This window comes from Aythya fuligula, chromosome 2, assembly GCF_009819795.1.
Source record: "Aythya fuligula isolate bAytFul2 chromosome 2, bAytFul2.pri, whole genome shotgun sequence".
In the NCBI taxonomy this organism is placed as follows: Eukaryota; Metazoa; Chordata; class Aves; order Anseriformes; family Anatidae; genus Aythya; species Aythya fuligula.
The window spans coordinates 92214732-92351403 of record NC_045560.1 but is presented as its reverse complement, the minus strand read 5'-3'; the positions used below and the strand labels follow the sequence as shown (position 1 = coordinate 92351403).

Here is a 136672-nt window from a genome sequence, read left to right as displayed (position 1 = left end):
AATTTCTGAGCCAATGTTTGCCTTCCCCTGTAAATACATGCTAAGTCATCATTTTTAAGCAGTAGGTGCTGTTTCTGAAGGCTGTAAACAGCTGCAAATACTATTTAGAAATCACTATTTCATTTTAAACTGTTGCCCAGTTAAGAAGGCAATGGAAATCAAAGCTGCAACTAGTATGTATTTAGTACATGGTAAATCTGGAAAGTTGAAGAAAAGATGGCAGTCTGTACTGGAAACGTCCTTGCTGCTACAAGGACAAGTGGGAAAAAAATACTTGAGCACATATTTAAGGAATAGATAAAACAGAGAGCATTAAATCTATGTTATTGCTAAAATGAATGGTCTCTACTGCATGAAGGGTAGAAATATTGCATAGAGCTGTTTCTGTAATGGGAAGTATTAAGAGAAATAGTGTAATATATTATGATGGTAAAATATTTTCTACTTAATTGGTAGCAAGTTAGTATGTTAAACAGCAACTGCTGACAGGAAACATTTTGATGGATTGAGTAACTTGAAGTAACTTGAGCCTGGAAGTATTAAAAGCACTTGGTGAGGAGCGTTGTGAACCTGTGATGCGAGTTTTCAACAGTCATTGGAAGGCTGGGAAAAAGTCAGAAGACTTGAGGAGTGGGAGAAAGGTTGAGATTGTTTCAGTATTTAGGGAAAGGTAAGTAGAGAGATTAAGAGCTAAAGTGCCCAGTGTAACTGCATTGTGCAACCTGTGCTCTGAGTCAGGTTGCTGGAGACTTTTTCAGCCACTTTGGGGAGGAAGAATAATTTTTTTTTTTTTTTTTTTTTTGACATAAACCCCTCGAGAGAAAGTTGTAGCATCAATGTTCTTCCATCCAATGTATCTTCCTTCCCTCTGCTTCCTACTGTGAGAGGGTTGTGGACTACAAATTTCAATTTGAGGTAGGTATGAAATTTTGCAATGTGGGGAACGCCAGTGTCCCGGAAGGAATATGCTATTCTCTCTGAATTCTCCTCCTATCAATTTTAGGTTAATTTGGATGCTTTCTCATTTCTAGTCCTCTTGCAATTCACCTTCTGATGCTTTTTTTGGGTAATAAATACTTGAGGTATGTCTTATACAAATATAGCCTTAGGGCTATGGACTCTGCTTAAGGCTGAACCTTGCAATTTCTGTTGCCGTGTCCCTTACAAACTTGCCTTGAAGAATTCAGGCTGTACTCACAGCCAAGGGAATTCTAGCTTGGAAGAAAAGACTTGTCTGTCAGGACAGTTTAATTTGACAGTTCAGTGTTATAGCAAAGAAGCTCTGATGGGTTATGAAGATGTAAGATTGGGAGGAGAGTGAGGACAAGTAGAAAGTGCTTAGGATGTAAGACTTTGAAACAGGTACAGTTTCATGTTTGCATGCACTTGCTTACTCAAGTAACAAAGTCTGTCGTGGTGTTCCAGAGGAAAAAAGTGCCCTTAAGATGCTGCTCCCTTTGTATGAACAGGAAGGGGAAGACTGTAGTTCTGTCACGGGAATTTTGGTAGAGGTCATGTCAGAAGTGCTCCAAGAACAGGAAAACTGTTATTGCAGGAGTTTCTTAATGGATTTTTACATGCCTATTTCAGCTAAACAATAACTTTACCTAGTGCATATCCCTGCTCTGAGCTGCAGCTACTACAGCTGAAAAGTCCCAGCCCCCTGGCTCCTGTCCCAGACAGCTGAGTCCAGTGACCCATGAAGTCTCCCTTCTGGGGAACAGGAAGAAGGAGCTCAGAAGTCAGGAAGTTCAAAATTCCCACTATCTGCGAGTCTCGTGACAATGACCTGCGAGAGATTTATGGACTTCAGAAGCTTTAATATATGCAGTTTAATTATTTTCTCAGCGTGCACCTGTATTAGCTGGGTGGGATTTTTGTTAGGAACAGATCTCTGACCAAATTCCTAGGCCTGTTGCATATATGATTTTAATGGACATCTAACTATCTGTAATCAAAGACATAAATATTTAGTGCAGATTTTAATTAAAAATATTTTAAAGGAAAATTTAACTTTTACATATGCTCAAATTTGATTTTGTTGGGATGATCCTTTATGGAAGTCTTTACAACCCATAGTCTTTCAAATTTAATGTGCAACAGGTAATAAATTGTCCATTCGAGGCCTAATTTCCCTTGTTTTTTCCCCTAATTTAACTTTCTGATGCTCCAAAGCTTGCTTTAGAAATTAACCCTCAAAAGCAATCAAGAGCTTGCAGCTCCTAGGTTCTTCTCACAGAAGCCACCCCTGTGGCCCAGTGCTACCAAAACTTGCCACAAGTCCAGGTAGATGATGTCAGTTGCTCTTCCCCTATCCACCAACGCTGTTACCCCACTGTTTATGTAAATGTATATAAAAATGTATCTTTATGTAAAGATGTTCATGCAAAATTAATTACTCAGGTTTTCTTAATGTAACTTTTTTTTAATTTCTGATGCTTTATTTTTTCTCTTTGCAATGCTTGAAAATATAGAATGATCATAAAATTACCAATAATTAACTATTTTATGATTATTAAGTTAATAATTATTATTAAATTGTAATCATGACATAACTACTAAAATAACTACTATTTAAATGCATAAAGGGGTTTGCAAAAAGTAAAGTCTAGTAAGCAAGTGGAGTCTTTAGTCTTCACAAGCTCCCATTCCAAATCTCAGGGAGGGGTGGGGAGTGTGTCAGTGAATGGAGAATACAGTTCCGTGGGTTTTAATTTTTATGTTGCTGATCCTTAGGAAGTGTCTGTTTATTTACAAGGGAAGTGAAGGAAGACAGAGGACACTTGGAATAACTGGCAGGCTTTCCAGGTTTAAAGTCTGGCTGGACAGAGATGTGAAGGTACTTGTTTGTAAGTAGGATTCAGGGCACCATGTAGGTGGGACAGTACTAATATAAAATTGTGAAATTGGTTGAAAATAAAGCAAATAGCAGCACTGTTTATAGAGTGCTAATGAGTGGCTGTAAGCAGAACTACATGTATCACTCCCCTAACATGGTTTAGAGCTACATCTAATCATGTCTGACAAAGGCTATCATCTTTACTTACAGGCAGGGGCAACGGTTTTTTATTTTTTTGGATGAGAAAAGTTTCTGTTAACCTCCTGACATGAAAACACTTCTGGTGATAGAAAGCTCAGGTCCTTGCTTCTCCACATTTTTTTGACCAGCTGGAAGAGTGCTACCAGAGGTACGAATATGCAGGGCAGGACAGCTAACAACACACAGATGGCCTGTACCCAAGGTGGATAGGCTTTCTCCTCCTTCATAGGGAAATCTTCCTATGGAGATGAAAAAAAAAAAAAATGTTAGGAGCACTTATGTTTTGTTATGATTTCCATATGTATTTTATTATTATTATTATTTTAAGTATAGCAGAAGTTTTATTCTTGCTCTACAGTAGCATTTGGTGGCCATGTCCTTTGGATACTCCTCTCATGAGTCTAAACACAGCTGTAATTTATTTTTTTTTTAACTTGCACCCTCCCTTGGTAAGATCTGAGTTTATTCCAGTCTATGCATATATTTATATTACAAAGGTTTATGCCTTTTTTGTGAATGTGACTGCAGTCTATGTGCAGTTTAGGGCCAAAATCTATCTTCAGCCCCCTGCCCAGAGCCTCTCTGAGAGGGATGCAAGAAGCTGCAACTGATATTGAATCAGCACGATCCAGATTGGAAGTTCTCATCATCAACACATCCTTGGCACCGAATTAGCCAACACTATTCTTGGACCACTGCCTCTGTCCCTGTGAAAGCCGCACAGTCGTGTATTTGTCAGTACCCCCAGAGATGTGGTAGGTCTCATGGGGAAATATTTTTATCCCCAGTACATGTTATGCATCTCTGAAGCTCTGCTCATACACCTGTTATACCTCTGAACCCAGTGTAGCTGTGGGGTCTCCGTGAGACATTTTACTTCAACAGTTCTCTGCATTACTCGCATCTGTAAGAAACGTGTAGTGTGGTGACAGGATTTCTCAGAAAGAGGCCTTTGTTAACTGGAAAGCCGTTTTGGTATTTGTAACCTCGTAATCTCTGTGCACGCTGCAGCCTTCTCACTCTGGGCATTTTATCACTTCAGACTATTACACAGGTAAGTAGTAGCTAGCAATGATTTTAAAGGATCTGATAGGGGAGAAGAATATGTAATGTTCACTTCTGTTCAAAGTGTTGCAAATATTTGGGAACGTACGTGTTTAGGGTTCCAGGCTGTGTAGGTTGGTGGCTTCTGTATTTGGAGAGCAACAAAGGCCACAAAGACAACTAGCAGGAGCAGAGGGCTGATAAACCTCCATGTGATCTGCCAGTAGAGGTTTAGCTTTCGTCCAGTCATCCATTTCACATCTTCACTGAACCTTTAAAGAGGAGGCATGTTTATGAAGATGTCAGAGCTGAGTGGCAACAATTTCACTTTTTCTGTGTTTTTCCTATAAGTTTTAGCTCCCTAAATCTTTTCTATTCCGTACCCCTCTTCAATAACTTGCTGTATGTGTTAATAATATCAATATAGTAGGGCTTCTTTGATTCTTAAGAGAGATGAGTGTAACTATGTCAGTTTATGTTACCTGAGTGCCTAGTTTAAGGCTTGCAAGCACAAAAAAATGATGAACTTATTACAGCAGCTCTGTAGAACTACTCAAACCTTTAAAAAAAATTCCCAAGGGGATAAACATAGTTTGTTAGAAAGAAAGCCTGAATTAACCAGCACCAGATAAATCAATCAGTTGATGGTCAAAAACATTGCAACCTGAACCAGCGTCTTTGGCAGTGTGTATTGGCTGTTATAAAAGATTGGGTCAATGTCTACATATGCACCTCTTTGTTTTGTAAACCAAATGGGCAGTAAATACATGACATAGGAATGTGTGAAACTGGTTATGACGATGTAGGCTGGAGTGAGCACCATGTCACTTGGGAAATGATCCAAGGATCTTAACAATGGATCTTGAAAACAATGCAGGGACTTTCGCTGTAATTAAGGAGGATTTTTTCTTATATTTAAAATCATTATTGTGCCAGAGTAAATATTGGAAAGGCAAAGGCGAAGTCCCAACAAGTGCCAGAGAAAACAGCAGAGAGAAAAAGAAAAAAAAAAAAAAAAACAAAAACCACCTGTTATTTGTTGAGAACTGAGGAAATTGCTGGACTGGAAGGATCCTGATTAGAGAAGATAGGTTTAATCTCAGTCAAAATGAGGTTTCTTGTCATTTGCAATTACAAAGTATGTAAGAAAGTTTTTAAAATGAAGAGTGAATTTAATCCATCTTCATGTCTGAGGGGATGCTCAACAAGCTGGCTGAACATTTTAATGTGGGAGACCTACCACGTGTTGCTTACCATAAAGTGTTTTGGGGAGAAGCTAAGCAAGAAATGCAAGAATATACAGAACAAAATGGCAGTGACAGAAGATATATGAAAGGATTCTGCCTTCTAGATGTGCTAAGCAGAAAGCATCCCTCTTGTTTTACAAATATGAGATGAAGCAAAGAATGGTAAGGACATTCACAGAAGTGGTAAGTGCTACAGAAATGTTAGTATTACATATCTCTATGTAACATACATGGTTTGGGAGGGAAATGTCTCGTAAGAGAAAAAAGTCCACGTTTGCAACTTACCTTTTAATTTTATAGACATACACAACCCCAGTCACTTCAAAGAAGGCGATGACTAGGAGAGGCACTGAGCCTGCATAGCGGTCAAAAATGTCAATCCAGTAACTCCCTGAACTCAGTGTAAAACAGAGAGCAATAAGGAAGGAAACTAGGCATATTATACCTGAAGGGGAAAAAAAAAAAAAAAAAAAAAAAAAAGGTATTTTTGTAACTGGAGAATGGAACTTGGTAAGAATATTTTTGTTCTAAATTAGTTTTGCTCTTACTCTAGTGATTTTTATTCTCTCTTCATGTATGGAGCTAGCTGATACCACTTCCCAAACTCCGTTTTCCCGTGTGGTGGCCAAAGGCACCCCTGTGACTTGAAATGTCCTTAACTTGTTTGAGGTTCAAGCAGGTAGTCTGCTCACAATTAAAAGATCAGTTTCTGAATGGAATGGTTACCTCATCGAGTTGTAAATAGGTTTGTTTTTACATGAAAAGTTGCAGAATGAGAAGGGTGTAATTTAGATGCCACAGGAAGGCTGTAATGAAGGAATGACAGCAATATTCCACATATGAATTTAAAATGAGATGTTACCATCTGCTCCGGTGTGTTCACCGTAAATGTGAAATAATCGGTAGCAGCACAACCCTGAACGAAATAGGGGTGAGTGACCTATCGCACAGCCACGACAACGTGGTAAGTTCATGCACAAATGGTTGGGGCAGACTGGCTGATGCAATTCACTGCCTTAAAGTGATTTGTTTAAGTGCCAAAGGCCTCAGTGGAGGCACAGCTCTTCCTGATGGTTGCAACAGCTCAGAGCAAACTGGACTCCAGACCTGGCAATTTATTGAGCGCGCTCAGACTGAAACAGCTCTTGCAAGCTAAGGACAACAATGACAAGGGCAGTACAATGCTGGCAGCTGGTGACTTCTGCCATAACTGCTACCTCATCTGTGTGCTTATCTTCTGCAAATACAATCCACTGCCGTTACCAGCGCTGTACAATAGCTAACTTAATATTGCAAATTCTTAATCTCTTTATGATATTTATTAAGCAGTTGGTCATTTGTGCCTCTGTGCAGAAGCCGCCTCCTTTGAACAAAGCAAAGCAAATACCTTACCAGATAAAAGCTCTTTTGGTATTGACTTAGATATGATCTGAAGCTCTAGAAGAGGTGTGAAGACTCCCTCGATGTTCCCAAACATGGAAGAAAGGCCCAAGCTGAACAACATTGTGAAAAACAGGATGGCCCAGGCCTGTGAGCCTGGCATTAGGATGATGGCTTGAGTGAACACAATGAAAGCCAGGCCAGATCCTGATACGCTCTGTAGAATTCACAAATAAATAAATAAATAAATAAATAACCACATTATACAGGCCTAAATTTAGCTTGAGGCATAGAGTTACAATGCACTCTTTGTATCTTCCCTTCTGGACCTCAAGAACAGAATTTCAGTTAGCATGATTTCCCAAGAGAGATGGACTAGTTCAAGTATCACTCTGACTTATAGCAGGAATAATTGGGAGTGCTACTGTTTTTCGGGTTCGTGCTAGATGAGATAATCAGGATGTTTCTAGCCAGTATACCCCATTAAGCTGTACAGTTTATAAATGTGTTTCTGAAGGTGGCCTCCTAAGGCCATAAATAGAAAAATATATTTATACCAAAATATATAAAAATACCATATTTGACAATCAAAAAGTGGGGTAAAATCAGTGGGAATGGTGAGGCTTTTTAACATTGTCACCTCTTATATGGTATCCTTCCCTGGAATCAAGGATGCTGATCAGGCTGGGGGAGCTATGTATACGACAGTCAACACTTGATATCGGTTGTGGGGAGCATTTGTGGGGGTGGAAATGAAGAGTTCCATTTTAATTTTTAATGGTCTATCAGAGATGAATAGAGAATCATAGAGCAGAACTTCAGAGGTGGGTTCAGAGAAGAGAAACAGGTTTGTGAGTATTCACTGAAATAGCAATTGTTTTGCTAAGGCCATCTTAAATAATTTTTTAAAAAATCTATGGTGTAATAGCTGCTGGAAATAAAAAAGATGCAAATCTATTATTGCTGCTCTAGCAGTGAAAAAGTTGAAAATTTTATGAATACAAAACAATCCACCATTGCCATGACAAAAAAAAAAAAAAAAAAAATCAGGCAAATTTCTTAGAATTCAGGGGAAAGATGTTTAAAACTAAGCAATGAAAAATGCTAATGTAACTCTATTTTGGAAGCAAAATATCTCTAGCTCTAAAGGGTGATAGTCTTTGTGATAAAGACTAAATCATAAAGGGTATAATCAGAGCAAGACAGACAAAACTGTAACTGGGTCAGGTCAGGGCTGGAATGCCTTTTTTTGGACTTCTCCATAAGTAAAATATACTATTTCACCACAATTGTGTTTTAAGGATGTTGTGCATTAACATGCTCTATCTCCAGCACATGCTCACACATTTCTCCTAAGATTTTTTTTTTCCCCTCAAGCTTCTCTCTTACTATGTCCTCCAAACAGCCCTGATCTTTGGTAAGGATTTGTAACAAGAGAATACAAATGTAAATGATAGCTACAGCACTGTATGGGATGACTGGAACAAGTGGAATGAGACTGGAGAAGAAAACAGAAGAAACCATGTTAGTGACAAAGGGAGAGTTTTAGGATGGTTGAGAAGGGAAAGGAGAGGATCATGATGTATTTTTGTATTGTGTATTTAAAACAAAACTGAATAAAAACACATTGAGATCCTGTGTAGAGAGTGGAAAACTAAAGGGGAGAATGCAGGAGGGAATAGGAATTTGGAAAAGACGACAGAAGACTGATAAGATACCTTCCTGGTGGTCATATGTGTGATCAAAAGCAAACAGTGCACGTGTATTTTAACAGAGTTTTGATACCTTAATTACCAAATATGGATTTAGCAAATTCCCATTGAGCATCCTTTTGCTATAATCTTTCAGTTAGATATTTCCTCTGTTCTGCTTATTCCCCTCACCTCACCCAAAGTAGAACTGCATTCAGTGTCCATTGAGTATGCTTCAAGTAGGAGGACCTTTGAAGACTAGTTCTGGGATAACAATATATTATTTTGAATGCTATGCCAGACAGCTTTGAATTCACGTTGTCCTACAGCAGTGTTGATGTTTGATATTTCAATATTTTTTTTTTCATGATTAGATAGCATATAGTCATTACAAGTAAAGTACAAGTACTTGTAAGAAAAAGAAAAATACCAGTCCTTCTAAAATTTTTAAGGGTTATTTTGTTGGACACAATTATAGTACCTGATCAAGAAATTCTTGAAGGTCACAGCTTTTCAGTTTGAGTCCAGCAATTTTTTCTGGATATGATGAATTCAGGAATGTAATCCAGTCTGTATAGTTCTCTCGCATGATGCTTTGTTCTGGAAGATCAAATTCATTGATGATACTGATAATATTCCTGCCAGAGAAGCCAACGTATGGAAATGCTATGACATGTATTCAGGTGTTAATAGAAAGTTGTGTTTATTTTCGGTGCTTTTATTTATAGCAAAAGAAAATACTAAATATGGATCTGTATATAAATATATATAAATCAATATTGAAAATTGTAATACTCATAATAGTAATAAAGTAGGAGAAAATATTAATTAGTTCTTTCTTGCAGATACAAACTCTGAGTACATCATGCAGATGTATTTTATTGTAATATGTATTTTTTTTTGTATTACTATAAAATGTATTTTTTTTATTGTAAAACATATTTCTATTTTTATTTTATGATATGTCAAAGCCATTTCCACCACTTGTGTTTAATAACTTAATGAATCCTGTGGAATACAGAAAGGTGGTTTTTAACTACTTCTAATGCTAGTCTGAGATGATCATTAATTAGTGCTGTTATATACACTAATTCCAATGTATTCTTCTATATTTTTTTTTTTTTTTTACTTCTTACAAATGCTACCTCTGATCATTCTTGCTTAAGTGCCTTGATGCTTCATATTTTTCCATGTCCCCATACAGCTTTTCCTTTTCAGTGAGAATAAATTCTCTAAATGCAGGTTTTCAAGTAATGCATTATCTGTATAGGTGTTGAAACCTATGCACTGGAAATGGAAGTTTCTCACCTGTCCAAGCAGTCCCAATAGCCTGTGGTTGCTTTAAACCCCAAAACAGAAAAGACTGGGATGGAAGCATAGAGGGATGTCAAGCTGTTCACAATTGCTACTGTCACAGCATCCTTTTCACAGTCATTTCTAGAAATAGAATTCAAACAATGTGGCTTAAATAGGCAAAATTTACCTTCCCTCCTCCCCCAGTGATATAGAAAATAGTTCCGTATTTATTTTTAGCCTACAGTACAAGTTGTTAATCTATACAGAAGGTATTTGCTGAGCATAAGAAAAAAATCTGTTGTAACTAGTAAAATAGATCTCTAAAACTTATTATTCTTTCACATTTCTGCAAACATTGTTTTTGAAAATGTCTCTTTTTAGATTTTTTCCTTTTTTTTTGACCAAGGAGGAAAAAAAATATCTAATTTGGCCTAATGGGAAGATGGCAGATGCTAAGATTGCTTAGAAATATACCAAAGAAAATGTTTTGAACATTTTAGAAAATTGCACGAAATGCAGCCAGAATCTAACCAATTTTTAAAGGTTGCAGCTCTACTTACTTTGGGGGGTTGTAGCTTGAGAATGCAATAAGCCCTCCAAAAGCCAAGGAGAGAGAGAAGAAGATCTGGGTGGCTGCATCAAGCCATACACGGGGATTTTTCAGAACATTCAGCTGAAATAGTTAGAATAAATGCATGCGTTTAGTTTGAATTATTTTTTTCTCACTTCAATCATAACTGGTCTCCTGTTTCACACGTGTGAAATTGTCAGTTGTGTTGCAATCTAAAGACACGGCAAATGGGAAGTAGTACAAAGTATGTCAGTAGAGCAGGTGTTTTTGAAGACATAATATGGTCTATTTAAAGGAATGTGCTAATTATAAAAACTGTTTCATTTTAAAATTCTCATTGAAATAATTGTACATCTTTTCTGTCTGATAATAGAAATGTGTTTCTGGATGACAGGCAGTAAGCACGCAATAGGAACAGTATGTTACATTTTTTCTCACTGTATTTCTTTTTGTTAAAATACTTACTGGGTATCTTTTAGTTTAAGAATATTATCTTCCTAAAACTGTACAAAGTAATACTTAATCTTCATTGCTTTGCAGCAAACTGATTTCATAGTGAACATCTTAAATCCAAAGTACTGTGAAAACAGCATTAAAAAGCAACAGGACAACATAGGAAAAATGAGAAATTGATATAGGGAAATTTGGATTTTGATTTACGAAGGTTAGATGTGATAGAGGAAGCTAACTGAGAAAATCCATGATTTTTGAGTTACAGGGAATAGTATGCAATTTTAAATAAATATCAGGAGAAAAAAATTTCAATATTTAAATTTTTCTTAAAAAAAAAAAAAAAAAAAAAAAAAAGAAAGATAAGATCAGTAATGCAGAAAATGTTGAATGTATTGAACAAATTTTTCCTGCAGTTGGCTAAGTAGCACTATGTTCATACTTTATAAAGTCAATTACTTTCCCATCCATTATCAAGAAGTGGGAAGAGAAAACTGAATTAGCTAAGAATGAGCATTTTAAAAATCAGTTGCCCTAAAAGTAATACCTGGGCTGCTGAGAGTTTCACTTTGCTTTATGTTACTCTGAGCACAGATCAGTCAAATTGTCACCCTAGTCATCCAGGCTGAACAACGTGCTTTCTGGGTTGTGTCTGCATGTTTGGGCTATTCACTTGTAGGGATGAGAGTGTGCCCCCAAAAGTTAGTAATGTTTTGGGCTTCTCTAAAGCTGGTCTGAGCTTGAAGAATGAGAACAATGCATTCACCTCAATTTTGACAGATGCAGTAAATGCTGTTGCTGCAGACACTTCCTCCACAAGTGTGCAGGAGAACTGGTATTATGTCTATACAGCATCGTATAACAAGCAGGTATGTGTGACCATTATCGGCTGAAATGCTTCAGCTTGGATAAACAGACTATTTTGAACATATATTTAGGAAGATTTTAACCAAACCCTCCAATGCTTGCTGGTAGGACTTCATGCAGAAGCATATTGCTGTTGCAGTGCAGAAACAAAATATTTGTGTTGCTACCTGGCCTGGACAGTTTGATTATGTGCTGCCAAGTCAGTGGTCAGTGCAGATAGATGAAGCTGTTACAAATCTGGCTTCCTGATTAGGGTATGTGGGGTTGGAGGTAGTTTAGTTTTGTGTTAGATGCAACGCGTTAACTAACACTGGAAAGTGTTAGTTACAGAACTACTGAACAGTTTAAAGAAACTGTGGACAGGAAAGTGCAAAATAGTGCATCCAGCTCATTGTACTAATGTACATGTGCCTGAATGTTCCTGGCCATTATTGTTAGGCCTACCTTTGCTTTCGGGGTGCCGTGTTGAGACCTCCTAGAAAAGCCCCTTGTAAATCCTGCATGTACAGTAAGGTGAGAAGTACCATTCTGCTTAAGCACATCGTAGCAAAGTTGTTACCTGAACTTAAGCAAGTAATTATGGACCTAAAAGTTACTTTATATTTTCAGTAATATGCCATATAGGTTTTGTAAGCATGTTTTCAGAAGACAAAGTGTGCTGAGGCTAGAAACACGTGGATGAAGATATAAAATCAGAATGTTAATAAGTGAGCACTGAGTAATGAGGAAAGGAAGCATTCACTGCCAAAGAGCCTCCAAATATTTACAATCCCTATAAATCTTTCAGATGTGAAAGAAGCTGGAAAGGAGGCATTTGTGCTCCTGAGCTGACATGTATAACCACAGAAGCTGAATGCTGTAAAGGCTTGATGGGATCCTTTTTCTGCTGGCTGTGAGGTTTGTTTTTTTTCCCTCCCTCCAAGAACTTTTCCAAAAGTCTCTGTTCCAGATGCTGTGTTGCTGCTTTCCCTTCAAGGGCTTGTGAGCATAACTTCAGTATCTTTTTTTTTTTTTTTCCATTGTCTGCTTCACGTTCCAGGCAGCCAAGGATTTAGAGGGTGTAAAGTAAACCATCAGACTTCTCCATGCCTGAAAGTCAATGGAAAGAAACACTTATTATTTGTTCTAGAAGGTAAGGAGTGAAAGTGTTAGATGGCAAAAAGCCAACTATGTATTTCTGCATGAAAATAAAACCACAGCCTGCTGTGTTGATCCATATGTATGTAGTTATTATCTGTGAGATCTGCTAATGGGAACTAAAACCACAAACTTAGAAAGTGAATGAACTCCTACAATATTTGAAAAAAAAAAAATGATAATTTAGCTGTTTCTCAATTCAAAACTACCTAAGATGTGACTTTTAGCACTAGGTATTGCTTTCTTTCACAGATTATCTAAAACAACAGTGATGTGTAATGGTTACCAGAGAATGGATGTGGTAGCTATTACAGAGCAGGTATAATTTCTGCTGCAGTGCAAAATTAGAAAACAAAACAAAACAGCTGCTTTTGATAAGCGGAGGAAGTAAAAAAGTTAATGGAGGGGAAAAAAAGTATGGTTGAGGCAGAAGGGTTTTTATCCTTTAGAGATTACAGTCTTCCAGAGAGGACTTCACTTTGCTAAAGCATTACAAGCTTCCTGCAGAAGGACAGGAACAGGAGAGCAGTTCCCCCCTGTACAAGCCACTTTGGGACGTCCCCTGTGGAGCAGGGATTTCACTTGTTATTATATTTACTGATGGAAGTGGTGGAAATAGTTAGCTTATTAACATTAAATAATCTAACAGAAAAGGCAATACTGGTACTACAGCTGTGAGCAAGGAGAAGAAAAAAAAAATGTAGTAGTTGTATTCTTACTGTCTTTTTGCAATTCTTGAAGTGTCAAAATCTTCCTTAACAGTTGTGTTAGTTTAACAAAGCAACCCCTCTGTCTTACATTATAACCTTCTGTGCAATAACAACACACATGGTAGCTATCACTTACCAGGCTGTTGCATCAGTTTTTCCATGTTTGTAGTTAAGAATGTAGTTCCATCTCCAAAAGCATCTTCAGATGGCTCTACAAGGATGTCCCTGGGAACTGCTTCCGTAAACAGGCTAGTCGATAACTGCAGGCTGATTGCAGTCAGATTTTGATTCTGACTTCAGTCTACAAAACCATTTGCTCTTCTTTGATGATCCATTCCTCCTCAGCACTGTGACACCTTCAGGATTTGTCATTCTTGCACTGAATGCAGACAAATCTAGTTTTTGCATTACATTCACTGTATAATGATCCTAAGTCCCGAAGACATCTGATGTCTTCTAGAGAAACTTGACAGCTGGGCTGAGACCAAATCCCAAAATGCCAAGCCCTACTCTGGCTGTGTTGTCCAGATCTGCTTTCTGCATTAAGACAGTGGATCGAAGCAAGGAGGCTTTCATCTGGAGGTGTGTGTATATGATGTGTGAGAACACAGAACCATGGTGGTGTTTGTATTGTTAGATTACTCAGCTGTGAGGAAGCATTCGTTGCCCTGTCTGAGCCCTGCAAAAATGCAAGTGCGTGTCCTTGTCTCCTGCAAAGACCCAGGCTGTCCTTCCTGAGCTCTGACAGTATTCAGATGGATGCCCTTGTCACCGGGCCTGCAGGGGGAGGGATAAAAGAAGTGTCATGTCTGAGCTTTCTCTTGCTGTTGACCCTTTTCAGGCTGGCAAGTAGTGGATCTCTGGGCTTCTTGGCTTATGTTGCTCTTAAAGCCTGTGTTCCTGTTGCAGGCTATCCTGATCTGTGTTTTGCAATCTCTAGAGAGGATTAATACCTGTAGGCGGTTAATGCTGTGTGTTGTCTCTTTGCTTTTCCAAGCATTTCTGGAACTCTTGGTATTTCGTGTGTTAAAGAAAAAAAGGAAAAGTAATGTTTCTGACTGTAGTGGTAATACTTACATCAGGGGTGAAGAGGTAAGCCAGACCTTCAGTGGCTCCTGGTAGAGTGAGTCCATGAATAAGGAATATAGTTAGGACAAGGTAAGGAAATATTGCTGTTACGTAAATAGCCTAGTCGGAAAGTGAGAAATAAGAGAAAGTTACTGACAATAACATTAACTGTTTGCAACACGCCATCCTAATAATAGTAGATGCTACAGCTACAGATAAGCACTGAAATCTTTAAAGGAATTATTAATTACTTTTAGTTCTTTTAGTTAATAATTTAATGATAATGTATTAAATAATACTTTAATTAAAAATACAATTGCTCTTAATACTGTGAGGGGAGACTGCTAGGGCAGAAACATTTGCAAAGGAAAAGGAGGTGAGCACAAATCTGTGCTGCTGTTGTGGTCTTGCTGGACCAGCAGCACACTGAAATGGCACACAGCAGTGAAATTCAGTCGCTGGAAAAGAACATCCACAGTGCAGAATAACACCCTGCATTGCTTGCTCTCTCTCTATCCCTTCCCTACCTTTCCTGTGGTTTCAATTCCTCGGATGGTGCAGAGGTACACAATTGCCCAGCAAGCTGCTAAGCACAAAACAAGCCACCACTGCAATGTGCCGCTCTCAGTGATGTCGGGTGTTATGTTCAGAGTCTTCCTATACCAAAAATAATTGACTGCAGTACTTTCGTAACATTCTTCATTGAGCCCTGGAAAAAAATGTGGCATGTATAAGAATAGAAGTTGAAATGTGGTCGTATTTTGCCTGGTCACTGTCTAATAAGAGGCAGTGCTTTACAGCAGTGGAGAGTGGCAGGGCCCTCTCTTTGAGCCCTCCAGATGCTGCAGCTCCTGTTTTTGCACCTAGCCAGAGTCGCATGTCTGGAGAGCTCAAAGCATCCCTGTGCATCTCTGGAAGCAGGGATTACACAGCACAGAGCCAGCGCTGGTACCAAGCCCATAACCAAGAGGTCCAGTGTACAGCAGGACTAGGGGAGCTGCTTCTCCTCTCTCTGCCCAGTGAGACTTGAAGTGCATCTCTTCCTCTGCTGAGGACAGCATGCTGATTTCTTGCAGTACCTCCTCCTTGGGCTGCTGTTTTGCATGCAATCCCATTCAAGTTTAGCATAACATTTTTTTTCCCCCCCCCTCCTTTGATGATTGCAAGTGCTGTTAGCTTAGGCTATCGGCTCCTGCTGGGGTTATCTGATGCACTGAGCAGAGCTCACGCACAGCACTTTGCTGCTCTCCAGACATGATTCCCCATGCTGCAGGGAGGACAGCTCCTTCTGCGTGCACTGAAGGTAAGTCAGTCATCACATCATGACTAGGAAGGAACAGAACGTGTGTGCGGGAAGGAGAGTGATTAAAAAAAAAAAAAAAAAAAGACAACTGCATTTTGGCTACAGCCTGGTGCTGCATTTACTGGTAGCAAGTTCAGGTGGCTGAATGAGGTAAGTGGCTGCTGGAGACCTCCTTTATTCTCTTGTTTTAACTCCAAAGCTAGGCATGATATTTTAAGATAATCCTAAAGCTACAAGGAACAATTCCCCCATCTGATTTGAATTTTTTCGTGTTGTTTGAGATGCCAGCTTTTTTAATCAAGCTCTCAAACTGCTCCATTTCTCCCTTTCCTTGTGACCTTTCACTCCTTTCTGAAACAACCACCTTCCCCAGTGAAAATCTGAACATACACAAATGCGCAAGGTGGCAATCATGAAGTTGCAGTCAAGCAGACTTGCTCGGTTCCTTTCACTGTGGTAGAAGCAGAGAAACATTCCATACTGTTCATACCTGGCCATCTCAACAGTGATTATTGGATTGTTTGTTTCACTTTTTGCTCTGCTAAATGGCCTTTAAAGAAGTAAAGCAAACTGTAAGCAAGTATAAGAAACTAGGTGGCTGCCCCATCAAGACTTTGTTGTGCTTTAGTCAGAAAAAACTCGTTTTTCATCCTCCTTGTATCGCTCACTCCTGTCTTTCCTTTTTTCTCACAAGATTTATGTAGGAGATGTTAATTTGAGTGTCTTCAGCTAGAGGAAAGAGGCAAACCAGCTTCTCGCTGGGAGAGTGTTGTGGTTTAACCCTGCCGGCAGCTAAACACCACATAGCATTCACCAGGTACTAGGAAGAAAATTAACTCTGTCCTAACTGAAACCAGGACAGAGAGGTTTGTGGAGTGGTGCCCGAGCAGAAGGAGGGAGCCCCCTGCAGCCCCCGTCACCTAACCCTGAGGTGCAGAGCCACCAGTGTTTTTGGAGGACCAAAATAAACCCTGGAAGCAGACATGGTAAAATTCTTAGTTATGAGGTTTAAATAAATAAATAAATAAATAAATGTAATATTGATAAAGAGAGAAGTCGCTCAAAAAAAAAAAAAAAGCTGAAAAGTAATTTTAAAGAATAGTGAACTGTCTTTATCCTGTTCAGGTCCACTTTCTTAGGTCTTAATAATGTTCTTTGTAATGAGTAATGTGTATCTAGTCTGAGCCTCCAAACTGTCTCTGTTTTCCCTGCCATCTCAAAAGTTTGTATTTCTTTGCTCCTTTTTTTTCTTAACACTTATTTAGTTTCCTTTTCTGAAATCAAAAGGGTGGTGGACTTTCTGGCTTGTTATGTCATAACCAACGCATCCCCACCTAATGGAAAGTTAAGTCTCAATTAAAGCAGTTACTGAAAGATGTAGTCATAAATTTGATTCATAATTATGTCTGCAATCTCATGCCTTGATATGTAGTTTATGGTGATGGTCACAAGGACTGTTTCTTTCTGGTTGGAAAGCACAGGACGCTTTTTCAGTCTGGTCCCTGTATTATAGCACAAGCACAAAAACCAAACTTCTCTTTTCCCCCCATTATTCCCCAAGCTCAGACATTTGTGATCCTCCTGGTGCTGGCAGGGGTGCCTGGAGCAGCAGTTACCTGTTCTGTTTTCATTTAGAGGACAGACACTCCAAGGCAGGGGCTCCTGGAAGGAGTTTATGAAATACCACATCACCCAGGTTAAAACGGTGTTGTAGTACAAGCTCACCAGAACCGACACCATCCACGAACCAACCCCTGCAGAAGACACAAGACCTCAGCTTAGAAAACCTTTGGAAGAAGTTACCAGACACAGCACTTGCTGTTAGAAACTCACATCTCCTAATTTCTCAAGATTTATATATATATATATATATATATATACTTTTTTTTTTTTCCCCAGAAATTTTCATGGGAAAGAGCCATTTGTGTCCTCAGTAACCTAACTCTGGTGCACAGTCCCCCCGCTTCACCAGCCCTGCTCCAAGAAGGCCAGTGCTCCCCTGCTTTGTCCTTATCCTGCCTCGTGCTCAGCCTTTTACCCTTCTTGAGGACTTTGTGCCAGCAAGCACCCATCCGAGCAAGCAGGTGAGAAATGCCAAGAGCAGGGCTGTGGGTGCACCAAGAGCAGAGACCTTCTGGGTCCCACAGCTTTGGGCCTTCCTTGTTTGTCTCCAGGAGCTGCCTCAGGGACAACTGCTGAGGTTGTTGAGGTCTCCTGCGGTCACTTCCAGCAAAGGGGGGGTGGGAGAGGGGAATGAGTTTTTCTCTGACACCATTAAGGTTGTCTAATATGAAAAATGTGAGAAATAAGTGCTGCCTTTAGGAATAGGGGCCTGTTGGGATCAGACATTTGGGGTGCCTGACCTATGGAGCCCTCTGGGGTTGCCAGAAAACAAACAAGTAGCATAAGAATAGGGGCATGTAGGTGAGGCTTAAACAGACATTGCTGCTAGTCTCTGTCATGAAAGCAAGATGAACCAGAAATTAATTTCCTGTGGTGGTTCCTTTTGCTAAAATATTGTGTTTAAAGTTGCTCCAGTTCCTACAAAACATATTGGGTACTATACAGCCCAGGGAAAGTCTGAAATATAGGCTACTTATTTAGAAAATGGATGTTGACAGCCTTGCTGCAGTATATAATTCAGTATTTTCTAGAACATGTCACAATTTTAATAGCAGACCAAAATAGACGGAAGTTTCACAGCATAAAGGCACTCTTTTGTCCCATAGTATATGAGCATATGCCCTAACCTGGTAGCTTCTGCTCCTACAATAAGGAAGGAGGGATATCAACACTACAGATTATACTTGCTTGCATTTTTGCAGGGGGAGGATGGACAAGCCTAACTATCAGAGATGGGTCTAGCTGGAGGCACCACCCTGCTGCTTGGTGTTTCTTCCTGGTTGCCCTCTTACCTTTCGATAACTCCTCTTACCCACCCCTTCTCCTCCCACACACACCCACAGGCATAGCTGTCACCACCGATCCCATTTTCAGGCATCTGCTTTGGGCTTAGGAGATGTCAGACTCCTTTTCTTGATCTCCTGTCTGTCTGTCCATCCCCCCTCCAGTCCAGCTCTTCCTGGAAGGACAAGACAGACTTCTGGAGGAGCTCTGAGGCAGGAGCAAGAAACACCATGCATGGCAGCTGTCATGAAAGCTCCCAGATGTGGTATGAATGGGCCAGTGTTGGCTGGCAGAGCTCGAGATGGGTCAGCCCCACCAGCCCATGCTGGTCCTTGCACAGACAGCTTTAACACCTCACTTGACACCTCAGACACCAGAGGGACACAACAGGCTCCTCAGCACTGTGGGAGCAAGCCTAGTTCACGTAATTTGCTGATTCATTTAATCAGCCAGTGAGGTTTTCCTTATTACTTATGTCTCAGAGAAGGCTCTGATTGCTGTGCTTCCCACAGCAAAGGTTATAAGGTTTGCCTTTATGGCTCACATGTGCTTGGAATAACACCTGATGGGAGTGATTTTCTAATGGGCAACAGAGGCTGTAGGAAATCAGTGCTGAGCAGGAGCTCAGCTGCGGTTCCTTCAGCCTGGACCCTGAGAGACCTACCAACTCCTCCAAGATAAGGTGAGATGGCACTCCAGGCGCTGATGCTGCCTTTCCTCAGGCACTGTCCTAGGGCGAGTTCAAGATGCAGCAGTGGGATTCCTTCAAAGATGAGAGCGATGAAGTATGGGATCAGGAATGCCCCTGGAAAGATAATTAAGAGCAATTGAGCCACACAGTTATCTGCATCTCACTCAGATCACTGTTATCTCCTCTACTTCATGATGGTAACAAAGTCCTTTAAAGAAGTGTTGATAGAAGCAGCATTGCTGGGGAAGCCTGTTGGGTAACTTGTTTGTGGGTTGTTTTGTTGGGGGAGATGGAGGAGGGAGGGCTGGGAACCTTAGTCCTAAAAATGCTTCCCCTCAGGCACTTTGACATCCCATTAACACAGCAGCTCTACACAGCCTCTCCCTTCCCTCCGTTTCCCTTTCTTTTGTTGCAGGGATAGCAGCAGATGTACAAGCTGGGGAGTATGCAACTGGAATCTCTAAAAATTGAAAAGGTTTTATGGCTGGCCCTTGCACGACATTAACGCTTAATACAGTTCTAGATATGCGGTTGTTAATGCTGTTCCAATGTCTTCATGCAAGATCTTTCCTCCCCAACGTAGCTTTACACGCTGATTTTAATGAGACCAGGTGAACTTGAACATTTTCATGAGGCCATGTTAAACCTTCTGGCACTTCCGTCAAAGGGGTCTAACAGATGGATATTTATTGGCATGGCCAACTATCACCATGCCCGCAAAATGTCTTTTCTTTGGGGAAACAAACACAAATGCTGTCTCAGCCCCTTCCATCCCTCCTATCAGCTCAATCCAGTTCTGTGCCACTTCATCACTTAGTCAGCAGTTCTGTGCCTTGTTATGCCATCACCACAGCCCTGGTACTGAGAGCAGAGCAATTCATCTTTCCACTCAGTCTTTGGCCAGGAGAAGGAAGTCAGGCAGCTAGCAAGGATTTCTGCTCTTCCAGGAACTGCCTCTGTTTTGCAATCACTGTTTAGAAAGGCTGGGCTTATAAATTGAATCACTTAGGGCTAGGAATTGCAATAACTTTGCTACCTATTGCTAGGTAATTGCAGTAACTATATGATACTCCCAGGCAAGGTTTGGTGTTGTTTTTTTTAATAGTTCAGTTCTTTATCAAGAAATGTATGGGGCGGGGGGGGATAGATAATGCTTCTCTAAATGAGAGACTGCACTTAATTTGCCATAGGTGGAAATAGGAAATGAAAGTCTCTATGATCTGTTTTCCTTCCACGTTTTTAACTCCTAAGAAGCAGATTTGAAAAAGAAGCATTGGAGTTGATTTCCAGCACATAAGATTCCCACTTTGGATGCTTGGAAGTCCTGCTCAGCAGTCCCACTGCTCGTAGGAAGCTGCTCCTGAGAGCAATTACAAAGCCCCCTAAGAGGGAGATTCACAGAGGGAGGTAAGGACCACAGCAGTTCCTTCATGTAAGTGTTATACCACCCAGGACAATCCAGGAGATGCTGAGCCCTTCCTAGCAGGCCATTCCACAAGGGACCTATCTCCCGTTTCATATCTACCTGGAAATAGCTGTGTAATAATGAGTGCAAACTGCCCCGTGTTATCTCTCTCTCCTTCTCTGTTTGCCAACAGACAGCAGGGCACATTTAAATATTCTGCTGATATAAGCCTGTTTACTTTGTACTGGTTTGTATGCATCTCCATTACATTTACAGCATAATGTCATATTTTGCTCCAGTGAAAAATAAAATCTCAATGTAAAAAGTATGCTACCTGCAAATATCATATGATGGCAGAAGACTGGGTTAGCAAGAAACAGAGCTAATCTTTCTCAAACCAAAGTCAAATAAATGGCTAATAGTGTAGAGGCTCAGTTCAGGTTCTTCATTTATTTGCTTGCACTGTTTTTAGGCAAAAAGGAAATAGGCAGGAAAACATAGATAATCTGCTCAAGTACTTGAAGCTTGCACTTCTCCAGTGTAAAATTCCCTACTGGCATAAAGTAAAAGGGGTGCGGGAAAGGTAGTAAATAAGTAATGGTGAGTAGGAACTCACCATCACTGTATAATCAGGGGGTCTATTTAATCGATAGGGGAGAGTGTGCCAGAAGACAGAATTTAAATACATTTTTAAAAGATGCCATGGGAAATCTAACTGTAGGAAAGGCAAGGAGAAAGTCCAAGAAGCAGAACAAAGAATTGTGCTGGTGTCACAAAACAGAGCCCACCATTCAACCACAGGTACGGCAAAAACATACCAGCACATGTATCATGTGTAGCACAGGTACAGCAGAAATTCAGTAGACTTGACATATTGGTAAGTAGGTTCCGTTTACAGTAAAGTCCAAAGCAACAAGGAGCACAAATGCGTGTCATGCTCAGTATTGTTGCTGAGAAGAGCCCTTAAAGTGGGGACAGCTCTACAGTCATTGCAGTAGAAAAGAAAAATCCCAGTGCACTCTAAACACATTTAGTGTTTTTAGAGGCTGACCTCAGAAATGCCTTGGGGACCCATCAACGTTTTAATTTGCCATTAAATCACTGAAGTGCTTCCAGCAAAAAAGTATTTTCAATGTACTCCATAGCAATTGAGAGGCAAATCAGGTCAGAAAAGCTGTCTTAACCCTATTCAGCCCTCTGCCTGGAAAATGATAATCGATGGGGATGATCTTTGTATATTACCTACATGTAACAATCTGGGAGAGAAGAGTAGGAACTACTAGAGAGCCTGTTGAGAGTTGTGGATGATCTTGTGGCCGCACCAGCAAGCAGAATGGCAAAGAGTCTGATGATGGAGAGCCATCTAAAACTGAATCATGGCAGCCAGCAAAGCAGAATGACACCACCAAACTGGTTTTGTCACGCCTTAGAAAGAGAAAGCAATGGACCTGACTAGTGGAGATGTTAAAGCAATTTTAAGTACAGGCCAGGTGACCTGCTGATCCAGATGTACCAGCTGCAGAAATTGGTGAGCCTCAGTGAGAAATGGAGAAAAATACCCGATAGCTTTGCTTAATGTTGGAATATCAGCGATGACTTCCTAAATGGTGAAGAAAAAAACTTAGAGGAATTGATAATGATCAATATGATCAATATTGAAAATCTTGACAGTGCCGGCAGATCAGCTAGCAAAAGTAAGGCAAGTAACTTAAAACAATGATCTATAGACATAACAACATTTGAAAGGTCAGGACATGAATAACAATTTTCCTTCAGATCAGAGATCTAAGAATGGAAAAAAAAATTGTAATGACTGGAGTAATCTGAAAAGTGGCAGAATAGTACGGTACAAGACAACAAGTAGTCAGAGATCCACATCACTGGTGCTCTTTGTACATAGGAGAAATGGTGATGCATTTTTCTAAAAGGCTGAGAACTGAATGGCAAGATACCTGTGGTAATTTATGTTTTACCTACAAGAAGTGGCAGGAGGTGCTAAGTGCACCTCAGACTCAGAGAAAAAGCTATTAGCTATTGAAAGGGGATTATCAGAATTGTCCTTTTTCCCCCACAAGGGTTCAGGTATAGTAGTGAACTGAAAATTCAGCAAGCCTGAAATTAGAAAATAACACCCTCAGGTGCGCAGCATGGATGTTGGAACCTAAGCACCAACTACTTCTCTCTGCATATCTGTTCTTCCTGGCCCATACTGCTTGCTCGTGAGACTCCTTAGCTTCTAAGGATGTCATGATTCCTCATGGTGATGATTCTTTCCATTTATTGAGCTTGGGAACAAGTTTCATTTTCTGGACTGTTATAGCATCCTTCTCAGCTTCTTGGTGAAAAGCTAGGGCATGCAGTTCCGTTACTTCATAATTTTGCTTGTAATAATTTAATTAATTCTTCTGTCAAAACCTGAACATTTCTGCTCTTTGCAACACACTTTTTTTTCTTATTTATTTTACAATACCTTCCAGGCCTATATGCTATTTCTCTGATTTTATTTTCCTTCTGAGAATGCAGTGAGCCAGGCAACTGCATTTTATAGCAAGCTGTCATTCAAATTTTAGCTAGAGGTCAGGTAGGCCATGGGTTAGGAATATCTGCAAACCATTGCCTCAGAAGTAAATGGAAGTTCTGATATAGAACTTATGTGTATTTATTTTCCTAGAAAGAAAGTGTGTTTTGCATTAAAGATATTCTCCAGTTGTTGTGTAGGCTCAGGCACTGCACATAATTTTTATTACCCATGGGTTAGATAGGCATGTATATACCAGCTGTAATCAGAAGGGCAACACTGCAGTAAGTTACGGATAGAATAATCTGTTGTTGTTGTTTTAAAAGTATACTCAGTTGAATATGCAAGTATATATATGTACATATATGGCTATATGACTTGTTTGAATCTCATCTTCAGGTGACAAAATATATACCGGGCCATTTAGAAACACCCTTTCAATCCCAGCTGCCTGGAAACCTCTATGTTTGTCTCCACTTACTGTGGCAAACAACCTTCATATCCATTAGTCATGAAAAGTAAATAGCTAACCTAACTCGGGCAATAAACCCAAATAATCAGTAACGAAAGCAGGTGATAAATGTCAGCAGAACTGATATTATATTAGATCCAAGTTACTGAGTAACACTAATGTGCGATGAATAAGGTTCAGAGGTCCGATGAGAACAGCTGACATGAGACAAATATACAAGCATTTATTTTTATCTCTTGTTTTTTAAAAGATGTAGAAATGAGGAAAAGCGCATTGCCTAACTCTTAAATGCTTGGATATCACCTGGACCAGTTGTGAAACCATTGTCTGCACCCCAGAAGCCATTCAGCCTTCGACTACACCTTCTGTGCCGTTTCCATCATGGGTTTCACTGTGCTAATGGCTGTGGCTGCAGGTGCCGAGCCACCACATCTTCTGGGGCCCATGGTTAGCCACAATGCTGCTGGTCTGTCCTGTGCTCACATCTCCAGGTGTGCACAAGCAGGATTTATGCTCCAGTACCCCTGAAAATCTACTGGGCTTTTGCACCTGAGTTGTTTGTTTCCAACAATGCAGCTTGATACGGAAGCAAACAGAGTTTCTGAGCACGGTATGGTCCACAAGAAAGGTTGGAGTGGGTCTCCTTGTCCTCACACTCACGGTTTGCTTGGGGTGGGAGCAGTCTGTAGGCAGGGGACCCCTGAGATCAAACCTCAGCAGGAGGTCAGTGTTGGGTGATCTTCTGGAGGGAGCATGGGGACAGAGGAGGCTGGAAGCTAGCTGGCCACAACTGGTTCCCCACCTCCAGCACTGGAAAGTGTCCCTTGGTACTTCATGAGAAGGTGTAAGAGCATTTTTTTACGAGCAGGAGACTGATACTTCACCTTCCATAGCAGAAGTTTTCACAAAAACCCGAAGCACAGTTCAAGCAGCCTCATGCAGCCCATGGCTTCAGAAGCATGGTGAGATGTGCGGAGGAGATGTTTCTGTCTGTCATCCCACGTGTTGGTTTCAAACTTTCCACTGAGTGATTCAGGTTAATTGCTCATTACATTATAAAAATGTTACATTATGTTAATTTTACCATGCTATTTGTTAATACTGAATGTTTTTTGTTCCTTAGATACAAGGAATAGATAGAAAGATAAGTAGAAATAACAACATAGTTTCTGTTCTATTTCTCTGTGTCTTTCTTTTCTTCACATAAATTTTGTGCCCCTTCTTATCCTTCTCATTCATTTCAGTCTCTTTCCTCGTGAAATATCTGTCCCTAGATGCTGGATGTGGACATATGAGGGTGTCATTTGTCTCCATCTTATGCATTCTCTAACTCTGTTTCAGTTTTTAACTTTGTATGAAGGGGTCCAGATTTCTTTCCTGGCTTCATGCAGTTAAAGACACACAGAAAGCATATCTTCCAGATCATTCAGAAATATGTTAGCACAGGATTTAGCACAGAACCAAGCTGCTTTCCTTTTGCTTGTCATTAACACAGGTAATTTAATCTTGTTCTCCATTTCCTAGAGCTTAGTGAGCTTTGGGCTATACTTTGTTTCACTCTCAGTAACTGTTTAAAGCACAATCAAAAAAAATACTGAGGCACCTGAGGCACATCAGATAAAAAATGAAATTAAGTTCTTTAAAAATGAAATTCTGTGTAAGTGCTGGCTGTTCCCAAGAGTTGTCTGTTGCTTTGTCTTTGCTTTTCAGGCTATCCAGGGATCTGAAGATGCATCTCTGGTCGTGGTGGGCACCATTCAGCTGCCTGGTCTCTGGTGTCCAAGGCCATCTGAGATGCTGCTGGGCATTTGATTGACCTTAACTCCTGCTCCTGAACCCCCTCCCTTCAGGCCCCATGCCATTTCTGCTGCAGAGATGGCAATCTAAAGGCATTTATTCCATCTCACCAATGTGTGCATCATTACCTGAAGTGACAGGCTTTTTCCAGCCATTCCAGCTGCCACACAGAGAAACAGCGTGCTTGCAGCTATGGCTTTCTAGCCACCTGGTTGTGGTAGTCTTCTGCAAGCATTTCACTGGTTTTCACATTTTGAAAATAAATAACATGAAGTGTTAAGTCTCCTGTGAGACACCTAACCTAATGCTTCTTCTCTCTTCTTATTTGAATTGGTGCTGTAGCACCTCATTTATAGACTGTGTTAAATGTATTCATTCCTTTCCAGTTTCTTTAGCTAAATTGATTAAATTCTTAAGTCATTCCTCATACCATAAGTTTTCCTGACCTTGAATAGTTCTTGGGGCTTTTCTGCATTTTTTTCTTATTTTTCTTTCAACTTGATTTGGAAAAGTGGTCACAGATGTTGTCTTAGTACTTGTAGTAATATCTCCACCTAATTCCTAGTGCTCTATTTATGTGTGCCAGCATTCTTTTGGTTGATACAGCTTGCTCAATTTCATTTGTTCAGCTACTCACCAGAGTCCCTAAGTAGCCACTTCTTTCTAAAATGCTTCCTGCTACTAAAGACAGCATCCACCCATGGTTCCTTGGTTGATTCAAATACACGTAGTTTCCCAAGGAACACAGATATCTTGGTATAAGATGCTTGGATTTAATATTTTTTCTACTATTTGCAAGTTTGTCCCAGTTTGAATTTTATACTTCTCCAGTTAATTGAAATATAACAAATAAAACTGGGCTGAAACAATCACCCTGCTTGAGACAGCTTATCTTGACAGATCTCAAAAGCTACTGTAAGTGGTGAGCTATTAATTACTCGTTTCTGATCCATCCGTATTTACTAAATTGGCTGTTTCTAAAGCAATTCTTCATGGGAATGATGCCCAGAGAAAGTCTTGGGTGGGTGTCAGCATCACCTCGCATTCTCGTGCTTGTGTTAAATCAGCCCAGCATTTCAGATGGCTTCAGAGCCATCAAAAAGTGTGATTTAGATTTGCTCAGTTCTGGATTACAAGTTACCTCCTAAAGGCATCAGAGAAGGGAGGGGAAACTGGTTCACGGGGGCCTTCCCAGGACTTCTCGCTTTTTTTCTAAGGATAATAAGCTGCAACTTCAGCTTCCTCCTCCCGTCAGCACTGTAGCAGCAATGTAAGAACTGTAACATCAGTTATCATCAGTTTGGCCTTATTTCCTAAACAAACGCATCCTTTAAAAATTAAGTATATGTGTATAGAGAAAGTCAAGCTAAAGAGAAAGCCAGTGGTGCAAAATGTTTATGAGACTTAGACAGCTTAATAAATAAATAAAAAGTGATGCAAATATATAAGTTGAATGCCCATGTTATGTTAGTACAGTTATATAGGATGATAGTTTAATATTTTGGCAAGGTCCCATTTCAGTCTTACCGCCTCCGTGTATCTGACACAAGTATGGAAACCGCCACACGTTCCCCAAGCCAACAGCAAACCCAATGCAGCTCAAAATGTACTGGAACTTGTTGTCCCACTTCGGCCTGCTGTCTTCTTTAGGAGCTTCAGGGGGCATGTCAATGGGTAAATCTTTCGACATTTGTGTGAAATGTCCTTGGCTCTCTAGCCCCTTTTCCTGTAAGTGGGAAGATGCTTCAACACCTGCAGGTGTTTCTCCTGCAGGTTTTATGGGGGGTGCCCGAAGGATTCTGGAAAAGGAGGTGGGGCAAGGAGTGCTGCAGTTTAAAGACCAAACCAGGAATTATTATTGTATAGACAGAGTGACCTCTCATGTTTTGCAGTTCCTTCTATAGCCAGAGAACTTGGGAATATGTTGTTAATCGGTAACTCAGGATCAAACAGATTTTTATTTTTTGTTCTCCTTCTGTTTTCAGATGCTTTCAAAGAGGTGTGATGCTGAATATAATTAAAAAGAAACACAGCAATCAGATTTATTAAAACTGTAAAACACTTAGATCTGTGAACAAACTGTTGCCATTTCCTCTGTTGCTTTGCTAACACAGTTAAGTGAATGAAGATGTCTTTGGTAAGTGCAAATTAAAATTAGTATTAATTGGATCTACCTATTACTGCACTAAAACCTCTTCCATGCCATGTATTGCTCTGTGATAGTCATTGTTGATAGCCACAGTCTGATAAAGGTGTGTTTTCATGGCTGTACTTGCAGTTGCTTTTGTCCATCCTGAGGTGCGCATGGCCCAGATGCAGCCTCACGGCTTCTGCTGCATCGAGTGCTGCAGAGCACCTCTTCTGGTTTGAAATGCCAGGTGTTAAAGCAGCTAGCTGGCTATCTATTTGCTAGTTCTTAAAATAAATAAAAGCTCTTATCTTTTGATATGAAATTTCAAACCTCTCTTGGTTATGTTCCCAAGCAAATCCAAGGCAGGACTCTGCTCTGGACAAGACCACATACATTTGGATATCAGAATCCAGTCCATTTTCACCACAACTTCTTGAGGTTAATCACTTCCCACCTGTCAATGAGTCCCAAGTGACTATTTTTATTGTTCATTAAATAGTTACTGAGGAATGTAACAGCTGAGTGCTTGCCTTCAAATGAAAGCCTGTGAGAATGACTTCTTTTTGTTTGTTTTCTGTCCAAAATACCGGGGTTTTGCTGTTTTGCACTTCAAACCACTTCAGTACATGCCACAGAAAGCAGCACGCTCACCTCCATCCCTGCCACCTGCAGCCAACTGCTTCAGGCTCAGCTCAGTCCATTCTCAGCGGCTGAGCTTTTTCTCAGTAGGAAAAACACCTCAATTTGGTGTAGATACACTGTAAAGGTATACTCTAGAATCGATGTAGAGTTGGAAAAGACCTTCAAGATCACCAAGTCCCACTACTAAACCATGTCCCTTAGTGCCGTGTCCTCATGTCTCTTAAATGCCTCCACGGATGGAGACTCCACCACTTCCCTGGGCAGCCTGTTCCAATGCTTGACCACTCTCTCTGTGCTGCTACTTTCTCTCTCCAGAGACCACGTAAGGAATGGGACTGCTGACTTACCTCTCCTGCATCACATGGAAATGTGAAGCACAAAACAATGTCAAGGTAGGTGTGTGAGTGCCTGTGTGCAATTAATAATATATATATATATATATAAAAAATACACAAATCAAACTCTCATTTCCATACTTAGAAATGTTTTTTTATTAAATATTTTCAACTTCTGTATGAGATATAATATTGGTGGCTTTGTGCAACACGGTGGCATGTAAAGTAAAAACAATTTAAGGTGCAAGAGAAGTCAGTATAAAATTACCCTTCAGATTGGTAACCCAACCAGAATGATCGGACATGGAAGAGTCACTTATGGCTTGCCAAGCGCAGTGCATCTGCAGACAGAGACCTCCAAGACAGTTTCAAACAAGCTGGCTTCAAAACCAGAAGCAGGATAAAGGATTTGGCCTGGTGCTCCCATCACTCGCAAAGGTAGACATTTTGCTTCCAGGATCCAAGCTATTACCTCTTCACAGAGCATTGCATTGTTAAGAGAACAAATATTTACCTGGAAACAGCACACAGTTATCCTTTTATGGCAACAAAATTAATTCTGGATTCTTAAAGAAAATCTTTTTTCCTTTCTTCACTAACAAGGCGTTCTTTCATATTTTTACAGGGCTTTATGCTGAATTCTTTAAGTTTCCATTGACAGAAGTCTCAGACGTGGCGCCTATAAGGCCTGTGCGATCCTTTTTCTTCTGACAGCAATTTCTGATGGCTTTGTAGATGGCAAAGGCGGGGATGACCAAACTTGGCACACCGGCAAGTATTACAATAATAGCATACACCCAATTGGGATATCCAACCTTCTGTGTTTTCGGGAACTCTTCCTGAAAGAACAAACAAGCAAGCTGTAGGAAGCCATGTGGAGAATATACCCACGAGCATGTACTTGTTCAGTATTTTAATAGAACAGAAACAGAACCACAGCAGCAGCTAGACACAGGGAACAGCCATTTGCTGCTTCCAGAGCAGCTTCCAGCTCAAGGTTTTGCAGTCTTAGCCATTTGGGATTTATTTTTTTTCTTAGAAGCAATGGGGAGAAGAAATACGGTGAGGAGCAGGGACTGCTGCAGGGGAATCAAGGCTTGGTGGCCAAATAGCCCGTGGGCAGGCAGGCTGAGAGCAGGGTGTGGGAGCACCATTGGGGTTTTGAGGAATGGAGCTGGTGGAGGAGGGAGAGGCAGCCCCATTTTCCCCATCTTCCTTTCTCTCTGTCTCTGTCTTATTAAAATAAAAGTTGACCTTCGCAAATTTAACATGTTGTATGTCTGGCTTTGCCCCAAGAATGCTGACTTTTATAAGGCTAGAGAGCAAAAAATCAGAGCTAGGTAGGCAGGGAAGAAGAGATGAGGTCCTGGGGAAAATGATGCATCCCCTTCCTTTGTCTTGTTATGCCCTCCCTGGTACCACATATAGCTTATTATTCTTCAAGGGGAGGAAAGGAAAAGTAGGTAATTTATTACCCTAATTACAATTCAAATGATGCAAGTATACTTGGAAGAGCGAAGAAGAAATCTGGGTAGGAGAATATTAATTTATTCTGTTAGCGTTGAGTAACCAGCACTACTCCAGTTCCATGGTCTTAAATGCACATGGAAACACATGCAATATCAAAATGCCTTCACAGACTTGGTCTTTTGTCAACACAGAAAGGTTGTGACATTTCCAGCTCTTCTATAACCCCTACCATGGAACTGATGTCTGTTTAAGTGGTCCTGTTCCAGTTTTACCTGACAACTGGATTAATGTTTGGGCTTTACCCAATTTAGAAAAGCTGCTCAGGTGTTGCTGTGTATCAGTTGTAGGCAGTACAAATCAGGACTTATTTTTCTAAGTGTTATTTTTTTTATGGCTTTATGTTTTGTAACAAGTTTTTTTTACCTGCAACCTGTTTCAGGTGGGAAATTAATATGACTCTGGAATTAAAGAAGAATATATCCAGTAATTCTGAATAAATGAGTTGGTTTTATATACTTACATAGCTAGGATCCCAGACACTGTAGAGCAGTTCTTCATTGACCTTCACCACAAAATAGAAGAAGAAGATAACTAACATAATGAGAGGGCTGATAACTCTCCAGGTAACCTGCCAGAAGATATTGGGCTTGTGTCCAATCATGAACTCAATATCCTTGTTAAACCTAGGGACGAAAACAGGAAGTTCAGAGCCATAAAAACAGGAAAGGATCAAAGGCTGCCTGCTCAGAAGCAGGAAAGTTCAAATGACACCTAGCTGTGCTTCCTCGGACTTTGCCTTGGTCCCTGTGTCAGGACTGGCAATGACATCAGGAGGTAAGCCCCAGCAGTGTGAATTTAGGCAGATATTGCCGTAACCATGCTAAAAGTTTCTAACTCATAGCTCCCAGAAGTAAGTCAGGAAAATTAGTTCCAGAAATGTACTTTCTTCAACAATTCTGTGAGCTATATACGAAGTAGTTCCAGCAAGAAAGAATCAGTGTAGACAGAGTTTCCCTATAATATGTTACAGTTTTTTAGAATTTTTGTAAGCATCTCAGAACTGCATCAATTAAAAGAATTGACACAATATTAAGAGGAAGCAAATTGGAGCAAATTTAAAAATTAGATTCTATAAATAATGCTTGTTTAATTTGGATTTCTACCAGTTTTTTCAGGCTGACTACTGAAGTAATATTTAGCTTTACGTTTGTTTCATGAAGGACACCTAGAAATGTGTCATTTAGGTTAAGCACAGAGTGCACAATGGAAGAATGGGACAAAAATGTCTCCACAGGAAGAATCCAACTCTGCATTGCAAGTGATATTGTCCTGAATCTAGTTTATGACCCCTACAAGTGCTACGTGCACACAGTGCCTGAATAAAAATTAGTTTGGCAGTTTGGGGCTTCTATTGTTGTTTTACCTGATGCAGTCCCATGGGCAAGCCCCAAGGAAGCAGCATGCTGTGCTGTACCTCTCAGCAGCCCTGTGAAGGTGGTGAACACCAACCATGCAATGTTGAGCTAGAGGAGGTTCCTCCTTTTCCCTGAATAAATGCCCTCTGCCCCTCTGTGTGGAGTGCTCTGCTCTGTCTGCCAGTTGTGGAAGAAGCAGAAAGAGCACCCTTCACTGCTCCTGCCAAGGCAGGGCCACATCCTATGGGCAACCCAAGACTTTGGAGGCAGGAGAGAATGGGTAGGATGTGGCAGTGGAGTTGAGGTGGGGAAAGAGGAGCTCCATGTTCCAGTTCCTGTCATGGATAACTCGCAAGTCCTCCTTCTGCCAGGAGAGCCACCATTTTACCAGTGACTCTTCTTCAGATCTTGAGAAGCAGATCATGGACATTCCTCTGGAGCAGATAACACCACCTTGGGGCAGCCCTGACAAGCTGAGAGCATCTCCCTGTCCTCACTTTTCCCACCACCATGCTGGTGCCCTTTGCCAGCCCTCTGAAATGCCCCACCGCCTCCAACCACTCTACAGGAAATACAGATACCATCTGCAGGGACATGTAGTGGCCATTAAAGTGGGACATTAAAGGCTGGCATTGAAGCTCCCATCTGAATCAGTCCCACAACGGCCTAGACCCATGTTTATATCCTGGGAATAGTTTTAGTTTGTCTGTGTAAAGTGTTCTGATTTTAAGAGGAAGGAAAAGTGATCAAACGAGACTTTTCTGTCCTTACTAAATTAAAGTAAGCCTTCTTTCACCAGGGTCCTCTCTGTGCTCACCTAATTTACCTAAACAGACTCGTACCTCCTCAGGTATCAAACCGTATGTATGGGAGCAGGGGCCAGAGGTCCGTCACCCCATTGCCAAGAGCTGCACAGCCAGAGGGCTGGCACAGACTCAAGCAGCAGCTACAGGTGGTTGAAGGTCCCCATAATATTTTCATATTAATTATGAATGGAAAGGTGGAGAAATTACATCTCTAAAAGGTGGATTTATTACATCTCTAAAAAGTTGTTAGGAGAATTACTCACTGCTAAAATAGATAAAGTCCTAAACACAAGAGGAGCATATCTCCGTAGCCTTGGATTTGCATCCTGTTGTAAAACGATATCTACAACCTGCAGAAGGATGCCTGCTTTGCACAACATCATCTAGCACTCATTTTAAACATTCCTGGAACAGACCTGTGTTTTAAGCTTTTGGCTCAGTGTGCTTGTACTGTGCTTCTGCTAATTAAATACTTCATGTAATTATTCTGAAGAGGGTTTGTTGTGAATGCCACCATATTTACACTGTAAGTGAGTTATAGTGGCATTTATATAATTGTTGCAAATAAGTATATAACAAAGCTTATTTTAAAAATAAATTATTTGCACTCATATTATTTTACTCTAGGCTACTTGGTAATGCTTAATATTCTCTTTCCGTACCTTAGGGATGTGCTTATTTCAGCTGGCTGTTATAGAGCATTATCTGTCACAGCGTATTAACAGAAAAGTGGAAAGCTTTCATGTACAAACAAAAATCCCCATCAAATCCTTAACAAATCATCTTTTTTTCTTGTTGAGATCTATTTTAGAAACCTAAATCATATAAGCCACCCTAAACTACAGTTGCATAATTCTAGAAATTTCTCTAACGGAAACAGTGTGCATTGAGTTGTAGCAAGATTGCAGCTAGACAACCACTCTATTTACATGCTATTTTCTAGTGAAATTTAACTTTCTTTCATACCTGTCTATTCCGTAAATGTAGACAACTGAAAACATCTCACAAAATGCGATTATTAGCAAAGGAATAGAGCCAGCAAAACTGTCGAACAAACTCAGCCAGTAATTACCAGACGCCAGGACAAAAATAAAAGCTATCAAGTAGGACCCTGCACAGATGAGACCTGTGAAAGACAAAACAACAGAAAACAGTAGGTTTAGACACAGAAAGAATAAAACAAACAAACAAACAAAAAACACAAGCAAACAAACTACAACAACAACAAAACCGAACCAAACCCAACCATTCAAACAAAACCAAGTGAAACTGGGCAGATTTCTGAGCTCCTCAGGTGTACTGATTTGCTTGTCTCAGAGCATCACAGCCATGTTCAGGCAATCAGGGAAGCCTCTGTTGTTGCTGTGGAGCTACCTTGCCTTGCAGAAAGCTTGCCTGAGGAAAATGCACGTCAGTGGATAAGGAACTGGCTAGATGGCTGCACACAGAGAGTGGTGGTCAATGGCTCTATGTCCAGGTGAAGGCTGTCCTGGTTTCAGTTAGCACAGAATTAATTTTCTTCCTAGTAGCTGGTGGAATGCTGTGTTTTGGCTTAGAATGAGAAGAGTGCTGATAACACCCCGATGCTTTAATTGTTGCAGAGCAGTGCTTATACTAAGCCAAGGACATCTCAGCCTTTGCTCTGTCCTGCCAACGGGCAGGCTGGGGGGTGCAGTAAGAGCTGGGAGGGGACAGACCCAGGACAGGTGACCCAAACTAGCCAAAGGGGTATTCCATACCATCTGACGTCATGCTAAACAATATATAGGGGTGGCTAGCCGGGGGGAGGGGGCCGGACTGCTCGGGGTTAGGCTGGGCATCGGTCAGCGGGTGGTGAGCAATTGCATTGTGCATCACTTGTTTGTACATACTATTATTACTTTCGTATTATCACCATTGTATCATTATTATTATTATTATTATTATTATTTTCCTGTCTTATTAAACTGTCTTTATCTCAACTCACGGGCTTCACTTTCCATTTCTCTCCCCCGTCCCAGAGAGGGAGGGGGGAGGGTGAGCGAACGGCTGCGTGGTGTTTAGCTGCCAGCCGGGTTAAACCACGACAAGGCCCATGATGATTGGTTTCCCTCAAGAGTCTGTCGTGGGACTGGTACTGTTTAATATCTTTATCAGTGACATAGACAGTGGGATCAAGTGCAGCCTCAGCAAGTTTGCAGATGACACCAAGATGAGTGGTGTAGTTGATGCAACAGAAGGAAGGGATGCCGTCCAGAGGGACCTGGACAAGCTTGAGAAGTAGTCCCAGGTGAACCTAATGAGGTTCAACAAGGCCAAGAGCAAGGTGCTGCACCTGGGTTGGGGCAATCCCAGACATGAGCACAGACAGGGAGAAGAACTCATTGAGAGCAGTCCTGTAGAGGACTTGGGGTTTCTGGTGGACAAAAAGCTTGACACAATCCAACAGTGAATGCTTGCAGCCCAACTGCATCCTGGGCTGCATCAACAGAGGGGTGGCCAGCAGGTGGAGGGAGATAGGGGATTGTGCCCCTTTGCTCTGCCCCTGAGAGGCCCCAACTTGTAGTGCTGCATCCAGGCCTGGGGCCCCAGCACAAGAAGGATGTGGGGCTGTTAGAGTGGGTCCAGAGGAGGGCCACAAGGCTGGAACACCTCTCCTGTGAAAAGAGGCTGAGAGAGTTGCGGATGTTCAGCCTAGAGAAGAGAAGGCTCCGGATAGGTCTCATTGCAGCCTTTCAGTACTTAAAGGGGGCTTATAAAAAGATGGTGACTGATTTGTTGCTCAGACAGATAGTGATAGGACAAAGAGGAATGGTTTTAAATTAAAAGAGGGGAGATTAGATGTTAGGAGGAAATCCTTCACTCAGAGGGTGGTGAGGCACTGGCACAGGCTGCCAAGAGAAGCTGTGGATGCCCCATCCCTGGAGGTGCTCAAGGCCAGGCTGGATGGGGCTTTGGGCAGCCTGGTCTGGTGGGAGGTGTCCCCGCCCATGGCAGGGGGTTGGAACAAGATGATCTTTAGTGTCCCTTCCAACCCAAACACTTCTATGATCCTATGAATTTTAGAACAAACTTGCCATTATTCCACGTGATTAATACTGCCTTTTGTAGCATATAAACTACTCATTGAAGAGGTGGGAGTGGACATCACTTGTCTCTGATAAAGCACTTACCTGTAACGAGTTCCTTAGGCCATTTAGGGGGTATAACATTAAGATCTTGTAAAGGTACAAGCACACCTTCCATGTTTCCAAACATAGATGACAAACCCAAGCAGAATAGCATGATGAAGAAGAGGATGGACCACAAAGGTGAGACAGGCATCTTGGTGATAGCTTCAGTGAAGACAATAAAGGCTAATCCAGTTCCTTCAACTCCCTGTGGAAGGTTTCAGAAGCTCCAAAAATTAGGCTCACTAACTCACACAGACTTTAAATTTACATCTGTATTCACTAGAGTTGGTGTATACTACACCACATCACAATAATTATGCTTTTTGTTTCCACAAAGACCTCCCAATGCAGCAGTGTATTTACTGTAATTATAATACAAATCCTATTTCATGGAACTGAAAATGAAAAAGCTGTGTGATACCATTTTACCCTTGATTGGCTGTTTATCCTAGCATAGTTCTGCCATCCATAAAGCACTACCACTAAGTGAGACTGTGGTGGAAAATGGTAGCAATGACAAACTGTCAAAGCGTTATATAAACAACAACAACAAAAAATTATTAGTGGTAGGAGAGTAGTTTGTACATCATGTGTGCCAGAAGACACTCTGAGTTATGATTTCATTTTTCAATATATTCATGTTGCTTGCAATAGAAAAGATGTGACAATACTGCTTAGCCTATAAAATCAAAATTTCAGGACTCTGGATGCCAGCTTGGCAGCAAGTCTGAATCTGCTGTGCATCTGCTCCCTGCTGTGTGTAATGCCTTGTGAGGTACCAGAACGGGCTGTCCTGTCTGAAGAGGCTGAGCCAACGTTTCCAGTCCTCTGGATTTTATAGATACCTGTATTGATCTGTAATTCCCCACCTTTTCAACATATATATATATATATATATATATATATATATATATATATATATATATAAGTATATATATGTATATGTTTTAAAAATATCCCAGGTATATGGATTTAGTCACAAATCCTTCTTGTACCGTTTCTTTTAACCCCCATGTCAAGGTTCATCCTTCCTGTGTAGTGGCGCACCTGTACTGATCAGGGCAGGGCTTGCCTCCCTCTGGGAGTCTCTCCCTTATTTCTCATTGTATTTTCTTTCCCACCACAGTTGCAACCAGGTAATTGCAGAGAAACGCCTGCCTCTGTTTAGCCAGGAATAGCAGGTCAGCCTGGAGCACTTGTGTGTTCAGGTTCTTTTCTGACATATTGCCAGTACTTATCAGAGGAATTAAACTGCTTATCTCCTCAAAAGCAAAATGATATTATATGGGATAAACAGAAGTAATTCTTTAATACAAGGGCATTCTAAGAAAACTTTAGTCAGTGGGCTCCAACAGTATAGAAACAAACTGTGTAGAAACAAACCAAAAAAAACCCACACTCATGATGAAAAACAGTCAAAAAAATGTTGTTATAGTTTCTACAGTATTAATGGTATTGATATGAGCTAGGGTGTACAACTTACATCATTCAAGAAAGTTTTCAGATCACAGGTTTCAAACTTAAGGCTTGCAAAAATCGTTGGATCAGTCATGTTGCATAACTGCTGCATTTGTTCAAAGTTATCTTGGGTTACATTGCCTTCTGGCAAGTCAAATGCATTCATCAAGGTGAGAATGTTTCTGTAAAAGTGAAATACAAGTACTTTGAAATTATTTATTTGTAAGCAGCATCAGGATTCATTTTGATCCGCAAGTTGTTAAGAACACAATGCCTTTTATTCAAAGGAAGCAATGCTTCTATTGCTCAGGATCGGATTATGAAATCAGAAAGTCCAGCAGTTTTGTGCAAGTGCAATTCTTTCTTTCTTTTTCCAAGGTGAGCCCAATGCTGTCTTTCAAGACACAGCCCACGGCTAAATGGATCGGGCACTTGGGGGGCCTGTGCAGCAGCTGGGTGCCCCCATTTGCACTGCAAAGGGAAACACTCAGCAGTTCAGACTGGAAAGCTTCTGGGGACACGGAAGGTGCCTGCAGTTTCTTATCATGGACTTTCCCAGCTGAGTAAGGAGGAACTAGACCAGATCCTGCAGGGTTTGGCAGCCCAGCTGAGAATGGAGTCTGAACTGCTCTGTTAAAATTAGGCACCTCTGTGACACCCAAGCATTTAATCTCTACAGGAGGCAACCTAAACACAAGGCTGACACAGCATATATTGCATTCAAGCCATACATCAGCTCAGCAGGTAGAGATTATTGTGATTGCTGTAATTTTTAGTAAAGTTTCTAGACAATTTTCCAGTAGGTGGTAGGAATTCATTAAATGAATTAAAATGAGAAGATTAATGACTGGGTAATTTCTCCATGTAGTATGCAGAGTCACTAGCAGTGGCTGAAGTGTCCACACTATAATCCAGATGTGTCCAGTATTGTGTTATTTCATTTCACACTAAAACTATAGATATTCTAGCATGTTTTAATAAAACAATATATCATGAACTGAACCTGCCTTTATGTTGGTAGAAATTGCACATTAACTGCAGTTATACTTGAAATAACTGTTCCAGGAAAACAACAACAACTACGAAAAAACAAACAAACAAACATTAAAATATGGAACGTCTTCCTCCCCTATTACTTTTGGAAACACCAGAGAATAATGTAAAATATGCTTGCTTATGTGACATCTTTGTAGGAAATAAGGTGGCACAAACAATTTTCACCCCCTGTGGGATGATTTTGATTTTCTGGAGTAATGGGTGGTCTGATACCATGTGGGTCAGGAGCTGTAATTGTTCAGAAACGACAAAAGCATTATCATCAGACTAAGAGAACTGCCTCAGCCAAACAAACATCTGTATATTCTTTTTTTTTTTTTTTCTTTTTCATTCACTTACCTGTCAAAACAGTCATCGTATCTTTCTGTGGCTCTGAATCCAATGATGGAGTATATGACAGTCGCTGCATAGACAGATGTGAAACCATTGATCACTGAGATAATCACAGCATCTTTCTCACAGTTGTTGCTGCAATTCAGAGAGAAGAAACAATGGATTTCAAGCACGTTCACAAAAGAAATACTAAAAGCTTGCTACCAAGACTAACAAAAAAGTAGTCTGCAGATGCATAGGTACATCAATATGCCCTCTAACAATATTCAAGTACAGCTGTTAAGATTCAGTGAATTAAAACTTGGTGCCTGAAGCAATTTAATAGCTATGCTCTTCCTTTTTTTTTTTTTTTTAATCTTCAATCTTCTCAAATAATCCTATGAATAAGGAATAATTGCCTCTTTTTTTTTTTATTTTTTTATTTTTTTTTTTTTCACAGTCTTGTGGAGATTAAAACAGGAGGGGCAAAAAAAAGTATGTCTTGTTTTTGTGCCTAGAATGCATGTGTTCTCACACCTGTTGGCATAGTCTGTATCTTAGCAGCTGGGCTATTCTGCTGCGGGGTGAAAGATTTGGGTTTGAACTCATTCAAAAGGAAAAAGTGTACAAAAGCTTTTATAAAACTGCGGTACAGTGAAGCTGTGGTAGCCAAGACTATTTAGGAACAGTTTTGTTTGACTGATGGAAAAAAAAAAAAAAGGCTCAAAATGCCGCAATCTTTGGAAATACTATGGGAAGGTTATGCTGGCAAGGTCAGACAGGCTGCCTATTCCATTGAGAAAGCTAAACTGCTTTGTAGAGACTTTTTTGCTGCAGATATTTCTTGCCAAAGTATCTGTGCTGAGATGGAAAAACTGCAGAGCCAGAAAAAGACTTTCATCTGAGAGAGAAGATAAAAAATCAATATGAAATTAGTTAATGGTTTTATTAGAAGGCTGTAAAGCTCTAGATATTGTATTTCTCTTGGGCAAGGCAAGACTCTTCAGAGTAATTTGATGTTGTCACGTATAATTTTATGATCACCTTTGAGGGAAAGCCAACAAAGACTTGTGGCACTGTGACCTTTCCTGATTCATAGTTTTGCAAGTAGATTTATAAGGGGTGGAGGGCATTGAATTGATTTTTTTTTTTTTTTTTTTTTTTTTTCTGTGCTCTGTTGTCAGTTTTTCCACTGTAACATGAGATTGTCAATGGCAGGCTTGATTAAAATAATTCTTTCTCTTAGAGAAAGTGAGATGCTCAAGCTCCTCCTTGTTATGAGTGGGACCAAACTAGATATCTGAAACTTAATTTGGAGACATTTGTCAATAATATTAGGTTAAGGGAATGACACACGGTTTATCTTTCAAAAGGAGAATGCTGAAGGGATAGGTCACTGTTCCAAAAATTTTGGAGGTAATTTGCTTGTTGGGTCAGTCCTGGGTGAAGGGAGTCGGTACTCCATCTCTTCCCTGGCCTGATCACACACATAAAGGAAGCAACTGAATTTTAATTTTAAAATGTCTAGATATATCTGCCAATCCCTAAAGCAAAGATTTAAGCCACACTCTGCTAATTGCTTTGAAACGCTTGTAACATCACCCGGCTCCAACAGTGTGGAGACGAATAACAACACCACATGCTGAGCAGCCCTGCTCAGGAAGCTCCTAGTGGCAGGTAGCCAGGCTCCTTCTTTCCAGCCTGACCCATGCCATCTTTCTGCAGGAAGCCAGCCAGCACTGGGACCTGAAATCTTGGCTTATGAGAGCTAGGATCAGCAAGATGAGCTGTGCCTTACCTGTTTGAGGGGATGGTGTACCTGTCACAGGTAATTACTGACTAATGATGGAGCAGGAATGGACAGGCTTCATTTGAAAGAATGAAATATTCATAAAAGATTTTGTTTTCGTCTGGATACTTACTGAACAGAGTTGTAACTGGAGAATGAAATGAGGCCTCCAAAGGCCAGGGAGAAAGAGTAAAACACTTGAGCACCCGCATCCAGCCACGTCACTGGGTTAGCCAGCTCAGTAACCTGAGGTATCAGATATACAGCTTTAAGATTATATACCATGGCTATTTACACTGATTATGAAGAATTTAAAACAATAATTAAAAGAAGAATATTGGTCGTGCAGAACTTACCATTTTTGAGGAGTGTTAAAAACAAAAGTTCAGCACTTTTGGCAAACTTAATTGTTTTCAAAAAGAAAACCTGTAGGTTTTCTGCAAGTATTTTGAAAATTGATAAAGAAATTACTTTCCATAGCTGGCAGCTGCCATGCCTGTTTCCAGAAAAAGGTTTCTGTTGTTTAGCATTAGCAATGACCACTCAGAGGTCTGCTCATGGAAGATGAAAATTCGTTTAATTTTGCTTAAAAACTCTTGTATAGTTACACCATTCTCCTAGGTCTTTTATATAGCCATATTGACTAGGTGGGTTCTCTTCCCAGCTCTGTGACAGGTGCTCTATAGTTAGAGACCATAACTGTCCATAGCTAGAATACACAGCACCCCAGGAAAAGAAAGCAAGCTCCCTTAAAATAACTTCCTTGCATCCCTCTGCAATGATCCTTGTATCTTTTATAACAGATACTGATGGTTGGGAGAAAGTATTTGTACATCTGTGCATTTTATATCCAATGTGAAGAAAGATTCACCTGTCAGAATCAAGGTTTTAAAGAAGTCTGAGGGATAGTTAGAAAAACACCCCTGAGAGGATTCATTTTTACTCAGATACTAATTACAGAGAGAGCTACATCATGTTTCAGTAAGGGACGGGCTGTGACTTACATTGGGAGTGAAGAGATACACAATCCCATTGACTGATCCCTTCAGTGTCAAGCCACGGATTAGAAAAATGGTGAGCACAAGGTACGGGAGAGTTGATGTTACGTACACAGCCTGCACAAGGAGCATGTAGATACAACAGTTAAATACAATGAAGCACTTCAATAAATATAGCACCAAAGGGAAGAAGTGAGGGGAATGAACAAGGAGTGGTGATTAACAAACAATAATGGCAAGTTTCAAATGAGTTGCAATCAACATACTACAGAAAACTATGCTCAGGAGAAATAGCATGTGAGTATATTTTGACAATACTTTTACAGTCATAGTGCTCTACTTAAGACAAATTGTCATTGCCGAAATTCAACTTAGATCATTCAAAAGCAACATGGAAAATAATCTACACCCTGATATCTGGTTGATGCTGCCAACGCAAGGATGGGATCTTAGGGCATCTCTGGACAGCAGAACATTGGTTACTTGTGCAGAGAGTATTAAGGGCTAGCACAAACCCAAGTAAATCGTATATGTATGTTTTGAAGAGAATAGTAATAGCAGAAAGACAAGTACCTTGATCCCGTGTTAATGTGAGGATATAAATAATTAAAGAGTGTTCTGCTAAGATCTGTAAGGACAAGGAAGCTGACCTGCTCACAGCAACGTGCACATAAATCAAACCAAATTACACCAAATCAAATTCCATTTCATTCAGCTTCCTTCTCCAAAAATCATTCCCGGTGATGACACCTGAAGTTTTAGACACGCTTTCACCCAAGAAATAGGCAGTTTCTACAGCATGATTAGGTCTGTACGAATAAGGAATCACAGCAGCATACCATCTGTTTTGTATAAAACAAAGTAGAGTACCTTTCCTGTTGTTTCAATGCCTCTGATTGTGCACACGTACAGTACGCCCCATGCGCATGTCAAACATAGCAAAAGCCACCACTGTATACTGCCTGAATCCGCAATAGAAGTGGAAGTGTTTAATGTTTCTCTGTACCAGAAATAATCCACAGGGGAGCTCTTGGCACACTCTTCTATGTAACCTGTAAACATGAAACAATTGTCATTCTATATTTATTCTATTTGCTTGAAAAAAAGAAAAAAAAAAGTTAAAAAATAAACACAGGTGTTCAAAATTATATTACATAATGCTAGTGATTTTGTTCTTGTCAGATTTCAGATCCCTAGAGGCTGGTTTCACAGAAAAAAAAAATGAGTTAATGAGAAAATGAGAACATGTTAAACAACATTCCTAAAAAATATTTTTAACAGGGAAACAGATGATATTGTTATTTCTATTAATTCAGATAAAGCAGATAAATTATTTGAGGCTCACTCATAGACTCTTCTTTCTGTACAAATTCTCTTTTTTCCTACAAAAAAGTTAGAATCCTCTTGGGCCAAGGAGAATGTGGAGAGGACTTCTGAGTTTTTTTCCACATACATGTCTATTGAATGGATTATTTTTTTTTTAAGTAGAGGAAAAGTAGCTAGGCAGATGTTTTTCAATGGTTGTGCACTCTTCCCACCTCATCTCAAACAAAAACAAAACCAAAGAAAACAGCATTGGGCTTTTCATACACACCCTGTTGTGTCCTGCCTGGTGGAGCCCATGCTCCTGCTCACAGCCTCCCACAGTCGGACGACTCTTCACCTCCTTGCTCTGATCAGCAATACTTTCTTCGCCTTCCTGTTTTGTGGGGCATCGTTCAAGGTCTTGTCGCCTTAGGTTGAATTCTCAGCTGCCTGCAAGGCGCTGACCCATGCAGTATTCTGCCCTGGCCTGCCCTTACGTGAAGTGTTGCTGTCCAGATGCTGGGAGGAGAGGAGCATGGCTCCCAAGAGCCGCTCCCTGAGCCATGGGAACAACCTGTTCTATACACTTTTGTGCAGTTTTTCTTTTTCTTTTCAATACGCAATTAAAGGGCTGTTGGAGAAGAGGTGGGAGGGAGCAAACAGGGACTGGAGTTTATTGCCACTGTGTGGATGAAAGGCAGTGTCTGGCATCTGCCAGACATATACTTGTATAGCCAAAAGCTTTACATTCCCTCCCACATATTTATAAATAATTTCCATTATTTTCCGCTCAACTGGACAGGAATGCTGGAACCTGACTACGATATGCAGATACTTCCAAGACTCAAGACTCCCAGATAGCTGTGAAATTCTCAGCACCATTTTAAACCAATATATATAGCACATTATCCATTTTACTCCTGGTTGAAAGACTTATGTGAGGAAACATGAATCTTTATCACTAGCGCTGATGACTCACATAAGAAACATGGAAGTGCTATTAGACAATGGGTCACTCAGGCTGGCATATGTTAGTTATGAAGAAACATTGTCTAAATCAGGAAAACATTAATGTTTATGCTAGACTTCTGTTTTGTGAATATTCTTTATGTAAACATATCTGTCAAAATTGTTCCAATGGCTTCAGCTCAGAAGTTTCATATTAAAAAGTCCATTTTTGCCTCAAAGATTAAATATTGATCGTACTTTATAGAGAATGCATTTTTAAAAAACATAAATACTAAAATAGCACAATATTCCTGAAGAAATTAGTTTGTCTTACTGTTGTCTTACAGAAAGAGTTCCTATTATTCTAGTTGCTAGAAATAAAGAAATGTGTTATGCAACAAAATACAGTGTTTCATAAAATATACCTGTTCTGTTGGCAGTGACAGGACAGCTGCTCCAAGGCAGGGGCTCTTGGAAGGAGTTGAAGAAGTACCACATTACCCAGGCAATGATAGTATTGTAATATAAACCCACTAGGAAAGATACAAACATTGCTGCTATGCCTGGGGAAAAAAATAAATAAATCAGAATACAATATAAATTTCATCACTCTTTAATAAAGACATATAAAAACATAGTAAATAGAAAAAAAAAAAAAAAAAAAAGAGAGAGAGAGAGAGAGAGAGAGAGAAAATAATAATTAAAACAAACAAAGATCAGTCCAACCAGATATAAGAATACTAAAGCAGCTACAACAAATTTGATTTCAAGGACGTGAAAATAATTCCTGTCTTCAGACTGTCAATACAAAGAAACATACTTTTACTCCTTCACTTCTCCAAAACATGCCAATAAATGAAGTTAATGCTTCAAGGAAGGAACTCTAAGGCCAGAATCAACACTCTTTTGCAGTGCACAGAGTGGAGCACTGTCACTAAATGGGGAAACTGGGCTCAAGTCCCATCTCTGGGCACAGGTGTGCATCATGGTAGGAGCCTTATGTTGTTGGTCCTCAGCAATTTTCTACCCTCCTCACTGTTCTAATTCCATGGTTTATAGCTTTTCCCTTCTATTTTCCACCATTTCTTTTGGATGTAGTCTTTATCACTGTGAATTTGTTACCTAACGGCTGGACAGGTTATTCCAACATAGATATGCCACATAAAACTACGCTGGGAGTGAAGCCGATGCCCATGTAGGAGCCAACTTTATGGGTGGGTTAACTCCTTACAGGCACTACACAATCCTGTTCACAGTCTTGCCCTCTCATATTTAGGGAGTTCAGGGTGCTGGGTATATGTAAAGTTCAACTAACTTGGGATTTTGCCTAAATGTGACCCAGATGGTCTTCCCCTTCCACAATGTCATTGCAAAGGTGTGTGTTTCTTGCAGGGGATTATGGCAGTCAGGAGGCACAGTATGTGGAAAGCTGTGAGATTTGAGCCAGTATTTCTCCTCCTCCACTTGCTCCCGAGTAACCTCTGGTGACTTCTCTGGCAGAGACTAAATGCTAATGATTAGGTCCTGAGGGCTCTTGGGCTCTGAAGAAGCTTGAAAAATTCCACAAGTAATATCTTTTGTAACTGATTTACAGACACATTTGATGCCATCAGCAATCTTAACTGGCTGCGTTTCTTCACTTTCAGGTGTCTGGTGATCACAGGCTCACAGAACGGCTGAGGTTGGCAGGGGCCTCTGGAAGTCACCTGCTCCAACCCCTGCTCCAGCAGGGACACCAAGAGCAGGCTGCCCAGGACCATGCCCAGGTGACTTTTGGAGATCTGCAGGGTGGGAGACTACGGGGCCTCTCTGGGCAGCCTGTGCCAGCACTCAGTCATCCACACAGCTGCATAAAGCAGCTTTTACCGCATTGTTAGATGGAGTATTTGAATGCACAGGAGTTTAATACAGATGTGAAGAAGCATAGTCTGCAAAATGCTGTCTCCATGACTCTGAGTGTGGTACTTCTCTCAGACGTAAGAAAGTAACCTTACATGTAGTTGGAGTCTGACAGACCAATCTTAGGAAGATTTAACTATTAGCTATCCATCGAAGAATTGCAAAACAAATTTTTGGCACACTTGACTGTCCTACTGGTAAAAACAGTAAATTGTCATAGCAAATGGTAATATCTCTGAAGCCTGAAATTGGTGTCAAATTATGGAAAGGTTTTAACTGGACCCACAGTATCTGTGAATATGGACACAAAATTTTCATAGTGCTTTATCATGATTAGTCTGACCTATCAATGGAGAGCTAGTGAGAAAGGGTAAGTAACAGATCTTGGCATCTTTTATGTCACACCACAGTAAAATTCTGAAGTTGTGCTCTTAAGGTTATCAGTTCAGAGACAAGTGCTTTCTCATGTGTTCTTTAATATCCTCTTCAGACTTACCAACGCCTTTCAGGGTAGGGTGGATGGAACTCCAGACTCCCACACTGCCTTTCCTCAGCCTTTGACCAATGGCAAACTCAAGATGAAGCAGGGGGATACCCTCCAGAATCAACAAAATCAGGAAAGGGATCATGAAGGCTCCTGTAATGGATAAGAAAAAATGTTTCCTGTCAGTGAAATACTACAATAAAGTACAAACTTCAGTTCTGCTGGCTTTTCAAACAGTGGCTGAATTGCAGGTATACTTGTGGAAACCCTCCTCCAATTTCTAAACAATGCTTTTGACTGATTGACCATACAGGAAACTTCATTACGTTTCAGGTAGGAATTCTTATTTTTCCCAAGTGGCAAACATAAACCATTATTATACAGTCCCAAGGTTAAATTCCAAAGGAGCTACCTTTGGATTGGCAATGGAAGACATATTATTTCTTTCCTGGCACAACTTCCATTTTTTTTTTCTTTGAAAGTTTATAGTTTTATAATTGTGAATCATACAAATTATATGAAGTAGTTGAATGAACTAAGCAAGATGCCTGGAAAGATTAGTCAGGAGCCTGGGGCTGGGTGCCAGTCTCAGTAAGGCTGTCTCCATAAAATGGCCAGTAACTCTTCCTGACAGCTGAGTTAAACAGTTTTTATTTTTTGGTAGGAGAGGTCTGAAGTTCAGGGTTCAAATCTTGTTACGTATCACGAGGCTGGTCAGTATAGGACAAATATTTTCAATTCATTTTTTCCTTATTTTGTTTCTTTATTATCTTCCTCAGACTTGGAGAAAACATACGACACCACACCAGAATACAAAAGAGCAGAGTCAAATGCTTGAAGACTGTGACGTATTAAAATTGTGGTTATCAGTCATCACATCTTCATCTTCCTAATTATACAGCAAATAACGTAAGTATATTAAAAAATGCAAAACACTGTGAACTGTCACTGGGTACTTGCTGACTTTTTCCCCATATATGCAAAGAAAATCAGATAGAAAGTGACAGAGGAAATTTGAACAATGGAAACTGTAGTTTTGAATTCAAGGCAGTTTAATGTTTGGAAGTGTGTTCTCATCTGTTTCATTGGGTATCTTCATAATGTCATATACACCAGAGTTTTAGAAACGATCCATACTGCAAATTCTTATTTTTCTGTGGGCTTTAATGAAGTCTGCTAAAAACAAGACTGTTGTTTCAAGCAGTCACTATTATACTGAAATCAGCCAGCTGTGTTTTATTGCTTTTTTTTTTTTTTTTTTTTGCTTCCACTCCTATGGAACTCAAGTAATTCTAGCTACTCACCTGTCCTTCACTGACATTTTAAATATTTGCTAATCACTATTGGTACTGACATTTAAACTCATAAAACTCTATTCAAAATGCTGAGCACTTCGAAAACACACAGGCTACACATCTGAATGACTAACCACTGATACACTAAAAATACATGTTTTGAATCTAGTTGCAAAAGGGATTTTATAGACATGATATTCCCAGACTTATTTAGAGCATTTCATTTAGCACCACAGAAACAACTAAAATACTAAACTAAATATCTAAAATACTAAACTAAATATCTAATACTAAACTAAAAATCTAAAATACTTCAAAATCAACGTGTCTCATCTTGCATGCATTAAAAACTGACTATCACTGTAAAAATATAGACTGACAAAGTGGAGAGGTTTCAAAGGAGATCCAGAAGAATATGACTCATGGCATAATTTTTGTTAGTGAAAAACTGAAGGATTCAATATGAATTGCTATTTGTAGAGAAGTTTGTTGAACTTTCAACTCTACTGATTCTTCTTCTGTTTCTTTTGTGTCAGTATATTACCTTGGGAGATGGATTACATGGACATCGTCACCAAGGAGGACAGTATCCCATTTTTCTTCCCCACTTTGCATATCTCAGCATCCCTTCCCTTTCCCAGAGACCGTGAATTCCTTGCAACAAGATCCTTGCATTAGTGGGGTGCAGCTACCTGTTAGATGTAGGAGCCTCTGACTGGTTCTCTCTCATCTCAGAGGAAAGCAGACATTTTGTAATGCCAGAAGGGAATGGAGGATGGTGGTCTAGCTTCTGCCCTAGAACTGAGGAAATAGAACTACATGTACTACCTAAAGCCCTTGGTAATGATGCAAAAGGCTTAATGTACTTCACTGTCTGACCCATTTTGTCTGCAAGGACCTGCTTAGCTGTGCTGGAACATGATCTGGTGAGCCCTTAAGGGCCTTTCTTCATCTGATCAGACACTCAATGCACACAGATTTGGCATCAAAGGGCTTGTACTCTGCTGGTACTCCACCCTATTCCTGTAAGTAATACTTCTCCCAGCTGTTTTACTCTTGCTTTCACAGATTGCAGGACTTTTGCAGTGTATGTGATAAGTGCCCTCTCACTGTTGTGATCCATCCCTGTACACCCTGGTGGTGGCTTTCCTCCTGTATGGGAGTGTCTGTGGGACAACATCCACTCGCAAAGCCTCTGGCTTTTCACATAGATAAATTTAGTTATCAGTGCACGGAGATTGAAGCAGGTGGAAACATGCCATGTTCTCCTATCTTGTATCAGGCTGGCACATGGTTGCTCTCCCAGAACTCTCACTCTGGCCAGAAACTCTCATGACAGTAAGATGGGACAAGGGCAAGGTGACCGTGTTTGTATCAGCAATTTGAGTTTCAGAGCATTCTGTCAGTTTTAATCCAGAAGCCCAAGACTCTTCCTGAGAGTCTGCAACCTGACCCTACAAAGTTTGTAAGTATGTTCTATCTTGACCTTTCATTTTTGTCTCCCATTTTGGATGCTGGATAGGCCTCTGCTGTATAGCAATCTCATTTCTCTCTGGTAAAGGTCTTCCTCAGCAATGGCTCACAGAATCACAGAATATCCTGGGCTGGAAGGGACCCGAAAGGATCTTTAAGTCCAACTCCTGACTCCACACAGGATAACCTGGGAGTTAAACCGTATATCTAAGAGTGTTGTCCAAACGATTCTTGAACTCCATTAGGTATGGTTACAAGGACTATAAAGACTGTTTATTTTCTTATGCAACAAGATCAGGGAGAGAATTTCTAATCAAGTCTCTAAAAGATCTTACAGTGGCCTGATGAAGAAGAGGGATGCATCTCCATTAGGAACAAAGATGGTTAAGAAATGTCATTCACCATGAAGAATTAGAAGCATTTTCTTTTGAAATCAAGCGAACAACAAAAAAAGCATCAACTTTTCACTTTTAAGTAGAAAGCAGTCTGACTGATGTTCTGTTTCGGGCTCCATTTTTCCATGGTTGAGCCATTTTTGCAGGTCTTAACTGCAAAGTGCACCTCCTCTCACAAAACTCTAGCAGTCTGGGTAGACATCAAGCTTCACTCTTCAAGATAATGAGATCCAGGAGTAGCACTGTCCCTACACAATAACTCTCCAAATGCACAGCATGATCTATTGCTCCAAACCTCTTAAAATTAAGCCGTCTTCTGTGGTAAGAGGACATGCCACAAGTGCTCCATAAACCTCAAGGGCTTTCCTGAGGTCTCAGGATACTTAGAGGTACTTTTATTAGGATGTCATAAAAGAAGTCTTTAAGCATGACACATCTTTGAAGAGCAATCAGATAAAGGGACTCCATGACCTTTGCACAGCCACAGAAAGGAGAAAGGATGCCTTTCTTATAGTCACCTATCTAATAATTACAATGAACCCTGTAGAAATGTATATAAATAATGAGTAATCTCTCCAGTTGGAAGACCTTACAGCTGAGATACAACATTCTAATCTTGCTTTAGTACTGTATTTCAGAACCCGTTGTATTTGAAGATCTGCATAGCTATTACACATTTTTTGCTTAAGTGTAATCTAAGATTTTCTAAATTAAAATTGAAAAAAATATATATTATTGCTTTCACATAAAGGGAATACAGAGTGAGGAAGCTATCCTGCATTGACTCTGATGTTTTTGTCGTCATTTCATTCAGCATGTCATGCATGGAGATAAAAATGTTCTCCTTTATGCAGTGGCAAAGTTTACTGGAGGCATATGCAAGCTGTAGACTTAGACTTTTTTTTTTTATAATTGGTGGTTTAAATATTAAATATACCTTTTTTTTTCTTTCTTTTTTTTTTTTTAATAATACTCATCAGGGATGAAACTAAAATGTTTAACATTTGATTAAATGACATGTTGCTCAATAAAGGTTAAACAAAAGCTATGTGTAATGTCAGAGAGAGCTATCACCTGGGAGGAAGTTTCAATCTCATTATGCTAGTGAAAACACTGAGGCAAACACTGTAGCTTTTATACTGTGTGTATATGGAAATCTAGTTTGCCTGTGGTAATGATGTATTTTACAGCTTTTAAACATGGTCCCGCTGCCTGTATGTCCATCTCCCCATTCTTTCTTCTCTTCCTGCTTTCTCTCACATACTGCCTGCTGCTGACCCCCAAGGCACCAGAGCAATGCGTTAATCTTCTTGACCAGTATGCTGAGTGGCAAAGACTATGGCAAAATTTGTATAAATGTCTAGGAAATATGGATTTCCAACTGTAAGTAGATGAAGCAAGACTGAGATTGTTTGTGCAATCAGGTATGATGCCAAGCTGCACTGACTACGTGCACCTATGGGGAGCTGTGAACGCAGCTGAATAGGAATTAGAGATGCAGGAACCAGAAAATCTCACTAGATAGAAGGCATCTCAACACCAAAATATCTTCAAAAAGAACTTCAAGATCTGTTTTCACAATACTGGTAGCCACATGTTCTAATTCAAAGCCATTCTTTCACAAGGCAGCAAAGAGCTTTTTATTTTCCTGATTGAAGGGAGAAGTTGAAAAACAGGAATTGTAATGAGAGGACATCAGTGGTGGCAGGAGGTGAGGTGGATTTAGACCCAGCAGAAGAAACTGAGGAGCACTGTGCAGCAGGGAGGGAGAAGGGATTGCACAACAGCTCTCCATCCTTAAGTGTGATGAAGATAAGGAGTCCTTTCTAAGAAGCCATGAGATGGCATTGATGTCCACCGTTATGTTGTGATAATAAGTCACTGCTTTTGGAGTTCTGCAGAAGAATTGATAGGGAAAGCAGCTACATGGACAAATATCTGTACAGTAACTCTAATCCTGGAGCCAGCTATGTCATTTCCTTGCTGTGTGCTGCCTCACAACTTCTGCCTAAAATCTGAGAGTCCTAGGGATGCAAGAAGCAGGAGATAACTGTGTTAGTGTTCATAAGCAGGGACAAGCCACTGGATAATGAGAAAGAAATTGATGAACTAGAACATAGTGTATATTGTGATATACACACAGGAGCAATGCATATCTCTTCAGTGACATTAGTCAGACAGTCATGAGGTATACCAAGTTATTTGTGTTTGCTGGATGTTCATTTTTTCAGCTGCATTTCATTCTGCCAGAACAAGATTGAAAGGAAAGCTAGGTGGAAAAGCAGGAGAGTGCCTGTAAATCAGTATGGGGAAACAGGGTGTTTACTTTCTAAGGATAAGTAGAAGAACCTGAAAAGCCAACAAGTGCCATGAATTTTGGAGCTATCCATTCACTTTTTCAAATGAAAATTGTCATACATAGAATGGAGGTTATGACTTTTCTTGTCTGACTTGTAATTTTTTTGTTACAAGAGCAGGTAGTGCTGCACATGACCTCCAGTTTGCACTGCAAACCCTAAAAGCCAGCCCATGGAAGAAAAATCTTAGAATTAAAAGCATCTTCTCTTTCAAGTGCGTCAACTGAATAACGTGTAGTTAAAGTGCCAGTAACTCCCCACAGAGCCCTCCTTGGTCCCCACTCTAACTAGGAAGAACGATTTTCAAACATTTCTCTTTGTACATTTAATGTAAGCCACAAGTTTTCCTTCGGAATCAAACACCTCAAAGGAACAAAGACTTTTTATGCATATCCTGGAATGAAATGCAAGTAGATGGCGAGCAGAATAGACGTTCAGAAAACTGATGAAGGCATGAAAAGCTCCTGGTGCAAATCTTTTATAATGTTCACTCAGTCCTGAACTGAACCCTAAGGTGTCACAGTAAGTTATGTGGTAATTAGTGTATATTTGGATTATAAATGACTTAATAATATGACAGCTAAAGTAATTAGTTAACTACTTTCATGCTGTTACTCCTGTTATCATAAATTACATGTATACTGACACTACAGCCGATAAATAGATCAGTCAAAAAACATTGAAAACCCTATTATGAAAAAATCTTTTGGGGTCCTGATCAGAATTATACTGCCAAGTAGATTATTAATATTTTAAAATATACATTATATATGTATGTAAGTATGTATATATGTAAAGTAGCATCAGTTTTAAATTAAGAAAACATACCGCTTACATGACAGCATAAAACTGATTGGGTCCCACAATAAAAACAGTCCTTTTTCTCCTGTCAGCAACATGATCTCATAACCTGCAAAATAACCTTCTCCATCAGTCTTCTAGAGATGACCATCACTGTCTCTACAAGAACTGACTGGTACTAACCAAAGTATTCTATTATTTGTTCCTGAAAGAGATTGAACCTAGTTATAGATGGTGTTAATTAAGATATATTAAAGACATACCTCCTCCATGGCTCTGGCAGAGATACGGAAACCGCCACACGTTTCCTAAGCCCACACAAAACCCTACGCAGGTCAACATATACTGAGCCTTGTTGTCCCATTTTGGTCTGGAGTCTGCCTCTTCTTTCTCAAGGACCTCGAGTTCTGTGTGGGAAGGTATCCTGTCCTCCAGGCCAGGATTGGGTAACTGTAACTTCACCATGTTTTTAGTTTCCTGCCTGAAAAAGCTGCCCCTGCAAGGATTTTATGAAGCAGGCAGCTAGTTAGAAATCTGCACAAAAAGAGACCATCTATTTGCTGTCTTCAGCTATATATAGTGAACCTTTGGCACTAAACTTGAAAGTGCAGACTTGTGGTAAAAAGAAGCGTCAGCAAATCATTCGATTGACCAAGTCAGCTCTGACACTTATTAATGCTTTATCTGCCAAGGTTTTATGGAACAGTCTGTTCATCTATAAGGCATTGATTTAAGTTAATGTAATTCAGGAGATAATTTGGCTATAAACTGTAATCACCTATAAGGTCATGAAACACCCCTCGCCACTCCCATGTTTAAACTTACTTAAATACATATATAGCACTAACAAATACGGAATAAAGTGATTCCACTGGCCTCAGGCTTAACATAGAGGTTTCATGCTAATTCTTATCATGAAGATAAACTGATTGTGAATCTCCATCACTCTCGTTTTCCCACAGTATAGGTTTACAAAATTGTATATTTTGTGATAATTACTGAAACGTTCTTCCTTCTCTGCAAGAGATCTTATTCTATTAAATGTCCTGACAAAAAGGATGGAGAATGAAAGGGATTATAAAATCTGACCTTTACAATCATAAGCATAATCTGCTTACCCTAAGGCCCCTAATCATTACAGAACAAGGTCTGAAGAACATAACATCTTGTAAATGGACTTGAATCAAAGGTCCCTTCACCTTTTCACTGACCCTATGATACACCGGTCAAAAAGAAATAAGAATCACAGGTTAACAAATACTGCAGATACTATTTGTGTCCGCATTCTTTCAGTACAATCATAACAACACAGCTGTCTGTACCTCACAGTTATCAAAAGGTAAGTAGTTGCTGCTGCATACTACGTACAAAATCTAACACAGTGTGTATCATAAGAATTTTGTCAGATAAACCCTACAGGCTACTTACCTATGATGATACAGGGAGATTAACATAAAGAACTAGAAGGGATCTTGTATGTCCAGCCCCTTCTGAAGCAGGTGAACACATCACAACATCCCTTTGCAACCTTATCACGTCAATTTAAATTGATTTTTTTTTTGCACTCCCCATTATTTCAAAGCTGGTCTAGAACTTCAGATTTCTTATGCCTACTTTCTACTTTAAAGAAACTAGCTTGATTTCTATTTCTTGTTTCTAAGAAATATGATATCCAGCTGTATTAAATTCAGGACCAGCTCATAATAATTTGTACTTATGACAACTACAGGTCGGTGCAGACCTGATCCCTGCATTTAAACTGCCTCAGCCCCAGTTTTGCCAGGCTAAATAAAGCAAGGTGATTTAGTTTCTTCCTTGAAAAAAAAAAAAAAAAGGCTCTCCATTATCTCTTGAACAGACAAGTTACCAAAAAAAAATTCACCCTTGACATAAAAAGCTATAACTGTATACAGCAGCCCAGATGGATTTTCCCTGTGCCTTGTAATCAGGTACTAGTACTTCCCTAACTGTACTTAAAATATCTCTATTAATCTGCTGAGTCGTATCACTCACCTTTGTCTTGACCTTGTCAGTTCCGCAGATTAGCTGTCTCCTGATTACCACTGGATCAAAGCTTTTCTTCTCCTCAGGTGCTTCTTAGCTTGCAGCAGGCTATATTTATTTTTTTTTTCTCAGTTACCTAAAGCATATTTTTTTATGGAACTCTAATACATTGAGCTACTTCCTTAGTTCCTGAATAATAATCTACTTTTTCATCATTAATGATACCTCTGAGCTTGCATCATGAGTGTTTCATAAAAATGCTACTTCTTTTGTTTTTGGTCATTAGTGTAAGAATGACAAAAGATTTGTTCCTAAGCTGATCCTTGAGGAACTGCATTAGTAACTTTCTTCTGGACCATCATTTCTGCTTTCAGCACAGTTTGCCATCATCATCAGATATTTACTTTGTTCTTTGTTCAGTTTATATCTCCTGTAAGGCAACAGCTTTACTGATGTTCAAAAGGATTGCATTCACTGTGCTTCCCTTGTACAGAAAAATCATTTTTCATTTATAAATGACAATACAGAACTCTCAGATCCCAGCTCTTCAACTTCCAGAGAAGGACGTTGACTTCTTGGTCAACAGCAAGAAACTGCAGGTTCCACGAGCTTCAGGCTCATCTGGGTTATTATTCTGCCTGAAACAGACGGAGAGAATCCAAACATTCACGTTATAGGAAACGAGATAGTAATAAATGGCAGGCAGATGACAAACAGGCAAAGCAAACATCCTCCTCTAGTTTAGGTCATAATATTTCTATTTTCCCTGACTTGCAGGCTTCACTTCTAGAGTTTTGCAAAGTCATATATAGAAACTCTTGAGTTTCTATATCTGGATATATCTATATATGACATTTCTATATCTTATGATCAGATTCTGAATCAGATCATGATTACATAATGTCCAAACAATTTGTCTTACAGCTATAAAGAAATGACTCTATGTGATCATAAATCCTTGACAATCAAGATTTCTTATAGAATTTATTCTAAAAAAGCACGTTTCTCTTCAGGCACAGTGTAAACTGATATTGAAGGAACAAATGTAGCCTCCTTTGGGAATGAAACTGAGGATAAATCAACAGGATATGAAATAAATGCACAGTTGTGTTCAGATGATATGAAAATTTATCTTTGTTAAGCTTCACATGCGAGCAATTTGCATCGGGATCCAAAACCACGTTTCAAATTGCACTCTGCTGCATTAATCCAAATTTCTGGAGAAGTTTATTTTACTTTGATAATACCTGGTTCCAGTGGTTGTTAGCTGTTAAACATTTGCGGGAGCAAATATGCTGGTATAGCATCTAGCTCAAATTTCTTTATCGGTGTAATTGCAGGAGTAATGACCTCGCTGCGCTGTGCCTTTCTCCGGAGCACCTGCAGTGAGTGGCACTGCCACCAGCTCCAAGAGGAGCTGCAGTGGCACGGAGGGGTTGCCTACATTGCCACCATGTGGACTGGAACAAACAAGTTGCATCGGCTGCTCTTGCAGAAGATGGCTTGTGCCTGCTCTTGCCCTCTGACGTGCCGGGGGACAAGATTTCTCAAATTAATTCACACTAATTGCAGCACAAGGCTGTGCATTGCCACACAGAGCCAGTGACAAGCTATCACCAGGCCCTTTCCTTTGTTCTGTGATAAACTTCTTCAAGTTATGCTAGGCTTAGGGCACGTCCCACAGGGTTTGTTATGGCCAATAAGCTCTATGAAATCAATCTTTTCACAATAGAAGCTGACAAACAAGACATATTCTGCCAACAGCTAATTGCAAATGCAGGAGAAAATGGATCTTACCTTTAGATCGGATTATTTGTGATTAACCGTTTCTAATCACGCATTGGCTTTTTGTCAGCTACACCCACACTTTCAACATACCAATTTTTCACAAGTTAATGTGATTGAAAAGGAAATGTCCCTTTCTAGAGGTCTTATATGCTATTGGAACATATACACATATATATATTTGTGGAAGAATATATGTATAGTATTCTTAGCTGAAGATGTCTTTCATCTGTCAGGACAACGAAGACATTCAGAAAGAGATGTGGCAATGGAAGGGGAAAGCAGCTATGGCAGAAGGATACCAGAGATGTAAATGAAGACAAGAGCAAGGAGGAAGCCTCCTGCTTCCCTCTGTGGGCCAGGTCTGTGCATGGCGTGAGGGGCTCCTGGCTTTGGCACCCTCCAACATGTCCATCTCCTGTGGTGGCCTGGCATGGGCAGGTGCAAACATGAGGTGGAAGCACTTCTGGTTGAGGCAGAGGGCTTTTTTCAGCAGGCCTGGCTTGAGTGACACAGATGGTTTTGGCTGCCATGGAAAAGAGGGAGGAAAACCCTCCTTGCCCTGCCCCCTGAGGTGCGGGTGGGGCTGATACCCTCTCCCAGGTCAGCCACCCAGCAGCTTCTCCTGCTTCTGGCCTTGCTTGGTTCTCTTGGTGTTGGCACTCCTGGGCCAGCAAAGCTCTCTAAACCTGCAGAAAAGCATCCCACAGAGAGAAGGACATTGTTGTCTTTTCTGTGAATTAATTGAATTGACTGACTGAAGCATCTGGCTGAAGCACCTGCCCTCTGCCCTCCAGCCAGGGCACATGGGAACCTCTGCTGACTGGGTGCTGTGAAGGGGAGGACAAGGAGCAACCAGAATGACAGGACAGGTATGTTCTTTCCAGGAAAAACAAACAAACAAACAAAAACATTACTTCAAAGCCACTGAGAGAGCAGAGAGCAGAAGCAATTTAAGAGGCTTGCGTCTAGTCATAGTTTCATGAAATACAGTAAAATACAGTGAAATACAGTTTGTTTATTTATTTGCAATTCTAATACTCCTGGTATGACACAGGATGAGTCTATAACTGCAAATATTTTGAGACTGATGTTTATAGAGCTTTGCAGCTAAAGGCAATTAATCATAAACACCAAGTTTATTCTCTAATCGTGCTTTACAACATCCCATGCTGTTAGAATTCATTTTTCTGATCCTTTTTATTACTGTAGCAAATACTGGTATAAAATCTTACTCTAGTGATTCTACAGCAATATCTCACCAGAGTTAATTAAACTTTTTTCAGTCAGCTTGTACTTCTCAAAGCAACATATACAGTAATCACAATTACTCTTTGTATAGTTTTGGTCATTTGACCCTTGGTCACATGCATCTATACTTCTCATGGAATGAATATAAAGGTTTGAAGATGCCTGTAAAGAGGTGAAGAATCTGTCTGCTAGTATGACAAGCACATATCTCTATATGTGCTTTTGTTATTCTGCCGTTTTTACAGCAGAATAAACAAGTTCCCTACTTCCACATTCCCACATTGACCAGTTTGCCAGTGCACCTGGGTGAAATGATTTCCAGCCACCAGCAGAGGTGACAACACTACATTCTTTCCTTCATTTTACTCTACCCTGTCTAGCTGGTGCTCCCTCTCTCACCCCGGCATAACAAAATATGTGGCATCATTGGGATACTATGCAAATTTCCTGTAGGAAAAAAAAAAAAAAAAAAAAAGTACATTGTACGTAATATCTTTTTCTTACACTAAGACGGAGCTGGTCATGGTTAAGAGTTTAACGAGAGCTATTCAGGTTGGAAGACACACGACGAGCTGTTTAGCACAACCTCCTTCTCTAAGCAGGATCTGTTGGATCAGGCCAGGCCGCTGAGTGCTTTATTCAGTCAGGTCTTGAACACGTCTGTAGATGAAGACTATACAACATCTCTTGGATACATTTTACAGATTCAAATTGTGTTACTGGGAAGACTGTGTTAGAAACAGTCAAGACATTGGTAGATTCCTCACTTACTACCTCCTTCCATCTTTTCAGTGGTAAATTATTATCATTATTTTCAGAAGTCCTCAACTATTTCCTGTTGCATAAAATGCACGTAACATTAGCTATTGCATTTTCAGACTTCACTAGCATTCTCACTGAGCCAAAGATTGTAACTAGAGAATTGTAAAATACTTCTATTTCATTCCCTCACAATATTTTTCTTCAGATGGATTTATTTTAACTTTGCTAAAAATTCAACAATTTTTGAAGAATAAAGCTGAGAAAGAGATGTAAATTTAACCTTTCTATGTAGTAACATTTTTGCAGCTGTTTTTACTTTTGAACATGCTCATGTCAGATTTGCTGTATTCCTTTCAGAGCTACATCATGCCCCTTCTGCAGAGCAGCCCTCAAAGTGGAGAAACATCATCTGTAAAGTGCTTCTCTCCACATGTAGGTAATCTGGTGGTGGCAAGCATCTGAAATGAAAGCCAAGGCATAGTGGTTTAGTATCTGCTCCTCCTGTTCCTCCTGCTGCTATCACCCGAGGCAAAAAGCAGCCTGAATCAGCTATTGAGGGTGACGAAGAAGAGGACTGTGCAAAGCAAAGGTTGTGTGGTGAGCCTCAAACAGGAAAAGATGGAAGTGTAAAGAGAGTGGTAACCCTCCAGCAGGGTGCCTGAAGCACAGGATTCTTACATGGAAGAGTGAAGTGGGGAAGATGTAACAAAAGTGAAGATGAACATTGTTCAAACAAAATGCTGTCTCTGATAGTCTGCTTGGACCTTCTTGTATAATACACAGAGAAAATAAGAAATCCTTATGTGAGTTAACAATGGGCAAAATCCTTGAACAGCTACACAAAGAAGGCGGACTGAGCCCCACGTTCAGGAGGATACTCAAAATTCCCAGCCCAGGAGACTCTAATGATCCTACCAGTACGGTAGATACACAGACGAAATATTTCAGTCATTTAGTTTTAGGGCTAATATTCAACAGCAAGTGGTTATAGATTCTACCATATCAGGAAATATTCTGCAGATCTTTAACTTGGTCTAGGTTTTATGCTCTGTTGTTCTCTAACTCTACCTGATAAATAGCCAAAGGCACAGCTCCTCAGCTGGCATGATTTATTTCCCATGTGTGTGCTGCCAGGCTGCCATCATCACTTCCACAGCAATTCAAGTAGGGATACAAGAAGCCCAATAAACTTTGGAGGCTAAATCTCTTCCTATGCTATTGTAAACTTTTCTGGATGTTCCCAAGAAGTCATTCTGTGCCACCACAGAGGAGAAACAGAACAGCACCGAGCTGTTACTCTACTCTGTTTTAGGCTATTGGGAACACAACAGAGGTAGGGTGCCATATACAATGACTTCCGTGAACAACCCATTCAGGAATGCTTTTATGGTGTCAGGGAGTTTCCTTCAGTAATCTGACATGCCTAAAAATTGCCATGTTTATTGTGGAAGTAACACAATAGCCACAGAATTAAATGGAACAAGCTGTGAACATCATGGCTGCTAGAGTTCGTTCAGAACAGACCTGTCACTCTTTCCCATGTGGCACTTCTCCTCCTCTTTTCTACAAATAGGCATCATCTTTATTTTCTATATACTCGTAGTTTATGTGACACTGGCTTCAGCTTTGTATATAAACATTTCACTGGAGTAAACTCAGTTCCAGCATCATCTTCCTTCTTTGTTTTGCTCTTCTTGTTGACACTGGGCTTCAGGGCATCTCTCCTCTAGCAAGCAACAAAACATGTTGTATGGTTGGAGGTTGTTGCTTTCTATGTTCATTAAGCAATGAAAAGTGTGCTTTAATTAAGGTTGTTACTGTTTCCTTTTCCAGTGCTGTGGTATATAATGAGATGCTGATATGTTGCTGAACCAGTCCTGCATGCTATCTCTGCATAGAAGTCTACCACAAGGCCCAGTTTGCTGCAGGTAAGTTCATTCTCTCTTGGTCGCTGAAAAGCACATTACTTTTTGTCTTTCTTATTGTTATGATCCAATCACTTACAAAAACAGAGTGGTGCTGCTTAGGCTGCTGGCAAGAAGAGCGATTAGCCACAAGGGGGGGCAGTATACAGTAATGTGAAACTAGCTGAAGATTTTGTTTGTACTGTGTAAATCAAGTTTGGAAGTGAGGTGTCTAAGAAATGCAAACCTGCAGGAGCAGTTGTAAAGAGAAAAGTGAAGAAATAGTCTCTTCCTTGGACTCTGTTTTTGTAGGTAGCATTTACTTTCACATTTTTGTCTGTTCCCATTAGTAGTACATAAAGCAGCGAGCACTTTCAGGGCTACTTTACCAGCAATGTTTTCTCTTTTTACTTTTTCTGGTGGCTATCCATAATCTGTCTGTAATTAGTCACCTTGCACAACTCCTTACATAGTAATTTCTCAGACAGCGGTACCTTGTGAGTAGGGCTACATGCTAGGACTGTGCTTGTCCATTTGCAATGAAGCTTGCCACTCGGGTGATCTGTACATCTCCACCATCAGTGCTGCTGCACAGCAGACTTATCACATGTACATGCTGAAAGGTGACCATTCTTTAGCAGCCCATCCTCCTAATGCTACGATCTAGCCCTCGCACCCTTCACATCTGCAGGGCTCCCCAGCTATGTAAGCCTTGGCATCGTGGAAACCTTCAGAGCTGTGAATGACGATTGTGTATTGTTTAGCGAATGACAATTTTCTTTTTCCAAAAGAGCCCGCAGACCTCAATTTCAGGGACACTTCTTCCCACCAGAATATTGCTTGAGAGGCTATGACCCACAAATGTGAGAACCATCTAGACAATAGATGCATTAAAAAGAACCCCCAAACTCAAGATTTGAACAAGTGCAGTAATTTTAATCTGAGGCGATATTAACAGTGCTTAGGAAGTTGGTGTACAATTCCATTCCTCCCACCCACCGTGCCCAAGTAACACAACAGTGCAGAAGAGATGTAAGGGTTTTTATTATTTTTATTGTTTAACAGGTGAGTTTGTATTTTCATAACAAAACAAAACAAACAAACAAACAAACAAAAACACCAAACAACAAAACACTTCATTCCTTCATTAAATATTTTGAAAACAAAATATTCCTTCATTCTACATACAGACACTTTCAAACAAATCAGTAATCCAGAACAGCTGGAGGGCAAGATCAAGCTCATAATAGAACTTTCAACATAATAACTTACAAAAGGGGACTATTTCAAAAATACTTAACACACTAAGAAACAGGAGTTTTGGTAGAAACTAATAGGACTGGTGCTTCTAAACCAGTTTCATGCTTTCAAAAATCCTCCTCAGAAAAACTCCTTGATCTTAATACACTGATCTGCAAAGTGTCCATGAACAATAGTTCAACAATCAGCTGTGCAAATAGTTGACACTTCTAAAGAAGTGATTGTATTTATTCCTTTGCATCTAACCACATATGATCAAGCACGTGATGCTTCCAATCATTTATTTATACTGAAAAGTATTTCACTTCCTGAGTATGTTTTCTTTAAATATTTTGATGTCAGGGACATAAACTATGAAAAATTGAAAAAAGCATAGGATGTTTCTTCATTTAGTATTAAGAACGAGTGAAGATGCACAAAGTCGGGGCACGAGTCTTGAATATATGGGCTTTGATTCACTGTCTACAGCTGTTCAGCTGAGTTGCTCTAACTGCTTGCACGTCCATATGAACTGCACTGTGGCTGGGCGGGCAGACACTTTCCACATCCTGAAGGAACGGCACACGAGTTAAGTTGTTCTAAATTATTTGTTCTACTGGGCAATTAGGGCACGTGGATATGGCCAGCTAGAGCTGCTTGGCTGAGGTTGTCACACCAACATTAACTCAATCACATTCTCACGGCTGAACCTGCATAAACTTGGCATCCAGATAACCTTTGGCCTTTCTGGTGTCTGTGGTAGTATCTCTTTTTTTTTTTCCTTCCATGTTTGTCCACTTAAACTTTATTTAAAAATAAAAACCAGTCCATAAGAGGTTAATAATTCAATACAACACAATTGGCACCAACAAGGTGAGCAAAATAACAGATGGAAAACTGAGCATTTTGGAAACAAACATGTTTAAGAATTTTGTTTAATGTCCACATCTGCTAGAGTTCTGTTAAATTGGATGGGCATCCACCAAGCTGGATTGTTTCTGGGCCATGCAATAGCTGATGGCCCAGAGCAAACATGTTTGGCAAGTCTATCCCTCAGTTAATAAAGAAATGCTAACTAAAAAGTGACAACCTACCAACAATGATTGAAGTCAAGTAGCAAAGACCACATTATAGACAACAGGGTAATGGTTTTCCCTTTGGGGTCTAAGGCTGGATTAGAAAGGAGAAGGAAAAAAAGACTTCCACTCCAAAGCACATGGCACTTTTGAAACTGAAGGTGGTTCCTGTGCTCTACAAGGAGCTAAGGGATTTCACGCATGGAAACCCACTGGGGTATTTATTGTTTATATCTATGTATGTTTATTGTGGTAATTAAAGGAAAAAGCTCTCCTTAAGTCTTTACAGAACTTGTACATCTGCAGGATTTCCACGGTCATGGGTATGTGAAGGGGTGCACTATAAGCTCAAAATTTCAGAGTTGTGTAAAAGTGTACTTTGGGTCTGGGAGAACAGAGGCGGTCAGGGGAGAAGGGTGGCTGCCACCCTTCTGAGCACAGCAATCAGAGCCTGAACAAGCAACAGAGCCAGGCGCAGTGACTACGGAGGTTCCTGGAAGCTGAACATGTACCCTAAGTGCACTGGGATGCAGAGGCAGCAGCACGGTGATGTGCATAATAGAGGCACACTGTTAGGTTATCACCGAAACCTTAACTGAGAGAAAAACGTAAGCATTGTCAACATTTCTATTGTATTATGAGGATACAACTTCAAGTTTATATATTACTTTAATATTCAAACATGTCTCCCTAGCTCCAGTGAGGCTCTCCTCAATCTGTTTGTTTAAGTGTTATTTTAGGTAGCATCGTTTGGAAGTTTTGTCCATAAAGTCCTATTTGTATTTTAAGCCTGGAAGATGATGAAAGACCGATTAACCTGAAGCGTGATCACACTATTCCCCTCTCAGAGTGCTCATACATACATTTTTGATATATATACATACACACAGATACATATGCGCGCACACACATATATATTTGTATAAATGTATGTATATACGCATACGGCTTATGTGACAAGCATCTTGCTCAATCATGGTCTCTTCCAAAGACCTGGCTCAAAATCAGTCTTGCTTAAAAAAGACAGCGCTGAGGCAGCACGCAACGCATGCATACAGAGCACAGCGTGCAGCCCACATAGCGGAGACGAATCTCACTTTTCTGTTGATAGAGTACAACCTCCAACTTGGTAAATTACTCTGAAGTGACTTTTGTTTAGCTCCTTCTGATCCCTATGGAAGCTTGCATATCTCTGGAGCACACTGCAGTCTGCAAGACAAACACACAGTTTTAGAGCATGCACAGCTCACTGGAGCATCTGCTGTTAGTGAAAGGAAAGGCACCAACACTGCACGTCCCATGCAAATACAAATGCAGCGAAGAGTAGAAATTGAAACACAGAACGAAAACGTAACAGCTTCGGACTACGACTGTGATTGTCCCTACTCTTCACAGCAGACCACATGAAACACCATTACTCCCCCTATCGTTTTCCTAACATTGCTTTTTCTACCCTCTTGAACTTTTGCAGTTCAATAGCTAGTTCCCAATATCTCAAATACAACCACATAAGTCTTCCATTTTGACTTCTGCTTCTGTTCAGCAGGTTGCCACAGTAGTTATCATGTTTGAAAATATCTTTTAAGCCACTTTCCATATGTAGATCCAGAGCAACAGGGTCAGTTGCCGCTTTAACTAGCAAATTTTTCTCTATTTCTAGTCTCTGGCTTCTGGGTACCACAAGACTGCAGTAGATCTCCTGTCTTTCTTTCAGTCCATCTTCAAATTCTTTTAGCAAAGCGTTGGCTCTCTTTTGCCATTCTTCTTCCTTTGCCAGACAACTTTGGTACAAGTTACCCGCTGCTCCCGAGCGCAGAAGAACTTGTTTTTCCTTCTCCAGCTTCTCCTGCTCCTGCTCTAGGCTTCTCCTCTCTTCCACCAGCTTGCGGCTCTGGGACACGAGGGCTTCACGGTAGCTCAGGGTCCTGTTGCGCTCCTTTTCAAGCTCCAGCTCCAGGTGAGCAACCGCGCGGCGGCTTTCCGTGATCGTATCCCGGTATTTGGCCTCCAGGTCCTTCTGCAGAGACGAATGCTTTCTGTAATACTCGTTTTTCTCCTTTTCTATTTCCTTCTGACATTCTCTGGTCCAGATCCAACCTACAACGTACGAGTGGGGTTAGAGCAACCTGCAGAATGGCTACGGATGATTAATTTTGCCCCTGATGAAGTAACTCAGTGGCCCAAGCGGTTTTTCCTCCCCCTTTCCCAGCCAGCTCAGACCCCCCCCGGCGGCCTGAGGGACGCGGGCTGCCCGCCCCCGGCGCTACTCACGGAAGGCCGCCAGGCCCAGCATGGGCACCAGCAGGGCGTAGTTCCACCGGCCGCCCTCCTCGCCGGGCTCCCGCCGGTTGGGCAGGATGTTCCAGCCGGGGGGCTCGTTCAGGTTGTTCATGGGGGCGCCCTGCTGCCGGCCCGCACCGCGCCCTGAGGCAGCGCCTAACGGACGCCTCAGCGCCCTCGGCACACTTCGGGTTCCCTCGGGTGTCTTCGGGCTGCCTTCGGGACTCTTCGGCACTCTTCGGGCGCCTTCGGAATGCCTTCGGGGTGCCCTCGGGTGTCTTCAGGCCCCCTCGGGGTGCCCTCGGGCCCCTTCGGGTGTTTCCGGACGCCTTCGGGCCGCCGCCGGCGCAGCGCCCGGGGAAGCCGCTGCTGCCCCTGAGCTGGCCCCGCCCCTCTCGGCTGTCCCATTTGAAGCACGGGGGGGGACGCCAAGGGGGGAGCAGCGAAATTACTCGCTCCAGCGCTGAGCGCTGCCGGGAGCCTGGCTGCATCCCCGCCTTCTCTCGTTATGTGTATGGGGAGGAAGGTTTGGGGTGACTCCGCACTGTGTACCCGCGAACACCTCACGTTTCCACGTTTCTCCCCCCCCTACAAACACACTTGGTTTCGCCCTCCGGGGCCCTCACCGGATAACGGCGCCGGTGGCGGCGGCGGCCCCGCGCATGCGCGCTGCTGGCTCCCTGCGAAATGGCGGCGGCGGTGGTGGCGGCGCGGGGCTGCGCCAGGCGGTGGCTGCGGCCGGCGGCGAGGGCGGTGAGTCCGGGCCCGGCCCTGGCCCTTCCCTTCCCTCCCCTCCCGGCCCTGCCGCCCCGAGGGCCGCCCCGTGACCTTGGCGGGTCAGCCCCGGGGCTGGGAGCCCTCAGCGAGCTCCCCCGGGGCTGTCCCGAGGGGCCTGCGGGGGCCGGGAGCCGTTGGGGCAGCGGGGGGGGGGGCACAGATCGCAGGCCGGGTGCGCTCCCTGACGAGAAATAGAGAAATGAGAGCTGCGAGCAGGGCTGCAGCTGGCCCTGTCCTAGATAGAAAGGCTGGAAGAGCGTCTGTATTCTTTCTAAAGCTTCTCCTTAACAAAAGCCAATATATGGACAAGAATCCACTAGAACTGTGTGTTTTTCCTTTTCCTTTTTTTTTTTTTTTTAACATGTTTCTAGAATCCTTTGCTGAAAAACGTCTTTCAAAACTTAACCGATAGGGCCGCGGAAGTGTGGTACAGCAACTTCAGAAAACAAACATTTTCCTTCAAAAAAGGAAATTAAGTGCAAAGCGTTGTGGCAGAACTCTCCCTGGGTATTATTGTAGCAGGCTGTTTGCTTTGTTTACTCAGGAAAAATAGGACAACTTCTTTCTATGCTTTAGGGCATAACCACAATTTATGCTTTCTCTAAGTGGCGCTAAGCATGCACAAACCTGTTGTTTGCGTGCTGTCTTTACACACAGCAAAGATTTCCATTGCTAACTAACCAACTGTGTTGTTCACCCCCAAGAAATAACTTATTGCAGTAACAGGAGCTGTGCTACTATTGGGACGTTTTGGAAACAAGCAGCAGCAGTGGTATATTGTAGGGAACGCATGGCTGCCAGATCTTGTAGCCCATCGTGTCAGTTGGAGTTGTGCTGGTCTAAACCTCAGCTGATCTCAGGCCTTTGGAAGCAGTTTCTCTGTATGGAGGACGCCCTATTTTAGCGTGATGTGAAATGGTTGAGTGAGTTGCCTTGCAGATAAATTACATCTGGTACTTCTGTTTCATCTGGCTGCCAGCAGATTGCTTAATCCGATTCTGTTCGTGCAGTGTTAATGAAGGTGACTTAACATGGGAAGATGGACGTGGAATTGCCCCAGGGTGTGATAACAGAGCAAGGGAAAAGGGAGGGGAATCCCTGCTGAGAAGGGAGTGCTAGCAGAAGTCCTTAGGAAAAGTTTTAATACTGATCTTCTGTAATGATCTTACCTAAATCTCTTGGCTGTTAAAAAAAACAAACAAAAAACACAGAACTGTGTTAGCAAGTATGATGACACATCAGATTCACTGTTGTGCAAGAAGATAATTTGAAGAAACTACGGGAGATGACAAAACTAGACCAAGGAAAGGGTAATGTAGTTCATTTCAGGGGCAGGGAAGAGATGGGTATTGGGAAGTTCCAGAGAAGCCCGGCTTGTTAGCATGTTGTAAGGTGATTAAACCATGGCTATAATAGTTGCTGGAAAAGACAAATACAATCCAAAATGCAAGAGTGGTGTTTCAAATGGAGGAGTGATGATATCACTGTGCAGGTCACTGGTATGACTGTCTTGCTGTTCTGATCAATCAGTACATGCTCAATTAGATGCATTTTTCTGAACAGTGTAGAGAAGGAATACTAAATTCCAAGAAATTGTTGATTTGTACTGTGGAGACTAACACTCCAGTTGTTTTAACCTATCAAAGCCAGGACTGGATGCTGGGTAGGTGTGGGTGTTGTTTTTTATGTCTTTGTTTTGTTTTTGAACATGCCAGGGGACAGAGAATAACCCTACAGAAAGGGAAAACTGTGCTTCAGTCAGAAGAGAATAAATTGTTCTACATTGCCTACTACTTAATAGAGAATGAAAGCAAGAAAAATATATCTGCCTTTTGAAGCAATGATGATACGGAACAGCATTCCCCACCTTTTTTTTTTTTTTTAATTCTTCTCTGTTCTTAAGCACCTGAAATCAAATTCAGAGCATTTTTTGACCTAAGACGGGTATTTTACAGTAGTTCCTGTGGTTCTTGTAAAGTTGTCTTCATCCTTGCTTATGTAAGAAGAGTGGAATAATGTAGGGTATGAGTTGCAAACAAACTTCTGCCAGTGCAGCCTCAGAGAGCTCTGGGAGACTGGTTGGTTAGAGTGAAGTGAATAGATAGGCTGTGACTTTCTGGTACATGCAGCTCTGTCCCTCATCCTGTCACAACTGTTGTTTTTCCTAGTTATGGGTGAAGGAAAGCTCAAACTTCATCACATGTAACTCTAAAATATGTTGAGGCAATATTTGTGAATCAGTGGCAAGTAAATGGTTATTGTAAAGGTGGAGTGGCTGAGAACACTGGAAATCTTTCTTGTGGTAACATTTGGTCTACAACAGTTGTCTTGATTTCTTCCCACAGTGGCCAGCGGCGTGCCAGACTCTTGCACGCAACTTGCACTTCACAGTCTATGGAAAGAAACACGCTTCTACGAAGGTTTCTGATTCGGTATGTTCACACTTTTCTGTGTCTTAACTAACAGGTCAAAGCTTCAGAGAGATGCTGTCAGGGACAGCTTTCTGTGTTGCGTCTGGTGCTTGGCTTTGGTGGAGGGTTGTGTTCAATCCAGTAATGAGATTGTCTAGCTGAAATACATTGCTTGTGTCTACACAGTTTGGTTTAGTTTGCACAGTTGTGACCATAACAAACTGATTTTTTTTTTCTCCTAGATTTCCACGCAGTATCCAGTAGTGGACCATGAGTTCGACGCAGTTGTTGTGGGTGCAGGGGGAGCAGGCCTGCGGGCTGCATTTGGTTTGTCAGAGGCTGGCTTTAATACGGCGTGTGTTACAAAGCTGTTCCCCACCAGGTCTCATACTGTTGCTGCACAGGTGAGAAATGAGGTAGAACAAATGTGTAAAAAATAAAAATAATAATAATTTAAAAAAAAGCACTGTAAGAGCTGGAAGATCTGGATATGCACATGAACATGATGTGCCAGGGCCACACTTCCACTGTACGTATGATGTATTCCTCCAAAATTGTTTCAACTAAGTGTATATGTTCAGCTTCTGTTCAATTCTTCTTCATTGCATTCTTTGTAACTTTGCAAGCCATTGTGTTATACAAAACATAATAAGGTACAGGCCATTGTGAAATTGATAAATTGCACAGTTTTTTTATAACCATGTGATATCTGACTTTACTGTATTGCTTGTTTTTAGAGGCATAAATGGTAAAAGATTCTAACACAAACCAGGAAAGCCTACTAAAGCTTTGCTTCACTGATACAGTTCTAGGAAAATGTGTTTTCATTTTCAGGGAGGGATCAATGCAGCTCTGGGAAACATGGAGGACGATAACTGGAGGTGGCATTTCTACGACACAGTGAAAGGCTCCGACTGGCTGGGTGACCAGGATGCCATACACTACATGACGGAGCAAGCCCCGGCTGCCGTGATAGAGGTGAGATTCACTGGCACTGATTTCAACTCAGTTCATTCAAGTTCATTCACGACAGGGTAGCTCCCAAAGAGATCTTACTAGGAACATGGTAATTTCCTGTTTATTATGCACTGTTCCTGATGCTTGTATTTGGGTTCAACAGCTGGAGAATTACGGGATGCCATTCAGTAGAACAGAAGAAGGAAAAATCTACCAACGTGCATTTGGTGGACAGAGCCTTCAGTTTGGAAAAGGAGGACAGGCCCACAGGTGCTGCTGTGTTGCAGACCGGACAGGACACTCGCTGTTGCATACTCTGTATGGCAGGGTAAGAAGCTGTGAAGTAGAACTTGTCTTTTTATTTGCAGTCAATGATACCTTCTGACACTGAAAGAAAGAAAAACAAAATGACTCGCATGTGTATCAGGGAGGAATCTGAGAGAACGAGTGATACCAATTCTGGATTTCCTTCCTTTTTGTGTCACTGTGGAAGGATGCCACCTAGGTGATGCTTGCTTTTTTGTCAGGAGTACATGGAAATTGGAATATATTGAAAGATTGTGAAGATCGTGTTTGTAATGGTTGTCCTGAAGGCAGTGGATGTTAAATAGCATACACTGTTGGCTTTGTGGTCTGAAGTAGTTTTTATTGTCACAGCTTCTGCACCTGTTAACTAGACCCAGACAATATTTATCTAAGCTTTCCCAAATATCTTTTCTTTTTCTTTTTCCATCCTCTAAAAAAAGTTGACGTCGTGGCTTTGGGGAACTCTGATAAAAGGTACCAGACAGCATTTTTTGTTACTCATCTGAAAGGAGGGAGCGTGGAGGAATGAGCTATAAATGTTGTAAAGGGCTCCAATGCCCTTCTGAGCTTTCTCTATGGCAAGTGAATAACTAGTTTCAGCATCTGGTCCTGTCAGTTCTACAAAGCATAGCTACAAAAGATTTGGTTCTTTTTAAATTGGAAGTAAGCTACTTAAAACCTAAAATTAGGTATCTAATAGCTAATGCTTTTCATTTACTTAGTAGTTAGCTAATTACTGTCCTTCAGGTTAATACTAGACTTGTTGCTGCAATAGAAACGATCTGTGCTGCCAGACACAAATCTGATCCTCGAGGGCACGAAAGAATACATTTGGCTTGATGACGCCTGCTGGTTCTGTTTATATGCTTGGCTTCTGGAGATGGCTTCTGCTTCTCGGAGGCAGACCTGGTGATACGTGCTTGTACACGTGTCAAGCTCTGCGGCTGACTCAAGTGTTGCCAAACGTAGGGTGAAAGAATGCCTCTTGCTCTCTAGCTATGCCTTCTCAGAATTCAGCGGTTTGGTAACCGTGTGTGTGTATCTCTTTGAGCTGGATTAGATAGTTAGCTTGTGTTTATAGAGATTTCCAGGGAAACTGGCTTCCTTAAGAATCAATGGAAGGTTGTATTTTTCTTTTCCTTATGCAGCCTATATGCGTAGACAGTTTTGAAGAATAGTTACTTAAGTTTGTGTTTTTTTAATCATTAAAATTGCTTTTTTTTTTTTTTTTTATTTTCCTCTAGTCTCTAAGATATGATACCAGCTACTTTGTTGAATATTTTGCCTTGGACCTGCTCATGGAAAATGGAGAGTGTCGTGGTGTTATTGCCCTTTGCATAGAAGATGGTTCTATACATCGTTTTAGAGCAAAGAACACTGTCATTGCCACTGGGTAATGTAATCTTTGTGACAAAAGATGGAAAATTGAGAGTGCTGCTAGTTGGAGGGCTGGGTATCTTGTGCATGTGTCCGACTCCACAGTGTGGAGGTGACATGTTGACTAGAAAAATAAAATTTTTCACCTATCCCCCACCTACAAATTCAGTCATTTCTTAAGAAAAAAAACAAAACACAAAACTATTACCTTTATGTTCAAGTATAAATTTAGTATGAGGTCTAGCTTCAAATTCTAGAACAACATGGAGCTGAAATGTGTGGCATTATGTATGGATTAGACTTCTGATTATTGTCTCCTATCTGTTTCGGTAGGGTAGATAATACTAAGTTTGCCAGTTGCAGCATGGTTTTATGAAAGCCAAGGCTGTGTTCATACTGAAGTTCCTTGAGCTATGTACAATAAGTAGGTTAATATCTCTTCTGTGAATTTGTCCTGAAACTGGGAGCATTGGCAGTGCTCAATAACATTAAAGCAAACCTGTTAGCTTCCAGGCTTAAAAATTTGCTATTAGTGACTGTGAGTTTTATACAAGTTTTTCAAATGTAAGCATATCCAATCAGGGGAAATATTGATCATATAAGCTATTGTTACAAGCTATTTTTGCTAAAACTTCACGTAATAGTTCAAATAGGGTCTGCTGGAATTGGATTGAGAGAACATTCTGAAGTGACTTTCTTTCTGGCAAAAAAAGTTTGTTATAAACCTAACTATTCTGCTTTGAAGTGGTCTTTTTCTTGGGCCTTCTTCCACTAGTCATTTTTCAGGTATGTGTAATGGGACAATGCCAATTTGGTTTGGTTTTGGTTGAACTTAGTACAGGACGTGGCAAAAGTCAGGCATCTTGCTTGTTAACATGCTTTCTAGTTCCATATTTGTGCAAACAGTGTAGTTGAGTATAGGTTTGGATGTGTGTGGTTTTTTTTGTTTGTTTGTTTTTTTTTTTTTTTTTGCTTATTTTTATTTGCTTTGTCTTGCTAATTTTGTTAACTCCGTGTTTTCTTTAGAGGGTATGGCCGCACTTATTTCAGTTGTACATCTGCTCATACAAGTACGGGTGATGGCACTGCTATGGTCACACGAGCTGGCCTTCCTTGCCAGGACTTGGAGTTCGTACAGTTTCACCCTACAGGTATGGAATATGATTAACAGAGTATGAAATAGCACTTGCAAGATTGTTTTTAATATGATGAGAAGAATTTTTGTGGTTTTAGAATGAGCTTGTCAGTTTGCATTTTCCTGCAACACTTTATTAGATGCCTCTGGTGGATGTTCAGACTTGTCTGCAGCTGCTGCAGAATATAAATCTGCGAGTACAACTATTATAATATATGAGAAAGGTCTAAGCTGATGTAATACCAGTTAAATATAAAGGTGTTGTTACAACGCTAAAAGACTTTACAAATTCCTAGTTGGAACTCCTTCACTTATGAAACTTGTTTTCGCTTGTGTTTAAAATATTAAAGGGTATATGCAATGTTTGATATTGGATACAGGAGCAGTAAGATAGATTGAAATGTTAGGAAGTTGCACATTAGAATCTTTTGTGAAAATTGAGTAATTGAAGTAAAGTAGTTGAAGTAAAGGTATATATTTTAGACATGTTATTATATGTTTTATAGCGTAGGATCAATATCTAAACTGTGGATAGCATAGTCACAGACTAAAAGTTTTTTTTTGTTTGTAGCTAAATAGATGCTGAGTTTTAACTTGTGATAAATGGTGAACTTTTTGAACAGTTTAACAAATGTAATATTGTAAAAGTAATCATAAGAGATGCAATGTTCATTTGACACAACTAAGTTTTTTTCTGGTCAGAGAAGCTTAATTGTCTGATAATTATGTTGAAAGTTATGGAATAACCAAATGCTTCATCAGCACTCTTATTTTCTATGATAAATCAATGCTGAAGACTAACGGATAGACTTTTCCTTTGGAGAAGGAAGGCCATACTCAGTAAGCCTTTATATTCCACACAATTTGAAGCCATCCTGCACTGCCTTAGCACAGGAAAAGAGGCAGCAGAAATGAGCAGATTGACCTTGAGATAATCAGTTTCTGGTTTACTTTGGAATCTTGAACAAAGTAATTGCTGAATTTCCTTGTGTATTGGTGGGTGCAGTTCTCTTCTCGTTGTAATGTTTTAGATACTATGGGTGTTCCAGATGAACTTGCTCACCTTCCAGGAAGAATGCTTGAAAGGAGTAACAGCACTCATTTCTCCTATCAGGGTAGAATTAAGTTTAGCCATGTGACTTATTTGCATTATTTAAAAGTAGACCTTGCTTCTGCAATCCTGGCTGTGTTGGTTAGGAATCTGGCTTGAGAACATTTCATGTGATGGTTGTTTTCCTTCTTTGCAGGTATCTATGGGGCTGGCTGCCTTATAACAGAAGGGTGTCGTGGAGAGGGAGGTATTCTCATTAACAGCCAAGGTGAAAGATTCATGGAGAGATACGCACCTGTTGCTAAAGATCTGGCTTCCAGGGATGTCGTGTCTCGTTCTATGACCATAGAGATACGGGAAGGAAGGTTAGTTAAATACTTCTAATGAAGCTGCAGAATGAATGCTTAATTATATTAGATGACATGCAATACAGTAGTTCATTTGTTAAGCACCAGATAATTAATAAGATAGAGGTTTAAGTGTTAGCTGAACACTGCATTTCAGGCAAAAATGATGCCTTAGAGGGGAACAGAAGATGCTATGAGTTTCCTGTTTGAATTCCTTGGGTCTAGAGACAGTTGCTCAATTATAACATTTTCCATCTTTCTGTGGAGATAAGGTTGTTTAAAGCCTTAAATACTGTGGATAATTGTAAAAGGAAAGCTGGGAGGAGAAGAATGCACTTAAATTCTGCCACGTTCAATAGCTTTTTCAAATATGTTAGACAGTATTTTTGTCAGAGATGAATTTTAAATTTTCATTTTTGGGAAGGTGATCACAGGTGAAACAAAGTAGCTTAGAAAAATTACTGACTTTTGCAAAAACTTCTGTCGTGTGATCCACTGTTGATACTCCTGTTTTTTATTTTGATAGGGGCTGTGGCCCTGAAAAAGACCATGTGTATTTGCAGCTGCACCATTTACCACCACAACAGCTGGCAACTCGTCTCCCAGGAATTTCAGAAACAGCTATGATATTTGCTGGAGTCGATGTCACTAAAGAGCCTATTCCTGTTCTGCCCACTGTGCATTATAATATGGGCGGTATTCCTACGAACTATAAAGGACAGGTCAGTCGTGCAGATCACTTTTGGTATTTTTTTCATCTACCAATAGGAAGCAATTATCCAAATATAAATGTAAGGGTACCGAATAACATTAACTAAATAATGATGTTAGAGTACTTAAAACACACAATCCAGTTTGTTTTTGTGAATAACTTGAGAACCATGTTCCAGTCCATCTGGGAGCTCTGGGACACTTTTAAAGTGAAGTTTACAGTTCCTGTTGCATCTGTTAATGATTCTGGCTATTGGCTTGAGGATAAGCTACAGTTGAACAGGGATCAAGCTAGTACTCTGTCACAATATTTAGTTCACTGTACCTCATATAATCAGTACACTCAAACAGATTCGTTCAACTCATACTAATTATATGCCAATTTGATGGTGTCACATGAATTTTTTCTGGTTCAGCGTATTCTACTTATTTTTTTTAATTCATATTTTTCCTTGGAAATGCATGCAGATCAGATTTGCTTCCTGTGTTTGTCTGACTTGCTGCAGAATTGTGAAGTATTCTTTTTCGGTTCTGTTTCTTAAATACGACTAAAGATATCTTAGGTTTTAGTGCTAGCTGTGTTTATTACTTACCCTTTAAAACTAAGGTATTTATAGTTCTAGGGTTGGGGAAAAGTTCATATAGTTGTGTTTCATCCCTACTTGCACGTGGCATTTTAAAAATAAGGAGGCTTGTGTTCTTAAACTGTTTAAGAAAAGAGTATTAATCAACTGTCTGAAATGTTAGGTGATTACACATGTGAACGGTGAGGACAAGGTGGTACCTGGCCTATATGCCTGTGGGGAAGCAGCATCTGCATCTGTCCATGGTGCAAACAGACTCGGAGCAAACTCGCTTCTGGATTTGGTGGTCTTCGGCCGTGCTTGTGCCCTTACAATTGCAGAAACGTGCAAGCCTGGTAAGTCTCACAGTTTGTCTCACTCTTATGCAGATGTTTATGCTTATGATCTTATTTCTGTGCAACAGAGAGTTGTTGGTATCTACTTCAAATTAAGAACACTAGACCTAGACTATTATTTGTTAGGAAATGCAGGAATTGGTGTTTATACTTTTAATATTACAGGTTTTTAACTGTGCAACTGCTTGTCATTAAGACTTGCTTTGTAAACTGATTGACTTAAAACCAGTACTCAGTTTTGTTGTTGGCAAAAGCAGTTGAGATTTTTCACAAACAGGAAAACAGAATATTGACTATGAAGACTTGACTTCCCTATGTCCTGCACTGCATCCTCTACATCAGTGTAGTTTGTTTTACACTTAGTTCTTTCATATAGTGCATTTTATTGCCACCTTGTTGATTTATAAGGCGGACTGCATGTGCAAGTAATAGAAGAAATATAAAAAGGTGTAACATCTCATCCACTATAAATGGATTATCACTGCTGTATGTTATTTTTTAAATAATCTGGTCTTAAAACAAACAAAACACCACCACCACAAGAGCAACTGAATTCCAGTAGTTACTTGTTTTCTCATAGCTTGGTGTCCAAATGAATAAGACTGTACAGACTGAAAAAAAAAAAAAAAAACCACAACAGTGTATGAAATAGTGGTATGTGATGGAATCAGTTTAGGTTTACCAGTGCTTTTTGCTCTCAGTTAATGCATACATTTGTACTCAGACCAGTCTTTCTGTGGTTTCTCCGAGTTTGAAGTTGTGGGAAGGTTTTTAAGTAGTCTGAATGTAAGGCTACATGAGAGATGAAGTGTGGTTTTGAGGAGCTGTGTGTCTGGCTTAGCCATGCTTGTTACCCAGCAACATAGATTCCTGTATTGGTAAAAAGGTACAGAGCTCTTAATGGGGCCAAGAGAAGGTGGGAGGTTTGGGGATGAGGAGACGAGGGAAGTGTAAGAGAAAGTGGTGAGGAGCCACAGGCAGTGAGAAGTTTAGAATAATTTGTATCAAAGTACAGTTTTTATGGAATTAAGAGCAGAGTTTAGCCAGATATACTGGCTAGATTCCTAACCAACTATCACAGGAAAGAATGTGATTTACATATTTTACTGAGAACTTTATTTTTAAGTATTATGGATACTTCTGGTGGGGGTTCAGGAAAGTTACAGTAAACCTGTATCTTAGACAAAGAAATTACTGTTTTACTCAGATCTGAGTCACAGTAGTTACTACTTCATGAATTTGCCAGAAAAAGTTGCTTACTAAACTTACTGAATTTTTCCTTAATAGGAGAGCCAGTTCCTTCCATTAGACCAGATGCTGGTGAAGAATCAGTTGCTAATCTTGACAAATTAAGATTCGCTAATGGAAGCATAAGAACTTCAGAAGTGCGACTTAACATGCAGAAGGTAAGCTTGGTGAAGTCCTCAGCAATAAGGGGGGAGAAGCTTCTGTTATACGCTGCATAATAGAATGGGTTTTCCTCTGGGGTGAACAGAAGGATGTTATTTCTTGTTCTTCACGCTGCAGGCCTGTCTGAAGTCAGCAGTTCTGCTGAAGCTAATGAAGTTGTGCAGGATGTTATGCCCATATGGCATACGAGACTAATTTGTTTTTACTGTCTTACAGACAATGCAAAGCCATGCAGCTGTGTTTCGTACTGGCTCTGTACTACAAGAGGGCTGTGAGAAACTTAGCCAGATTTATAGTGATCTGGCTCACCTAAAGACATTTGACAGAGGTAATTTGATAGCAAAGAGTATACCTTGGTCAGAGTATGTGCTGGGAAAAGTGTTTTTTTTTTAATTCTTAGATCTTCTGTTTTTTCCTTTTTTTTAAAAACTTGGCCATTTTGAATCATCAGAAATATTTTATAGAACCCTAATTCCTAAACACAGTAATCAGCAAAGTATTTGATCTTATTAAACATTTTCTATTTGTATACTCTTTTAAAGAAGTAGACACTGAAATCAGAATTAACTCTGTAAGTGCTACTGTTGTCTCAGAGCGTGATGTGAAGTTGCTCAAATGCTAAGAGGAACTTTGTAAATAACTTCTGAAAAGGCCAGTCAGTTGTCAAAATGTGGTAAGACTTTATTTTTAGGCTGAATACCCAAGTTTGTTTTTATTTTAGCTCTGCATACAGATATTGTCTTGCGGTGTATCTTAGGAGGACTTGGTTAATTAAGCGCTACTTATGGTGTACCCTTTCTCCACCCCAGTTGTGTGTTTCTCTCCATCTACTCTTAGACATTTATTCAAATACTGAAATTGAACTGGCTTTCTTTGATACCTCTACCAAGCATCAAGAAAGGAAGTGTTGTGATAGCTTAGAATGTAGGAATTAAAATGAAGGTACGTTCCTGTATGGAACTTGGCTTCTGCCTTGGAGATACTTAATGAAGGAGAACTTTGTATAACTAGCAGGTTTCCCCCCTAGTTTAATTCTAAGTATCAGCACTAAGATAGAAGTAAATTAAGAAATAATTTCTTCATAGAGCACCTTCCACATTATTTAAATATTTGACTAGGTATTGTGTGGAACACTGACTTGGTGGAGACCCTGGAACTGCAAAACCTGATGCTTTGTGCTCTACAAACCATTTATGGTGCTGAGGCTCGCAAGGAGTCCCGGGGTGCTCATGCCAGAGAGGACTATAAGGTATGCATTTTCTGTGACCTGGGCATTGCATTGCTTGTTACGTGACCTGGATGAATTATGTATACATCTTAACTCAAGGCTCTGAAGACTTTCACGAAATTAAGGCTAATGGTGGTCTCACCTGCCCTGCTCTATTTATTATTTATAAAATGACCAGCGTGTGCAATGACGGGTAATGATCTTAAGAGAAAAGTAGTTCCATGAATGCATTGTAATTATTAGAGAGGTGAAAGCAGGGGCATAATAAAACCTGTTTAGACATTCATGACCCGATTAAGGCAGAATAGCCATTCTCTGCAAGAAACGTTATCTTAAATGCTGAAGTTTAACAAGGACTTGGAACTTTGATACAGTCAGTGTTAATGTAAAGCTTGCTGGCTATTATGAGACATGTTTTACAGTTGCAACTGCAATTAAACTAATAATGTGGTTATGAGGTGATTTACAGGTGCCAATTTCTGGTCTATATTGACATAATCATCTCCCTAGGTACGGATAGATGAGTTTGACTATTCCAAGCCACTCCAAGGCCAACAGCGCAAGCCATTTGAAGAGCACTGGAGAAAGCACACCCTTTCGTATGTGGATGTCAAGTCTGGGAAGGTAAGTCAAGTCAGATGGTTGAGGACAGCTGTTGATAACATCCTTTTCAAGGGAGTAGTCTTCCAGTACCATTCATTCCATTCAGTACCACTTCTGATAAAACTGTTGGTTTTAATAAATTCATCTGTTAACTGGGTGGAATGTAAATGTTTCTTGTAGGTTACCAATTGTTCATCTACTACAGCATGAAATGAATAATGGGAAAACAGCTTGACATCAATCAAGCCATTCAGTTATCCATGTTATTCAGTCAATAACTGACTAACAGTTACAGTCAACAGCTACAACCTGTAGCTAGGGTGTCATGTTTAGATACAAGTTTTGTCTTATTTTTTTTTTTTCTGTTCTTTTTTTTTGTTCTAGGTTTCCTTGAAATACAGACCTGTAATTGACAAAACTTTGAATGAAGAAGACTGCTCGACTGTTCCTCCTGCTATTCGCTCATACTAGTAGCTTACATCCAACTTGCAGGCCTCTCCCAAAGAGCGTTAGTGTACATAAGCATAGCACAGGCAAATCAAAATACCATTGTAACTATCAGTTAATCAAAAATGTTGTCTAGAAGCTTCTCCAGTTTGTGTTCTGCTCTTTGGTGTGGAATGCAGGACAACTTGTGTTCTTTCACCCAGCTTCTGAAATTGAAAGGGAAAACACCGAATGTGTCTGAAGTGATTAAAATCTTGTCACAGTATCAATATGTTATGTATATAATGTCTTTATTTTGAATGTATAGTTATTTCTGTATTTTAAGAATCTGAAATGCATTGTAATAGTTCCAGACAAGACTGAGATGCTGAATTTTATGATACAACGTTTTAAAATGAAGCATCAAAATTGCTGATTGTAAGTAACATGAAAGAAAAGATGGTGCTATAGTAACCATAACCTTTTTTTCTAAAGCTAAAATTGTAAAAATAAAAGTAATGCTATTGCTTTATGGAAGGAAACGAGATGCTTCTTCTATGCCAGCAGATAACAAGTGGAATTTATTTCCTCCAAATTACACCATGAGTAGATTATAATCTTTATAGCTATTTTTGCTATCTGTGGAATTTGTGAAGCCGATTTTGTGGTGTTCTCCGGGCACTTCCTAGACTGTCTTTTCTTTCAGAGGATCTAAGGCTCACTTTTGCCAAAGGCTCATCGAAATGTTGAGGCTTCTCTGACTTGAATTTTTGCTCTAGTATGAACATGTAAAGGCACAAGCAGTGCCCTTCTTGCAGGATTTGACGTATAGCTCCACAAATGAGCATTAAGCACTTCCGCCTTTTTGTTTCTGTGTTGCTGCACTGGCTGAATGTTTTACTCCCTTGCTGCTGCTGGAAAAAAAAATAAAATAAAATACATCGTATCTGCCTCATTTAGTGGTTCTGTGCTGTGTGTCAGGGCTTTCACTCAGCTTGGGCTCTGGAGCAGTGCCAAGTGTCTTGCTCAGGTGGGAAGGGCAGAGGGGGCTCTTCAAGACCTGATCCGTCCCACGGGGTCCATCCATCCATCCATCCATCCCCCAGGAGCAAACTGCTCCAGCACGGGTCCCCCGTGGCTGGGCGGCAGCTCCTCCCAGACCCCCTGCTCCTGCGGGGGCTCCTCTCCACGGGCTGCAGCCCCGCCGCCTCCATCCACCTCCTCAGCAGGGCTCCTCCTCCTCCTCCCTCCTGACGCCCGTCCGGGGCGGTTCTCTCCCCACCCACCGCCCCCCGCCCCCAGCCGGCAGGATGCAGCGCTCCCTGCACGCCGCCCGCCTCCTGGGCGCCTCAGCCGCGCTCCGCGCCCCGCCGCCGCCCCCCTTTCCGCCCGCCTCTGCCGCCGCCTCCCGCTGGGGGCCGCCGCCGCGGGCCGCCATGGTGAGCACCGGGCGGGGACGGGGGGGGGGGGAGCGCGGTGACCTCCAGCAGCCGCCGCCGGCCGCCCGCAGCATGGCCCCGCCCCGCGCCGCCCCCCCGCCTCAGGCGGGCACGGCCGCGGCCTTGAGCGAAAGGGGGGGGTTTCGCCCCAAAAAGGGGTTAAGGGGGGTTCGTCAGAGCCCCTGCGGCTTCCGCGGGTAAAAAATGAGAATAAAAATTCGTGTGGTTTCAAAGGGCTCTGTGGAAATAAAAATAAATTCGGGTGCTTTCTGAGAATTCTTAAGATATGAGCAGGAAGAAGACGTGTTTTTGCAAAAATGGGAGAAATCTGGGTTGCCCAGGGAGGTGGTGGAGTCAGCGTCCCTGGGGGTGTGCAAGGAGAGGCTGGACGTGGTGCTTGGGGACATGGGTTTAATGGGTGACATTGGTGGGAGGGGGGTGGTTGGACCAGGTGATCTTGGAGGTCTCTTCCAACCTCAATAATTCGGTGATCTGTGACCTCCGAAATGTACCCTACATCATTAAGCACAATCAGTTGACCGTGGGGCTGAAACACTGGGGGGATGTGCTTATGGCATGCTGCTCAGTATAAAACCCAGATACTCAAAAGCAACCTTGGGTCTCACTATTAACAGCTAGGATACTGCATGAAGCCTCAGTCTTGGGTGCACCCCTGTGGTTTTGCCCCCCAAAAATGAGATAACTAAGGGCTGCCGGGTGAATTCCAGCAGAAAGTGGGGTGTTCGGGATTTGATGCTCGTAGTAAAATTTACTACAATGCTAGTTCCCGCTGTGTCATGCTGGTTGTGGGACAGAAAATAGAATAAAAAAAAAAAAAAAAAAGGAAGTCCCAAAACAAGCTGCATGCTGAGTGAAACATGCCTTTATAGGAACCCTGGCTTCAAAGCAGGTTGTGTAATTCACACGCCGTTGGCCTGCTGGATGTTTGCCTTTTTTAATCTTTCTGTTGTGACATCCTCTAAGAAGGAACTAGAGATCGTGGCCTTCGTTTGCTTGCTGAAGACCCCAAATTGTTGAAAGGCTGCAGGCTCACAGTCAGTGCAGGTGTTTTGATCTTTGCCGGGCAGAAGTGCGACCTGTCTGTGCTTAGGCATTGTTAGTTTTTTGGGGTTTAAATAACAGCAGATGTTACAGCAAAATGTCCCTCCATGAATCAGGAACTCCAACAGACCTTGAATTCTTACAGGAAAGCTGTGTCTTTTTATTTCCAAAAATTAAAATGCTGTCCATGTGCCAAAGGAGAGTTACGGAGCGCAAATTCCATTTTCTGCTGCTTCTTCAAGATCCCTTTTGACACGCTAAAAATTATTTGAACCGAAATACTTACATCCAGAAGTCGCCACATCCTTAAATCAGAACATAACTTTCCGCAGGAAGGATTATTGCAGCAAATGTTCTTTTACTTGAATTTCTCTGGCCCATTACGGAGCAGTCGGTTCCAGCTGATGAGCTCCCTGCAGCAAGGCTTGTGTTTGCCTGGCTGTGTGAGCTTCGGACTATGGGCTCTCGGGATTTGGGGGCGGGGTGGGGGGCAGAGCACTCCCTGGGCCTGTTAAAAACGAAAAGATTTGTTTATAAGGGATGGTCATTCTGCGCTGAGGGGTGTAGCCTGAGCAAGCACCTGTGGCTGCCTTTGCTTGTGGCAGAGACAGGGGAGGCTTGGCAGGGCCCTGCTGCTGTCCCACTGCTGTGCCCCGCGCTCCTCGCTACGGGAATGGCTGCAGGAACAGCTCCACGACAGCTCCTAGAGCCACTCAGGAGGGTGAATATGAGGGTGTTTCTTTACTGGGAGGGTGACGGAGCACTGGGACAGGCTGCACAGACAGGTTGTGGGGTCTCCTTCTCTGGAGATAGTCAAAACCCGCCTGGATGCCATCCCGCACAATGTGCTCTAGGTGATTGTGGTGGTTTTTCACTTAAAAATGCAGACAGCAAATTCTGCAAGTTGTCATGTTTGTCAGCCAGGCTGAAATCTGTAAGACACTTGTGCTGATTTCTGTGATACCCCGTGTACTTGCACAGATAGGGGCTTAACCCTGAGTAATGCCTGGGTGAATATCAGACGATGGTGGCCCTTGCCTGCCGGAGTTCAAGAAGTGTTTGGACTATGTCCTCAGTCACACGGTCTGAATTTTGAGTAAACCTGTGAGGAGCCAGGAGTTGGACTCAGTGATCCTTGTGGGTCCCTTCCAACTTGGGATATTCTGTGTTGATATTCTCTGTACAGTTTTGTTTGGTCTTGTGTCGTTTTTGCCTTCATTTAAGACATCTGAGGCTAATTATTGTTCGTTTTTGAGTACTCAATATAGTTAAGTAATAGAATTTAGTTCAGTTACTTTAATACGGATGAAAAATATTACTTTTTTTTTTCTTAGCGTTTCTTGTCCCTCTTAATCAGCAAATCACATTCAGCTTCTAGCAGCTTACCCCGTTAACTTCATGAGAGTCTGTAAATGTGTGTAATGAGGGATTGGGTAGGGAAATATATATATATATATATTTAATAACAGGATTTCATTGTTAAAAGGTTGTTGAACTAGAAGGTACTGATATCTCCTGGCTCCTGTTTATCTCTGTTTCTCCATTGTTGACTCTGGAATTACGCACGAGGAATCACTTGTGCAACTGCTAGCACTTTTTGTCTGGAAGGCGTATTGCTCCGTGCTAAGTTCAGTGTGCCTGTGGGGTCAGTGTCTGTGGGAGAGTGAAAAGCGAGGTGAGGGGAGCAGGACAGCAATGCAAGAGATAGCCCAGCTACCTTTGGGCTGGGCTGCAGTTTCTTTTGGGTCACACACACACCTGCTCTGCAGGAGAACCTCTTAAGGCAGGGATGATGTCTGGTACGTGTTTGCTGATGTACCTAACAGCAGGGCCTCTCTGGGTACACTGCTTAGGGCAGCGAAAAGACCCACCTGCCTCTGGCCATCCGCAGGGATGTGGAGCTGGGCAGGCTGCTGGACAGCCTCTGCTGCTGCACACGCACACAGAGACCCACAAATCAAGGAGCAAGTAAAACTGGCCAAGAAACGTGAGGAACAGTATGGTGTTGTGGTGTTCCTCTCGTTTCCAGGCCAGTTTTTCCTTCAGCATCCCCAGCATCACTTGGCAAGTGTGGTGGTCTGCTCCTTGTGAGAAGAGACGCTTCCTTTCACTTGGCCTGAGCGTGGCTCCTGCTCTCCTAGCTGTGTGGCGTCTGCTTCTTGGACTGGAAGAGGCAGGCAGAGAGCAGCTAATACCTCTTGCCATTCTACCCATGCTTTTATTGACCCCGATTTTCCTTCAGTCCCCAAGTTGTCTCTCTTTTGAACTGCAGAGTTACTCTTCTTAAGAAAGCTGTTCCCCACCTTTGATCAGTCTCACTGCCTTTTCCTCAAGCAGTTTCCAGTAACACGCTTTTTGAGATGAAAGTCATCAAAGCTGCACAAAATTTTCAGAATATAAATAAACTTCGATAGCACGGAGATGTTTCTTCCTCTATCCTCTGCTTGTCTTCCTAGCTCCTAACATTTGATTCTCTTCCTTCACCACATTGCATCACTGACTCGGTGCTTGATGTTGTCCCAAGGACTCACACCTGAGGGTCATTGTCAGGCCAGAGCTCACCACTGTACACGTATACATCCTACCTATGAAGCTGGGATCTATGGTTAAGAATTCAGAAAGGCTTCTTCCCCTTCCTGAAGACTGTGCAAGAAGGGAACCCCCTGTTGTGGGGAATAGTGAACATCTTTCTCACAGCAAACTGGGGCTTTGCTGACAGAAATCTGGGGAGAAGAAGAGTAAAGCTGCTCTTAACCTGCTTCATGTCCAGTCCCATACGCTGTGGAGCTGCATTTGAGTGTGACTGCGTTGTCATATATGAATAGGTTGTTTCTCTTCTTTTTAAAGAAAAAAAAAAGTAAAAATTTGCTCTTCAGGTGATGTACCTCAACTTAATTTACTTCTGGCTGTGTTAGCTGATAATGCCTGCTAGATGTAAGTGTGATACATAAATCTTGCCTTACGTAAGTATTGCACAAAATATACCTTTATGCAGTTTCTTCGTGTTGCTCAGCTACTTTGGTTAGGGAAATTGTCTTCTTGGTCTGTTGGATTTAAGGTGAGAATTACTGTCAGTAACTGGGTATTGGATTAGTTGCTCCCTTCCAGTACCTTCATTCTGTCAGGTGTGCCGTGTGGATTTCAGGTAGGGTTTTGTTACACGCGTGTTGCTGGGTGGATGCCATCTGCATTGCCATGCCCCTTTGTAAGTTTGTACATTCTGTAAATGTAAAATGAGTTGCCAAGGCTTCAGAAGAAATCGAGTCTTTATCAGCATGACTTGTGTCATACAGCGAGCAGCCAAAGTCCTAAGTCTTTCAGTGCTGCCTGTCACCAGCGGGTCTGCTAGGCTACACATTTGTAGTTGTGATTCTTTTAGTGAGACAGGTATTCACACTAGAAAAACATCTAAAATTTGAGAATATAATTAGAAAAATACCTATGACCAGCTGTGTGTCTTTGTTGTCTTTTTTCTCCTTATTGTGCATTTTTTCTTAACCGTGTCTCCTTTCAAAACGGAGATGCTGTTTATTGGTGTTTTAAATATACATATTTTTTTTTTCTTTTTCACAGTCCACTCAAGAGTCTTTTAGGATAGAATATGATACTTTTGGTGAACTGAAGGTCCCAAGTGACAAATACTATGGTGCCCAGACTGTAAGATCTACGATGAATTTTAAGATCGGAGGCGTTTCAGAAAGGATGCCAGTAAGTAATTCAAGTCTATGCTCATTTATTCTCTTCCAGTATAATTCGTATGTGAGTGAATACATTTTCTTAGTCTTTTGCTGGGAAAATGGGCAATTAAAGATATTAATTTCATTGTAAGTTACTGTTCTGTGGTAGTGTTTTTTTAAATTTACATAAATCGGATATAGCTTTAGAATAATTAATTTATTCTTTTTTTTTTTTTTTAATGAGGTGAATAGAAGTCTTTCAATTTCCTGAAGACCAAAGGCTATGAATAGAGTAGTTCCCTATATAATTACGTATAATTATGTTCACTCTAGTGTTATGTAGTTGGTTACTGAAGATGTTTGGTGTAGCATGGGCTAATGTGAAGTCACTTTTTCACTCGTGGCTGGGCCACAACGTTTGCACACGTTGTCATGCAAACTTTGTCATGCACTGTTTTTGCCTGTACTGAAACAAGCCAGTTTGCCTTCAAAAATTATATTTTAGAAACAGATCTAGTTCTTCTTTTCTGTAAATGTTAATGCCTGTAGTCTGTCTTGATACATGTAGCATAACTGGACTTGGAAGGAAAAGGTGAGCGATGTACAGCTTTCTGTACTACTTGGGTGAATGTTACTTACAATGGGAGCACAGGTCCTGACCTAGATGGCTCCTTGGTTGCTTGATGGACTATTGCTGTATTTAAAGTCAGGAGTTTGATTTAAAACTAGATCTGTAGTATGGGTTTCTAAATGTCCTTTGTTGGAGAAAAAAAAACAAACATACTTAAACTCATTCCTGTGTCTCAGGTTCAAGTTATAAGGGCTTTTGGCATCTTAAAGAGAGCAGCAGCTGAAGTAAATCAAGATTATGGTCTTGACCCAAAGATTGCTAATGCTATTGTAAAGGCAGCAGACGAGGTAAGAATGAACTGTTGAAAATACTAGAACTGACATTGTATTTTTGGTTAGCTTTTCGTGGGAATATTGTTTGGAGGCTGGGGGAAGACCTGTTGGGTTTCTCAAATAGTTCAAACAAAGCATTTATAATTAAACTCTGTTTTTCAGGCTCAGAAATCTTCTACTTAATGTTTTACTATTCTATGCTTTTAGACATTATAGAATACAATGTTCCAATGCATTTTGGTGTTTAAGTTATTTAAAAAAAATGTAATTTTTCCTCACTGTTAGGTCTGCTTATTTGCTTAGGGTCTTTGGGATGACTCTTACCAGATAAACAGTATCAAATTGTCTAGGAAGGGAATGGAATTTTGGTTCATTCAGCTAATGCAAAATCTGATGTGCAAGCAAAGCTTTTCCTCTGTGGAAGTCTCCAATCTGTTAATCCATCGCATCTCTGTAGCATGAAGACCATCTGCAGTCTGAGCAGTTTCTCTGTTGCTGGTCTGTTTCCTCTTCAGACTTAAGGTTACTAGTAAATCTGTGCTTTTGGAAGTATCACTTTTATAGCTAAAGAGGACATGATGTGAGGCATCTCCTATTTCTCGGGATAAATGCCTCCCAAATGCACAGAGTTATGAATGAACATAAACTGAGGTATGGTAATACCGTGTGTGCCGCTTTGCATAAATCAACAGATATGTTTAGCGAGAAGCATTGTGGCACAGAGCTTTGTTCTTCTTCAAAAGCTTTTGAGTATTTCAGTATTTGCAGAAGCCACGTCCTCTCTCTGCCATCTGTAGCACCATGAATCCCAAGCACCGGGAGCTTTGGAGAACTCCAGAATATGATTTCAGGAGGACTGCGATGTAACCTGAAAATCTGGAGGTTGTTATCCACCTCAGAGTTGTGACAACTGATCTCCTGGTTTGCATTCTGAGCTTTTCTCAGGTCGATATCCATGGGGTTGATACTTAAGAGCACAGATTTTGATTCAGTCGTAAACATACTTAGAAAAAAATCTCCAAACACATGTAAGGTTCAACAGGGATCAAACAGGACAATATTCCTACCTGTTACTCTGTCTTGATCTAAGACAGCAGTTGTCACAGCTTACCTACAGAAGATGTAAGGTGATGTAGGCATTAGTAGTTGGTAAGGACCTTGTTCCCATGGGTAATCTGCAAGTCAATACATATGAATCTTTTTAGGCCTGTGTGATTTTCTTTCCTGTTTATATGCTCCATTTGTCTGTAACAAGTTCAGGTATGGTTTAGGTACAGTAAAGACAGTCATGACTTCTTTTTAGGAACCTCAATTTAAAGCCATGTAGGCCCAGGGAAAATATGCCTTCCAGAAGGAAGATATTTAATTGCAGCAGCTCTTTTTGTTGATGCAGAATATGATGTCTGTAACATGTCTGGACCTCCCATATGTGTTGTTCATTTCTGGAGAAATGTCAGTGTTAATTATACAAATACCATGTGCTGCACGGGCATGCCCACTGACCTTTGACAAAGATACCTCTTCTGGGACACCATTTCCCATAGGGAAAGACTTTCTGAATGCCTCAAATTCAAATTGTTGTGTAGTTGTTATCTGTTCGTGATGAAACTGTGCAGCTGTTGAACTTGATTTCCAAGGAGAAAGCAGGGCACCCATGCTGATGAGAAGTTTGTAACCAGATAAGGAGACAGAAAATGGATGTTTCTGATACCCAAAGGATGCTCATGATTCAAGGAGACACAACACTGAATCAGTATCCTGAAGCACCTTAAGTGCTGATTTAGAAACTACTTAATAACATCTCCCAGGGAAGGAAAATGTCTTAACCTGAACAAATAACTGTGGAAGGGAGAACCAGCAGTTGCTACCTCTGCTCCCACACAGGGAGATTAGAATCTGAATTGCTTTAAAATTTGGGAAGGAGGAGATGTTTTTGGACTTTTAAAATCATCTGCATCTTTTGGGGAGAAAGAATAGATAACCTAAAAGACCGTGTTTTAATCTTTTATTTCTATGACTATAAAAAAAGGAAATTAAATTGTATATTTCTGTGTGTTTCAGAACTTAGTGTCTTCAAAAAGCATAGCAAACATTTTTTTTTGCCCTTTAAATATTTAGTATAAACAACACCATCTCTTCTTCATTATTCTAGTGTAATCATACATATAATCATTGTGAATTTATAAACATAATGGAAAACTATTTGAGTTATAACTATAAAATTCTCCATTTATGCTGCATATTATTTTTTCCCAGTAGAACAGCTCTTTTCTCCCATTTTCTGTTATAGGTAGCTCAAGGAAAATTAAATGATCACTTTCCACTGGTGGTGTGGCAGACTGGGTCTGGAACTCAAACCAACATGAATGTCAATGAAGTCATCAGCAACAGAGCCATTGAGATAATGGGAGGCAAGCTGGGGAGCAAAATCCCAGTACATCCAAACGATCATGTTAACAAAAGTCAGGTCATTATTCTCACATTATACTTCTTTTAATGTCAAAATTATTCTTTTTGAATTGTGAATTTCAAATTCTCCTATAGCCACTGTTTAGATAAATTTTGTATATGTTTAAATACATGTGCAAACATCTGGGAAAATATAAATATATGGAAAAGTGAGTTTTGTTTACAGCCTTGTTGACAACTTTCCGTGTTTCAGGTTTTTCAGATTAAATCAACTTTGAAATGTTGCTCAGTGACAATATGAATTTTTCAGATTAAAAACTCTGAACCTTACCTATGACAGATGAATTCATACAGGTTGTAGTGAGCAGAGGTGGCCTGGTGACAACCACTGTTCCTGCAGCCAGTTTTAAAGAAGCTAAATATAGATCCAGTTACTAGACACTGAATACACGTAGCTGCTATCTTCCTACTACATTACATAAAGCACGTAGAAAAAACAATAAATTGGCTAAATGTCCTGTAATTGGCAATATTTTTTCCCCAGGCATCTTAGTACACGTTTATTATACTTCACTCTTAATGTTTTCTTCAGATTAGTTGAAGTTTGAGCCAGTAAGTTGCTTGCATCCCTTCCTGATCTTTTGTGCTTGGGAACTATGGAATTACCACTACCTAATCAGTATGTTGAAGTTTTAAAGTCACCTACAGTTTCTTTAAAATCTTCCATCCACAGTAACAATTTATTTTTTTTGTCCCAGTTGTGTTATGAACAATCTATTTATGAGGGTATAGTTACTTTCTGTGGGTATAGTTATAACAATTTGATTTTATTAGAGAGATGTTAGGCCAGAGTTCAGAAGATTTGATTATTTCTTCTGAGTGACTTGTGGAACACCACTAAGTTGCTTACTCTGTGGTTAATTTCTTCTACTTTATAAAATAAAGAGAATAGAGCTGTACATGTAAATCTTACAGGTACTATGGTTAGAAAAGTCTGTAAACAAATTTCTTGATATTCCTTCACAGAGTTCCAATGACACTTTCCCAACAGCAATGCATATTGCTGCTGCCCAGGAGGTTAATGAGGTGTTGTTACCCGGATTAAAGAAGCTTCAGAATGCACTTGAAGCGAAATCCAAAGAGTTTTCCCAAATCATAAAAATAGGGCGCACTCACACACAAGATGCTGTTCCACTTACGCTTGGACAGGTAAAAAATAAATAAATAAAGCATTTGCTTGGGGGTGAAAAAAAGTATTTTTGGGGAAACAGGCAAATTTGAGGAGACCTGAATTAGTTGATAGTTTAAGATAAATTAAGTAGCTGGCTGAATCTCAGTCACAGTATTTTTATCTTTTTTTGGAGTTTTCTGAATGCTGTACTCCGAGTAACTGCATTGCAAATTTTATTGAAATTTTCCATGCATGTTTTATGTCTAATGATAGCAAGATATAAATGATTTCAAAATGATGTGTGATTACCAAGTAATGAAACACATTTCTTTTATGCTGGCATCAGAAGGCACAAGGTAGATTTAGTCTGTAATCTGTAATCTTATATAAATGAGGTTTTGACAACATACAGAACTTCTGAGTATTTAGAACAAAAATCTTTGATCATATATGACCAATATATGATCATATATATATATGACAAATCTTTGTTATTATATTTTCAAGAATGGCTTATATTACATTACTTGGTATGATATTAATATAAACTGAACTGATAAGAATCCATAGAAAATCTGTGGGTGTTTATTTTAGTTAGTAAGAAGCCTACCTGTGCATTCCTTGGGGGACTGAGAGTGAACAAAGCCCAGGAGCCATTTGCTAATCGTAACTAGAGACTTTGTTCATTTAATTTGAGATCTGATTTACCTTGGATTCAGATTCTACAAAGTATATTACTGAGGTATAAGGCAAGAGAAAGATGCATTGGATATAGATTTTTATGTACGTAGGTTGCTTTTACGTGTAATTGCTCCTGCTGTGTGAGCAGGCTTGTAATAGATGTAAATTTTCCTTCTTAATGAGAATATCTTTTAGCATCTGGGTGAATTTCAGTTTCTTCTGGTTTTCAAGTAAATGAGCAGTGTTGTTAAAAATCTAAATAATTATATTTGCTTATTCCTGTTTGTCTTCTTTGTGTTTTATTTTTTTTATGCTCCATTCTTCCACAGGAATTTAGTGGCTATGTGCAACAAATTAAGTATGGTGTGGCTAGGATTGAGTCAACCATGCCAAGGGTCTATCAGCTGGCAGCTGGAGGGACTGCAGTTGGTACTGGATTAAACACAAGAATTGGCTTTGCTGAGAAAGTTGCTGCTAAAGTGGCTGAACTGACGGGTGAGGAATGACATTTCAGAGTTACCAGTAAAGCAGTATGTAGAAAACAGTCAAATTCACACTAAAACTTTCAGTTTCCATGCTTCTCCAAGCCTCAAGTTGTTTTAGTATTTTAGTAAGAAGCTTTCTGTTAATGTTGTATGTTGTAAGCCTTGTACTGAGGATTTTGCATGCAATGTATTTTTCTAATTGTGCTCAGTGCAGTGAGAGTGACTGCCACCAGTAAGGTTTATTGGAGATGGGTTCTGTTTCAGACTTCTATTATTAGCCCAGCCATAATATGCCTGTCTTGATCTCTGCTTCTTTGACTCTCTTAATCTACAGTGACTTGCTGCAAAAGAGGGGGGGAACAAACAAACAAAACCCTTCCAAAAACCACTAGTTTATTCAAGTGAAAGAGTAAAAGTTAGCTGTCTGATTTCTGATGCTGGCTTTCAAGATCTTTGTAGATCTTGAAACTTAATTTACAGAGCTGCTGAGTGTTTTGATTGTAAACTTCTAAGTCAGAGTATCTGTCTTAAAAATGCCACCAAAATGAATGCATACATCTTCCATGTAAATTTAACATCTAAACATCTAAAACTGCTTATCAGCAGTATTTTATGGGCCTGTTCTTCACAATTTATTAGAGGACCGAGATTTTCTTGTACCCTGATGGGGAAGAAGTAATGTAACGAGCAGCAGCTGCTGAGAAAGGCTTGTTTTGGTGCTTGTACAAGCCATGAATGCTTTAGGAAGCTGTCCCATCTCACCCTTGTTAGGTGTACCATACGTGTGGCTTGTACAAGTTCAAAAGAAGAAGAGCAGACTGTGTAAGTTCCTCGTGTTCTTACATAGGAAGCAAAGGCAAAATGCAAAGTTTGGAATGATTCTGGCAACTGTGAGATGCAGAAGTCATGCAAATGGAGCAGGAGCCAGTGTTTGGCAGGAGCTGCAAAACACGGCAGAAATTCTGCTGCTCCTATAGCAAATGGGGTTATACTACTCTTGTTTGAACTGGTAAAGTAAGCTCAGTCCAGTAATTTTGTGGCACAAGTCCAGCCCACAGTCAGTGTTCCTGCACACATCCTTACTGATGCCCATTACCGCTAATAAAATTCTGCTGAGAATTTTCTTCCAGGGGAAGATCCTGAAGAAATTTTTTTGGTTGTGGAACTTAGCTGCAAATTGCAGACTTAATTAACATAAACAGAGCTGTTGACTGTAGTTTCAGGCATCTGAAGTCTTCGTTTTCCCATGTTCCATCTGGTTTGTTGTTCCTTTTCAGTGCTGATGCTTGGATGCATCTTTTTTTTATCTTTCAGTAGCTAATTCTGTCGCAATTAGTTTTTATTTGTCCTAATGTCTGCACTGTGCTGCAAAAACCTCTATTTTCATAGCTGGGAGAAAACATCCTTAAAATTGATGATTTTAAAAAACTACCTTGATTTAAGAGAATAAATGCACATGTTTGGGCTAACCTGCAAGAGATTATTGACATTTGTATTGTGGTGAAAAGCAAACTGCTGTTTTGCTTTGTGTGCAACACAGTATGGAAGTTTGAAATTCATAATTTTGCTGCAGGTTGATGCTCAAATGTCACGCTTTTCTGTATTTTAGTGCCTTTTGTTATGCCTTTTGTATTGAATTGTGTCAGTTTTCAAAATATGTTTTTGAGGAAATGTCTAGAGAAGAGAAAAAGTAGCTTACAATATTGTTAATATAATTTTATGTTAAGCTAATTAAGTGCTTGATCATCTGCTTTATGTCTGCATGGAAGTGTCTCACCGGTTTCATATTTCCCACCCTCTCTGTAGGTTTGCCTTTTGTCACTGCTCCAAATAAATTTGAAGCCCTCGCAGCTCACGATGCTCTAGTTGAACTCAGCGGAGCTATGAACACAGTGGCGTGCAGTCTGATGAAAATTGCTAACGATATTCGTTTCCTGGGTTCCGGACCACGCTCTGGTCTAGGAGAACTCATCCTGCCTGAAAATGAACCAGGAAGCAGTATCATGCCAGGTACAGAGGAAACACACAGAGAAAAATCAGAGAAAAATTGTCTTTTGTTGTTGTTGTTGTTGTCGTTCTGGAGCTTACCAAAGGTCCAGAAAGATACTTACCAAAAGATACTTAACCAAACACAAATGTTAGTAAGTCCACCATTCAACACTTCTGTCAGTTTTTCTTCTCCTTTATTTCACCAGAACTGTGCTCATAAAAATGCTTGCATAGCTGTGTGTTGGCAAGTATATGAAAGTGAGTAATATCTGTAAACATGTACTATATTAAAACAAACATACTTCTCAAAACCTTCTTTTAGAATTGCAAGATCACTACTGTTTTTATGTAAAGACTTTATGAAACAAGCTTTACATGGTCTAACCTAATAATTTTAGCATCTACTAGTTGAGGATGGATTGTATTAGCAATACCATGATGTAAATTGTCTTTACTTCCTAACTATTAATTATGCACTCACATTTTCCTTTGCTGCAATGATCCCATTCTATGGGAGGATAAGAAAGTATAATATAATATTCTCTCTCTTAAAAAGTTTGTACATATGGCTATTGTACATCTAAAACTGTTCTAAGCATGTTCTTGTATGATAAATTATGAAAGAAACAAGTTGTGGGTATGTCTTGCTTTAAAGAAGCAGATAATGAATGCTCTTATTAGGATTAATTCCAGAAACGAAATGAACTGTAAAACTTTCTTGTCACGGATACTTGAATTTTTTTTGTTGTTTTGTTTTCCTGACAAAGTAAACATGGTGTAATAGTTTTGTTACAAAATACTTTTAACAAACTAGTTAAGTGTCAAGTGAAACTTTTTAAAGTTGACTCAGATTTGGTACTGATTTACCAGAAACATCTACTGATTCAAATAAAGACAGATAATAATCTCATAACTATTAAGAGCTGTGGTAAGTGACAGCTGCTTAGTTCATGCACATTTAATCCAGTTCTCAAGGCTTGGTCAATTGTTAAAGTAGCCGCTGGTGTTGGAGGTGGCCTTTTGTAAAACTATATTCCACAAATCTTTCTTCCCTTTCAAAACAAGAGAACATGACTGAAGGTTTTCTATGTTTCAGAGAATGGGAAATTAAGACCAGCAAGCTTTGTTTGAAGTTTATAAGGCATAAGAAATCCTAGCAGGATTACTGCAACAGTACAGTGAATTTAACATCCTTTATGGATTTTCTGAGGTGAACATAGGAGTAAGACGTTACCTCCTACAAAATACCTTCTGTTCAATGTAATTTGGTAAATGAGGGAACAAATGATTTATTTATTTATTTATTGTCTTATTTTTTGGTAACCTTCTTCTCTCCCAAACAGGAAAAGTGAATCCTACCCAGTGTGAAGCAGTAACCATGGTGGCAGCCCAAGTTATGGGAAATCATGTTGCTGTTACTGTAGGAGGTAGTAATGGACATTTCGAACTGAATGTTTTTAAGCCCATGATGGTAAGTTCAAAAAGTTGTAAAATGTCTAGGACTCCTGAAGTCATCATTTATTCAGTCAGTTAACTAGGGAAAACGCTTAGTGAATTTTTGGTCAATACAAGTACTGGAGAATCTGATAAAAAATGAGCATAAATTTTATTCTTTTGTATGGCAATTACTGTTATTTTGACAGGGGACTGACAGTCTTTTTATATGGACTTATGTTATGCTGATAAGCACTTATCTTAAAAAGTGTGTTCATTGGTCAAAGGAAGCAGGGAGAGAGGACCACAATCTGAGACAAACTTTTTTTCAAAGCCAGACAGAATTTATTACTTTAGCTAAAGATTAGGACTTTCTTGTTTTATACACATAAACTATCTGTTACTAGTATCTGTTACATGCTGTTACCAAAGCATTATATGCTTTTGGCAAGTGTTAGGTAAAATTGTAAATGATTAGTCTTAGATGTCACTTCTACAAATGCCGCTTCTACCAGGATACACCAGCTGTTTCTCTATTCTTAACTTTAAAAAGTCAAGATAATGAAGTGTTACAAATCACCTGGTACTGGAATGTTTTCAGATCAAGTCATAATACTTTTCTACTTTGGGTTATCTACTTTTTTTCTTAAAACTAAGAATGAAAAACAGGAGAAATTGAGGAAAAGAATATAACAGTAGGATCAAATCAGAAGATTGTGGAGAGCTGTGTGTAAGATGATGAAGGAATACTGTAGATTAGGTTAGGGTAGGATGATACTTTAAAGATAATGAAGGTGGATTGTGGAAAAGATCCTAATATTATATATATCAAAATCAAAAATTTTGATTTTCCTGTCTTTTTGTTAGAGATTGGAGTCATGAGGGAAGCGGTATGCCTTGTGTTATTTTTTACACTACCTGTACTGTCTGGTAATACTTTTTTTTTTTTAAGTACGTTAGAAATTATTGAAAGAAAATTTAAATTTTATAATCAGCATTTTTTTTCTTCCTAATTATTTGTTTAGGGTACTGTTCCCTCTCCCCTTGCCATTTGAACAAAGTCTTAAGCATATAGCACCTAGTTTCCTGGTTTTGACAGCCCCATACCCTGACCCACACCCCCAAAAAATGATATCAGAACATAAGTTCTAATAGAAACGGACAACCCTCAACAAGAGGAAAAAAAAAAAAAAAAAGCTGGTATGTTATGTATTGTCAAAGCAGACAGCTAATGCCAGACATTATTGTACGCTTTATTTTAAAATGTCTTCTTTTGATTGGTACTGGGGGGTGGGAGAGAAAATGACCTTGAATTAAATTCCTTTACGTATTTTTTTAGTTGGCATTTGTGAACTGTTGTAACAAAACGTCTGTACATACTGTGGTCTTGTTTGGGCAAGAGTTCTTCATCTCTTATATGATTTTCACAAAATTCCTTTAAATGGGAGCGGCTGAACTTAGCCTGCAGAGGGAAGAGGGTGTGTTATTTTATGTACTACTTCTCTGCAAATTAGAAGCAAGTTTTGGGGGAAAGAGAAGCATTGGTTATGAGCAAATGTGCCTGACTGTCCAACTATTAATTTATGAATTTAATAATTGGTACTTTTTTTTTCTTTTGCGTTAGATTAAAAATGTTTTAAACTCTGCAAGACTTCTTGGAGATGTTTGTGTGTCTTTCACTGACAACTGTGTAGTGGGAATCCAAGCCAATACTGACAGGATCAACAAACTAATGAATGAATCTCTGATGTTGGTAACAGCACTTAACCCACATATAGGTAGGTTTAAAGCTTGGAAACTTCCCCCCAAAATATTTTGAAATATTTCACAGTAACGTTATTTTGCATGCATTATTTGTATCACCACAGTGTTTAGGAACCAAGTTCTGGGCCAGGCCAAGAGTTAATTTACTTGAATGTCACAAGTTACTATTAGTGGCGAAAAGATATGTCCTGCTTGAATAGCAGTGCATTAAAGAAATGATTCTGAACAGAAACCAAGGAAAGGAGATTGAGAGAATTTGTATACCTGTTGTCCCAATTTGACCTCTAATAATAATGAAAAGTGAAAGATTGCAGTCTGAGATTTTATTTTAAAGAAGAAAGTCACATAAAATGTTTATGTAAATGCAGCGAGGCCTGTTTAAGATACCTACAGTAGGAGATTGACTTTAAGACCTACACGAAGACCAATTTAATTAAGGAGTACAATACATCTAGTGGATGTATTTCTGCAAATCGAGATGTTTAGTAATAGCAATACTTAGCACATGTATTTTTTAAGATGAAGCGTTCTACTTTTTCCTCATGACTAAAGGGAATGTTGTGAAACTGCGAGTGGCTGAACTGCTCGTGTGGGTTTGTTGCAGGCTACGACAAAGCAGCCAAGATTGCCAAGACGGCGCACAAGGAGGGGACGACGCTGAAAGAAGCCGCCGTAAAGCTGGGCTTCCTCACGTCCGAGCAGTTCGACCAGTGGGTCAAGCCCAAGGACATGCTGGGACCCCAGTGACCGCCTGAAAATCGACGTGTTCTTAACTTAAATGCGAATAAAACAAAATGAATGTGATTTGATTAGTTTGGGCTTTTGTGTTTTTGTGGTGTTTATTGCTTTGGACACATCTGGGCGCGCGGTGAGGGCACAACCCCAAGGGATTGGTGATGGGGGCACCCCCTGACGGGAGTTAGCTGCCCAATCTTTGCGGGGCACTGCCCCTTTAAGGCCGCTGCGGGCAGCGCCTCCCGCCCTCCGCGCGGCCAATCGCAGCTCTTCCTCCTGGAGGACTGGCGGAAGCGAGGGCGCGCTGCTCTGCCTGTACTTCCGCGTGCGCATGCGCCGTGAGCGCGTTGTGCTTCCGGGCCGGCCCGATCAGGATCGGGATCAAGCCCGGGGTCGGGATCGCCGCGGCCGTTGCTGAGCCCCAACCGCCCCAACCGCCATGAACCGCTTCTTCGGCAAGGCCAAGCCCAAGGCGCCGCCGCCCAGCCTCACCGACTGCATCGGCACGGTCAGGGAGGGCGGGGGGCTGGGCTGGGCTGGGGGGGAGCTGGGGGCGGGCAGGAGCTGCTGTGGAAAAAAAGCTGCTGTGGAAAATCGGCTTCTACCGAAGTTAATGTTTGTCACAGGATATTGTCTTAGTGGCTAAGAATCGGCGTTGCTTTCTAGCAGTATCCGAACCCAAACGTGGCTCCAAACCTGTGTGGTTTGAACAGCCAGTGAGGCACTCGGTCAAAAATCAGGGTTGGCTTCCCCATTGTTAGCAGTGGACGCTTCAGTAGGTGGCCACAGCTCCCACAGCCGTCTGAGGTACTACCATCTACACGGATATTGCCAAAATGGAAAACGTAAACTGGGGACCAGGAAGTCTTGTTGTCCCTGACAGCAGCCTGCTCCCATCCTGAGTCCTGGCTGTCCTCCACCAGGAGCTTGTTCAACCCCAGTGGACTTTCAGACTTAATAAAAGCGTAATTTGAACAGCTACTTAGATCGCCAGCACCAGGAATTTAGGATTGTTTACCAAAAAAGCGTGGTTGGCAAGGAACCACAAGGAACTCCACATGGTTTTGATTTTGTTTTCTAGTTGGTTGTATTTACGTTCTCTGAAAATGTGACTGTACAAGGCATCAGGAGAAGCAGGGTTTCAGGTTTATTTCATACACGTGATGACTTGGCAACCATGGTAACTCTGAGTTGCAGAGTGTTTTTTAAGATATGAAGTCAAGAGCCCGTGTTGGTCATCTGCTCTGTGTTGGCTCTGAGCACAGTGTTTGGTATGAGGAAGTCTGTGAGCCAAACCACTGCATCATTACTGAGCTCATCTTAGCTTTTTAACTTGTTCTGACAACTTACTTTCTGTGGATGGAGCTAAACTGAAGACTGTTCTGTGTATTTTTGTAAGCAAGAGGAGAAACACAGCTCCTGTTCCAAGTCTGGGACTGAGCTTGTCTTGTTCATTTCCATGAAGAGATCCATCTGATCTGCGAAAGACGTACTCTATTTTCACTTTCTCCACAATATTTAAATCTTCAGTAAGCAAAGCACAGGTCCTACAAGAGGATAAATAGATTATTTTTTTTTTTGTTAAATTGCATTTGAGTTACTATTGAAAAGCATAGTGTGAGTTGGAGACTCAAGTGATGTCATTTCTGGCTTGCTGGCAGTTAGATATGTTTCCTTGCACCTTTTCAAAGAGTTGAACTACTTTGTAAGATCCCTTACCCTGTCACTGAATGCTAATTTTAAAAAGAAAAAGAACAAAGACAAGGGTTAGGCAGTGGTTGTGCTTACCGTTGGGATGTTCTTTGCTGCCTATGCAAGAGTAGCGTGGCTGAACCCAAGCTAGTCTGTGTACAGTGTACTTCATTGTGGTGAGAGAACAAACATAAGAATCAAGAGACAAACATCAAACATTGAGACACCCAAATGGTTGAAAACTTCTGAACTCAAGGAGCAGACTAAACAGTATTTTGGCTGAAAACAAAATATGGAACACTGAAACTCAGGAAGGACTTCTCCCTACTTCTCTTTCATGTCCTGTTACTGCCCAGTCTGCCAGCTGGCTGCGTGATGCCCTCCTGTCTCCCCACTTACACTCCATGGATATGTTCCTCGCTCCCCCTTTCCAGTTTCTGCTCGCTCTCTTGCTGTGCCTGCCTCAGTGATGCACTAAAAGGGGCAGAGGTTTTTGTTCTTGCTGCCGTAGCAGTCGGGTGACTCAAAGCTGTCATGAGGCTGGCAGGAGGAAGGCTGCATCAGGAAATGTGGCGTGGGCATTCTTTTTACTTTTTCTTCTTTGACAAACAGGCTCCAAATTAATGGAGAAGTAGGAAGGAAACAGCCTTGAACACAGGAATGATAGTTGGGACATTAATATTAAAATTCAGATTTTTATGCTATTTTATTCTTACTGAAATGAGCTGCTATTTTGCTTAGTAGGGATTTGGGATACCACAATCACTTTTTTTTTTTTTTTTTTTCGCTTGGATTGGGTGCCCCTCCTGCTCCCCTTGTTTCTGGACTTAGAAGCGGAGATGCCAGCACACTGTACCTGATTTTACAAAAGCAGAAAGGCTGTACATGCATGATACTCAGCTTATTTTTAGAAGCTTTTGTCCTGTGTAGTTCTTTATCTAGGAGAATCTGCCTCCATTCCTGCTTGTACTGACTGAAAGAATCGCTGCAGACTCTTACCTCAATAACTGAGTTTCCCCTGCACAGGAGGCTGGTCTCAGAGATGTTTTTAGCTGGTGAAGATCTTGAGAAGGCTTTGAAACTGCAAGATTTTAAAACTCTCAGATGGCTTATTTGCTTGTTTAAGATTAAAATATTTGGTATAATAGAACCTGAATAAAAACTTTTCAATGCTAGATGTGCCTAGGCACTTTAATCTCTTAAAGAGTGGAGACTTTGTCTCTTTGCCTGCTTGGGATGCCTCTGGCAAATATGAACAGAGGTTTAAAAGGATCATCAGGACACAAAAATGAAGATCTGCATTATTATATGTGTTTAAACACACTGATAGCAAGTCAGAGTTGTAGATTTTCACTGATTGGTCTCACGTTATAATTGGAATGTGATTATATTCAAATCCCTTGGGAGGTTTCTTGGAAGGAAAAGTTAATGAGCTTTATTTGCTGTGCACGGGGAAGTGCTGTGGTGGTTGACGCTGAGGAGGCCGGCCTTGCTGTGAAGTTGTGCGTGCTGTTAGAAGCATCTATGGCCGTGCTCGGTTATGTGATAATCATCTTTAACCCTCATGCAGTAGGCTGAGAATATTTCTTCAAGGAGAGATCTGTCACACACAGTGCACCGGGACTGCTAGGATTGGCTGCTGGAGGTCTCTTAGGGAGTTACCCTTGGGGTTGGGGGCAAAAATGCGGTAAGATTTCAGAGTGCCTGCCCCGCAGGCAGGCATTGTGAGCTGACTGGGTGTCCAAGAGAGCATCTCAAAATGAGGAGAATGTGTTACAATGGCAGAGCTTGCTGAAACCTTACGGCGCTTCTTGTGCTCCTTGTAGGAGGTGTTTCTGCCTTCAGATCCTTAACAAAATTTAAGCTGTTTGTAAAAGGGGAAAAAATATCTTGTTTAGAGGCATATTCAGGATAAGGGTGTTCTTTTTGCTGTCCAATACCTGAATAAAATGCTAATAAATGCGCTTGGTTTTCCTGTCGTCTGTTACAGGTGGATAGCAGAGCTGAGTCGATAGACAAGAAAATCGCGAGGCTCGATGCTGAACTAGTGAAGTATAAGGATCAAATGAAGAAGATGAGAGAGGGACCTGCAAAGGTAACAGCCTTCTGTGGGATTTAAGCGTGAGAGGATTTGACTCGCACCCCTTGTCACGTAATGGTGGTGATGGAGCCAGTTCTTCAGGTTGTTAGAAATGCATCTTGCCTTACTAATGGGATATAAGATCCTGCAGGTTTATTTTTATTCTGAAGCATCTCTTAAATGTGTCTTTGAACAATGCCTTATTTATTTTTTTTAATTTCTTATTTGTTTTCTTTTATTTCTTACAAGTGTAGAGCTATTTCTTATAACTCCACCGATCAGCAGTAGCTTGCATGCCTCCCTTCTTCCTTTTGTTACCTGAATTAAGTCTGGTGGAGAGGCCATTCTGTTCACCTGCCAAAAGGAAAAGATCTGTGATATTCAGAGAAGGGTTAGGAAAGCCCAGTTTTGTAAGGTATAAATTTTTGTAATGTATAAATTACACAGTACCCAATAATAAACATGTCAAATGTTTGTTTAGTGATAAACACACCTAATATTATTTGTATCGTTAAAGTACCTTTTGCAATATTACTTCATGCTGGCCGTTAAGATATGTGGATGAAAGGTAGTTCTGATACTTAAATTGGACTTTATATTCTGCTTATGAAAAAGATCAAGAGCTGGAAATTTGGAAAGTATTTGTTATTAGCAGCATTACACACAGGCCTATTTTGTTAATCATTAATGCAGGATGAACACTGGACGTGACTTTTGTTGCAGTGTGCATTAGTAGCTGGTGACTGTTTTGGAAAGTTTAAATCCAATACATTAAAGTTTAAACACTATAACGCAGTGTACAGTCAAATACTTTTCCTAAGGTATTAATATTGTGTCTTCCAGAATACCGTAAAGCAGAAAGCGTTGAGAGTGTTAAAGCAGAAGCGAATGTAAGTTTAAACCTGTTTCAGTCTGGGGGTAATGAGGCTGTTTTGTTGAAGGAGCGTGTTGGACTTCCATTTTTCTTTCCAGTACTCTTGTTTCTGAGCATTCTTAAAAGAGAAATGCTGAACAAGCTAGCCAGCCCTTCAGAAGCGTATTACAGATCCAGTGTCAGCATATTTCAGCCTAATTTGTATGTTAGTATATGAAGTTGAATGGGGACAAGCTGACCTAAATCTGCCCATCACTAAAGCTATGCTTGGCTCGTGAACTTATTTTCTAAGAGATGTATTATTTTATTTTTTAAAGTCTTTTTTTTTTTTTTTTTTTTTGGTTAGATGAAAGTTTCCTTTTTCCACCCCATGCCCACCACTACTCAGCCAAACTGCAGTGCAGAGCCACTGTGATTTGGATAACCTGCATTGCTTCCATTCTGCTTACACCATCAGTAAGCAATGGCACGTATCTCTACCTTACAGTGACTGAAACTTTTATGATATCATCTTTTAAAACTTTTATGATATCATAAAAGCGCCTCACCTGCAGCATAAGCCTAGACAAATATGGTATCAACATTAGTTAAAACAGAAGCTTAATTAGGAGTAGATTTTTCAGCTTTAAATACATGGAAATGTGTAATGGTCAGATTTCTGTGAAACTATTTTGTGATTGTTTATAATAATAAAGAAAACAGAACAACTGTGCTTGTCAGCAGATAACTACTTCTGATTTTTCAAGTTTTAAAAAAAAAAGATTTTCTTTTGTGACTATAAATACTGGTGTTTTAAAGCTGTTATTTGCGTTGTTTTTAACAGGTATGAACAGCAGCGGGATAATCTATCACAGCAGTCTTTTAATATGGAACAAGCGAATTACACCATTCAGGCACTGAAAGATACAAAGACAACGGTACCAGGATATTAATCTCACGTTCGTTTAATTTGTGTGTGTTACATCAGATGCAAGCATGGTGTTTCACTCTATTCTAGGTTGATGCAATGAAACTGGGAGTGAAAGAAATGAAGAAAGCTTACAAGCAAGTCAAAATTGATCAAATAGAGGTGAGCTTCTATAGTTTAAAGGAGAGAAGCAGTGCACTAAAATAGTGATGATTTGTAACTGTGTAACTTCATGATGATTTGTAACTATGTAACTTTGCTTTGGTTTATGTTTGACTCTTTTTTTCTTCCCTTCATGGGACCATCATCTTAATTCTTTCCTTCTTTCTCTGGTACTGCACAATCAGTTGTTGGCGTTGTTATACTTATCGGTGTTTCCTTGCTGGGCTAATCTTTAATCTCTATGTTCCCTTCCTCTGCACTGCAGCATAAATGTTAGTGAATACTTCCTGCTATGGCTTCTTTGGCCTCCTTTCACCCCCTCCATGTTGCTACCCTTACATGCACATTAGTCCTTTGCTCCCCCTACTTTATGGTAGTGCTTGACTTAAAAAGTAAATAGACATAAATTAAACGCTTTCAAAAGGTGTGCAAGGCTTGGCCCTGTCTTCAGAAAATGCTGTTTAAAATGCTGTTTAAAAACATAAGAACTTCTAAATATTTTCAAGTATGCTGCACTTAAACTCTTATCAAATGCCATTGCTGAATTCCTCCAAGTTCTTTCCTGGGCTGTTTATATATATGTATCTCCTCCTTACTTGCACCTAAGTCATGCCAAAGTATCTTCTCAATTTTGCTGTGGCATAACTTAGGCTAGTCCTTAGATTTATTCTCTCCTGCTGCTCAAGATAATGCTGAGCTCTGGGTAGGTTATTGCAGACTTTCAGTTCACCCTGAAGAATATTCACTGTCATGTCATGTCCTCCTCCCTGACCCCTCAAGAAAAACAGAAAAACAAGGTTTTGCAGAGATGTTCTTGCTAGGTTCCTCTTTTTCTGCCTGATACAGTATTTATTAGAATTTTAATAGCAATTAAGACCAAGCTATAGTACTGAATGCATGTGTCTTGACTTGTATGAATGCTGCTTCAAAAAAATGATAAAAAAAAAAAAAAGGGAGTGTCTTGTATGCTGGAATTATTAAACAATTGACTAAGATCTGATAAATTCATCTGAAACTATTAAATGTGGACCAGTTGAAATTTTGTGTTGCTTCAGGATATACAAGATCAGTTGGAGGACATGATGGAAGAAGCCAATGAAGTCCAGGAAGCACTGAGTCGTAGCTACGGAACACCAGAGATTGATGAAGATGACTTGGAAGCAGGTAAGGAAAATGGAGAGGGAAGTAGAGTCATATTTTAGTTTCATTGGCCACACCACTCTTTTAAACTTAAAAGCTGCATTTCTTTTAAGTGCAGTAAGAAAAATATCAGACAATTATGAAAGAAATATTTATGGTATCAGTGAAGAAAAGAACGTTTTCTTTGTGTGCGTTTGCACGCATGCAAGTCTTTGTGTATTCCTGATGGCTGGCTAAGTAAGGAATGTCAGTATGAGTGTAAGCATTCAGTATGAATCCTGTTTCTCTTTAAGAACAACTCTTCTTTTGCAAAAGGAATTCCTTGCATAATTTTTCAACCAAATTAATTGAATTTCAGAACTGGATGCGCTGGGTGATGAGCTTTTGGCTGATGAAGACAATTCCTACTTAGATGAAGCTGCCTCTGCTCCAGCAATCCCAGAGGGCACTCCTGTTGACACAAAAAACAAAGTGAGTCCTTTGCTCCTTAGAAGCAAATTATGTATATTTTTTGAGTTAATCAAATTTATGTAGTTTCACGAAGTGAAACTTGATTAGGAATCCTTGATATTTTGTAATCCATAATATTTTCGGTAGAAATATTGTTTAATATCTAGCGTGTTTTAGATGCTGCGTATATATAATGCATATAATACATTTTAAGGAGCTAAAATGGCATTTTGGAACTGCTGTCTAACATCAGTTAGAAAGTAGAACTTAAGCATACCATTACAGCTGTTACTGTAGTTATTCTTAAAAATAGAAGAAAATCTTCTGTATATTTGCATTTGGGACTTTAGTATAGCTTATTGAGGAACAACACTGGTGCTCTTACTTTGATTCCAGCGGTGTTGACAATTTCAGATGTGTCTCAGTTAACACTGTAGGAAAACTTTTGCAGTATGTTTTGGTGGGTTGGGAATTGTTAACCTGTTCATCTTCCTTTCCTTCTTACAGGATGGCGTATTGGTGGATGAATTTGGATTGCCAAAGATTCCTGCAACATAAACGTTCCAAAAGCACAATGGATATAATGAACTACACTTTACAAATCAAATTAAGATTATTATTATTATTTTTGAAAATCCTGGAGAACTTGTCCTTCCAGTGTAACCTTAATATCACTACACCCTAGAATGCAATATGGCTGGCTGGTGGTGGTCTTTCTTTGAAGAAAGCTGTTCTACTACTGACTTTTCTATTAATGGAAAAACTTGGCACAGCTTCCTTCAGTGGAAGCAGTCGGTCTGATAGATTTTGGTTTCCCGTGTCTCATGGACAAAGTCGTACATGAAGAATAGTGGTGGCTGTTCATTGCTGAGTTCTGTTCTGACTTCGTGAAACTAAGGCTGTATGTTGCCGCTTTCTCTGTGTAAAATAGCTCCCTTAACGCTTATTTGATAAAAAGAACCGAAAACGTTTTTAAACTACTTCAGCCTTGAGACTTTTATGCTATCGTAACTTGTAACCTTCGACGCTGTAACACAAATAGGGTTCTCGTTAACTTGATGTATTCTTTTATTGACATAAAATCACTTGGAGCAGCCGACCCCTTTGTGTGGCGTCTTTGGTGCCGCCGTTACCCCGCCCCCGCCCCGCCCAACCGCCGGCACAAAATGGCGGCGGGGCCCGCCCGGCGGAACATGGCGCCTCCCCGGCCCTCGCAGGGCGGAAGTGACGCGCCGGCCGCGCGCCCCGGCAGGCGGTTGCGAGATGGCGGCGCCCGGGGCCGCCGTTACGGTCACCGTCACCTACAGTAAGGGCCGCGGGCTGCCGGGGGGGCGCCGGGCGGGCGGGATGGGGGCTGGAGACGGAGATGGAACCGGAGCCAGGGGGCCGCCTCGGCCGGCCGCGTCTTCCTCTCCGTCCACCTGGGTCACCCGAGCGGCTCCAACAGAAAAGGGATTAAAAAAAAAAAAAAGGGTCTTTCCGTTATTTTCCGTTATTTACCGTTGTTTTCCGTATCGGTGGGGTGGTGCGGGTGCAGCGGGAGGGTGCTGTGGGAGCGGGTGGCAGGGCTTGTGGTGGGCAGCGCGGCGTGTGAAGGCAGGTGCTGCCCGCGGGACCCTCGTCTTATTTCCTGCGAAAACTGAAGAGGTTTTGGTTGGGAAAAGGCGAGATTGCAAAAGAAAAGAGTGGATGTTAGAGAGAAAGGGGTCGTTGTGCCCAGTTCTGGGGTCCCCAGTACAAGAGGGACATGGAGCTACTGGGGCGAGTCCAGAGGAGGGCTCCTGGGATGATGAGGGGACGTGGCTGAGGGAGCTGGGGCTGTTTGGCTTCAGAAAGAAAAGACTGAGGGGAGACCTCATCCATGTGTATAAATGTCTGAGGGGAGGGTGTGGAGAGCATGGAGCCGGGCTCTGTTCAGTGGTGCCCAGCGACAGGACGAGAGGCAACGGGCACAAACTGGAGCACAGGAGGTTCCGGCTCAATATGAGGGCACTTCTGTGCTGGGAGGGTGACGGAGCACTGGGACAGGCTGCCCAGAGAGGCTGTGGGGTCTCCTTCTCTGGAGATATTCAAACCCCACCTGGATGCCATCCCGCACAGTGCTCTAGGTGATCCTGCTCAGCAGGGGGTTTGGACCAGATGATCTCCAGAGGTCCCTGCCAGCCTCGGCTATGCTGTAATTTTGTGATCAGCAATTGGGTGCTGATCTGGTGAAACGTTACTCAAAGGCATGCTGGAACAACTGAACATTTTTTTCTGGAGAAAAGAATTAGGAGGGGGGAGGTGAAAGTGGAAAGGAAGGTGTGATTGACTCTGCAAATACACATAGAAGTTGACTGCAAAAAGGTAACGGTAGCCTGGACTCCTTCAAAATACTGTGGTTAATGAATTGGATTGAGGTTAGGCAGTAGGAGGAACACTGAGAATAGCAGAATATAAAATCAGTGGTGTTTTCATCAGTGGTTTTGTTCACAGAACTAGAAAGTTATTTATGGGTTACTTTCTAGTCATTAGACAGTGAGCTCTGCTCCTGTCCTTTTTGCACAATGTCGGTGCCATTCTTTCCACCTTTAGAGCTTGTTGCTTATTTTCATTTGCTCATTCCTGTTTTTGAACTGTTATGCTTGACCCATTATTTTGTGCAAATGTTTCCTTTATCACTTGGCAGTTTTATCTAAGAATTTTTGGTGGTGAGGCACTTTGTGGAGTAATCTGTTTGGATCATCATGATTCCTATGCTCACTGATGCCTTCAGAGAGCTCCATTTGATCTGGGAGGCTCACCAACAGCCTTATCTGAGTGTGTTTCTATCTTTCCAGTTATTACCTAGTAATTACTTTGCTATTAATAATTAACAAACAGTAGGCACACTTTATCTTGGACTTCATTTTCTGGTTGCTGTCAGGTGCTGTTACTACTTTGCACAGGCATTTTTATTAAAGTTGTATGTGTGCGAGGGTGAATGTCGGGAAAGATGGAAATAAAGGTTAGGAAGGAGCAACAGCAGATCCACATGCATCACTTCACAATCTGCAAGACATTGAATTGATGCTGTTTTTTAAAAGATTTTGGAGATTTACAGTAGTCATTATTTTAAATTAGTATTTTCACTTACTGATATCATGGATAAGCCAAGATATCTTGTGCTACAGTCTGCCCAAAGTGGTGCTCAGAATTTGTTGTTAAAGCAGTTTCTATTATTAGGCAAACTTCAGCTATTCTCCTCTCCATTTGCTGTTTTTTTAATTTTTTTATTTTTTTTTTATTTTTTTTATTTTTTTCTTTCTTCTGTGTCTCAAAACAACCTTTTGAAATACACCAAGGTTAGGACTGAAATTTTCTTTTTTTATTGTTGTTACTGTTTTCTCTTTTTAACTGGGCAAATTGGGAAGGTCTGTTTATGGCAAATGTATCAGGGAGAGTTGGTATAGTGTTATTTTGATGTTAAAACCATTTAAAAATGCTGTTGGGAGTTTGCAAGCTTTTATGGCCTCAGCATAGCTTGTCATGTGACTGTGGCGGACGGGAACATTTTAAAATTGATGTTTCTAGCACTCTGCTTTGCAAAAGATTAATGTGCTTAAAAATTAGTGGTGTAAGAATAGTTTTCCTTCTGGTATTTGTTCCGGAGCTTTCTCTTCCTGTGAACTAAAGAAATTAATTTCCCTTGGAGCCAGTGGTGGCTGATTCCTGTGGGTGCTTTCAGATTGACAGACCTTAAATGTGTGGGAGCAGAGGTTATGGATCAGTTGCGATGCAGAGATTAATTGACATATTCTTTTCTTCTAAGAAATTCCTGCTGTTTGCATGCAAGTAATTTTAGGGAGGTTGAGTAGGAGGAACCATTAGCGGAAGGTGACAGTGTATTGGGTTTGAATGGCAAGGGTTTGGTAGCAGGGGGACTGCAGGGGCGGCCTCTGTGAGCAGAGCCCAGCAGCTGCCCCATGTCAGAGCAGAGCCAGCTCCAGACGGCCCCAAAAGGGAACCAGGCAGGCAGCAGCAGTTCCCCTGCGGGCTGTGCAGGGAGAGGCCCCTGGTGGAGCAGGCTGTCCCCCTGCAGCCCATGGGTGCCCCATGGAGCAGATGTCCACGCTGCAGCCCCCCCGTGGGTGGAGGAGCCCCCGGTGGAGCAGGTGGATGTGGCCTGGAGGAGGCTGCGGCCCGTGGAGAGGAGCTCCCGCAGGAGCAGAGGCTCTGGGGGGAGCTGCCGCCCAGCCACGGGGGACCCGTGCTGGAGCAGTTTGCTCTTGGGGGATGGATGGATGGATGGATGGATGGACCCTGTGGGACGGAGCCGTGTGGGAGCAGTGCTTGAGGAGCTGCTGCCTGTGGGCAGCCCGTGTGGGATCAGCTGGGGAAGGACGGCATCCCGTGGGAGGGACCCCACGGGGAGCAGGGGCAGGGAGGGACCGTGAAGGAGCGGCAGAGAGCAAGCATCAGTCAGGGACTGACCGCAGCCCCCATTCTCTTGCACTGCTTGTGGGAACGGAGGTAGAAGAGGGTGGTTGGGGGAATGTGGTTATAGTTTGCTTTTTGTTTCTCACTTCTCTAGTTTGATAGTAATTGGCAATACATTTTATTAATCTCCGTGTGCTGAGTCTGTTTTACTCATGACGATAATTATTGAGTGTTCTCCATGTCCTTATCTCTACCCTTGAGCCATTTTCATCATATTTTCTCCCCATTTTCCTTTGAGGATGGGGAGTGAGAGAGTGGCTGTGGTGGAGTTCAACTGCCCATCTGGGTAAAATCACCACAGACTTCTCAAGTCTGGATGAGACTTCTCAAGACGGCTAAGGCTGCTTATCAGCAATATTTTGGGCAGAAGTAGTCTTTGGACTATGAGAACTTGCTTCACGTGTATTAGGACTGGGGAACAAAGGTAGCATAAATTGTTTCATATTCCCCAAGACTTACACCATTGGAAGTTCCTATAACTAGGAAGTGAAACAGATCATAAAGTTGTGGACTTTCATGCTTTAGCTTTTGGGTTGTCTAGGTCATATGCTCTGTTAAAAAGAAATGGAGAATAATGCATAGCAGGATCATTATGCTGGTAGGATGCTCCTGACCCAACTCTTCGGGTTATTAGAAAGGAAAAGAAGGTTTTCAGCAGAAGTAAGTCACTCTAAAAGGAAGAAAATACATCAGAAAGTTGGAAGAGAATAGTGGTAGTTGTGGCATTAAGGGGCATGGTTTACTGCTGGGACTTGGTAGGTCAGGTAGATGGCTGGATCTTGAAAGTCTTTTCCAACCTAGATGATTCTGTGAATTCTGTCATTTAAAATTAAGATTATACGAGGGAGTCGCTGACTTGAGAGTTTTCTGTGTTAATGGAAACAATTATTAGAAACTGATTCCCTATGATATTTTGATATTTTCCAGGTAATGGTAAGTATTACTCTTTTTTTGTTCTCATTTGTTTTGTTTTGTTTTTTGTTAGGCAATGAAAAACACAGTATTCAGGTTGCTTCACCACAGGAAGATAGTGAACCTACACTACAAGACATGGCTCTACTTATTGAACAAGTCACTGGTGTCCCAGTTCCTTTTCAGAAACTTATATACAAAGGTAACTTGTAAATCTGTCAGCGTTTCTTACAGATGTTTCATTGTAGTAGCTTTCAGGTGTCCGTGTTTTGAATGTCTTTAAAAAGACGTTCTTATGCCACTAACTGTAATTAATATTATTTTAACTATTTTTTCCCTCTCTCCCTTTCTGTTTAGGAAAGTCTCTGAAAGAATTGGAACAACCATTGTCAGCACTTGGTGTTAAAAACGGTTGCAAAGTCATGTTGATTGGAAAAAGGGTTGGTGTTATTTCAGAATTGCATTGTTTGTGCATTATCCTATTTCCTGTTATTCAGCCTCTGAACACAGACACTGCTTACAGCATAAAACTAATCTTGTTCACCTGCCCACAAAGCTGAGTTCATTCTCACATTATACTGCAAATAAGTCTGCAGCTTGTACAGCTCTACATTTCTGAAATTACATTATTGACAGACTTCTGCCTAATGTTACTTCTGATTGCTCCTGAACCTCCCTGAACCTCCTATTTTTCTGGTGGGGGGAAAAAAAAAGCTGTTGCTACTGATCCTGCTGAGTTATTTCTAGTGAAATGACTTGTGACTGGCTTTGCCAAGTGGAGTATGAGGTTGTATCAGCTGATACCAAGTTACCTCTACTTACAAAATAGTAAAATAACAAGGGAAAAACTGTTTGCACTTTTGTTTTTCACTTCAAATTTGTATCCTTTAATGTGTTTATATACATTGCCACTTTAACTGTATTTGTTAGTAAGCTTGGAGAAAAGTTTATTTGATAGGCACTAAAATATGAAAAGGAAAACCACAGTGCAGTACGTGGTTTAAGTCAACAAAAGCCTTTATGTCTCTCTCACCACTGTTCCTGCTCTTCAGCTGCATAGTGACTCTTTGTTCAGTAGTTGTGGATATTTTCCTTTTCAATACACAGAACAGTCCAGAAGAAGAGGCTGAATTAAAGAAGTTAAAAGATCTGGAGAAGTCAGTGGAGCAAATAGCTAATAAGTTAGAGGAAGTTAATAAAGAGTTCACAAGTATCCAGAAGGTATGCCGGATTTTTGTCGTTTTATATCTTTACAAAACTGTTTTGTAGGTATATATTTAAATAATAAAAACAAACAACAACAAAAAACCATACACAATCTTCTAAACGTTTTGTGTAGTAAGTAATAGGCTGTCCCTCTTAGCTGTTGAATAATAATATAATTGTAAAAATATTTTATCATAGAATATTTTTTTTCTGAATTTCAAATGCCATTTTTGAGTTTCCAAAATGGAGAAACGTATGGCACTGTAAAAAGGTAAATATTGTTGCATATTGAATAAATGATATTTTGTAGATCTAGAAAAACAGAAAGGATTATACCAAAGCTCAAAGAAGAATACCTCTTACTTTGAATTTTGTTTAATCTCTTAACGAGTAAGATCTGCTAGGCTTCCTTGATTGTGCAGAGTAATTGAATAAAGATTAAGATTGGAGTCCCCTTTGTACTTGAAACTACCAAAATAGTAGGTCTTGTTTTGATGTGGCATGTTGAGAGATGTTTTTTCCAAGCTGATCATTCAGTAAGGTGTGGAATTTTGTTTTTCCTGCCCTTTTTTCCTTACCAGGGATTTTTGGCAAAGGATCTGCAAGCAGAAGCTCTAAAACAGCTTGACAAGAGGATAAAAGGAACTGCAGAGCAGTTCATGAAGATCCTAGAGCAGATTGATGCCATTGTAAGTAAATAACAGCAGAAAAGGATCGAATCCCAACAGAATTTTAGGAAGATATATTTCTTCTAATTTATTTAATACTTTAAAATGCTAACAAATTTATTTTGGCTTTGAAAACTAGTTAATTGGTTTGCTCATTCTTTTCTTAATATCCAGCTCTTGCCCCTGTATGTCTCCAAAAGTCTACTTGGCAACATCTGTTTCTAAATGGTGACATTAATGCCTGTGTATGCATCCCCATTCTACAGAAGAGCTTCATTTGAGGCAGCAGCCTGCTAAGACTACATGAAATTGGGTATCCTTTACTTAAGTTTTACCCTTTTAGTTTGTCTTGGCAAACTTTAACATTAAACTTCATGGTAACAGTAAAGGTCTGGAAAAAAAAACAAAACATCTCAAGCACACTGTTTGCTATATTGCATAAGGAGAAGGCGGTTGTGAAGACTGAATAATTTTCTGGTCAGTTGTATACGGACTGACAGTACTTTAGTTCAAGGCGCCTGCATATTGAGGACTAAATTCTTTCTTTGGAATGTGTATCCAAAGTGAATCCAAGGTGTGTCCAAGTGCTTCACAGTCATTAATGGATCATAACCTTACAGCATCTTCCCAGAGTACAGTGTGTCTGCCTGTATCGTGCAGGAACTGAAAGCTAGGTGAGAATGAGGAATTTGTGCAGAGATGTATGGAAGATTGTGACAGCTGGGGTATTTTGTTATTCTGTTTTCGTGCTTGCTGGGTCACTGTCTGCAACTTCATTATATCATTCTTTCGCGTATCACAATCATAACCTTCTGCTCTAAAGAAAAACAAGGCTGCTTTTCTGTAGTTTTGCATGCCTTTGCAGTGACACTTTATGGGTTTATATCAGAAAGATTCCATGCAAATGCCTATAGCTGGTGAACCAAAGGAATTTGAATGGCCAGATGTTTTGAAAAAACTCTGCAGCAAACCATGGAGTAATAATTAGAATTGGCTGTCTGCAGATGCTATACAACATGGATGTTCCTAGGATTTTTGTAGAGCTCGTCAACTTAAGTTTCTTCTTTCATATTGTTCCTTTTGAGTGGATAAATTAGCCTTTGCTGGTTGTTTTAGTTAACAGTTCTTAAATATATTTTTTAATTTTAATTATAATATACTGAGTATTTTAAATTCTTATTTCAATTTCCATTTCTGCCTCATATAAAGGAAAATATGTTGCTGTAAAACGTAGGCTTCATATAACTGATTCCCTGTTTGAAGTAGCAGATTTACTATGTGTTGTCATCAGATTATTGCTATTTTAACATCTCTTTCATGTGGATGGGATTAACGCATATACCTGAGCCCTTCAATTTTTGGTACTATGTCCTATTTAGAAGAAAGTCAGCACTTGGTTTATAGTTCTGGGAGGAGGCAGGCAGCCTCGAAAAATCCTCTTCACTGCTTCCTAGTTAACCCAAACTAAATTTCCTCTGTTAACTTTTGATTTTCGTATTTCTTCCCTGGCTTAAATAGAAAGTGTGCTATTATCTATCATTTTATCCCTCGTCCTGTATTATCTAGAGTATTTTGGGTTTCCAGGTTTAGTACAAGATTTTAGAAGTCTTACAGACATCTTTAAGTTTAGGAATTAGTGGAGTCCCTGTTCCTCAGTTTTATTTGAGCTGAACAGCCAGAGCTAAAACTAATTATGACTGATAGCTTTTCATATTTGTAATAGTTGTTTGTTACTTCTAGTGAAGAACCTATAAGAGCGTATGGCATTGATAACCATCACATTTTTAAAGCAAGAAATACAAGTGAGGCTTTTCACAGCAGTGAATGAAGCTATGTTATACATACCAAACTTTGTATTTATTTGTGTTAGCATACAAAGACAGTGTTTTTGGTCATGAAAACTGAACTTCTGAGAAACTGCTGTGAAATCTTGCAGATAAGTATGGTTGAATGGAACCTTTCCATAAAATGCAGCCATTCAGTGTACTAATCCTACAGCACATCAGGCTACCAACTTTGTGAAGTATTCCTTAGCTTTACGGTAGTTGTGCAGCATGCAGAGGTAGCAGCACAAAATGGTAATGAGATATGGATAATAAATGGGCTCCACTGAGGGGAAGGGGCATGGTTAAAAATGATAAACAGAAATTCAAAGCAGAAAAGTGTCAAGCTTCCCAGAAGTAGTTTATCTGTATCTCAGAATTGTTTTATGTGGTATTTAAAACAAAACAACAAAAAGAAACGGAGATTGAGTGAACTATTTTCTGGTAACACAGAAGCATGGATAAACTGTAGAAAGGAAGCAGACCAGCAACTCACTTGGTAAATGTTGCAGTTTTCTTTCCTTGGCAGAATTGTTGTGAAAGTTCTTTAAATTGTCTTGGCCATCATACAGGTTTTTGATTGATCCAAGCAATCTACTTCAATACAAAATGAGGTTTGTGTGATTACAGAGAGCTAAGGCTGAGGAAGCCTGCATGTTGTTTTCTGTATTCTAGGGGTGTTGCCCTCTTACTGTTAGGATGTAGGCTCTTTAATTAGACAAGCTTAGTTTGGAACTAATACTTCTTTTTACCAGGCTCCATTTCTTTATGAAATATGAATTTAAAAGTGCACAGTTAGGAAGTGGCAGTCATACAGTATGGGAGTGAGAAAAAATATGGTGTCATCAGCGCCAAAAGAGTGTAAGTGCAGTCTTGAAGGGATGCCTCTGGGTAGAGTAGCTGTAACTTAAACATCTTAACAGTAAACATTCGTTTAAAACAGCTACTGCTTCTACAGAACAGGCGGATGGATCTTGTAAGTATCTGAACATATTTTTGAAGGCTCTGAAGCAGTTGGGCCTTTCTATAAGCCACATTTTTTTGATTTTTTTTTTTTCCAAGAGGAATACTAATTCAGGTGTGTTCAGCAGTTGAAGATTTATCTGTGTGCATCAACAGCAATGCATTTATTTCAGCAGCTAAAGCGTTTGGTCAAGGAGTAAAAGTCAAATCACAATACTTACTGCAAATCTCTGCAAGCAGAACATAGAAAATGCTTGACTTAATCACAGTTCTTAAAAAATAAAAAATGAATACTGCAATCTGAGTGAGTACTTTGTTCTCACGATTCCTTATTAAATGGCAGATGTGGAATCTGGAAAGATGACATTGCAGAGAACATAGTGCTCTGAAAACAGAAAAAATCTTTCTGTTCTGAAATACAAGTCACTCATTTTGCTTGCATAAATTAACGGCAAATCTTCTGTCGGACTGAATGTGTTTGTACTGAGGACATGGATAATGTTAGTTACTCAAAGTTGTATTTAGGTGGCCCATCCCCCTTGAGGAATTTTTGGATTACAATTCCTCTGTAATACTTAAATTACTGTGCTGTTCTGAAGAAGCTTTTTTCCACTATCTCCTTGTCACTGCCAATACTAAATTGATGTTTTGAGGATTAAAAGAAGGAAATACTCTGAAACTAACGTGCTGTTAGCAAACAATTCCCCAGCTTCTGTAAAGTTCTGTCACTTACTCTTGGAGCGATAAGAACTTACTACTAAATCTTCTCATGTGTTTGGATAAACAAACATTGGATAAGCTTTTCATGATGATAATGCTTAAATCTTTTAGTATGAATCAGAAGCATGACATTTAACAGTTACTTCTAAAGAAGCTGCTAAGGTGTTGCAGTGTCAACATGATGTGCTTACCTAATTTACCAATTTATTTAATGATAAATTATAATAATAATAACCTACTGAAATACAGTGTATTGTTTTGGGGTTTTAAAAGAAATTAAGGAAAAAAAAAACATTGCTGGCATTCTCTCTAACAAAAATCCTTATTTGCAACTGATTAGCATTGGTGATGTGTGGTAATTCTTTTAAAAAATTATTTTTAAGCAATTCGGTAACAGAAAATCAGAAGGGTTCTAGCTATTATTGCTAATGACTGCTAGCGTTGGAGATTTCCTTTCCTTCCTTCCCTCTCTCTCTCAAGAATGGTGTCACTTTGGTTCTACTGTGACAGCCATAAGTGATAAATTTTAACTAGCATTTGTTTTGTGTATTGATTGATTACACTGCTGTAAAGTGTTTTTTGGCATCAGATATTTCCTTCTGGGCTCTCTAATTTGGCAAATGAGAAACCGAAGAGGAGAGCAAAGATGTGGTGGTTATATACTAGCCTATAAAATTGTTATTGGAAGTGCTTCTGGAGCAAAGGGGAGTTGTGTAGAGCTGAGGTGATGTTCTTCGGCAAAGGGAGTTGTTTTCTTGGGAGACAGGCTGGGAGAAGGCAAAAAATGGGGAGAGAGACTGTGTTTTGTAAGAAGCAGCGCTCAGGAGAGAGAAATGCTGGGTCCTTAGTTAAAAAGAGAGAATAGGGAGGATGTAGAGATAGGAAAGTGCACAAACATGGATTTATTGCAGTGTAAAGGGTGGTTGGTTGAAGAATCTTTTGTAAAGCGTGAGTGTTGCACGTACAAAAGATGAAACTTTGTGGGTGTAATGTGTGCATTGACAGTGTGTCCTTTCCATGTGGCCACACGGGGAGAACTGTCTGAGAGATGTGGTTAAGAAATTCTCTATTTTGGGAGTGTCAGGTGGGAGATGAGCAGAGCCCAAGTCCCTCTCCGGGTGAATGGGATGAAGAACCTGTGCTGGGTTGAAGCCAGCACTGCAATCAGCTTTCGAAAGTTTAAGACCATACAGACCAAGGACTGAAAGACTCAAACAGGCATTTTTAAGAACATGCTGTGCAGTAGGAAGCTTTATACTAACCCAAAATACTGCCCTGCAAGCAATGGTAGCACTGGAAATGTAGATTTGGCAAAAGTTTTGCATAAGCACTGTCTAAGATTAAGCTGCTACTTTTTAAATTTTTAAATTAAACTTGATTTTAATTAAATATTGAAATGTTATTGTGACTTAAGGTTTATTGCCAGCTTCACCTGTTAAACCCTGAATAGTTGGACAACGTATTCCTGGAGAGGAGACGTAAGCTGACTAAGGTAAAACAGAGAGACTGTGAGATTTAATTTGATGTTAAAATTTGTAAACTTTACTAATTTGATTGCAAAACGCCTTTTAAGCAGCTTTATGAGTTAGTACATTTACGTCTACTACTTCCAAGTCTCTGTGAAGGGCTTGACAAGACAAAAAAAACAAACAAACAAACAACAACAACAAAAAAAACCCACAATTATGAAAGTATGTACGTAAATATAGGAGTTTGTATGCACAGATACAATTAAGAACAGTTTTGAAAAATGTTGTCAAAAATATAAATAGTCCAAATATCTTCTATACACTCAGATTTTAAAGGTTCCTCCAGTTACCAATATCTGTTTTTTGAAACAGATTGCGTGATAAGCCCAGGTGGAATTCTCTGTCTGCTACTGAAAGCTAACTTGGGCCTATTCTGATGATCGAAAATTGTTAACTTGCTATTTCAGTTGGTAGGAATACTTGCACAGGCCATAGTCTTTCAGAAAGCACGAGATTAGTGCTCAGCAAAGGGAATGTAACTGAGCTAGTGCATAATTTCATTTTGACTTCGATTATTAAGAAATTCCAAGTTGTGAAAAACTTCAAGGCATAGAAGAATCTCTGTGACAGTGTGATAACATCTTCATTTTCTGTTGAAAGTCAGCTATTAGTAATTATGTCTAACTGGTCTTTGTTCTTTCAGGCTATTACATATATGGGGTCAAAGTATGCATCAAATATGCTCTTTATGTTAAATGTTTCTTGTGATTTTTTTTTTTCTTTTTAAAAGTGAATTGTGTTGTTGAAAACAAAGAGAAAAGTGGGATTTTTTTTATATGGAGTTGCAGGGTCATATGTCTAAGATCCCTTACGATACTTTATACAACCTTGTAATATTTTCTAACTGTTTTTTTTCCTGAGACAGCTATAAATAGTTCAAAGGCCTTCATTTTTATTTGTGAACTAGAACTGGTGTTTGAAGAGTAGTCACCCACAGCTTTAAACTAACTTTTCAAATGTTTTCCAATGTCTTTGGAGCATCCAGTTTCTGAAAGGAAGCACGTAATAGAATCTTTCCACAACGTCGTGCGGGAGGAGACATGCAGATTTAGCACGTTGCAGTGAGCAAGGGCTTATTGTAGTACACAGTGCTAGAAAATACTTTGTGAATAGCAGTGTAGTTTTTTAAAATGAACCATTTAAAAGTCTTATGCTGGTAGTTTAAAGGAGTTGTCATTTTAGATGATTGTTGAAAATACAGTAACAGGTTGTGAACCTATCTTGTGCCATAAATACAAAGGAAGTAAAGTGGTATTACATAAATGAAGAAAGTAACACACAAAGAACGGGCTTCTGTAGGAGAATTTACCTTGTGAATGACAGATTCCTGGAGTTAACCTGATAACTTACTTTCAAAGGTACTTCTTTCTCGCAGAATAGGAGCATAAGGTTTCTAGCTAAGAATCTGTAGAGGTGTTTTGCTCCTTTCAAGAATATACCATAAACCTGAGCACGCTTCCTCACCAACCCTCCAATTTATCATCGCTCCAAAAGGAAAAAGCCTGTAGCAATTGCTATGTTGACATACATTTTGAATTAAATTAGAAGGAATGTAAGCATTTAACACCTCACATCTGTTACCTTCTGTGAAGAGATTGCAAAGAAGATCAGACATGATGCTTAAACAGACTAGCAATGCATGTGTTATTGATAAGTTCTAATGATAGCGAGTGTTTGAGTTAGTGTTTGTAAGAAGTCATAGCTTCTGAAAAAAATGAATGTGATGCTCAGCAGGAGTTACCATATGACAAAAGCAGTGTCTGTAGTCTATTGCTTTATGTTACCTAAAGACATGGTATAGATTTGCTGGGTCAGCTGTTTGCAATCTACTTACTGTATTCATCGTTTTTTGAATTTATGACTTTCTTTTAAATTCTTTCTTGGGTAATCATCATCACTGAGAGGTATGGCATTTCCAGGATGCCTGTTAAGAGGGCTCAGATCGTTCATACACCCAAATTCTGCTCTATGTTTAGTATGTTCACTTCAGTATTAAGCTACATCAATTTGTTTGTTTTATTGCAGAATCTGCCAGAGAACTTCAGTGATTGCAAACTAAAAAAGAAAGGGTTGGTGAAAAGGGTTCAGGTGAGTTTTCGTCTTTTTTTTCTTCCTTCTCCATTAATGCTGGGCACTTGTGCCCTGAGAGTTGTTGCAAATGATAGCTGCTTATAGCTTAGATTTTTTGCTGTTTGTTCTTTCACAGATACGTCTTACGACATCTCTCTGAGTAGTGTTGAATAGCTTTATAAGGCAACATACAAAAATACAGAATTGCATAGTACATGCTGTTTTCACACTAGATTTGTAGTTTATGTTAGTTGTTTGCCTTTTAGCTGAATGATGATGAAAAGTAATTCTGATAAATTGTAAAAAGGAAAAAAAAAATCATTCCTTCTTTCATGTATCTCTGTGGTTGGAAGTAATGAACGAGTCCAGGATACAAAGGTGTATTCTATGGGAGCTAGGAAACACCTTGCAAGAACTATTCTTTGGAAAATGTGCTCGCTATTGCAGTGTGCCAACTTTCTATAGATTGTAAGTCTGAAGTAAAATCTGTATAGAAGAGCAGCTCTGATGGGGTTGGGGTTTTCCAATTGTTTTCGCCATCTTATGGTGCTTTTAAAGACCCAGGTGTCTTCACGGGCCTTAGCCTGAAGGTTTGTTACCTAATACTGAAATTTATCCTCCAATCCTCCTCCCCAGAACAAAATTCCATAAATGAATGGTAATGCTCACTTGTATTACTCTTCTGATGGGTATTATGCTAGCAGCAGTCATAAGTTAGACTCCTGAAAAATATTTGTGAATGTGCTTGTATTCATACGTATGAATTGAAAGGTTTGGTTTGGTATGAGTTGAAAAGTTTTGCATTTTACTGTGACCTTACTGAATAGTTTACATAAGTGTTTTCCAATTTTTTTTAACTAGACATCTATTTCAGAGGAAGCTTTGCCAAGAAGTACTTCATATTAGAAATGTCTTTTGTTATAGTTTTAGGGACAAAACCCTTTGTATTCGGTTACAGAGGTAAGTTCAGTTAATGTGAATTGAAATGACGATGGTTTGCTGGCGTAGCTGTGTTTCACGGGGTTCTGAACACTTTTGATTCTGTGTGCCTAACCCAAAATAGCAAACCTTTCTAAAAGCGGTATGGCCATAAACCTTAGAACTCCACTCTTGGATGAAGTTATTACAGAAATAAGTGCAGGTTTGTATAAGAACTGCTGTTAGAGCATAAAGCAGACTCTGCTGAGCAGAGATCAGAATTACCTATGTACTTTTATTGGCATAATGTTCTGCAACTGTACGTTATGATCCCTTTGAGGACTGCAAAAGAATCTAAGGGGTTTAAGACCAAACTATTCAAAAATAATTTATTTTTTGAGAGCAAGGAAATGATGGCAAGTTGTGCTTATTACTCTGAAGTATTCATGAAAGCAAGGTGGAACTATTAACTGTGTTCTGTTGCTAGCAATCACCCATATCTCCCAGAGATGGGAAGACAGAAGGAAAACACTCACAGCCAGAAGCTGGTTGTTACCACCTTAATTTTTTCATCCCTCAAGTCATTACAGAAACGAGCCGATGTCAGCTCGGGATTGGTTGAAGAATGATCCAAGAGTGTGGTTGAGAAACATTTGCTTCATACAACAGACTGATGTTTCAGAGGGATGGAAGTTTATTAATCACTTTAACATGTGTAACTACTTAACAGTCAAACTGGATATTTGTTTAGTGCAGTTGTAGCAAAACTGAGTGCAAGAAATTTATAGATCATGGGAGAGTCTGCTTAGAATCTGTGGTGAGTATGTTGAACTTGGTCTAAAAGGATTTATTGGTGGAGGTAGGAAGCTTACTCTGCTGGGCACAGCACAGGCAAGGTAACCAGGGGCTGCTGGCTCTGAAGTGCTGTGTGTGTACTTAAGTTGCTGTACTTGTAAGAATTTGTGTGCAGGTTGTAAAAAATGCTTAAGGTACTGTGGAGTACCCTTTTTGGGAAAAAACGCCTTCTATCTTTACAGGCATGCTGGCTGTTTACTGTGAAGACAAGGGTTCATGTTGTCCTGTAGTCTTGAGAAAGAGAGGAATCCGTGGTTTAATGATGGCTTGTTTTAGATTTGGCTGAGTAGGATTGTTACAGAACCGTGGCTACAGAAGCATGTGTTTTAGGAAGGAGTGTAAAATCACTAACTTGTCTGAACCTTTGTGATTGTTGATGTTGATTATGAACTTTTGAAGTAGTTCGGTGGCAGGACTGGTAAGGATGGGCAGCCCCCTTGTTGCTTTATCAAATACTATGTTTCTCTTGGATTCCAGGTAAACAAAATTGTTAATAGACCAATATCAGAACTGAACTCAAAGGCAGTCATCAGAGTGGCATCTTCATGTTCATGATGGAAACTTGAGTTTCTGTTCGTATAAAGCAGCCTGCTATTGCTGTAGTTGCATCCCTGCTAACACTTGTTTGTTTCTTCTTCTCAGGCTTTTCTTGCCCAGTGTGATACCATTGAAGGAAATATCGGACAAGAAATGGACAAGCTACAGTCAAAGAATTTGGCACTGGTGGAATGAGGAGCATTACCCTACATAATTAGGAAACATAATTGCTCTGTGAGCAAGAAGAAAAGTTTGCTCTTTGTTTTGGAGCACATATTCAGCTTGTTTTTTTTCTTAAAGCTCAGTCTGTTAGACTGGTACTAGTCAATCATTTCTTGCTGGTTGTCTTGTTTGCCGCTTGGTTAGACCTATTATTTTGAAAAGAAAATCCTTCCTGAAGAATTGCAGAAGTAATCTTTGTGGTGAATTGTTACGTATCGTATGGACAATTGTTTACTTAACTATGTTACAACGTTTGCAATGATGGGCAATATTTTCTGATGTCTTTGAATTTATTACAGCTCAAATCAAAGAAGGTCTATAACCATACAAGTGCCATAAGTTGCAATTTTAGGGCTTCAGCTCGATGGGAAAAGGCAAACTGAGACAACATCTAGGAAAGTTCAACGTTGGACTGGTAGGCAGTTCAGAGCAATAAAAAAAACCCTACACATTTGTATTTACTTAATGTTTGTATGCATTTATAAATATAAGAAAGCTTGACTATAAGGGAGTCGTACCTATTTTAGCCTTAAATTGTCAAAATAAATGGAATGTACTGTAACATGTATGGTACTTAATTTTGAGTGGTGCTTTAAGTTGTACTGAGCTCCTTGATACAGGTGTATGTTTTTTACATGGATTTCTGATTTACTGTATTTTTTTATAGCTTATTTTTATTGGTTGTTCCTTCTTGAGTTGTGGTAGAAAGTGAAATGAGATCACTTGTGCTGCTCAAACCTGAAGGGTTCCGTTAAAACAGGGTGTAACTAAGGGGCTATTTTGAAATGTTCTTTTTTCTACGTTTTTTTTTTCTGGTTTCAGTGAATTCATGATGCTAATGGAAAAAATGCAGTGCTTATTTCTAGTCTGTTAAGGTAACTAGTGATTTTTGTAGGATTTTACAGGTGACACAACTTTATTTTAGCAGTGCCATGTGACTGAAGTTACGTCTGATTCTCCCAGTCAGATATGTGCCAAGCTTAGCCTTCTCTGTTAGGTGAAAAATAAGCTTTTGCTGGAGACGGTGGCTTTCAGCGGGGGCAGCCAACTTTGTTTGCAGTTGTCAGTCATAGCTAACACCTCTAGTGGGAGTTGCTTTTTCCCTGCTGATTCTGATAGGTAAATCAGTCATGTACACAGTATAGACTGTATGGAGCCTATTTCTGTGAAAGAAAAAAAGAAAAAGAGCTCCTTCATCTCATGCCCTTGGATAGTGAGTTTTTTATCCATATAGGCAGTTATGGGGTTAGCTATCCTTACAAGGTAAAAACAGAAAACGTAAAAAAAAAAAAAAAAAAAAAAAAAAGTTATAAATCTAAAAGTATTTGCTTGGTGTTTGTAATCAAAAGGACATTTTAGTGAAAAATGCCATTGGATGAATGAAGAAACAGCCGTGCATTAAAAAGGAACTTGCTCATTTAGAACTTGTATTCTAAAAATGCCTTTTGACCATACCAGAATGGAGTTGTCATATTCTTACTGTTAACCAGTTTCTGGAAGACTGTACTTTTTCCGTGTGAAACTGTTCTCAGCATCTGTGGAAGATATTAAGGTCTAAATTCCTTGTGAGCTTCCTTACCTTAAGCTAGGACATGATCAGGCTGTGTATTTTTTTCTAGGGCCGCTAGTCTGGTCATGTTCTATTTTCCCAGTTATTTTCCTATAACTTCAGGGTTACAAGGCAGAACAGTTGTAAACCACGTTTGTGAAGCCCTGGCTTCTTGCTGCTTCTGGGCCAGATTCAGCTGACTCTAAAACCACCAGCACCATAGTTGCTTGAATCAGGGGGATGCAAAATTAGCCACTTCCTTGTGATGGAAGGGATCCTCACCCTCTCAAATACGCGTGTGCTCCAACGCATTGAAATTTCACAGGTACACGTCCATAAAGCAAAGAATTCTCTTCTGCTATCAAGAGAACTGGGAGCTGTGGTGATGGTTATAGGACTCTGTCCGTTTCTGCTGCTGCTGCTATTTTTCTCTTGGGTGATAACATGCTATTTTCTTCTGGATCCTTCCATCAATGGAAAAGGCTACTGACTTCAGCCACTTCCATCTCTCCTGCCCAGAAATTGCTGCTCTTGGAGGTATGCTGGTGTGAGTACATCCTCAACCTGTCTCAAAACCAGATGGGATAACCCAAAGATTTTACATAGCAGATCTTTTAATAACTTGCTACTTTGAGGCAAAAAAAAGAAGAAAGGATGGTGACTCTCTCTCAGCAGCACATCTGGATTCAGCAACGGGTGGTGGTTCTGTGCTGGAGACCCTCTCTGGTCTAAGGTATGTTACCACTGATTCTGCCACCTAGACATACCCTGACACCCAGCTTGCTGCCAGATCCATCCCCGTGCCCCCAGCTGCCCACCTCACCACCTCAGAAGGCAGACGAGTTGCTCACCTTGGCGCTGCTTAGCCTCTTGTCTTCCTGCGGTTGCTGTATCGCTTTGGCTCACCTCAGATTTGCCATTCAGGCATAAGGTCGTGCCATGAAGTTTGTCTTAGAAAATGGAAGTTGAGTCCCACAGCTCCCCGTTCTTCCCCAGCTCCCTGTAGGCCATGATGTGAGACACCCCCAGCCTGCCAACCCACAGGGCTGCGGAGCCATCAGCTGTGAGATGGCTGGCTCTGTGAGAACAGCAGAAAATAGCTATTTTTTGTACTTTTTGGTGAAATTCTCAGCAAGTTCTGGCAGTAATATTGTGAGCCTGGAGTAATGCTTCTTGGTTTGTGGGCTTTTGTTTGTTTGTTTGTTTGTTTTGATGATCAGTCATGGTTTGGGGTGGTATGCTTGACACCACGGAACTCGGGACTGGAGTTTTTAGTTAACTTATTTTATTGTACTATGGTAAATAATAAAATACTGAAAGTGCTCTGCTGCCCTTGGTCCTGATGTGGTTATTAAGCTACGTGTGTGTGTCGTGGACAGGGCGCACGTTGCTGTCCCCATGAAAGCGTGTGCCATGGAGGCCGGCAGGAGGAGTGGGGCAGGCGCTGCCATAACCAGCAGGCCTGTGGGGCCTCAAAGCCACGGGTAGTGGGAAGCTCAGCCTGGAAGAAAAGCTGCGCTTGATGGCTTTTTATTTATTTATTTATTTATTTATTTTATTTTTGAAGTAATTTTCACAGTTATGTATCACCTGGAGTACTTTCAGCGGGTGTTTGGAGCATTTGGCTGTATGGGTGTACTGGTGGTGGGTTTAAAATTTCAGTTTTTATTTTTATTTTTTTATGTTTTTGGCACTTTGGGGGGGGAACTTGCAAGCACTTTAGTCGGAAGGCTCGGCACACGGCTGCAGGACGGTGCCTGCCCAGGCCTGGTGGCGCTCTGAGGGCGTAGCTGCTGGGGGGAAGTTGCTGAAGGCGGAGAATTTAATTCTGCCCCTGTTGCTGACAGTTTTATTTTGGGGATTTTTATTTTGGGGATGTTAGTAATTTTATTGTAATTTTGAATTATTTTGTTTTAGTTTTTGTAATCAGACTTTGGTAATTTTGCATTTGAAAGTTTTTACTTTTGTAGTTAATTTTTTATTTTGGCGATTTTATTTTTGTAATTTTGGGGGGGAAATTTTTGTATTTTGGTAATTTTGATTTGGACTCTTTGATTTTTATTTTGGTGATTTTTATTTTGGTGATGTTAGTAATTTTGTTTGTAATTTTCAATTTTATTTTTCTTTTTTTTAGTTTTTGTAATCAGATTTTGGTAATTTTGCGTTTGAACGCTTTTACTTTTGTAGTTTTTTTATTTTTGCGATTTTAGTTTTGTAATTTTAGGGGGGCAATTTTTTTATTTTGGTAATTTTGGTTTGGACTCTAATTTTGTTTGGTGATTTTTGTTTGGTGATTTTTGTTTGGTGATTTTTGTTTGGTGATTTTTGTTTGGTGATTTTTGTTTGGTGATTTTTGTTTGGTGATTTTTGTTTTTTAATAGTTTTGCACTTCCCTTTCTCCCTCCTCCCCCCTCCCCGGGGGGGCGGGGCCACCCTCCCGCCCTCCACACAAGCCCCGCCCCCTCCCAGAGGCCCCGCCTCCTCTCCTCCCCCCCGTGAGGGCGGCGCCTCGCTCCTCCTGCCCCTTCCCCCCCTCCCGGGGTGCTGCGGGCCAAGATGGCGGCGGGCGGCGCGGGCGCGGGGCGGGCGGCGGTGCGGCAGGAGGAGCTGCGGCGGCTGATGCGGGAGAAGCAGCGGCAGAACGCGGACAAGAAGCGCATCGAGTCGCCCTTCGCCAGATATCCTCCGCCGCAAACCCGGGGCGGGGTTGGGGGCGAGCAACGGGGTGTCGTGGGCTGGGGGTTGGGGTCTCTCAGCGCCCGTCTCGCTTCCCTTAACGGCCGCCGCCACGTACAACAGCCTGGGGCACCTCAGCTGCGCGCTCTGCAACGCGCCCGTCAAGGGCGAGCTGCTGTGGCAGACGCACGTCCTGGGCCGGCAGCACCGCGAGGTGGGTCAGGAGCCCGGGGGGGGGGGTTTCTGCCTCACAGCCCCCTCCTCACCTCGTTGCGAAGGGGCTGACGCAAACCTCGATCTCGGTTTCAGGCGTTTCTGCTCAGAAGGAGCCGTCAGGCACTGGGACGGGTTGCCCAGGGGGGTGGTGGAGGCACCGTCCCTGGGGGTGTGCAAGGAGAGGCTGTACGTGGTGCTTGGGGACAGGGTTTAGTGGGTGACACTGGTAGTGGGGTGATGGTTGGACCAGGCGGTCTTACAGGTCTCTTCCAACCTAAGCGATTCTATGATCTGTGACGCCTGTTTCAGTGGCATTATTATGGAAACATCTCAACTGATTTTAATAAGATATCCTAAAATTGCTGTGTTTTAACCTGCAGTCCAACAGCTCCTGACGGAAAAGCCTCTTAAAAACGTGTACTTCTTTACAGAGAGTTGCGGAGTTAAAAGGCACAAAGCAGACAGCGACCGGTCCAGCTGCTAGCACATCGTCTAAGCCTGCCAAGAGAAAAACTGTTGACACAGAAAATGCAGAGTTAAAGAGAGCAAAAGGTAAATAGAGAATATACTTTCCAAGCACCTGACAAAATCTAGCTATTTTACATCTTGAATGTCTTTGGTTTTCTTTTGCTGTGCTGTGGAAGTGAGTTAACAAGGTTGTTGAGTTAACCTGTCAGCCTGTTGCTGCTGGAAAGGGAAAAAGTCTGGCTCGCTCTTTGTGAGTTCGCTGATCAGCAGAAAACTGCTCTTTTGGTAGTTTACCTTTTCTCTAACTTACCGGGTTAAAATACTCTTTGTTTTTCGTGGTTCATATACAAGGAGTGTTTTAAATTCACTTTGTTATAGTAAGTACTGTGAAGCAAGCTATTGCATTGGTATTAAGTGGGCATGAAAACCTAAGTAGATACCTACAAAATTAAGGTAACAATCTTGTGTGTGTTGGGTTTGTAACTCTGTAACACTCGTGGTACCTGATGGTAGTATGGGACATTTAATTGGCAGCTCTTCAGAAATAATGATAATAGTCCCTAACGTCCTGAAATTGCTGCAGTAGTTTGACCGTGAGAGATATTTCTTTTAAAAGCACGGGTTGTAAGACATGACTTTTGGCCATTATACAGGTACAGAAGAGAAGCCACATACATCTACATCTGGGTAAGTAGATCTTCTATGTATCTTTTTGCTTGTAACTCTACCAGCTGTTACATTCTTACCCTGTTCTTCCTCATCTCTCCTACCCAAGGGTAAAGGTTCGGAGAATCAGCAGATTCCTGCTTCTGTTCAGTTTCTAATGTGGGTGTGCGTTCCTGAATGTGGCAGCATCATGCTCTGTACAGATGACAAAATCGTGGTATTAATCCAGTCTGTGACAAAACAGGAATTCCTTTGCTGTCACTGTCTGACTTTTACTGCTTAATATGCGTTGTTATTGCACTGTCTACTGGAATGAAAATAACTATATTGTGGCATGCACTCCAGTAGTTAATGGTGCCATACTGCAGAAGAGATGGTAGTCCAAAATGAGGACAAATGTTGTAGTATACAATTAAATGACGCTTAGCCACGGAAACTACTATCAAATGTCATCAGCGCTTTTTTATTAAGACTTTTTTGCACTTGAAATTCATGTAAATACATATCTTGCAGTTGAACTCTTGCAAAGATAGGAGTGTATTTGACTTCCAGGGATTGAGTTACACATCTTATTGCCACTTAAGATTTCTGATGGTGTTTGGATGTCTGCGTGGGGTTGGTAGGTTTCATGTAAGGCACGCAGATCTCCTGTAAATTTGTTCTTGTGATCAACTATTTTTTTGCATAGATATTAAGCGGTGTTATCTTGACACTAAAGACACCTTGTAAGAATTTTGTGTGTTAGCACATGTGTGTGGAATTGCCAGTTGAGAGGTTTCTTTATTATTAAACTGATCAGTATGATTATTTTAAAATATAACCTAGCAAGATGTTTGTCTCGGAGACCTGCAGCTATCCTAAACAAATCTGGGTTTTCTCACTGCTGAGCCTGCACAGGACTTCTAAGCTGCAGTAGGTACCCAAAGCGAGTAGTCGTATTAGGCAAGAAGGATGTCAAGATTTAAGTGACATCTTACAGATGCAAGCTGCTTTGAATGCGAAAGTAGAATTACCATAGCTGCCATTCCTCCAAGCTCACTTTGTTGTAGGATGCTTTTATTGGTTTTTATTAGAATACTCAATATAAGAAACAAAACTGAACTGAAATGCGTTTTCAGCTTTATCCTCAGCATTCCTAGGGAACTTCAGAAGAAAGCAGCAATTACGTGTTGCCTTCAAGCAGTGGTTTTATCAGTAGCTGAGCAGTTCAGCGTATTGTACAAGATCTGTGAGCGATACAGTCTTGTAGGCTGAATAGACTGCAGATGCTGGAGTCAAACTGGTTTTTGAGATATTTGAAACAGTTGCATTGTGTACTCTTCACTAGGCTACCAGCAGATTTTTTTGATGAAACAGAGCAAAACAGTGCAAGCAAACAGCCTTCCAAGGGTCCCGGTCCCAGTTTATTGTCAGGAAATTATGATGATGATGATGATGACGACGACGATGATGAAGAGGAACAAGATCAATCGAACAAATCTTCCGTTACACACAAAACTGAAATTCCACCTCCAACTCCAGAAGCAATACCTAATTCTCTACCTACAGGTAATGATGAGTGAAGTGGTAAGTGATTCTGTAAGATGAAGCTGTGTTAGGGTAGAATAGCATAGTTCAGCTGGAAGGGACTTGCTTTTTTATACTGTGGAGCCCAGAAGTGCACGCAGTACTCCAGGTGAGACCACACCAATGCTAAATATAGCAGAAGAATCTCCTCTCCTGACTGCCTGACTGTGCTGTGTTTAATGGCACCCCGCTGGGCTGCCAGGGCACGCTGCTGGCTCATGCTGAGCCTGCTGTCTGCCAGCACCCCAAATCTCTTTTCTGCTGAGCTGCCATCCAGCCCCTCTGCTCCCAGTGCATGCCTGTGGCTGGCAGTACTCTGTCCCAGGTGCAGCACCAGGCGTTTACCTTGTTGAACTTAATGTCGTTGATGATTGCTAGTGATGCCATTGATGATGGAAGGGTTTTTGCTTTCTTTTTCTAATTGCTGCTATTAGCTGGCTGTGGTGTATTGCTGGAAAGAGAGAAAGGAGAGAGATTCTTTGCTAGTTTGTTATTGTGCAGTGTTTTCTCACCATGTTTATCACTTTTATGTTGTAATTGTTTGAGGCTATCAAGTGGAGTAACATCTGCCTTTTCTTCCCTTGATTCAGTAACGTATTAATTTAAATTCCTGTCTAGTCAGAATTTTATATAGAAGGTTCAGCAGTTATTCTTTTTGCTCACAGGTGTCTGTCCTTTCTTTCAGACTTCTTTGACAGCAAAACTACAGCTGCTCCTGTAGTTTCCCATTCAGGATCCATACAGAAAGCAGAGATACAAGAGAAGGTAGTAGAGAGGTAAGCAGTCAAATCAAAGATTGAAAAATTTGGGAAATGTAAATAGATGTTACCCTTCCAGGAAATACAGATTGTGATTGCTTAAAAATCCATCATATTGTTAACTTGTATTAGGAATAGTTTGCATATATGTCAGCATCAAGTGTTGTTTCACACCCTGGGGACAGGAGCAGTGCCATGAGGGGCCTGTTAGACAGCTCTATTTGCAAGTTTTTACATCTGGTACTTTTGAAGTTCAGTGTCAACCACTGCTTTTAACTGTTTAAAAACAAACAAAAAAACAAAACATTTACTTGTTCTGTGGCAGTGGTTCAGCTCACCTAGGCACTTTTTGGACATTGGTTTAGGCTATCACAAGTAGAGCCTTCTGTTAAAATGTCTGGATGCTTAGCACATTGGAACAAATAGTTTAGGAAGCCTGAGCTACAGCTCCTGTCCCGGCAGTGAGGTTTAAACCTCTGGGTTTGTTAAGGCCAAAGTGAAGAAACAAGTTTTGATGGTTATAGGTTAAATTTGTGTCATAAAAATGCTTCCTGCATTTCTAGGTCCTTTTATAAAAATTAAGGATTTTACTGTTGACTGTTTTTTAACCACTGTAAAAAAGGCTCTAAAGCGGTACCTTGGAGTAATCATAATCAAACGTTCCAGGAAAGAAAACACTGCTGAGGCTTTGCCAGAAGGGTTCTTTGATGATCCTGAGGTGGACGCAAAAGTAAGTGGCCTGATCTTTTTATGCTGCTAGAATTATTTCTGTCAGTTGTAACAATTTTCTGAGCAGTGAGGATATTTTTCCAGGTAATTAGTTGTGCCAGAATATAAGAAAATGACTAAGCTATTTCATTCTGGATTAATTAGAAGGCATTAAAAGAGAGGTGGGGGTCAGGAAGAGCTTGTTATATCATCTCTCAGAACGTATTTTGGATTGCAGTTCCTTCATGGCTTATAAAGAAAAAGAAATATTATTTGTTGATTTAAAATGCTGGATTGAGATTTGGACAATTCACCTGTTACTCCTTGGAGTCACCCAAGAAAAAGCATTTCACCTCATTTTTACATCCAATTGTGCTTCTGAACTGAGGATAGTTCTCTAATTTCTGAGAGATCCTTTTGAAACGAATGAGTTACTGTGCAATGTTATTATCCAGCCTGATAGAATGAAAACAGCTGGATTATGGCATGCGTTGTAAACTCTAGTACTGGCTACTACAACAGTGAATGTGGTCTTCAGCCCTCTCATCTTTTAGTGCTACAGGTTTTTTCACGCTCAGAAGAAATATGTGGGCATTCTCCAAAAAATCTTGGAATTCGGTCAGATTCATTCATACTTAATAATCATTCATTCAAACTTACTAATACTATTGCTTCATAATAATTTTGTTGACTCAAAGCTTTATTTATTTTCCTTGAGTGCATTTTTCTATTGTCCACATTGTCTCAGGCTGTTGGTGTATTTAAATTGGGTTTTGATTTGGGGACCTTCCAAATAATGCTCATTTATGTCCATGTAATCCCATCGTCACAATTGCAAGCCTAGGTGTCTTTTTGCTCTGCCAAGATTCTCCTGGCACCACAAATGCACACAAGTCTGTGGTGGCACATGTAAATACTTCTGAATAATGACATTTTGAGCGTTCAAATATGTATCTGAAAAAGATGTGGGTTTTTTATTTTTTATTTTATTTTTGCACGTGACTGTTGTGTTATCTTTGTCAATATGTAGTTTTAGCATGACTTGGGAAGCATTCACAGAGTGGAAATGTCTAGCTGGCAAAGGAGAACATGCTTTTATATTTGTGAGGACACTGGTTAGTGATCTTTGTCCTGGTCATTTTCTTTGATTGTAAAATTTATAAGTGGTTCAGTAAACTCTTTCTTGAGCTGCCTACAGATGCACTTCTTTTTAATCAGCTCTTTCTGAATTCAGCAAATGTGAAGAGGAAGGAAAATGTGGCTTCACAGTGGGATGACTACAGTGATTCTGTGTTGGAGCCATGCACAAAATAATTATTCTCAGAATTAACCGTGGTGTTTCTGGAGGGGAGGTTTTGGGCTTCAAAAGTGTTGGTTCTTTACATCAGGAATGTATGGAGCATATAAAATCTGTGTTAGACAAATATTTCAAGGAAAAATAATATCTTTAGTGTTTAAATTTATTGTAAGAAATACAAATAATTATGAATTACAAAAGACAACCACAATGCATAGTAACACAGTACATACACACATGATAAAAATAATCACAAAACAGAAGATGAAATGATGACTTTCAATACGTAGTTTGCTGGGAAGCTTCTAATGTATTCTATAAACTTAATTCACACTACTGGATTTTATATAATAATTCAGCAACAAAACATACCATTGTCTTTACTGGGATGATGACTGACACGTTACCAAAAGAGAGGAATGAATAAAAGAAAAACAAAGCTAATGCAAAAGGATGTCACGAATTAATCTGTACAAACTGCTTGGTTATCTTAGCTATGTGATTTCCACCCAGTCCAGAACCAGGCATAATCTGTCATCTAACGTCTATGTCACAGCTTCCAGTCTTGAGCTGTTTTGGTTACACGGGTAGATGATCTGATTTACTTGCTTAAGTTAAAAGCACAATCTGGTTTTGATTACTTTATTTATAGATCTTAAACCCATACTTACACCTACTTTTTCAGTCCTCTTGTTTTAGTAATTAATGCTGTCTACCACGGAAGAAATACCTTTGCAGATTGTTTGAAAAGTGGAATGCAGCTGTGCTATTTCTCCTGCTAGCCAACAAAATCAATTTAGACTTGAAATATAATCAGGCTACCACTAGTTAAGCCAGTGACTGCATAACACCATATTTTATGTCATGCTAAAAACAAATACTTCACTCCTTTTTAGCTTGCGTCCTAGCTCTTATATACGACTGAACAGACAGCTCTCAGCGAAATTTAAAAGTTACTACTTGACATAGTGAAATCAGATTAATGGGGCTTAGTCACTCTTGTTAGTCCAGACATCTCACACCATCCATTCTTAGTCAATTATTCTTTAATACTGTAGTCAAACTTCTTGTTTAAAACCGGGAGTAGAGTCAGATATTTTTTGTCCAAAACACTTGCGCTGCTGTACTATCCTAGTTACTTCAATTTAGGTAATGCATATATTTTGACCAGGTTTTCTCAGAACATGGCAAAATTATGCTGTTTTATCCCACTTGTGTCCAGCTATTGGCTCACTAGGCGTTAATCATTAACGAGCCTGTGTTTTCACTTTCTTTAGGTGCGAAAAGTTGATGCTCCAAAGGATCAGATGGACAAAGAATGGGATGAATTTCAGAAGGCAATACGACAAGTCAACACAGTAAGTAATGGAATCTATTTTTATTGATTCTAAATACTATACACAAGAAGAACAACAGTTTCGTGCAGCTCTGTGAAATGACTGACATGCAGTTGTCAGCAGTTTGTCTGCAATGCAGTGTGTGGTTAAATGCACTTTATAAATGAGCAAATGGTTCTTTACATTTTCCACTCAAGGAAAATTAAGTTGCAAATACTTTTGATGAGGAGCCAGTCATCGGTATATATAGTTGGATTTGTTACATTGCATTTAAATAAGATAGCATAAACCCCAGATCAGTGTTGTGTATTCAAAGAGGACATGATTATGGGCTTTAGATGAGATATATTCGTATTTTAACCTTGAAGAGAAAAAAAAGGAAAAACACAAAACAAAATAGAAAACAAACCCAAACGAACAAAACACTATCACCCATTTGTCTCCTTGAAAAAGGATCTATAAAGTGTAAGTAACCTTGATTTTATGATTTGTTTAAATGTACTGGAAAGAAACCCCAAAACCTGGGAAAGGATGTAAGATTCTGTGTGTGTGAGATGTAAGTTGACCACGATTTTTCTGTACTTCCTTTTATTTTATTTATTTTTTTTTTTTTACCATTTAGCATTGCATGGAAAGTCTTCTGAGAACAAGTTTTCATCTGTCCTTTGTTACCACCTAAAACTGTCTTTACAGATACGTGGTGTTCCCACTGTTTCCCTTGGGTATTTGCCAATTTTTTTTTAATTTTAATTGTAAATAAATTTGTCAACTGTCATATGTCAACTGCTAAGAAAAGTGGTGCAAAAGAAATTGTCATTGCTCATTTTAAAGCGCTCAGCACTATAAACAGAGGAAATATTCATACAAAAGCAGTAGTGGGTACATTTTGCTAGCATTAGCCATTCATATAATTCTTCAGCTTAGAAGGAATCTTCTCAGTTATGCGTGGACCATTGATTGCATAGCATCTCCCAGACATTCAGATTTGAGAAAGTATATGCTGAAAAAAATAACAGGTTAGAAATACTTTGGGATCCGGTGGGAATATTTAACCAATACTTTGAATAATTACACAATAGTTGTGTAATTAAGTCCCAAGTATTGGGATATAGCTCCAGTTTCAGCTTCAGACTTTGGATGCACATGGCTTTTATGCTCAGTTTCAAAGAGTAGTATATTAAAAAAAACATCAAAAGGTTAACCCCAAATCAGCCAGACTACTTTTTGCTTTTAGTTTTAAGAATAAACATTTTAATATATAGTTAAACCAGATCAGTCTCTTTCTGTATATGCCTCCAGAGTCTTTTGTGAAGAAGGTGTATATGTATAGCAGATTGACAGTTACGAGGCACTTGACTTGGGGTAGAGGGGAAGAAAGGAAGACACAGGCGCCAAAAAGGAACGACAGAGGAATTCAGGATGAAGGTGAATTCTCTTAGAGCTTTTCTTGTTTAGATTTCAGAAGCAATAGTGGCAGAAGAGGATGAGGAAGGACGACTAGATCGGGAGATTGGAGAAATTGATGAGCAGATGTAAGTAGATCAATTTTTCCTCAGACTTTCTGTTCTCCAGCTGTAATGGATCATTATTTGACTAGAATGGTAAAACATTTTTAATTTTCCGTGATACTACAGTTTGTTAATCAGCTAAATATTTGAAGGAGAAAGAAAGACTCCCTCAAATCTCAGACTGGTACCTGATAAAAACACGAATTTTGGTGCGAAGGTATGAAATTATTTGCAAAGAGAGATTGCACTACAATCATGGAAAATACAGCAAGCCAGGCAAGGGCAAAATAAAACAATAGAATGTAAATCCTTCATATAAATTCCCTCACTCCACCTGTCAAATGTCTTAATTTACATCTCTCTTTGAAATCTGATTGATGTAGAATTAATGTGAACCTATTTAGCTGTTTTTTTAAAGACAGGAGCATATATTCTGCAATACAAACAACTAAAATTTTCCATAATGAGATTTGTGTTTTGACCATACATTTGCTGTGTAAAGAAAAAAAGCGTTGTTCTGTGACTAGCTTTCCTTTTTCTAATAAAAGTTAACTTAAAGGTTTTGTTGAATGATATGCTTCATTACCAAAATGCTTGTTGTTGAAATGGTAAGTGTAGCATTACTTTAAATTCTACGTAATCTAAAGTACAGCTCAGTGGAACAGACTGGTACCATCACAAGGCTGAATAAGGAACTCACAATTAGCTATGTCAGTGTTACAGACTGAAAATAAAAAGTTGAATCCTGATTTTAATGAGCCTTTCAGCAAAAAGAAGGTACAAAAAATAACAGCAACACTTCCGTCATCTGGACAGACTTCTGGACAGTCGGAATAATAACAACAGTGTTGGGTTCAAATTGAGTTTTGGTAGTAAAGGAATGTCTTTTAGCAACGTTGCTATAATAATGGAGAGGGTTTAAGCTAAGCCTGTCCTTGAGTTTTTACCACTGGCTTAAGTTGCTACAGCACATAGAGCCAAATTCAGAAACTGAGAGAGAGTTTCAGGTTTGCTAGCACAATTATTTTGATTGAGAGAAAAATTCCAAATTTTTAAACACTGTTTCTGTAGCTTTGGGTTTTGCATGCATTTAAGTTCAGACTGTTTCAAACTAAATTCAAATTCAGAATCAAATCAATTCCAGCGACAGTCATATTTTCCTTAGCCTGCAAATATTCAGATATGGCTGCCCTGCAAGTTATCCTATTGCAGATAGGCAAGGGGAAAGAGGATCCAAGCAATTATCTTTACTTTTTGATTCTTCCTAGCAAATAGAATTGGGAAAAGCAAAGATGAAGAAGTATCAGCCTGACTGAGATACATGTCTTCAACAAAATACCTTGTTAAAGTGGCTAGAATTATTGTTGTAAAACATTTTGTGGCTAGAACTTCTTAAGTAAATAGAAAACTGAAACTTGGGGATGTCATTTACTTTAAAAGTTCTAGTGTAGCACTCAGTAAGCAGACAAATGATCTGAACACGATCTGATGTTGACATTAGTTCAAAGATACCACAAATAAGGTATCAAAGTGATGGCTAATGATCACTTTTCTACAGTATGTGTGTATTTGCTACACCCTAGGTGGAGCAAAGACTGGCAGCTCAGTGTGGGGTAGAGCTTCTGTGTTTTTCTTAAATCAATTTGTGGGGGTATCGCAATTGTTCCATGTTTGGATTAGTGCTCATTGCTAGAGAACTGACTGCACTCCTCTCCTCTGGTCTGTTTCTGTTTGATTAGTACAGAGAAGGTGCAATCACATTTTTAGTTGGTGGGAAGCTGCTGAGCTTTTTATATCCAAAGTTGGAAAAACGCAATGGGGCACTGTAGAAAATGCATTTAGTTTGAAAAGGCCACAAATACTAATAGGTGGTTTGCTTCTCAACAGTGAATGCTATCGCCGTGTTGAGCTTTTGCGTAACCGCCAGGATATGATGAAAGAGCAATTTAAAGAAGCCATGATATTAAGAGCAACACAAGAGAAAGAAGATGAGGCTATTGGTAGCGAAGATGAAGAAGAGTTGCAGGATTTGCTGTCTCAAGACTGGCGGGTGAAAGGGGCTTTGTTGTAGTGTTTTTGTAACATGGCTGATACTCTCTTTATCGTGATGTTACTTCCATTATTAGAAGTGAAATGGTTTTGTTAAATATTTATTTAAAGAGGATCATGAGAGGGTAAAGAGCCAAGTGTGTTTAAAAAACAAACCTTTGTAGGTCTACAATGGTGTATTACTTGCTGTAAAAATTGTATATTGCAAATGTTTTACAATTTTGAATGTACTTTTCTTATTAAAAATACTGATTTCCTACCAGAGGTATTTTAATGGGATTAATTAGTGAACTGAAGAGTTTCTAAGCTTTTGGTAACATTAATTATATCTAGTAATTTGGAGACTTGGGTTATTGTGTATAGAAGTAAAGGACTAGCAAAAGTGTTAGTTTACAGAGTTTTCCTACGTGGGATGGGTAGCAAAAAGAAAATCTTATGCCTTTATCTTAAAAAGTTTATCTTAAAAGTTTATCAGCTCTCTTTCCTCCACTCCCCCACTCCCCCAGCCCCCAATAAAACATGTAGTTTTTTCAGGAACTGTTAGAGTGTTTCTGTGTCTGGAAGTGCCAAACTCAGAAATGGTGAGCTACACCTTCTCCACAGTTTATATGATGAGCCATAGGCAGTTTTGAAGATTTTTCTTTATAGTATCAGTTGTTTTGCTTATTGTAATGTGGCCGTAATGTAGCCAGACATTTTTAAGCCAGAGGGATGAAAACACAATGGTTAAATAGTTCCATAACCGACTGAAACGGTAACAAAATGCCAGAGCGGAATGTACTGCTCTGGAAACTGATAACATAATATCATTTATTTAGCTCTAAATACCAGAATTTTTTCTAACATAGTAAAGGAGAGCATCTAAAATTGATTTCTGTTCTGATAAACACAGATGAAGTGAAAAACAAGAACCTAAGGACTTAACAAAACTGGGACATGGAAAAGAGAAGTACTTTGAGCTTTGGTAAGTGTCCCCCCCCCCTTTTTTTTTTCTTTTTTTCTTTTTTAAATGAGGCATGTTTTTGACTTTCAAAACCCTTAAAATTTGTTAGGCTACCTGAGGACTTTGGAAAAAATAGGGAAAATGTGTGATATAATTTTAGGGTTTAATTAGGGTGACAGCACTAGCACAGGTTGCTCAGAGAGGCTTTGGAGACGCTCAGAAGCTGACTGGACAATCTGTTCTAGGTGGCCCTGCCTGAGCAGGGGGTTGGACCAAATGGCTTCTCTAACTTTTTTTGTCAAAGTTGTGAAGGAACAGCTTAGCTTCATTTTTTTAAACATTCTAATTTTAAAACAAGTTAATGAGGTTTTAAAGGCAGAAAACAGCCTTGTTCTGATGAAATCTTTCTATATATTTGCCTCAAATAATTAAAGCTAGATGTTTGGTTTGCCTGTTTTGGAAGAAGCTCTTGATATGCCAGGAGCTTTTTCCTTATTGTGAGGCAATCTTTTTTTTTTTTTTTTAACTGCTTCTGCTTTTCAACTCAGTGGAATTCAGAAGACTATTTTAATTCTCTGATCTCCAGAGCTTCTAGAAAACTGCCAAATTGGAATTAAGGGAGGAGACAGTTACAAGTACCACTCTCTGCTGGGAGCAGCTAATTATGGGCTGGTACTGGCACGTGTTGGTAGTTAACAAGTCTCTGCTAATGCAGACAATCAAATGGTAACCTGTGCATTAACTTCTCTCCCACCATGAAGCTGCTGCTGTCATGACTTGATGCTTTTTCCATAGCTACTTCTGTATTTGGTGCAGCAGAGCACAAGAGTGATTGTACAAAAACAAAAGACAGGAACAAACTAAGCTAAAACAATATTGTCACTCGGTGATGTGACTAATTGTTCCAGTAAAGCATAAAATT

At 40.2% G+C, this 136672-nt stretch overlaps 8 protein-coding genes across 8 annotated transcripts; 5 read left to right on the top strand and 3 right to left on the bottom strand.

Moving 5' to 3' along the window:
* Nucleotides 1–3066: 3066 nt before the first annotated feature.
* Nucleotides 3067–27284, bottom strand: LOC116485620 (sodium-dependent neutral amino acid transporter B(0)AT3-like). The gene is made up of 12 exons (XM_032181112.1): nucleotides 27122–27284; nucleotides 19376–19516; nucleotides 17421–17558; nucleotides 15029–15210; nucleotides 14511–14621; nucleotides 10259–10371; nucleotides 9711–9839; nucleotides 8884–9040; nucleotides 6724–6928; nucleotides 5617–5776; nucleotides 4194–4356; nucleotides 3067–3279 (listed from the first exon to the last, which is right to left on the bottom strand). Exons 1-12 carry the CDS (start codon nucleotides 27282–27284, stop codon nucleotides 3067–3069), a joined length of 1875 nt encoding a protein of 624 aa, XP_032037003.1.
* Nucleotides 27285–29331: 2047 nt separating this feature from the next.
* SLC6A19 (solute carrier family 6 member 19) lies at nucleotides 29332–52580 on the bottom strand. Its single transcript, XM_032182417.1, has 12 exons — nucleotides 52379–52580; nucleotides 45807–45947; nucleotides 43837–43974; nucleotides 42029–42210; nucleotides 41165–41275; nucleotides 40294–40406; nucleotides 38399–38527; nucleotides 37029–37185; nucleotides 35546–35750; nucleotides 33360–33519; nucleotides 30693–30855; nucleotides 29332–29541 (listed from the first exon to the last, which is right to left on the bottom strand). The coding sequence occupies exons 1-12, from the start codon at nucleotides 52578–52580 to the stop codon at nucleotides 29332–29334; spliced, it is 1911 nt and encodes a 636-aa protein (XP_032038308.1).
* Nucleotides 52581–62786: 10206 nt separating this feature from the next.
* On the bottom strand, nucleotides 62787–64761 carry CCDC127 (coiled-coil domain containing 127). The gene is made up of 2 exons (XM_032182311.1): nucleotides 64408–64761; nucleotides 62787–64233 (listed from the first exon to the last, which is right to left on the bottom strand). The coding sequence occupies exons 1-2, from the start codon at nucleotides 64526–64528 to the stop codon at nucleotides 63560–63562; spliced, it is 795 nt and encodes a 264-aa protein (XP_032038202.1). The 5' UTR covers nucleotides 64529–64761; the 3' UTR covers nucleotides 62787–63559.
* A 327-nt stretch (nucleotides 64762–65088) lies between these two features.
* SDHA (succinate dehydrogenase complex flavoprotein subunit A) lies at nucleotides 65089–78986 on the top strand. Its single transcript, XM_032181851.1, has 15 exons — nucleotides 65089–65169; nucleotides 67539–67625; nucleotides 67847–68008; nucleotides 68439–68582; nucleotides 68725–68889; nucleotides 70112–70260; nucleotides 71271–71395; nucleotides 72627–72795; nucleotides 73304–73499; nucleotides 74236–74407; nucleotides 75695–75813; nucleotides 76034–76145; nucleotides 76936–77066; nucleotides 77556–77669; nucleotides 78033–78986. The coding sequence occupies exons 1-15, from the start codon at nucleotides 65104–65106 to the stop codon at nucleotides 78117–78119; spliced, it is 1998 nt and encodes a 665-aa protein (XP_032037742.1). The 5' UTR covers nucleotides 65089–65103; the 3' UTR covers nucleotides 78120–78986.
* Nucleotides 78987–79371: 385 nt separating this feature from the next.
* FH (fumarate hydratase) lies at nucleotides 79372–95900 on the top strand. The gene is made up of 10 exons (XM_032182734.1): nucleotides 79372–79513; nucleotides 84149–84283; nucleotides 85060–85170; nucleotides 87446–87622; nucleotides 88591–88773; nucleotides 89746–89911; nucleotides 91708–91911; nucleotides 93234–93361; nucleotides 94949–95102; nucleotides 95693–95900. Exons 1-10 carry the CDS (start codon nucleotides 79385–79387, stop codon nucleotides 95833–95835), a joined length of 1530 nt encoding a protein of 509 aa, XP_032038625.1. The 5' UTR covers nucleotides 79372–79384; the 3' UTR covers nucleotides 95836–95900.
* Nucleotides 95901–96165: 265 nt separating this feature from the next.
* Nucleotides 96166–104227, top strand: CHMP5 (charged multivesicular body protein 5). Its single transcript, XM_032182920.1, has 8 exons — nucleotides 96166–96331; nucleotides 99506–99610; nucleotides 100439–100485; nucleotides 101293–101386; nucleotides 101467–101538; nucleotides 102594–102702; nucleotides 103037–103149; nucleotides 103636–104227. The coding sequence occupies exons 1-8, from the start codon at nucleotides 96263–96265 to the stop codon at nucleotides 103684–103686; spliced, it is 660 nt and encodes a 219-aa protein (XP_032038811.1). The 5' UTR covers nucleotides 96166–96262; the 3' UTR covers nucleotides 103687–104227.
* Nucleotides 104228–104379: 152 nt separating this feature from the next.
* BAG1 (BAG cochaperone 1) lies at nucleotides 104380–120451 on the top strand. The gene is made up of 7 exons (XM_032182137.1): nucleotides 104380–104434; nucleotides 108572–108700; nucleotides 108856–108938; nucleotides 109606–109719; nucleotides 110286–110393; nucleotides 117433–117495; nucleotides 119893–120451. The coding sequence occupies exons 1-7, from the start codon at nucleotides 104392–104394 to the stop codon at nucleotides 119980–119982; spliced, it is 630 nt and encodes a 209-aa protein (XP_032038028.1). The 5' UTR covers nucleotides 104380–104391; the 3' UTR covers nucleotides 119983–120451.
* Nucleotides 120452–124177: 3726 nt separating this feature from the next.
* ZNF830 (zinc finger protein 830) lies at nucleotides 124178–135417 on the top strand. Its single transcript, XM_032181111.1, has 10 exons — nucleotides 124178–124271; nucleotides 124315–124448; nucleotides 124882–125002; nucleotides 125572–125605; nucleotides 126912–127132; nucleotides 127836–127926; nucleotides 128575–128638; nucleotides 131191–131271; nucleotides 132706–132782; nucleotides 134646–135417. The coding sequence occupies exons 1-10, from the start codon at nucleotides 124178–124180 to the stop codon at nucleotides 134827–134829; spliced, it is 1101 nt and encodes a 366-aa protein (XP_032037002.1). The 3' UTR covers nucleotides 134830–135417.
* The last annotated feature ends 1255 nt before the right edge of the window (nucleotides 135418–136672 follow it).

Bases quoted from the DNA above. Each gene is read 5' to 3' on its own strand.
- LOC116485620 (XM_032181112.1), bottom strand. From the start codon at position 27,284: ATGTCGAAAGATTTACCCATTGACATGCCCCCTGAAGCTCCTAAAGAA. The intron at 19,517-27,121 runs GTAAGACTGAAA...TTATCTTTCCAG, and splicing joins GTGTCAGATACACGGAGGCG to GGGCATTCCTGATCCCATAC. The intron at 15,211-17,420 runs GTAACTGCTGCT...ATTTTTTTCCAG, and splicing joins TCTAAATGAAAACAGAACAG to GGCTCAATGAAGAATGTTAC.
- SLC6A19 (XM_032182417.1), bottom strand. From the start codon at position 52,580: ATGGTGAAGTTACAGTTACCCAATCCTGGCCTGGAGGACAGGATACCT. The intron at 45,948-52,378 runs GTATGTCTTTAA...TATCCATTACAG, and splicing joins CTGCCAGAGCCATGGAGGAG to GAGCCTTCATGATCCCTTTC. The intron at 40,407-41,164 runs GTAAGTCACAGC...CTGATACCTCAG, and splicing joins TGTATCTCTTCACTCCCAAT to GTTACTGAGCTGGCTAACCC.
- CCDC127 (XM_032182311.1), bottom strand. From the start codon at position 64,528: ATGAACAACCTGAACGAGCCCCCCGGCTGGAACATCCTGCCCAACCGG. The intron at 64,234-64,407 runs GTGAGTAGCGCC...CGTACGTTGTAG, and splicing joins GCTGGGCCTGGCGGCCTTCC to GTTGGATCTGGACCAGAGAA.
- SDHA (XM_032181851.1), top strand. From the start codon at position 65,104: ATGGCGGCGGCGGTGGTGGCGGCGCGGGGCTGCGCCAGGCGGTGGCTG. The intron at 72,796-73,303 runs GTTAGTTAAATA...TTATTTTGATAG, and splicing joins ATAGAGATACGGGAAGGAAG to GGGCTGTGGCCCTGAAAAAG. The intron at 74,408-75,694 runs GTAAGTCTCACA...TTTCCTTAATAG, and splicing joins TGCAGAAACGTGCAAGCCTG to GAGAGCCAGTTCCTTCCATT.
- FH (XM_032182734.1), top strand. From the start codon at position 79,385: ATGCAGCGCTCCCTGCACGCCGCCCGCCTCCTGGGCGCCTCAGCCGCG. The intron at 84,284-85,059 runs GTAAGTAATTCA...CCTGTGTCTCAG, and splicing joins GCGTTTCAGAAAGGATGCCA to GTTCAAGTTATAAGGGCTTT. The intron at 89,912-91,707 runs GTGAGGAATGAC...CCCTCTCTGTAG, and splicing joins TAAAGTGGCTGAACTGACGG to GTTTGCCTTTTGTCACTGCT.
- CHMP5 (XM_032182920.1), top strand. From the start codon at position 96,263: ATGAACCGCTTCTTCGGCAAGGCCAAGCCCAAGGCGCCGCCGCCCAGC. The intron at 96,332-99,505 runs GTCAGGGAGGGC...CGTCTGTTACAG, and splicing joins TCACCGACTGCATCGGCACG to GTGGATAGCAGAGCTGAGTC. The intron at 99,611-100,438 runs GTAACAGCCTTC...TGTGTCTTCCAG, and splicing joins TGAGAGAGGGACCTGCAAAG to AATACCGTAAAGCAGAAAGC.
- BAG1 (XM_032182137.1), top strand. From the start codon at position 104,392: ATGGCGGCGCCCGGGGCCGCCGTTACGGTCACCGTCACCTACA. The intron at 104,435-108,571 runs GTAAGGGCCGCG...GTTTTTTGTTAG, and splicing joins TACGGTCACCGTCACCTACA to GCAATGAAAAACACAGTATT. The intron at 108,939-109,605 runs GTTGGTGTTATT...TTCAATACACAG, and splicing joins TCATGTTGATTGGAAAAAGG to AACAGTCCAGAAGAAGAGGC.
- ZNF830 (XM_032181111.1), top strand. From the start codon at position 124,178: ATGCGGGAGAAGCAGCGGCAGAACGCGGACAAGAAGCGCATCGAGTCG. The intron at 125,606-126,911 runs GTAAGTAGATCT...ACTCTTCACTAG, and splicing joins CCACATACATCTACATCTGG to GCTACCAGCAGATTTTTTTG. The intron at 127,927-128,574 runs GTAAGCAGTCAA...CAAACGTTCCAG, and splicing joins CAAGAGAAGGTAGTAGAGAG to GAAAGAAAACACTGCTGAGG.